Raw genomic sequence first — 116,843 nt, 5'->3', positions numbered from 1 at the left:
CACAGAGTTCAAGGAGCTGGTCACTGGAATCACCTCCAATATTCAGTAAAACTACAAAATAAAAAATTACATAATAAAAAAGGCCATGAATGCATTTTATTGTTTCTCTGGTGTTTGGCTCTGTGTGGAACTTATAGAGGTTCTCACAGGCGCTGGATTCAACAGGTCGGCTTCGCTCCCTCGGATCACGTAGGCCACGTTTATCTGCTTCAGCCGACAAATCTGAGACATGTCCGGAAATACTGTCGGTCAGGTCAAAGGTCAGTCATCGCTCTTCATTTGCTGCAGCCTAACTATGACCCCTGGCGTCAGTTCCTCTGATGACCATGACGTCAGCATCACAAGCAGCCGGCTGCGTTCAAGCGTGTCCGTCCAGCTGCTGTACGCACCGTCACTGTGATGGCGACCGTCACCTGATCTGTACAGTTGCATGGGAAGGTCACCCGGTTCACATCCAAATGTTTTGGTAATTTTGTTCCAAACTGTACTCCAGAGAAATGCCCACCGTTCCCATCAGGGTCCGAGAATAAAGACGCGCAGCTGGAAGCAAACAGGTCCACGTTACTGCTCCTCTAACTGCACGATGCCCCGCAGCACACCAGCGTTTATCCACAGCTCCGTTTGTAACTCCCACACCTCAGCCACGGTGCACTTAAAACATTTTGGATTATTAGGTGAACCTTTTCATACCTGTAGTTATTTTTAAGCCCAATAATTAAAATATAACAGTTCATTATTGAAGATGCTTCTTCTTGAGTCCATCTTTATCTTCAGATGTTTAAAATTCAAGTACTTCCTTCTTTGACTGGATATTAAATCATATCCAAATGTGCTGCTGCCCCATAGACAGCCACAGAGTGAAAACAAGCTCAAAGACACAAAGTTCAAAACAGTAATTCACTTTAATTTAGTTCTCTCGTTGGCCGGCGAGCTCAGTTTAAACATGACAAATGAAGTGCATTGGTAGAAGCCTAACAACGGGTTTGGAAACATGCTCCACTCAGACACGTCTGTCAATCCACATATTACAAGCCAACATTATTATTACTCAAATAAAACCACTATAGTTCAGCTCTTGACCTGATAGAAAAAAAAATAAGACAGATCCATCGCTAGATACAACGGTGGCAGCAATACACAGGACTGCCCAAGCAGTAAAGTACACGTTCCTTTAAGAAACAGGGAGAGAACGCGAAAAACAACAATATAATCCCCCATTCAAGTACTATTTACCCTTTTTTTTTAAATGTGTTTGCATGTTCTGATTTGTTTAATTCAAGTTCAGCATGAAAAACAACAAAAAACTGACAAGAGTCCAAATAATACACGTGTTGGTGGAGGTCAAAGAAGAGGACGTGAGGGGGAGAAATGAGAGCGACATCCTGGATCCTCAAATCAGCAGGTGAGAGAGGAGGAAGAGGAGGCTGGAGTGGAGGGTGTCCGAGAAGGAAGGGGAGGCAGCCATCTTCAGGAGAGACACATGCGCCTTCCTGCTGAATTCAGCAGGAAGGCGCGGCGATGGCGAAGCTCTCGACCAAACCTGCGTTAATTACTGAAATGCTGTTTGAACACTTTCACACCCGGGAGAAAAACACAGAGGAAGGTCAGCGTCCGAGCGACGAGCCACAATCTGACTCAATTCCTCTGGTTTTTCTCACGGGTGCAGAATAGAAAATTTGTCTCTGTCCAATCATTTCCTCTGCAGCAGGTCAGTACCTGCTCAGGTAAATCGACAGTAATAAACTCAGGTTCGGAGCCCAGGAGCCTCACTGGCGGGGGGCGGCGTAGCGCCCCTCGCTGGGTCCGGCGCCCCGTCCAGAGCCGAAGCTGGGTTTCTGTGCCATGCCTCCACGGGTGGGCGGGCCCCGAGGTCCACCGCTGCCTCCTACTCGCTCTCTGGGACCGCCGGGACCCCCGGGACCCCGAGGCCTCGCGTCCCGCCTGTCGCCCTCTCTGGCTGACCGGGTCTTCTTCTCCTCCACATTCAGGCGCACGTCACCTCTGAACTTGATGGGCTGACGGGAACAAAAGAGAGAAATTAGACTGGTTTTTCAAAGTCCTGAGGGTCAAGTCAGCGACTTCCTGTTTAGTTTCCCAAATATTCTTCTGACTGTGTGGAGGCCTTCAGTGTTGAGCTGAAACCGCTACATAAACACAAGTGTGCAGTCAGCCTGCAGAGCGCCTCACCCTGTTGCTGAGGATCTTCTGCACGGGTTCAGAGTCGTCGAAAACCACAAAGCCGAAGTTCGGAAGCTTCCCTCCACTGTTGATCCGGAGCTCCAGGACCGTACCGTACTCTGGAAGAGAGGATGCAAAAATATTAGTCAGATTTCTCACTGGCACAAAATGTTTTTACCTAAAAACAAAAAGGCCACAAAATAAACTCAGTGATGTGGGCTTTCACATCAGCTCTCAGGAGTGAACCGTCATAATCGAGCAGCCTTCAATTACAGTAAAATGAGCCAATCTGCACATCTCACACTGGCCCTCACCCATCACCGCACGGTTCATCAAAACCAACTCACGTTCAAAGAACTCCTTGAGTTCGGTCTTGTCCACGTCATGAGGGACGTTCCCCACGAAGAGCTGGTGGGCATCGGGATACCGGACCGCCCTGCGACCCTCCGACTCGCCCTGCTCTCCTTCTCGAGCTGAAACACAGAGACAAGCAAACATTGAGACATTTTCACACACTTGGATCAATCATTAACAGCAGGTGGTCGGTCAGCTTCAGCTGCCTCTCAGTGTCTCTCAGCAGAGCAAATCATAAATCACCTGGGGTCACATTTGTGTTTGCTTTCAGTTTTATACTTTCTGATGTTTGCAGGTGAGTACAGGTGTGTTCAGACATATCTGAGAGGTTCCTCCATCAGATCTTGTTCTGTCTGGTTTGCACTGAAGGCTGGAGGCCGGGCTCCCTGTCAGAGTGTTCGGAGGACTGTGCGTACCTGGTCTGGGGCCTCTGTGAGCGGGTGGAGGACCTCCGGGCCTCTGCTCCCTCGGTCTCTGGTCTCTCTGTGGTCTCTGTGCTGCTGTCTGGGACTCTGACTTCACCTCCGCTCTGGGCTGTAAGAGTCAAAACATATTTAAGAAACGAGGAGAGCAGGTTTCTGGACTAGAAAGAGAACAGCTCTGAGCTCTGGCTCTCTTCCACAGCATGTCTTTTCTCTCCCCTCACCCCACCCTCATCATAAAGGTGCTGCCGGCAGGAGACGCGCGTGTCCTGTGCACAGGCTCGTCACCTGCCTTCATCTTTTCACAATATTACCCCAGAGAAGCAATGACATCATAAAGTGAGCTTAAATCTGCTTTAAAATGCTGACACCTGCTGCCAAAATGTAAGAGGACAACCAATCACAATCTCTTCAAGAAAAAGAACAAACTGTCACCTTTCTGTGTGACACTATGACATCTTAAGTGTTGCAAATATTTGACATGAATGTTGAATTCATGACATGAGCTGCTAAAAGAGTCCCGAGCAGTACGTGACCTCTGACCCCAGCAGTATGCGGAGCATCAAACACCTGTGAGATGAAGCCTCAACAGGTTTCTGAGGAAGGAACTCAAACCCACCGGTGCTGTGGGGGTGACTTTGACAACGTGGGGGGAGATTCCTGAGACTGGGACAGCCCCGCTGGGAGGGAGGTTCTTACTGGTGACTGACGCCCAGGAGAACAGCTGGAAGACATGAAGGGAGAAAAAACATATTCAGATGTTCATGTTCCACATTTAAATTGACCAATAAAAACCTTCCACATGCACCTACCCTGTTTTCCTCTGGGGCAGCGGGGGCGGGCTCAGCAGGTGCAGGGGTAGCTTCTGTAGTCGGCGGTGCGGTGGGGGCGGGGCTTTTTTCTGTCTGGTCGTCGGCTGTGTGCGCGTCTGTCTGTGCGTCCAGCAGCGTCTCTGGCTTCACCTCGACCACGGCCGCCTCGGCCTCCTTCTCCACTTCCTGCTGTGGCTCTGGACTCGCTGCTGCTGCTTCCTCCTCATCACCAGGTACTGCTGGCTCTGAACTACAAAAAAAAAAATTTCACTCGATGAAAACGCTGCTCGTGTATTTATTGCTCCGGACCTTCAAGAAGCAGCTCAGTGGACAACCTGCATCAGATCTTCCCCAACGGCAATAAGGAAAATCGTGACATCTTTTTTCAAGAAAACAATGAAACTAATCCAGGCGCAGAATTCCTTGCTGGTCACAGGGAATTCTCAGCCTCGGTGGAGGGATACGTGAAAGCCTGTCTGCTAAAGAGCGCGCTCGGAGCATTCAGCACCTACCAGGCTGCTGGGTCGTAGAAAGGAGCAGACTCCTCGGGAGCCACGTCAGGGGAGGGAACCCTCTCCTCCAGCTCCTCCACCTCATCCTCAGATTCTGAAAACCAAACCACATTCATACCACTAAATATTCACAGCCGACTGCTGCGGCACGTACAGGAAGAAATATTTAAGAACTAAACTCACATTAAGCATTAACACTTAACTTTCCTTTGTTCAAAATCCATCACCTCACTAAGCATTCAGATTTTCATCCCATTTAAGTGAAGAAGGAAAAGCTCTGAGGGTCTGTGCCTCTCTTTGAAATAAAGCTGAATCCCAACATGATACAAGCTTTACAAACACTGACGAATCATCGAGAAACTCGTCTCTAAGTTAATTATGGATCATCTCACAGGGACACCTGCAGAGAAGGTGAAGCACATTAACAAATGAAAAACTGGGCATCATCTCACCCTCAGGTGGCTCAGAGTCGGAGTCACCAAAAACTTCGTCCTGGTAGCGAAACACGTCGTTGTGGACGTAGAATTTGTTTGCAACGGTCCCCTGAAGGAAAGAAAAAACTCAATCAACCAACACTTTACACCGTGTCACAGTCGGAGAGCACCAGCACAACCACAGGCTGGAGGCCACATGGAAGTCCTCACCTCGGGCGCCAGCACAAAGGTCTGCATGAACTTCCTCATGGGCTGCATGTTGTTGGACAGCTCGCCCATCACCTGCACCACCACGCCCTCGTTCAGGGTGGCGTGAGCGTCCACGTGCCTGATCTTGGTGTGACAATCTCGGAAGCTCAGTGCCATGACCCTCTTATGGATCTCCTGAAAAAGAGGGCGGAGAGGTGGAGTCAGGGTTCCTGTGATGAACTCGAGACGCCCGATTTTAAATGAGAGTGGATCTCTTCAGATTTCAGGCCGATGGTCAGACATGACCAGGAACATGAAAACGGCGTCTTTCACAGGTAGGCTCTCACTCAGGGCTGAAACAACCCCGAGTTTTAGGCAATTTCATGTTTTTACGGTTTGTTTTTAATAGAAGCTGCAGCTTCAACAGTATCGTTCGTCACTCATTTAGAAGTCAAATATTTTTTGTTGCTGCCATTCAGTCACACTTTGGTCAGCTCTAATGTGAATTATCACGATTCATTTTATCTGTGGAACATGCAGAGTTACATATACTGCAGAAAAATCAGGAGGCTTAATGAGAACTTGATGGCAGCAGTGCAGGAAACCAGGTTACTGAATGTCCCCATCGTGGGACTAATAAAGCGATTTCTTATCTTAAATATTATGACTTAATTTTGATTTTCCTTTAGAAGGAAAAAGAAAACAGCCTTCAGAATCATTTTTAGGACATTGTTTTAGGAGCATAAACATCACTCCTTCCAGCTCTGTAGTTTCTCCTCACGCTGTGCTGCTACGTGGGAGCTGAGAGCCTCTCTGTGGAGATGACCTTAAAGCTGCAGTCTGCTGGCAGATCTTTACTTACAGATTGTCCATAAACGGCTTCCACTGGTTTGCCGTTGCTGTCCAGGCCGCCGTGCACGTAAGAGGAGTTCTTTCCATAAAACCTGAGCATGAACACAACCAAACTGGGTTTAATCTATGCAGGAAGACATAGATAAAGAGAGCAGGCAGACACGTAAAACACTAGTCACCCCTAAATACGTCAGACAGACAGCTGCTGGCCATACCTGTGCAGGTAGTCGGGGGCCTGGTTCAGGAGTGTGTAATACTGTCGGACAAACTCTCGCCCGACCAGCTGGGCACTTGGCTTCTCCATCACCATTTCTTTGGTCAACTTGAAATCTCTGCAGGAAGGAAGAGGAGGCTGAGATCTGATTTTTATCACTGCCAATAAATAAAGAAAGCTCCGCCCATCGTAACGGCCGTGAACAAACTCATTGTGGCATCACGGCCGGAGCTCAACGTAACCGAAGTGTCACAACAGGCCTCAACATATTTAACATTCACAGGATGTTACTGCGTCAAGCAGAACAGTCCATCGACCGATTCTGTCCCATCTGGGCGCACCGACACGAAAACAGCCCCGGAGACGCGTTTTCGCACGGCGAGAACAAAAAACCTGAAACGTTCCCCCAGCAGCACCGACTGCTGTTGTTCCCCGTCCTGTGGGAACGACCTGGCTCTAAAAACATGACTTTAATGCTTTTTACTCATCAGCTCATCACATTCTGGCTGTGGGCCACACCTGGCTTATTCAGCTGGAAACTGCGGCCCTTTGGTTGGATTTTCACCTGAGGTTAGCACTGATGATGAAGCTGACGCTAAAGTGTCTTAAAGGGAGGCCAAATGCTGAGAAGTGTAGCCTGAATTTATACTACAGGGCTGTGAAAACCGTCAGTGTCTTAATGTTTCTTCTATCGTATCATCCGCAGTAATCTGAATAAACTGACATTTATCACGTGCTAAGGCAGAATTTTTATTTTTAAATAGTTGCAGGCAGTGACTAAGTTTTCCACCTTACCTGTAAGCCAGCCGCTGAGTAGCAAATATGATGCAAACAGAGACGTCAGAAGAAGAAACTTTCCTGCACTCGACGCATATATTTAGAAACCTTTGCTCCAACAGACAGGTTTGACATGCTCTAACAGATCTGCATACTTCCCTGTTTCCTGAACAGTTTAAACGGGATCGCTCAGGATTTTTCCACACAAAGCTGCGGGGCTCGTCAGACTCGACGGATTGCCAGTTTCATGTCTCTACTGGCTGATTTTCTTTCTGTAGTGACATGTATGGACACCGGAGTCTGCGCGGAAGCCTGGAAAACCCAATTCCTGCTGTGAATTCCTCAGCAATCGACCCCAGCCTCTGGCATCCCGCTGAATGGAAATGAACCCAGTGAAATGGTTTGCTGCATTAGTTCACACAGAAAATGACCACCTGGGTCAATCTGCTGCGGCTGATTCAGGCGGCAGAAAGGGCCGCTGGCTTTTATTTGATGGTAAAAACAGATCGAGGGTTTCCTCCTGTGAAGCCTGCAGGGCCTCTGCAGTATGTAAAGCCTACTGTCACAAACTTGGGCTTTATGATTGATGAGAGTTTTAAGTAGGAGGGTCAGATCAGTGAAATCCAGCTTCTCTCACCTGAGACAGCGAGCAAAGATAAGAAACATGCTGTTGAAAGATCCCTTTAACGCAGTGATCCATGCCTTTATTACGACCAGGCTGGGTGTAGCTCAGTAGGTAGAGCTGGTCACCTACTGATCGGAAGGTCACCGGTTCGAATCCTGGCTACTCCAGGCTACATGCCAATGTATCCTTGGGCAAGATACTTAACCCCAAGTTGCTCTCCGACCGTTCTGTCGGAGTATGAATGTGTGTGAATGCTAGTTAATTAAAAAAGCACTTAGCTTAATTAATGATGGAAGTGCTTGTATGAATGGGAGTGCATGGGTGAATGCAAACAGGTTGTATAAGCGCTTTGAGTGCTCTGATTGAGTAGAAAAGCGCTATATAAGAACTAGTCCATTTACCATTACTGTAAGTCTTGGTGTGTTGGTGTTAGCCGGTCCTCCCTGTCTCGTCTTCAGCTGCTCCAAAATGCTGCCGCACGGCTTTTAGCTGGTAGATTACTCCTGTTTTATCCTCGCTGCACTGGCTACTGTCCATATTAAATGTCTTATTTGTTTTTAAGTCAATAAATGGCCTTTGCTCCACCCGACCTCTCTGAGCTGCTGCACTTACACTCCCCTTCCCATGGGGGTGGGGGTGATTTTTACTTATCTAATTTTATTTTTATTGTTTTACTGATTTTAATTGTGTATTTTATAGGTGCTTTTATTTTGTGTTTTAATTTTCTTTTTACCTATTGTATTTTCTCTTGTGCTGGTGTTTTGTTCCCATGTTCAGCACCTTGGTCCGTGGTTGCTATTTTTAAAGTGCTTTATAAATAAAGTTGGCTTAAATTGGCTCTTCAGCTGGATATTCCTGGACAAAAACTACCAGTACTCACTGACTCTGCTGATTAGTTTCTCTCAACACTACAAACAGCTGAACAATTTCTCCCTTCATAACAGCTGTATTGGGGGGGGGGTTACATTGGATTAGTGTTAAATCTCACCACTAGATGTCTAGTTCTCTTTTCTTACCCCTCCCAATCCAAGTGCATAACCCTAGCTACGGTGGCCTCTGTAGGACAAACAGCATGTGTAGCTGTCAGTCTGCTGTTACCTCAGCTGGTGTCCATGTCTGTTCGCTCTCGAGGTTGTAAAACTTTGTGAAAGGAGATCAGACTCCTTTCACAAAGAGCCGATGTGTCCGATTAAAATTTGATTTGTAAATCGCTGCCTGCGGTTAGAAATCCGCTTTTGGAATTAGCAGTTACTGACTGCAGAAGCCCAAAGCTAACTTCACCGGTCACACATGTGGCTCAACTCGCTGTTGTTCATCCTGGCATGATTTAGAAGTCTTGCTCTTTACTGCATCCTCGCAATCAGGAGAGCTGAGGCGGTGAAACATCATCTCAGTTCATCCAGCATCTACCTGACACACCTGCGCAGAGATGAGCTGCACAAATACACCTTAGATCAGGGTGTATGTTGCCAGGTTGCACTAATAAAAAGGTTTAAATTGTAGACTGTTTCCATTCTGATCTGGGTATTGTCAGACAAACACATAAAAATCAAAGTGGTACAAATATTCGTATTAAAGTTTGAAGGCTGTGCAAATTATGGGATGGTCACTTCTGACTCAAAAAACAAAACCAAACCCATTTCCAGCTCAAACGCTAAAGCTGACCTTCAAAATATCAAGAAGCCAGTGATGTCATCATGGTGGTGACATCCATCTTTTTTATTGTGCATGAACGCAGCTCTACCACAACCCCGGAGAGCAGCTCCAGCTCTGACAGGTACACCTTTTCAACTACAATCCCCTTCTTTCAGCTGCTCCCTTTAGGGGCACCACAGCAGATCCCAGCATCCTCCTCTGTTACTCCAACCTCTGCATGTCCTCCTTCACTACATCCAGGAACCTCCCCTGAGATCTTCCTCTTCTCCTCATGCCTGCAGCTCCATCTTCAGTATCTCCACCCTCCCTCCTCTGCACATGTCCAAACCATCTCAGCCTCTCTGACTCTGAGCTGATGATCTTGCCCATCCTGAAGCTTAAAATTAAACCTAGCTCAGGTGAACCTATCCCCACCTTAGTTATGATGCTGGAAAACACCTTTCTGGATCTGGATGCTTTATATCTGGTGTTGCTGGACATGTGAATCCTGAGGTGTTGCCCGTCAGGGTTTTCCTGGCGCAAATGGCAGCTGAAACCCATGGAAGAACTGACCTGCTTACCACCCTTTTCTTTGTCCCGTTTTTGACCATTTGATAACCGAAAGTTATGTTTAAGTAAATTAATCCCTGCATTATTATTATAATACAGTTTGTCTTCTTCGTCCTCACCCCCTCCAGCTACTCACGGAAGATGGCCGCCCTCCCTCAGCCTGCCCCTGCCCCGAGGTTTCTTCCTGCCGAGGGTAATTTAACCCAGAGTACATGTCCCAAAGTACAGACAGCGCTGGCTTTCACTCCCCCTTCCGCCCCACAGTGGCCTGAGATGAATCTAACCTGTCCGCTACACCTGTGTGAGCCATCTGTTGCTGTGACACCTCTCTGACCCATCAGACTGAGGTGAAGCAACCCAGTTAGCCCAAAGCGTGCCCTCATGCTCCCAACTGGCTTTAACTCGCTCCGATCCGAGCTCCCAGAAAGCCCCCACTCCCCCGCTGCCTGCGCGGAAGCACTCAGACAAAGGCCGCGGCGTGCCCGCTGCGACGGAGCCATTCTCCGGCCTACACGCGGCCCGCGGTGGGTCTGAAAGCGTGTCCGCATACATAATCCGGGTTCACAGGGCCCGCTAGCCGGGCCGCCTCAGACCCGAGCGAGCACACGGCTCCCACAGCGCGGGGCGAGCGGCGGCCGCAGCACGTGTACCAGCCGGTCACCCCTCCGATGACTCCTCGACTCCTACCACCGACACCCCGCCAGCATCGCTACACCGGGATGCACACGTGACCCGGACACGAAATATGCACTTTAGGAGTTTAATTGCCGCAAATGTAACGCTGAAACCGGCCGAGATGAGCGGGAACGGAACCACCAGAGGACTCCGTGTGGGGGCTGGCTATATCCTGGAAACCAAGCTGAAACTAATGAGCCGAGACGACAGCTATAACCCTGCTCTTCGGATCAGTGCGAACTCTCACACCGTCGGGCGGCACCTGGAAAACCCGAGACGCGATCATTTCTGAGTAATACCCGCGGTTACGTTTAATTATGCTCGAATTACAATCAATAGATTACTAACGGCAACCCCCTCCGCACCAGGATGTAGACGGAGCCCGGAGTGGCGACCCAGTTACTGACAAGAAGCTGGTGGAATAAACCAACTAAGGCCACACACAGTGGGTCCGTCTGCAGGGAAGAAGCACTTACCGCCGGGTGAATTAGTGGGGAGACGGCGCTTTATAACAGGAAGTATGAGAGTCCCAGCAGCAGCGGCCTCAGCTAACGGCTTCACAACGTGGGGAGTGCTCGCTACCGGCCTCGGATCCACAACCAAGTGTCACAGCCCGCCCCGCACCAAACTGATAGCCAATAATATTCAGGCTCCGTGACTCATTCACCAATAGTTCGACGTGACCGCAATGGCTCTTTACGTACAGCCAATCCCGAAGCGTCTTGCAGCTGCCTGGGTTCATCGAGCTGGCCAATCACGTCACAATATCTTTTGATGGTACGATGGTTTCATGAACAGGCGTCTGCCGGTTCAGCTCGCAGTGCACCGGAGCTTATTCCCCGCCTGGGGGCGATAGAGGGTTTTGGTGTCCGACCTGGTTTCATAGGAGCGAATGACTCATCAAATTATTCGGATTTTAAGCGGCTTATTGTGATGAAAGGAGACTGTGAGACTGAGATGTGTTTAAGAAAGAACCAGACTCGCAGTTATTAGATTAGAGGACGCTGGGTGCAATTAGACTTCTTCGGACTAACTAACCCGGAGTCAACACCCCTGTATCACCGCTTCCTGCAGCCTTCACCCAGCTCACTGACAGAAGTGACGTTTCCTTATTTATCACCTTGTGATGTGGTTAAAGCCACGTGCTTCAAGGCCTCATTAGACAGAAAATATAGAGAGTGAGAGGTGCATGAGGGAGAAGTTTAGAGAAGGTCAGAAGGAGCTTCACTGTGTCTTAGTGGATCCAGAGAAAGCAGATGATGGGGTGCTGAGAGAGGAACTGGGACTGCATGAGGAAGTCAGGAGTGGCAGAGAAGGATGTGAGGGTGGTGCAGGACATGTATGAGGACAGAGACAGTGGTGAGGTGTGCAGTAGGACCGACAGGTGGGTTGAAGGTGGGGATGGGATTACATCAGGGATCAGCTCTGAGCTCCTTTGTTTTTGCAGTGGTGATGGACAGGCTGACAGATGAGGTCAGGAGCAGTCTCTGTGGACTATGAAGTTTGCAGATGACACTGTGATCTGTAGTGAGAGCAGGTGGGGGAGAGCCTGGAGAGGTGGAGGTATGCCCTGGAGAGAAGAGGGATGAAAGTTGGAAGAAGCGAGACAGAATCCATGTGTGTGCGTGAGAGGGAGACGGGTGGAAAGGTGAAGCTGCAAGGAGCAGAGGGAGTGAAGGTGGATGAGTTTAAATACCTGGGGTCAGCCATCCAAAGAGAGGTGAAGAAGAGAGTGCAGCAGGGTGGAGACGAGTGTCAGGGGTGATCTGTGACAGAAGGAGAGCAGCCAGAGTGAAAGGGAAGGTTTAAAGATGGTAGTGAGACCTGCTGTGATGGTTTGGAGACGGTGGCTCTGACACAAAGACAGGAGGCTGAGCTGAAGATGCTCAGATCTTCACTGGGAGTGAGCAGGATGGACGGGATTAGAAATGAGTCCATCAGAGGGACAGCTCAGAGTCAGAGAGGCTGAGATGGTTTGGACATGTGCAGAGGAGGGAGGGTGGAGATACAGAAGATGGAGCTGCAGGCAGGAGGAGAAGAGGAAGACCTCAGAGGAGGTTCATGGATGTATTGAAGGAGGACATGCAGAGGGTTGGAGTAACAGAGGAGGATGCTGGGAAAGAGTGAGATGGAGGCACATGATCTACTGTGGCGCCCCCTACAGGGAGCAGCTGAAAGAAGAAGCTGAAAGGTTGCTGATTTTTCTGAGAGGGAATCAAACTCCTGCGCCTCCTCTGGGCTCTGTTCATGATGAGAGGATTTGGCTAATCACAGGTCTTTAGAGACCAGGCCACAGGAAGTACACCTGTGTTAAAGATTCTGTATCTACGAGGGCCGAGTGCCAGGGTCTTTCAGACTCACACACCGATGGCAGCATACACCAGCAGGATGTAGTACAGTGAGTACTACACTCAAGTCCACTTGCACTAGTTTAACAGTCTGCACACTGGTCAGTATCCTCCTTCATGTGAGCCCTCAGCCTGATTACTGATGTTAGCAGAAGTGAAGAACCTGCTTCAGAGTACAGGCCTCTGGCCTTAGATCAGCAGAAACACAAAACACCACTAGATGGCAACCACAGCTGCAGGAACAGAAAGGGCCTCCCTAAAACACCATCTCAGTCTTTGGATCTAACGGGTCCTCCGCAGGTCATTTGTCAGAGATCAAACTCAGCTTTAAAATTTCTTATAAATGTTTTAAGAATTAAATGGAGCCAAATACTGTGCAGATGGATCCTCTTTTTTGGTGTCTGGCACCTGGAAACGTTTGACTTCATGCTTGGGCTCCTCTCCTGCTCAGAGCAGTGCCCCAGCACACTGTGAGGCTCTGCTGGTTGTTCACGTACCCGCCAAACACGGTCTGATGAGGACCCTCCACTCAGACCCACACCGACAGGTGCAGAAAAGTCAAAAAAACTGCTGGTGACTTCAGTTGAGCAAAGCACATTTATATTACAAGTATAGCCAGGTCAGGGAGTTTATTTTTCTGGTCCTGGGAGGCTGCAACCTTCATAATAAAAATAATTTTTCTGAGTTATTAATATTTGAATGATTTTAAACCACAAACAGGAACAAATTTTTTGAATCCTGTGTGTCAGGTAAAAAGAGAAAATATGTGCACAGAGAATAAATAAAGATGATCTGCACTGTGCCCTCTGCAGCACAGACACACCTGAAACAGGTTTATGTTCGATTTGAAGCCGTTAAATGTAGAACTGTGTTGTGAAATTTGCCACTTCATGTCCTCTACTTCTTTAAAGAGGGACAAACAACCCCCCCACTCTGAGGCTGAGATTAACTGCAGTGACGTCTGAGCGTTCAGCACTGAAACTTCCAGTAAACCTCCTCCTATCACCAGACGCTGCTCTCTCCCTTCACCCAGCATCTGTGCAGTTTTCCTTCTGCGGCTCAGAGGAGGGGCTCCAGGCTTTGTGGACGGGGCTGTTGTTTCACATTCTTGACGCTGGAGTCTGGATGAGCGGGTGGGGATGGTAACAGGGTGCTCCGTCTCTCCGGTCTCCCAGGGGACCGCGAGCAGCTCTGCACACAGTCAGCCGCAGCCTGCAGCTCAGCCCTTCAGACACTTTCAGCTTGTTTGTGAGCGCTGCTGCAGGAAGAAACGCATTTATACGCCAAGCTGAATTTTATGTATTTTAAGCACTTTTAATTATGCATTATAATGTATGCATGAAAAGCCAATACAAATATATATTTTCACAGTGATTTTTCTGTTTTAGCCTCATTTTCTAGCATTGACGTCAAAGCAATTGCTTAAAATAAAGTTCTGGTCCACAGAAAAACCCCACTGTGCTCAGATATGAAAGTGGATGAACACAAGTAGGAAAAACCCTCCAAATGTTAATATGTATATGTTTCTGGAAAGCCTGGGGAAAATAGTAGGAATGGAGATTTAATACCATTTGATTGTTTCTGGCTTTTGTCTTCTCTAATAGTAAGAGAGAACTGATGCTGTAACAGGTTATGTCCCCAGTTTGGTGCATTTTTGAGAAAATATTAAACCACCTTTTGCTTGAAATTGGACTAAATATTGCAGGTTTTGTCAGAGGCTTTTGGTGCACATGTAGCTCACGCCTGGTTGGAAGAAATTAAGAGTTTCATGAGGAGTTACTCTGTATTTGGATTTTGAAGGCAGTTGTGGGAAGATTGGAATAAATATGGTAAAATAAGCTGTTTCTGTGCTCTTGGTTCTGATACCCACACATCAAACTCTGGGCCCAAAAACAATCAACATGGAAGCACCCAAAAAATCTGCATTCTACCTGAAGGCCATCAGGTGGCGATAGCTGTGGCTGCTTTTGGTTCTGTAGAAGTCTGGAAAAATGTCTCTCTGACCTCTGACCTCTGTAAGCCTATGGGCTCAGTCATCCTGAGCATACTATATTTCAAAAATATCTGTGATATGAAACCACACACTCACTGACTGATGACAATCACGTGTGAGTATCCAATGAGCATGCGGTTTCTCAGTCTGCCCCGCCCCTCCTCCTCATATCCGGATTTTTGCAGCCAGGATGTCGACAGTGGAGACGGTCATTTCTGGTTTTGACCCCTGGAGACGACCGCGGTGCCGTCCAGCTGATGATGCTGAGCTCAAAACCAGCAGGTTCGCTTAGGGTTGCTCTGTCCATCTTTTATATACAGACTGTTCCTGCACCTGCTCTTACTGATACTCCCAGAAATCTTCAGCTTTCCATGTCTGTTCTTCTTCCACCTCAGCAGCTGTTCGGTGGATCTGCTTTGGACTTTCTCACGGCCTGAATTAACAAAGTGGCGAGTCTGAGGTCATTTGGATGTCCAGCTGTCAGATTTTGGCTGAAAGTTGTGACTGCTGCGTGCTCCACTCTGTGCGCAGGGGAACGACCCTGAATCTAACTTTAACCCTCAAACAGACCTTTGCATTTTTTTGTCTTTGCTTTTCTGTGACTTTGACTCGTTCATGTTGGATGAGTCACACTTCAGTGAATGTGTCCTCACATCTCTTCAGCCAATAAATGACATAAAATCAACATTACACAAAATCTAAATCCTTTCTTGCTCACTGCACCAAACTCATTAATGTCGAGAGAAAGAAAAAAACATTTAGTGCATGGGGAGAAGATAATCTCAGAAAAGGGGTTAAAGGTCTAAATGCTGCTGAAGGAGGAGTTCAAAGACACATTCAGCTAGAAAGTGACCCAGAGGACACCCTCCTCCCAAAAACCTGCTTGTAAACAAGCCGATCTCCTCGTGACTCATGATGATTTATCAGATCATTTCAGTAAAAGTTCCAGAGAAGAGGAGGAAGAAATGCAGATATGAATGCATGCAGAGATTTGCAGATCGTTTCATAGTCTTTTATTCATGGATAGAGACGGCTCCGGCTCTCAGTGAAACACTGTGAGAAAAGCTCTCAGCCTGCGAGATTTTCTCCTCATCACAACAATATATCCTCTTTATTGGTTTCAAATATCAGTACACGCGCGTCCTCGTCGAGGACACGGACTCTGCATGGAAAATAAAAATGAACAACTGTAGGAGCAGTAGTCAGCCAAAAACCAAAAATACATCCAACCACAAAAAAATGAGTCCACCACCAAAAGAGTGCAAAAACTAAACAGCTGGTTTAGCAGGAAGCAAGCAGAGGGAGCATTTATTTCCAAACTTTATTTTTCACTTTACAACGTTGTCTGTTTAAAATGTTTAAACCGATCTCCAATTAAAGCCTTGAACACATGGCAGCATATTTATAATACTGTCAACAACATTTACATCAGAGGTCTTTAGTTTTCTTTACAGGGAGCTTTTTGTTCAACAATTCAGAGATTCATGAACATGTGGTGTTAGTACAGGCTGTGCACATTTCTCTTTTGTTATCATTTTTAGTGGTATAGGTAGGAAAGGTCATTATTAGAAAAATCAAAAATAGAAATGCAGTTAGCACCATTACTGTGAACTGTTTTTAACTTAGGGATCAGCACCTTCTCCCGTTAGTAGCCACTAGGAGCTGTCATACTGCTGCTGCTGGTCCGAGCGACTCAGATGATGAGGTCTTTGTCCACATCCTCTGCAAACACAAAGACGCACAGAGAGGAAATGATCAAAACACACATTTGTGAGGTGAAGAAATATCGTTAAAATGCGGTCTGATATGTTCAGGCCCGGTGACGGGAGCGGCTTCAGGTGTGTGAGGCTGTCGATGTACTGGAGGATCTACGTTCCTGCCCTCACCTGTGACCACGAGCTGTGGGTAGCAACTGAATGAATGAATGAGATCATGGATACGAGCAGTGGAAATTAGTCTCCGCCGCAGGGTGGCTGGGCTCTCCCTTAGAGGCAGGGTGAGGAGCTCGGTCATTTGAGAGGGGCTCAGAGCAGAGCCAAAAGGAGCCAGCTCAGGTGTCCTGTGCATGTCCTACCAGGCGGACAACCCGGGAGATTATGTCTCTCGGCTGGCTCGGGAACGCCTCATGTCCCCCTGGATGAGCTGCAGGAGGTGACTCGGGTGAGGGGAACTAGACCCAGACCCAGATAAACGGAATAAAACTGATGGATGGATTTATTAACTACAGCTTGAAAAACCTTTATTTTAAGCTTGAGCAAAAGAGCCATATATATTTATCAAATACACAAACGTCTTTAACTGCGGTAACAGAGATTCTGACTTCACACACACAGTGTGTGTATGTGACACTGTGTGTCCTCTTCTGGGAGTTCCTTTACGAATGCTTTGAAATACTGTTTCATGGGTGCTGCGAGTACTCACGGTCCTTGATGCCGAAGCAGGTGGCCCACTCCTCCAGAGCGATGTATTTGTCGCCATCGGCATCACACTGCTCAAAGAAGCGGGTGGTGCAATGCTCCATGGGAATCAGAGGAGCGCGCAGAGGGGCGAGCTCTGTGTGCGTCAGATATCTGCAGGTACACAAACAGGACGGCAAAGATGAATTTGGGTTTTAGTGGGTGGAAAAGGAGCAGTATCATCAGTTGGTTCTCCCTGCACTGTTGGATCCATCATGTTCTGTAGCGGCATCATCGTTCCCTTTTCCTGTCCCTTACGTACCCATCGACGGGGTGCTGGTCGAGCTGGCCGAACTGCCAGTGGACGGGGAAGATGTACATGTTGTAGTTCTTCTCGAAGTCGTGGGCGAGCAGATCGAGGGAGTGATCGCCGGCCTGAAGCCTCTTCTCATTCTCGTAGATCTTCTTCACCTGAAAGGTTGGACGGACACGTTCACATTGGTGTCGTGTTGGAAGCAGCAGATATGTCAAAATAAAGAGCATCAAAGTTTTTTTCTTATTTATGATCTCTGTGTTAAATCGAGGAGATGAGTTCAGAGTCATATGAAAGCAGGTTTAATGGATCTAAACTTCTCCGCTGCGTTCCAGACACATAAATATTTCCTCAAGTTGAAGTTATAGCTTCACATAGTTTGGATTAGACTTCATTCCAAACCACTTCAAGCAGAAATATGTTGAAAGAAGTTCCCAGCTGCATACTTTACTTGTTTCATTATGAACTGGAAATAAAGAATAAATATTTCTGTGTGCTTTATCTGCTGTATTAAGGCTTCTAGTGCTTCAGCCTTTATGCAAAAAGCTAAAATTAGAATATTTTGGAGGGAATTAAGTGATGCAAAAATGAATATTGGTAAATGAATATTGCCCCCCGGTGTGGACCCAGTTGGACTGCTCTATCAGACTGTAGATAAAGTAAAAACCGGCTCCACTTCAAGAATCTGCAGCAGTAAAATAATGTGCATCTTATTTCTGCAGGATGAGTTCCTGAACCGACAGAGAATCAAGGAGAAACGAGCCTTTTCTCACCCTGAGCTTCTGCTTCTCGGTCAGCAGGTTGTTGTCCTCGTCGCGCTCGTACAGAGTCACCAGAACGTTCTTCAGCCAGTCCCTCATGCGCAGGGGGAACTCCTTCAGCTCGCTGTCCACACAAGGCTCGATGACTGGGAGAGAAACCCACCGTCAGCACCGACACAAACACTCCACATTTACACCTGCTGCTGTGTTTTTCACTTTTAGACTGAATGCACTTTGACACTGTAGTCTGGGCCCGGTGGGCTGATACCTTCTTAAACCTGCTCAGCTCAGTGTGAAACAAAAGCCTTTACCTGGATGTTCAGGTGCACTCATGCACAGGTAAACTGCTGGTTTATTGTATCGAGAACTGTCATGATCTCCATTTAAACCCTTGAGCCCTGACTCCTCACGCTCGGTCTGAAGCTCTGCGTGTCCGGACACATCTGAACACGGCTGAGCTGCAGCCACAGTCCGACCCACCCATCAATCACAGAAAGCTGGCTCACAGCTCAGCTTATCAGCCCGCAGAGGAGCAGGAACAAAACTTAAGATATTCCTGATCCGTCCGTGAACAAACAAACAGAAACAGGAAGAAACCGCAACTCAAGAGGAGATAAAATTTCAGTCGAGTGGTCAGATACGTTTGGGAGAGGGTCTCCTCCTCCTGCTTTTGGTTTTCCATCGTATTTCTGTTGAAATCTGTACTTTTCCAGCTGTAATCTAAGATGCAAGTTCACAGATAAAGAACCACACTCCCTTCGCTAAAGCAGAGTAACAACTGGGTTTAGTTTAATTAAAGGAGTCTGCAGTGCTATTTTACTCTGAGGGAGGGGGCGTCTCTCCATTAAAAGCACCTTCAAGCTCTTCTTTGTCCTTATGATGCGATGCTTTTCCCTGAGATTCACTTATTCCGGAAATATATTTCATATCTGAGGTCTGATCTTTGTTTCTTCTTTGATTTATAGCTCGCTTGCATTCCCGTAACTGTCTTCACAAACGATCATTTGGATCTCTCCAAAATTCGTTTAAATGCTGCAAACAGGTTCAAATGATTGCATGCATGCTTACATCTAATTAAAGTTTTTCCCCTGCAGCTAACATTAACGTTTGAATGAGACGGGTGTGACCAGGGTGGAGGCAGCATGCATTTACTCAGTGCCTCCATCCAGAGACGAAGAGCCAGCTTAATATGAGGCACAGCACAGGGTACAGGCACCTCTTTCAGTGAGAGCAGCTTTCACTCATCAGTTTGTACTCCAGTCTGGAAATGATGCTCTGAGGTTATTTCAGCAGGTCCCAAACTCTGGAAGGGTCAGAGGTTTAAATTCAGCTGTACTTGCTCGGATTAAAGGAGAAAGGCACTCGCCACCAAATCGCCTACACTGACCTCACCCACTCAAGGTTTATGACATCTTTCATGAGACTCTCAGCCAGGCTACAAGCCTGCTTAACACGTACTGATACCATCTAAAGTATTTAAGTGCTGATTCAGGACCACTGGAATCAGAAAGGGAGCACAAACAGATTGAGGACTGCTTTGTTTGACTGGATGAATACCTGAGACATAATAAACACTTTGCTAATCCGCTGAATTTCCTTTCACTGCTCACACCTGTGCGCTATTTTACAGATGACTAACATGAAAAAACTCAAATGTTAAAGATCTGAATCCAGAGAATATGATGCGTTATGTTTCTGCAGTATGTGTGACTGTATGTTGAATATTGTCCTGAAATGCTTGATGCAGAGTGTGAGAGCTCACATTTGCAGGATCCGATGTAATCGAGGTGCAGCTTGTGGCCCTTCTTGGTTCCCTCCAGGGTGCACTTGGTGGCAAAGAAGTGGCAGGAGGACTCGTAGGTCTTGTTGTCAGTGCCGCAAATCTGGAGAAGAGAAAACGGAGCTCGGTCTGCAACACGGTGATATTCCAGGAACGGGCGAATCCTTATATGTTCATCGGAACTTTGACTTGAAAATAAAGGGTATCTTTCTATGATTTTCCTTGTTTCTTGTCATATATCTCCTTTCCCGAGTGTGCACGTTTTAATCAAACTGTGAACAGTTTTTAGCTAAAATGGCTTGTTTCTGAATAAAGCAGGTCCACTTTAAAATGATGGAGTATCTCACTGCAGTCAGGGGATCAAACATGAAGACCTTTATAAACAGCAGCACTGACACTTTGTTTGTTCACTTCTTTGTACACGGCTTCATTGACATCTGTCTGTTTTTTTTTTTTTAGAAATAATTAGAAAAACTAGAGATACGCTCACATAATAAGAAAACAATCTACATTTCCAGCTCAGGCACACGTCGGGCTGATTGTCAACTCACATGCTCAAAGTCTCCCTCGACCTCAGGGCAGGTGGAGGGGTCCTGGCACACACACATGGGGGTGTTGCTCTCATCCACCTCACACACTTTGCCCTTCTTGCAGTGGTAGTTCAGGCAGGGATCTGTGGAGAGAAACACACCAGCACATAAGTCAGTGACGCTGTGGCCCACAGCAGACACCAATCAGTCCTCTAGCACCAAAATAAAACTCAAATGAAAGCAAAACGACTCAATAAAGAGCTGTGAACGTCTGCCTTCAGATCCTGTTTGCTTCATGGACATGTTAAAGCTTTTTCTGTGCTTGAAAGGTGTGCTCATAATAAACAGGGCATATAATAAAGGGACCGACTGCTCCTATAAATTTACAGAAACACCAAGTCAAACACCAGAGGCAGTGTTCTGCTTCAGGATGCTACTTCCATATTATTGTGGCATTTCCACCGTTATTTCTTGTCTTTCTTGCCATCTCCTCTCTTTTATTCATGTTTGGTTATTCCATTTTTGAGTTCTTATTTTTTGTTGGTTGTTCCTTTGGACCCTTGCAGTGAGTGCTTTTTTACTGCCAATGCCGCCTGTCTGTACCAGAGTAGGCTTCTCTTGCACTATTAATCCTCCTGATCAGAGTGCCTCGTCCTGCAGTGCTTGGGCAGAGCAGGCTTTAAAGTCTGCACGGTTGGACTGTTTTCGTGCCGTCGGTGCCGCCTGTGGCTGAGCTGCCTCTTAAAGCGGGGTGGAACGTGTAATTACTGCCCTCTCCTCGCAGAACGATGGAGTCTGTCATTACGACCGTTTGAGCTGCCAGTTTGAGGCTTCGCTAAACTCAGACACTCCTGTAGCCACAGGACAGAAGCAGTGAAATGCAGCGAAACAAATCCTGCACGAGGCAATGAGCGTGACACGGTTTATGTTCATACCTCTGCAGTCACTGAAATACTGGCAGAGAAAGGAGTCTTCATCTGGACGGTGATCTCATGTAATGGACAGTTTTCTAGCAACAGGCCGGACTTAGAGAATTAAGCAGCTTTCTGAGTGGTTTTCCTCCAGTACACATTCCATCATGTGTTCTGCCCACACCTGTCTGATCATGTCTAAAAAGCTGTTTTACATTGATTTTCATTTATGTATCCATTTGAAAACTTTCCACACCCGATGGTTCGTCTATGTGATCATTTCTTTTTTTCATTGTGGTAACATCATTTTATTCGATCTTTTTTTGGGGCTTCAGAATGAATTTGAGGTGTTTATGGATTGGGAAGCTATTCCTCAATCATGAGTAGAAGCAAATGTCCCGACTCTGTCCTTTAAAAATACCCATCCCATCAGGGGAGCGATTGTGGTCCCTACACAGAAAGCCATTAAATGCTCATTTGATCAGGAACATCTTAAAAAGGAGACACGTGTTTGTGAACTTACTCTCAGCGACAACGTCCTCCACAACGTCCTCGACAACCTCGATGGCCTCGTCAAACTCTCCGATCTCAACCTGCACTGGGTTGGCCCCCACATCAGTTTCCTGGGGGGACACGAGAGGTCAGAGGTCAGATCCTGAGCAGTCTAAGCTGTTTGAGACACACTGCAAAGCGATCAGAATGAGGCCTGTGGTCTTCAGGTCTATTTCTGCCTGACGTCCTCTTAAACCAAAGCGCCTGGTCTTCCTGAAGGAGAAGAAACCCAACCTGAAACGTCACCACTAAAGACGGTTCCTCCCTGAAGGCCAAACAGCGTCTGGGAGCAGCCAGACCATAATATTCAACAATAACAACCAGCTGGGTCCACATGTGGTGGAGCTATGAAAAAAGTGATGGCTAAAATTAACAGCTGTGGGATCTTTGGTCCCACTGGACCTCTGAAGCAGGAAACCATAAAACGTTCACATGAAGACTCCACGTTCTGGTGCAGGAATATTTCTGTGATCTAATCCCATCTTATCTTGGAATATCACAGAGGGAAGCTTACAACAGTTATTTATAAGAAGGATTTATTTTAAAGGCAGGAGCCACAGAAAGGACCTGAACCACTGTCCTAACTCCGGCTGGCTCTGGAGCCTGTCCTCTGGGAACGTTCGCTTTCTAGAGTCCTTTATTGCAGAATGTAAAATGTTCACAACTTTAAGTTTTTGTAGTTGTTGATGATTTTATTTATTTTCACAGGAACCGTCTCTGCCACACAATCACGTCAGAAAATCCCCTGAACTTCTGCAGCTGCAGTGCCAAAGAGCTCCGACCGGATCATCGTCGAGCAGCTGCGCAGCTCAGAAAACACATCGCGGCTGCCAAATCAAACTCACAGGACGGCAAACGCTTCCTAAAGACTGCAGAGGGTTGTTGTGCGTCTGCAGCTGCTGCAGCCTGTTTCACACTTTCTGTGTCTGCAGAGGCATGTTTCCTGTTTCAGCTCAGGTATTCACCCCTCTGATGATCACGTGGACCAGCAGAAATCATGAGAACAGCGACGTTAGAAACGACGTTTCTGTAATATCAGGATTTATGGAAAAAAACAACCGCTGGAGAGCACTCCATGAACATCTGGACTGACCTCAACCACTGGCTCCTCGGTCACTGGCTCTTCCACGATGGGCTCCTCTTCAGCCTGGCACACACACACACACACACACAGATTAAACATTATTACACACTTGTGGCTGCTCATGTGAATGCTCCCACACAAATACACAACTTCAGAAAAAACAAGGATCTCATCACATGCGAACACACACCCACAAAAAAATACACAGCAAGTCCATGTGGAAGGAAACACACACACACACACACAATGACTCACAGCAGATCACACAGGAAAGAAGAAAGCAGCTCACACAAAGAAAGGGACATAATATCAAACAGAAAACACACACACACACACACTCAGTGTAACTTACAGGAGCAGCCATGGCGTGGCCAGCCAGGCAAAGGAGGAAGACGATCCACACCCTCATCTTCAAAGTCTGTGGAGGCGAACAGCGATGATCACACATCATTTCTTAAAGTAAAATCATTAATCAGCCGAAACACTGAACATTTGTTGTCTCCATGGTGACAAAAACATGTATGTAAATATTTCATTGTATTAAAGTGTAGCTTTGTGAGTGAAGCAGATTTTTGTTGGTTTCTTTCCGTTTTCATTGACCTCAGAGTCTAAATCATGACCGTCTCTATCATCTCAAAGAGGCCCGCAGTGGACGCCACATGCAGGACGACGCTGATGGAAGAGCTCCAGATTCCCAGACTGAGCCTGAGTGTTTCAGACTGTCTGTGACTGTGAGAATGATTTCACCCTCTGAAGGGATTTTCTCTGCCTGCAGCACAGACCTGAGCGGGTGAGCTGGCTCAGCCTGCCATTGGCTGGAAACAGCTCCTGTCTTTAAACGCGCTCACAGCAACGTTTTTCCACAACGTATTCCCACTCCTCACATTTCCACCAGCCTATGTTTGGACAGACTAGCTTCCTAAACACATATTTACATTAGTAACACTGTGACAGATAATGTAATAATATGACCCTGATGTGTGATTTGGGGTGTTTTAAAAGGTGGAGCAGGACTCTGTCAAAGACTGAGAGTGATATGAGGTGATGAGGACGTGGGATTGAGCTGAGCTACAGGGACAAATTATGGGCACACTCATAGTTTTCATGTTAGCACAGCATTTCCAGTAAAGAAGAGGATAACAACACTGTGAATGCTTGTAATAACTCAGCTTTGCAAACTTTCTGGCATCACGTTAGAAAAGGTGACGACATTCCTGCTGGAGCTTTGATGAAGAGGGCTCGATGGGACGTTCAGACAAACATTTGCTGAAAAAAGCTTTTTTAAAGGACCCCCCCACACACACACACACACATCTGAGCGACAGAAAAGCTCCATTATGACGCATGCGTGCTTGGTTAATGGCGGTCACGCCTGCGATGAAGCAGCACGAGGACAAAGTCTGCATTTAGCGGTGGAAGCTGCGGTGGGGTCGTGACTCAAACACAAGACCTTTAACGGGGAACGTTTTTAGATGGTGGCGGTGACGACACCACCTTTCTGCCGCCTACATGAAGAGAAGTCATTTCAACCACAGGAGGCGCTGTTAGCTGCACTCCCTCTAATGTCCACTTGAGGCTGGCTCCAAAAGTGAGTCAATCCCCTCTGACTTTGCAGCTTAATCTTAATCACTAAATGATTGAGTTATTACCAAACTGCCCTTGATAAGCTCCTCTGTGAGCTTGCTGACACGCTGCAGTGAGCTGTCACAGAGAGGTGAGATGCGGCTGCCGTGAGAGCATCTCTGTTTCTCTTCCTCTCCTCTCCGGCCGACTGTCTGAGGATCCATTGTTGGAAACCCAGCTTCTGTTTCCTCTTTGTGTTGTGTCTCAGGGACCAAAGAAAGCCTCCTTTGTTTGCAGTGGAGTGCAGCATTGCTTGGTCTTCAGTTCTTTTGCTCTATTAGTTATCTCCTCCTTCACCCCCACAAAGGTTCACTCAGACATCAGGGGGAAAATCTCCCTGGGACCAAACACATAATGAGGTGCTGATACGCGTAGATGCAGATCGTACAGATCAAAGCGCTTCTTTCTGTTATTGTGTCTGGATTTTGAAAAGAACTGGAATTTGTCCCCAAACATGCGTCAGTATCTGCAGTTTTTTTGCCTGCAGGCCGATCGCAGTGAGGAGCGTTGACACAGTTTGGTCGCTGTGAGAGATCAGCAGGGGGATAATCAGATTTACTAAACAGAGCTGCGCATAGTTTGAATTCCTGCGCCTCGCAAAACAGGGCAGCAGCTTCAAACCAGCAGCAGATGAATAAAAATTAACGGTTCCTTCTTTCTCTGGAACGTTAAACCTTCCGAATTTCTTCCAGCGTTTCAAAGCTGGTCGGAGAGGAAAACACTGAACTTCGTCCTGCTCAGCTGGTGAAAAGCGTGAGGCCTCTTGACATGAAAAGGCTGAATAGGGCAACATGTTGCTACACATGCAGTGAAGAGTAAATGATGAGCTGTCTGAGGAGCCCTGGAGCTGTGTGATCACCTCAAAGACTGAAAGCACTGAGTTGTGCTAAATGTGCATGAAATGCCGTTCTGTCCTGGGAGGCTGAGGAACCCTAGGCCTACAGTTTGCTATCCAGAGGTGTGTGATGGCAGATATCACACGCTGAAAGTGCAGTCTTTGTTTGTACTCTCAAAGTGCACACATTCCTGACTTTCATATATATCATGTTCAAAAGATTCATATTTGCATTAAACGTCCAAATATTTAAGCAACAAAAAAATGCTGCCGCGCCCTTTAAATGCTATCTGGATTTAACTGGCTTTTATTTTGAAAGGTAAAGGTGTTGCTTTCCATACTTTTTATACTTTTCCTTAAATATATTTTTGCATTCCAGCATTTTAACAGGAATTGTAACAGCTCCATGAAGGCTTAGGGTCTGACTTCTATTTAAACTCTGAAAATAATGAAGAACTTGATGAATTTAAGGAAGTATGAGATGAGCGCAGAGGCATTTTTATGTGTCGGGCCGATGTTTGTTGAGCTCTGTGGGTTCAGATCTTGTGCACTGCTGAATGTCACTGTGTGTTTTTCCCACAGATGTCCACACCCCCACACTGAGAGTACATGTCTGAGTTGCTGATGAGTTGCTAATTTAGCTGAAGCTGTTATTCTTTTGTATTGTTGAAGTTTTTTAAGCTCCTTATTTTCATAAATGAACTGACTTTCTTACTCTCAGTGTGACTTTAGCATCGGTGCTGATAACAAAGACCGGAAGAACTGTTACTGTGCTGAAGGCCAAGGATTCATGAGCAGGCTCAGGTGTGGAAAGTTACAGAAAGGCTGGCAGCACTGATGTCTCCATGACCTGTGCACGAGGAAGATCATCTGCACCTTCTGAAAAAAGCTGAGCTAAAAACAAAAAAGATGCTGAGGGGAAATTTAGTAAAAAGAACCTCTGACCCATCACAAGCAGCGTGTCGGGGCTAAATGTGATCGCACAGACAGGAAAAATAACTGGTCTCATCTCCAAAGAGCGCAGGGTCAGTATTTGGTTTGGAGGGACACGGTGTTCCCGCCGTAGGTCCGCTTTTGCATATTCCTGTTTGGTCAGAGAGTCACCGGGAAGGAGGAGGATGGACAAACTGACGTAACAGCAAAACAAATTATTTTAATTGGAAAGCTGCTCCCATAATCAAACACGGCCGAGGCTAAAAGGGAAACTTCAGGCTCATAAAGGGGCTCTTTCTCCCGCCCGCAAATGTGTTTAATTTGAGAGGTTGGTTCGGTAAGCGAGTGTACACTCAGTGTGAAGGAAAACAGTCTGAGCTGGAGCTGCCACTGGTCCAGATATCCGCCTCACTGTAGCGTCTCACTCCTGTCCCACTCTTCTCCCTCCAGGCCTTCAAAGGGAGCAGATTTACTGAAATTCCTTCTTCTCCTCCTCGGTGACATAACGAGTTCTGGATAAACAACCTGTCGCATCTGCCAGCAAACAGCACAGACAAACACAGGCACGCAGAGAGCTGCGCACAGGCAAATATTGAGGAAAACTCTGAGAATGAACAGTGATTTCCTCTGTTTGTGCTCTGCAGACACGCAAACTATTCGGAAGGATCAGAGTGAAAGAAACACTGCTGGAATTTTATGAAGTGCACAAAGCACAAATGCACGGGACGAGGTTTATCAGGTTGCTTTTAAAGACGATGATTTAGCAGCTCTAAAGTGTTGACTAAAACCCCGCTCAGCAGATCCAAGGACGTCCCACAAAGTGTGAGACTGGCCTCTCAAATCATTCCTCTCTGCTGTCGGCTCCAGTGGTTTACTGTTAGTGAAGTCTTAGTAACGTGTTTAACTCCCACGAGAAGATCCTCTGTGATGGCTTCCACTGTTTGCTCTTTGACCTTTTGCACTGCTGTTTGCCCCCCCCCTCCCCCTCCAAAAGATCCATCCATCAAACAGGTGATAAAACCGTCCCACAGATCGGAGCGAGGCGGTAAAGCCTCTCTAAGCTCTCTGTGATTAGTGGACAGGAGAGACTGACAGAATGATTCAGCCTGTTAGGAGAAAACGGGAACTTCATGTTGTTCATGTCGGATGGGATGGAGAGGAGGGACTGGAAGGATTTCCATGATTATGAGAGTCATTCATCATATGGAAACTGCCATGAACACAACGGTACGCCCCTCAGACCACTGGCAGATGTTATTAAGGACTGAGGAGCCAAAACATGCTGTGACCGTCTCAGACCTGGACCGTAGGGCACACAGCCACTGATGGCAGTGATTTCACGTTTGGAGGCAGGATTGTTTCAGTGTGCAGAATCTGTCCTGATGAGGCTCCTGGGCTGTGTTGGTGGAAAATGGGCGTACAAGACTTGAGAAGGTGGCTGAGGTCTCAGGCACCTTCAGCTGCTAAACCAATTCTGCAACGTCCATTTTTCCATCCTTTTAACTGAGTCTGAGGCTGCGGTAAGGGCTGGGTTCTGTTTTTAGCCACATGCTATTAGGCAGAAAGTAGAAGATGTTACCTTTCCAATGAAGCCTCATACTCTGTTTCTGCTTTTCTATTCAAAATTCAAAAAATGTGGTAGATGTTAACTTAATGCAAACCGTACACCTAACTCCAGGTGGGTCGCAGGATGGTGGGAGGATATGTTTTCTCATATTTCTTTATTCTTTGACTTTATATCTTCATGTCTCATTCTCTGCCTCCTTCTTTGTGCCTCCCGTCCTTCTTCCTGACACTAAACTCCAGATTCTTCTTCTCCATGTCAGGCACAGACAGCAACACAATCCCTCCTTCCTGTCGGGGGATTAGTGTTTTTCTAGAGATTGCCAAGCTGGCCTCGGCATTTCACAGCATCCTCAGCTCCACCCCCTCCCCTCGCTGCCCTCTTCCTCCTCCTCCACCTTCCACTCCGGTCCAGACCTGCCACCTCAACAATTAAGCAGCCAGAGACGCTCTGTCTGCACTTCGCTCATACTAATGCCGGCACATTGTGCTTCAGTCTTTCCACTGAAAGCTCGGAGAAATCCTCGACAGGTGTGACGAACACGGAAAACAAGACCGTTTGTCTTTTGGAAACATTTTTCCGGGACACGTGTAACTGAGTGTGACAGAAGAGGAAAGGACGGGAGTACTGAGCGGGTTTAATTAGAGAGCAAGAAAATAATCTGAGAAAAATACTTTGAAATGCATGAGCTGAATTCATAAAGACAGAAAACTCTAGTTTGACTCCAGCTGATGCAAAGCTTCAGGTTATTGATGCATCTTTGAAAAGAAACTAAAGCTCAAAAATTTCAAAGCTCTGCTGAATAAATGATGACATAAAACACGCAAAGATGTTCAGTTCATATAGATATACACACACACACACACACACACACACACACACACACACACACACACACACACACACACACACACACAGAATAATCACAGCCCTTGTCACCAACTTTAAAGTACTCGTGCTGATTTTTCCTTTTATGTAATAATGTCAATGTTGCAGTTTATCGTGACGCTGCTGGATGGAGGTGTGTGTGTGTGTGTGCGTGTGTGTGTGTGTGTGTGTGTGTGTGTGTGTGTGTGTGTGGGGGGGGGGGGGGGGGGGGGGGGTCTTGGCTCTGTGCAGGCCAGTCAAGCTGTTCTACACCAAACTGTGAAAAACTCTATGGAGCTTCATGTGCGGGAAGATGGAGCTGGAAGCGAGCAGACGCTGCTCAGGTTTCTGCACGCTGGACTCAAAAACCAATCATAAGCTCCAGCGCGGATCTGCACTAACTCAAAGGAACAGCTGGTAACTGATCACCACGGCAACCTGCATTCCTTTACAGGAGTGTAATCGGGGTGGGGGGGTCACAGAGGGGATAAAGGAGGACACGGGGAGGAAAAACTGTTGCTCCATCAGGCTTTTTCAAAATTTCATCTCAGACTCCTCCCTCCTTTCTTTCTTTCTTTCTTTCTTTCTTTCTGTCTTTAAGTCATTTTATTTTCACTAATTCTTTCCACATAATTTTTTATAAAACCAGTAAATAAAGAGATGGAAGCGCTTTCAGCAGTTTCACAAAACAAAGCAGAAAACCACGGAAAGAAATGTCCACTTAAAGGGTCTCTAAGCCTGTGTCTGATTCCCTCCTCCTCTAAGCATTCAGCCCCCAGTCCTCCTCCTCTTCCTCCTCTTGTTGCCGATGTGGCACACAGCACCTCCACCGAGTCTGAACCCCCAGAATCACAGCCTGCAGCTGTTCCAGCAGTAATGACAGAGGAGGCTGAGGTCTGAAGCCCGTGGCTGCTTTCAGAGCAGAGGTCTTCCATTAAAGTGAGATTTAAGACAGAAAAATCACAGTATGGAAAAACGTAGAAAAGCACAGCTGGTGGCTCTGCTGCAGGAAAGAAATGGACTGGTATTTGGAGCTGGTGTGTGAGGAAAACCGACCAAGGCCAGTTCTTCTTTGCAAATGAGTCAGAAAGAGTTTACCTTATTTCATTGCAGCAAAGTACGTTTAAAGTGTAAATCTGTGGTATGACTGAAATCAAACTGTCAGTAATAACTCCATCACTCTCTCTACATGTCCTCAGAAAGCTGGGTCTCCTCACAGGACGCACGTCAGGCACAAACGTCTTACCTCCAGCTTTGCAGAGCAGAACACCAGAAGAGAAGTCAGCTGCGTGCGGGGCCCCGACGATCTAACAGCAGCGCCGCTTCACGCACAAGACATTTCCAATGGGGCGTCCCAGTTAGGACGCAGACCCCCCCTCCCGTCAGTCCATCACGGCCTCCCCCTGTGGGCGGGGCTTCATGTTAACCCTTTGCTCAAAGGCTGAAGGGCAGGCGCACTCCGCACTCTGGTGCTTTCTTTGGATCCGCTGGTTCCGCGCAGGACTGGACTCTAAACTCTTTTTGTTTTGAAGTAACTCAATTTTTTAATGTCAAACACAAGAACAGTGATGAAATGAGCTTAAAAACATGAACATGTGACCCGTCATTACTAATTACTTTGGTGTCTGCAAGACTCAAAACATTAAAAACATAAATTCAGTCTCAGCTGAGAGATTTTATTGAATTTATAGAATAAATCAGTGTAAAAATTCATTAAATACAAAACCCGATTTTTAAAAACTACACAGGCAGCAGAATTTTAACGTGGATTAATGCAGGATCAGTGGGAACAGCTCCGTGTCAGCACAAGGATGTGGTGTCCTCACACAGACTGTAAACAGAAGATGGACATAACCACCATGACGCCACACAGTGGTTGGCTGAGTTTTTCGCCATCGCCGTCTTAGCGTTTTGCAGTCAGACAGGATGAAGCACCGTGTGACCCTGCTGCTTGGAATCTGGGAGATGATTGAGATAACATCACCAGCTGATTACCTGCTGGCTTGTTCAGCTCGGTGTTTATCAATTAGCAAGAAAACAGCCAGAGCCTCTTTATATTACTGTTTTTTATTATTATTATTATTATTATTATAAGTAAGATAAGTTATTGGTTAACACTAGGTTGCTGGGGTAAAATATGGATTTGGTTTGTGAGTGGTTGCTGGGAGTCGCTGGTGAAACTGGTGCTGCACCAGAAACATCCCTGAGATTGCTTTGGTTGCCAGCAGGTTGCCATAGTTTGAATAGAAGACACAGACTTGTTTGCACACATGCAGCAACTGCTGTGAAAAGTGTGACAGGATCAGGAAACAGAGACTGTTCGTTTTCAAAGTAAAAGTTGCTGCAGCAATCTGCTGCTGACCAAAACAATCACACAGAGGCTGGTGATGCTCTTTATGACTGGTTTCACTCAGCAACAGCCAGCAATCTCTAGTCAACTCACCAAGCAGCTGGGAAATAGACATTTTTCCCCAGCTACTGGGAGGTCCAGTTCAGGGACTCCAGTTAGCTGAGGTGAAGCCTAGCAGATAGCTAGCAGCTACAACTGCCTGTCAGTCCGTAGCCACGCCCCTTATAACACCTGTTTAAACTTTATTTAAACAGGTGAGTTATAGAAACATCCTCCCCCGTACAGGTTTTATGAAGTATGAAATTATCCACAGAAACCAAAGCAGTTTCTGTGTCAGGCTGTAGACATGTTTGTTTCTGCTGGAAAGCTTTAACATGGGAGTCTATGGGGACTGACTCACTGTGGCGCCTCTGCTGGACTGCAGAGGAACTGCAGCTGTAGTTGATGATATATTTGAGTTATTCTCCACTGAGTCTTATGTGAACACCAACAAACTTGGGTCCCAGTGATAACTAAATAAAATGAAAATGATAAAATAAATACTGTACTTATCTCCACATCTAACCTCCTCATGGTTTCACATTCATCACTGATGTTACTGCTGTAAAGCTGCAGTCCTTGTTCTCGTAAAGCTGTGACTCAGTGAAAACATTCAGTCCTTTGGGGAGTTTGCTGCAAACTTCCAGTTTGTAGAACATCTATGTCACCGGTGCTCAGACTCGTGAATCACTTTTCCTACACCTGCTGTCCTCTGACAGACAGAAGCAATCAGGAACCACATGCGTTCCTCCTGCTCCTCCAGCTTGGCTTTCTTGTTGTGAGTCTCATTTCTCGGTGGACTGCTTCTGTCTGTTCCCACCGTGCAGACCAGAGCTGATGTGGGGAACAGCTGGATCAGAGGGGGGGGTCACCCTGCGATGCAACGTGGCATTTTCCATTCTGCGAGGAAGCCGCAGTCCAGCTGGGGATGGAGAGAAAAGAAGGAGGAGAAGAGGGAGAAAAAAGGGGAGGAGGTGTTCTTGTAGTGTTGGTCTCTCTCTTTCTTCCTTATGTTTGCCCACCTTTTCTTCTTTTATGTCCCCTCCTCTCTCGCTCTGTGTGTACGTGGCAGCTGTCTCTCTCTGTTTGATGAAACTTGCAATTATATTCGTTCCTCGGCTGCTAAATTATCCATCAGCAGCTCTGCAGGTTTGAAGATGTTGGGATTTAAAAGACTATAATAACGGCGTAATGTGGGTGCAGCTTACAGATGTTCAGGCAGCATTATTAAACAGGATTATGGAAAGAGCAGCCACACACACCCAGCGCTGTGCCACGTAGTGAAGAAGAGACTGAAGCAGTCACAGTGCATATCTGAGCTTCTTCCACTGAAAGTGTTTACAGGAACAGATTCAGATTGGCTGATGGCCTTTAACCTTCCATTAACTGCTCGTTTATGTTTGGTCATGTTTTGGGGATTGCATAATGATCGCTGGTCTTCTGTTTGCTATGAAAATCATGTGAAGTGTGTTTCAGTACACTGTACGCTGGTTTTTGCATGTGATTTATAATACAAGTTTCCATTTGAGATTAACCCTGTAAAACCAGCTTTTCAGGAAAGGTCCTATGAGAGCATGCCTTTCCTGCCACACCCAGAATAAATTATGGGTCATTTTAGAGTTTTGTTTTTGTTTGTTTTTACTCATATGAGCAAATTCTAAGGTGTAAATGACACACTTGCCGCCCGCTGCCTCACACTGGCTGAGCTAAAAAACTGAAATTCAGCTTGAAATAGAAAACTTCAGAGCGCCCTCAAGAATGGCTGAAATAAGGAGAAACACCATAAGAGCCAAAATACGTTTTTACAGGCTGCATGATTCCCTGACATGCTGTTTGCTTTGCATTTTTAGAAGTATGGACCTGTGGCCTCTTAAGAAAACTAGAGTGAGTCCAAACTGCTGGTTGCATGTTTGCTGCTGGAAACCACTGACAATAAATCTTATTAACCGTTTGCTGCTTTATCACGATAGAATCATTAAAATGAAATTATTTATGATGTATACCGTGGAAGGGGCACCTCGTGTCTTCTTATAGCGTTCCATGGATACACGGTCTCATCAGATGTAGGCTCATCAGGGGGTGGCTGTAGCTCAGTAGGTAGAGCAGGTCACCTAATCATCGGAAGGTCAGCGGTTCAGTTCCTGGCTACTCCAGGCTGCATGCCAATGTATCCTTGGGCAAGATACTTAACCCCAAGTTGCTCTCCGACGGAACCCGTTGGACTGTGAATGTTAGATAATTAAAGCACTTAGCTTAATTAATCATGGAAATGCTTGTATGAATGGGTGTGTATGGGTGAAACATGTTGTATAAGCGCTTTGAGTGCTCAGACTGAGCAGAAAACTGCTATATAAGAACTAGTCCATTTACCATCAGATCATCCTGTTCTACTCTGCATGCCATCCTCTTTTTCTCCATGCTTCGGTTCTTGGTCCCTCCCTTCTGCACTTTACTGCCCGTGCACCTGAGTTAAATCTCTGCAGGTACAAACCTACCTGCAATTGGGAATGGACGGGGCTGTCATTAACCATAGTGTTGGTTAATGTGGCTCCAGAGTGTAGTGGTTAACACATTTGCCTAACGAGTGAAAGTTCTCTGGTTTGATCCCGGGAAGAGACACGAATCCTTTGGGGGCTGCAACATTCCCCCCCCTGCTGTGGGGAATCGGGGGGGCTGAAAGCAGCAGGGTTGGTTGGTTCAGATGCTCATGCTGAACAGCTTTCACCTCCAACTTTTACAAATGTGTAATAACCAGATGTGATGTCATCATGTGTAGACTAAGCATGCTTTGTCACCACCTGTACCTGGACGAGTGTTCACCCCTTCAGATCATTCAGCTTCCGCCCACTGAGGATAGTTGTGGACACCTTCAGTGGGCGACAGCGTGTCCTTTACAAATCCTTACAAACCTGCACTGTAATCCCAGCGCTGAGGCACGAGCTCATCTGCTGTCCTGTGTGGCTGTAATCACAGCCTGTAACCCTCCATCAGGGTTTTGTTTTGGCGCGCTGATGCAGTCGGGCTGTTTTTGAGGAAACTGTGATGCACTAAATGCTCTGTCGCATTTCCAGCATTCATCCAGAGCATCAACTACAGTACTGTACATTTAAAATAAACTCACTGCTGTAGAGTTTGTATAATTTAAAGCAAGTACAGTCAGCTCATCAAATCTTACAGGGTAGTTTAAGCTCAGGTTTAGGAAAAGGAGGTAAAATGAAGCAGCTGCTGGTACACCAGCCATTATAATCTCTATTTAAACTTATTTTAAATTCTTGTGAAGATCCTTAAAGATGAAGTGTTGGGTTTGAATCTTTCACAGGAAGAAAATGATGCTATCAGGGAGGAATGAGGCCATTTCTCTGGGTGAAAACATGACAGCCCGAGCAGAGGCGGCAGCAGCAGACTGTTTGGTGACGTGTAAACCTCAGACACACACACACACACACACACACACTCACACACACACACACACACACACACACACACACACACACACACACACACACACACACACACACACACAGTGCAGTAAAATGTGCTTCCAAGCACATAAAACACACTTAATTTCTACTTCAGCTCATCACACCAAGAACGTCCTTTCAGCAGAGTCCTTAAATCCACTGAACATCTCATATATATATTCAGGCACTGAGAAAAGTTCTGGGATAAAACAGCTTAAAACTCTTCATGGTGTCTGGTTTAATTCATGGTTCAGATAAGGGAAATGGATTTATTATCTTAATAGACTCATATACTTTAGTTTGAAGCTTCAGGTCCAGTTTTATGCTGTTAGGACTTTATTAAAACTTCAAGTGGAACGTCAGAGGGACAGAACGTACAGGTGAGTGCGGCAAAACCCTCACCTGACTTCAGTTCAGCATCTATTATCTTAATGGTTGTTCACTTGTGAACCTCAGGACAGTCCAGTATGAGGATTAAAGCACAGCTAACACTCAGAGACAGACGATCTTCATCCAAGACAGTACCAAAGGGAACGAATGGGCTCAGAGATCACCTGAAACCCATTTGGTTTCATCTCCACCTTTTCTCACAAACCTATGCTACAAACATAGGTTCATGTCATTTTTACATTTGGTTCTGTTTCCATTAAACAGTGGCATCCAGTCACTGTTTTTGCTGACTGAATTGTTTTTGCACATTAACTACAGATTACAGGAGGATTTCAATTCACTGCTTTAATGACTGCAGACGTGGTTTTGTTCCATTTTAAGCCTTTATGAAACCTTTTGAGCTGTTTTACACACATTAATAGTGTAACTGTGGCAGTACAACCCAGTACCACAGTATAATAAAGCCTCCTATCCACTCCAGGAAATTGTGTCACGCTTTGCCTGTCGTGAAATGGACACACAGCTTAAGTTGCAGTAACTTGCACTACCACCAGGGTGTGACATTTTATCTAAAGCAGGCAAGCTACATGGCTGATATGTAAGTAAAAATGGCCTCCGTACACCTGTGATGTTGCCTTTTGTTGTTCCTAAATGATATTCGTAAAGTAGCATCATTGAACTGGCAGGAAGGTGGTGGAAAGTTCTTTGCTGGAAATTAAATAGTGCGCCCTGCTGGTAGTGGAAGTCACTGCAACTGCATTAGCATGCATACGCCTACACAAAGCATGAAGTGGACACGTGGGCTGACGGCTCAATTACACGCTTTGCTGTGATCAGTGTTGCTTATTATAAGCGACTTTGGGCTTGTTTTTTCTAAAGTCGCTTGCAAATCTCGTGAGTCGTGGGTTGCGTTTTTTTGGGCTTGTTTTTGAACGTGGAGTTGCTTATTTGGGCTAAACTTTCTTTCCGAGTGAAACTCCTTGAATATCTCTCAGCGCCCTATAATAAAGCAAAAGACGAGTGGCAGGTAGTTTGTCCCTTCCAAGCCCCCGTTTCCTGTTTATCGCCCAGAGTGAGGAGGCAGCGCAAGAATGAACTCCAGTAAGCGGGGAAAATATAGAAAAAATATAATAAAGAGTGTGAGAAAGAGCGCACTTACAGAATGGATCCGAGCTCAGATGGGAGACAGTGGCGCTAAAAGTGGGTCTGCACTATAAGCAATGCGCCGCACAAGAGGGCTGCGCCAAAACGATGCGACGAAATTATTTCTCTAGTCGCATTTTCTGTATTTAACAGCTGTGCATATGAAATGATCAATAACAGAGGAACGGCGCTGATTAGACACCAGTGTGCTCCTTCACCCCCCCCCCAAAAAATGTGTCTGCATACACCTCTGAAAGTAGCTGCGGTCCTAATGGGAGACGTACCAAAGGCATTCTCAGATTTCGCAAGTGTGAAATATGTGCTCACCATGCTGATTTAGTTCAACATGCTAATACAGAGAACACACACACACACACAAAAAACTGTGCACCCTTCTCTTCTATGAGGCCAAGAACCATGGGTTTGACTGCTCCACAACACAATGAGACAAAACAAAGAAGTCTATACTACTACAGAGCTATACTGTTTAAAAGCGGCCTCAGGTTTACACAATGTTGTGGGTTGCCAGTTGGGCTTATTTTGGGCTTGTTTTCATAGAGCTGGTTGCTTGTTTCTGTCGCGAAATCTGGCAACACAGGCTGTGATACCGGGTTGGGCAGTAAGTTGATATGACACTGAATGCACGCTGGTCCTTATTTCCATATTTCCATCCTGCAGACAGGCCTTCAGACCCCGTTCAGACACCATTAAGAGTTTACAACATGTGATGGCTAAAATTGTGCAGCCTCAGATCAGCTCTGCCTCCATAGAATTATATGAAACTAAACTCATCCAGGAGAGTATGGTTCAGCTCCTGCAGGGTGTGTTTGGTAGGGCTGAAAAAGCGAAAATACCTGGATCAGTTGTTCATATGAAAGCAGAGAGCTTTTTTTCCAGTCTGGTCCTTGTGCCTGCATATCAGTCCTCTCTTTCAAAGTAAAACACCTGAAGTTGTGCAGCTTCAAGCTGATGCTTTAGCTTTTATCCACAGAGAGCAGACAGGATGGACGTATCTGTGGGGAAGTCCTGTTATGAAGCCTTGAATCTGAACATTTTCACCATCTATGTGCCCCATGTTGGTGTTTTGTAACCGGAGTGGTGGTGAAACCAAGAACACTGTAACATTACTGAGCAGAAGCCTGGATCATCCTCCTTTCAGACTCTAATATCCCCCATAATTTACAAAATGAGTGTCATATTTTATTCAGTCAGACCTGAAACTAGTGAGAACAGAGTTTACTGAGCTTCCACAGTGACTTCAGCAAACTGAAAGTGATGCTCAGGTGTGTGTCCGTGTCGTTTCTGAGTGAGGAACCCTGAGGTGAACCCTGCAGGTGTATTCATGCGTTTCAGCAAAAAGCAGCAATCTGAGTTTGAAATCTATTTCAGCAGAAGCACGCAGGCATGACGAGTTCTGCTGAAGGCCGGTCCGAGCGAACATGGGACACAAATGAACCTTAACTTCCAACAAAAATGAATCACATTTGTACCACTGAGCTCACTCGTGGCTGAATTCATCAGCGGTGACTGTGATCGTCAGCCAAGGGTGAAACCTGACATTAGCGGCTCCTCTGAAGACCTTTGAATGGATATTAATCTTCCCCTCTGGGAGCCTTTGGCTGTCACAGGCTGGCTGTAACGTTGTCTGTGGTGCCTGCTCGCTGCTGTCAGATGAAACCTTGTACAGTTCATGCAGATGTGTATTTGTGTGATTCTGCAGGTCTGTTTTCCTGCTTTTATCTGTTTTCCAGCTTTAATGTGATGCTCCTCATTTCCTTGTTTGAGTGTGTTCGTGTTTGCGTGTGTTCATCAGGATGATGGCAGGAATTCTAGATAATTCACATTCTGATTGATGTCCTTGATCCAGATACCGGGATTCTCCCAACTTTGGAATACAGATAAAAAACTGGGATGCTCACCTTTGCCTTATCTCTGTCTTTGTGTTCCAAAACAGGGCAGATGCAGCCGCAGATACAGCACCAAGCACCACGTGGCTTTGTGTTGTTGTTTTCTGGAACATGTCTGAGCCACGTGTTGCTGCGGAGGTGGCAGCACGTACTCTATGTGCTGATTTCCCTAATCGGGCCAGTGTGAGCCTGCTGTCTGAGCAGCATCTCCCACACTCACTTGTTAGTTTTGTTGCACCTGTTGTGATGAGACGGCTTACACTTCAGACTCATTTCAGTGTGTTAAGCTTGAGGACCGCAGTTCCTGAAGACTGTTTAAAGAAATGACAGGAAGCTGCCTCAGAGAGTTCAGGCTGTGCTGGAGAATAAAGGAGGTCATGAATCTGGACGGATATTTGACTGCTCTTCTTCGCAAAACAGAGTTCATTTAATTTGGTTGGCTTACTGCCCAGACCCGACTTTTAAACATATTCCACAAATTTTCAACAGGGTTGAGGTCGGGGCTTTGGGAAGGCCATTGCAGAAGGTTAATCTTAGCCTGTTTTATCCATTCCTAAACCAGTTCTGATGTGTTTGGGATCATTGTCCTGCCGAAATACCCGACCAAGCTGCCGGTCTGAGATGAAGTTAGAGAATTTGAAGGTACTCCTCCTTCTTCATTATTCCATCCACTTTCTGCAGTGTACCAGTGCCACTGGCAGCAAAACAGCCCCAAAGCATGATGCTATCACCACCATGCTTGACAGCTGGTACAGTGTTCTGAAAGCCTCACCTTTACTCCTCCAAACATTTCTCTGTCATTGAGGCCAAATGTGGGTATACTTTTGACCATGTGTGGATTACAGAAAATAAAGTCAGACTTGTGCAGCCAATCCTTTTTTTTTTTTTTCATTCCACCCTGGAAAAAGAAGAGTTCAAAGAAATCATTAAAAGTCCAAAATTACCCTGACATTCATGTCCATGATGACAGGATGGAAACTTCTGACCACAGCTGTATGTTTGCACACGATTTAATAAATCACTCCACCCATTTCCCATTTTCCTAGCAAACTATAAAGAAATAACAGGTGGTTTAAGACTTATGCACAGTGCTGTACATAACATCAAAAGGTCAGTGTGCTCTCAGACAGAGTAATCTGCAGTAACATTCACTAAGGGCCAGATTTACAAAATGGGCAAATTATCATGAAGCCAAATGTGCAAAAATGCTCCCACAGTCATGGAAAATTCTCCTATTTTTGAGCACAGCCAGTTCATTTCAACAGTGAACTCAGAGCAGGTCAAAAAAAGCAGAGCTGCTGTTTCCAGGTGGTGGCGATTCTGATCAGCTGAAAGAGAAGCAGTGTTTCTGAGCGCGCTCTCCATTTAGTAATTACTGTGTGCACACGATTAAATGCTTTCCTCACAAACCTTTGCCCTATCAGAGAGAAAACTCCTCCAAAAATTAATGCAGTAAATCCAGCTTCAAAAATAAGCAGGTCCAAGCCTCTCAGCTGCAAAACTGACACTGCACAGGTTTAGTTAATCCAAAAGATGGTGTTAATAAATAATCTGGCCCTACGTGCTCCATGTTACTGTAAATTACTGTCATTAGCATTCAGCTTCACACACAGCACGAGACTGGTAGTGATGGTAGCATCATTTAAATCCAGTGAGCTGTAGCAGTGAAAGGTGAATTAACTGCTGGTTGAATGCTCGGGTACCGACTGATCCCAGCTGTAAGATAAAGAGACAACGAGAGAGGGCCTGACTGATGACAGGACGGGTGTACGTGTGGATCACTTTGACTTCAATAAAAGTTTCAGTCTTTCTCTCTTTATTATACACAAACTTTTGCAAATAATTTGCTGTCACTGCACCTTCACCTGTTTCTGTTTCTCCATGCTGTGGCAGGACCGCTCACATCCACTGACTTTACATTTCCCAGCGTATGAATTCTGGGCAGAATTCCACATGAATTTCCACCAAACATGGAGGAAATATACGGCAGGGACTCCCAGAGAGACGCGAAGCCGCAGGCCAGACTGACTGTTTGCTCTTGTCTGTCAAACTGCACATTTCCCCGACTGCCTGTAACCTCCTGCTGATGCTTCTGTTTGTTTTGGCCCCCTGGACAGGATGTGACAGCAATAACTGCACCCCATCCCACCTCAGCCCAAACCATGGGACACACACACACACACACAAAAATGACCTGTTACTGGTTACCTGAGGACAGTGTGTGTGTGTGTGTGTGTGTGTGTGTGTGTGTGTGTGTGTGTGTGTGTGTGTGTGTGTGTGTGTGTGTGTGTGTGAGGTTTTAGTTGTGTGCTGAGCTGAAGCTGACAACATTCTGAGGCTCCGGCCAACCATTTTCTACACTAGATTGCCAAAAGTATGTGGACAGTTTATTCAGTTGTATCTCTTCATAGGGGATCGAGCTGATCCCTATGAGCTGGTTCAGAATTGTTTTTATCATTTGAGATGATTATTCATGCCTGTTTCTCTTCTCGTTTGGATCATTGTCATGGTCTTTTTACTTGTTTCATCAAATCAGCTTTGGATCGCCTTCAAACTGTGCAGGATGCTGCAGCAAGACTTTTAACTGGCACCAACAGAAGATCTCATGTGAAGAGTCGTCTTCACATGAGATCTTCCATGTCGTCTTCACATGGTTGAAGAGACGTCAAAACTCTTCAACCAATGAAGAGTTTTGACGTCTCTTCATTGGTTTTCAGTAAATTTTAGATTTAAAATTTTAACTTTTAGGGCCTTACATAAGCAAGCTCCCCAGTATCTCTCTGACCTGCTGAAACTATTCTTTGTCCCGAGCATTAAGCTCATCAGGTCAAAGGATACTTTGGTCCCACGCACTCATTTCAAAACTTGTGTGGATCGGGGCTTTTCAGGCAGTGGCACCAAGTCTGTGGTATTTTCTTCCACTGTCTTTATGCTGCACAGACTCCACTGACTCTTTTAAAAAGCAGCTGAAGGCATTTTTATATAGACAAGCTTTTAATGAACTTGTTCTTTATGCTTATATTGTTATAGATTGTCTTTTTTTGTCTTTTATTGTGAAACACTTTGTGAGTTTTATCTGAGAAAAGTGCTATATAAATACATTTTACTTAGTATGAGCAGCACTCGGTGATGGTGGGAAGGAAAGACTCCCCTTGAACTGGCAGACCTCCAACAGAAGCAGGATCAGGGAGGAGCAGCCATCTCCCTCGAAGCAGGACAGAGAAGGGAGGTTTTTAAATTTAGGTGGAAAGCATCCAAGAGGCCTGTAACCATGGAGTCAGCAGAGGAGGGTCAAAGTAATAATATAATCAAAAAGGATCCATGTTTAATACCCCCAAAAAACAAAACAAACAAGCAAACAAACTTTTACAGTAATAAAAAAGATCAAAAGTTCAAATTGAATAAATGGTCCCAATCTGTTTCAAAGGAAATGTAAAAATCTGTGAATGTCTTTCACTGATTCATTCCACCCCAAACCCCCAACGTCTAAATATGGACTGTGGGGGGGTGGGGGGGGACTCCGGGGGCCTGGGTAGCTGGTAGCCTCCTGGGGCTGGGGTCCTGGGGCGACCTTCTGGTGATGTCTGTGTGCCTGTCCTGGTTGATGGTGGTGGGGGCTTGGATGGTGCTGCCTTCGGTCCTGGGGTGTGGGCGGGGTGCTTGGGGGGGTGGTGCCGGCCCTCGGTCGGTTGGCTGGTCTTCCCTGTATGGCTTGGGGGCTGGGGTCTGGGGCCCCGGCACTGGGGCCGCGCCGGCTCCCGGTGGGCCCCCCCTGGCGCGGGGGGGGCCTCTGCTGTCCCGGCCGCGCCGCCGGGTGGGGTGGGTTGGCCTGACGTCGGGATGTCCGGTCTACGCTTTTGGGGCCCTGGGGTGCCTGCATTGCAGGGGGGTGGGGTGGGGGATGGGGCCGCGGTGGGGTGGTTGGGGGGGACTGGGCACTGCATTTCCATGCCCAGGCCAGTATGTCCTGTCGCCTGTTTGTGTCTATTGTTGAGTGAATGGGCATCTAGGAGGAGCGGGCCGCCCTCTGCGGTGGGGGCGAGGGCGCCAACCTCGGGTGCTGCAGTGCTCCGGGATGCTGTCACCGCGGCCCCGGGCTCACCTCCCCCTGCCCTGTGCTGGGGTGTGGGAGGTCGGGGTGCCTATTGAGCCAGCGGCCAGCTGGCTCTCTTCTTCCAGGATTTTTCCTGGTCATATGCCCCCCCCCCCTCCCCCTCCCCATACACAAACACACACACACACACACACAGAATACACATCACTCACAGATGTAGGATGGAGAGGCCACGTGGAGAGCTGCACCACCACTTGCCTCTCCGTTTTAATTGCACTTTAGTCATTATAACTCACAACACATACACACTTACACCCTGATACACATAGGACCTTTGGGGCAGGCATGTTACTCAGAGGTTGATGAGATGGGCCGCTGAGGTGGCCCCACTCGGATCCTCGTCACTGTCTGTCTCCAAATTTTATTTGCACTTTAGACATGGAGGGTTTTGGGGGGGCAGTGTGGGCAAGCGCTGACGACCAACAGTTGGCGCTTGTGGCATAACTGTCCCCTCAATTTTAACTGCACCCTATACACCTCATTCACTCACAAACATTAACACATAGACCTACAAGTTGGGGAGGAGGAGGGGTGGATGGGTCATCTTACACCCCGATTTCTTGCGTCTCGCCCGGGGTCGGGGTCGGGTGGTTCCTTGGGGACCGGGCTGGTGGCGTCCTGGGGTCGCTGTTGGCCCTGGGGTGGTTTCCACTTGCCCCGCCTTCAGAGGGTGGGTAGCTATGGATGAATGTGTGTCTTTGTGTATTTGTCACCGTCTCCGTGAGTATGGGTGGGTGAGTGAATGTGTATGTATGGCATATCTGTGTGTGGGTAAGTATGTATGGGCATGTATGAGTATCTGTGTATAAATGTGTACACGGGTGTCTGGGTGTGTTTGTATGTATGGCTGGACCTGGGTCTGGGCCTTGTGCCTTGCCTCCTGGCCGCTCCTTGCTGGTTGCCTCCTCCCCCCTACCCCCCTGGGAGGGGGGTGCCTCGGGGTTCCTGGGTGGGGCTGGGTGTTCTGGCGTGGGTACTGGCCTGCCCCCCTTGGGGGTGCGGTGCGGGGCTGCGTTGGCTTCTTCGGCGTGGGGGGGGGCTCTGTGGAGGGTCGGGCGGTCCTTGGGTGCCGTGGGCCCGGGAGCCCTGCCGCCGGCCAGTGCAGGGGGCTGGCCGCTGGGGGGGGGCTGGCTTCTCATCGCCTTGGGTTCCCTGGAGCCCTCGCTCCTCGACTGGGGGGGCTCCGTCTGAGACCACCCTCTCCCGTCTGCTGGGGTAGGTGTGCGGTTGTCTTTGGACTGAGTGGCCGGGGGTCTTCCTGGCCCTGGGTGGGCTGCTGGTGGCCTGGGGTTCTGGGGGCTTTCCGTACCTGCCTCTGGCTTCTGATGGGTGGAGCTGCAGCGTTTTGCCCTCATTGGTAAGTACGTTCCATGACACAGACACAAACATGACACAGACACAAACGCCCACTCAATCACAACTCAACAAAATTGTTGGTGTGCGTAACATGCTTTGTTAGTTTTGTTTTTCACACACAAATTTATTTTTGCAAGTATTGATAGTATTTTTTTTTATATGTTAAAGTGATGAAGTATCTGATTAATAGACTTGTGCTCTTTCCCCTTTTTTTTTTTGCTCCCTTTCTCTCTCCCTTTTTCTTCTCTTTATTTTCCTCTTCTTCAGCCTGTCAGCTCTGGCTGTTACATAGTATGTGGAAAAATAACTCAGATAAATAAAATAAAGGGTTAAAACAACAACAAGAAGAGCCTATTGAGAACCTATAGAGCTCATCTTGAAATAGCAAATATGTTTGGCACAACAACGCATTCAGATCACAGTTCTGCTTGCAAGATCTACCAGACATGACAGGCTAAAAAAAAAAAAAAAAAAAAAAAAAAAAAAAAAAAAATAAATATGGACTGTTTTGCTCTTAAAAGTGAGAATATGAACTTGGACTTAAATCAGTATGATGTCACACAGGTGAAAAACTGTGTCCAGGGACACCAAATTAAAGGTGAGAAATTCATGAATGAACAGATCAGGTGGTGTTTTCTTCTTGAATAGCCCACTTTGGAAAACACCCTCTCAGCCTGCTGTCGCCGGGCAGTAGTAGAAGAGGAAGGTTTCTCTCTTCCTGCAGCCTCAACCAGAAATAAGGAAAGGAGCTTTGCTGCTTCCTTTATTACCTCCTTTAGCAGAGGAGACACCGGAGCATCCTTTATGAAAGGAGATAATGGTTCTGTGTTGTTGTGAAGCTGCTGCTGTGAATCTGATGTGCAGCTAAACCCTGTTTGCTATTTAGCAGCTTTCTGTGGACTGTGTGCTTCCCCGTGGATGCAGAGGATGCATCATCTTCATCAGTTTTTCCCCAAATTTATACAAACTGCAAATCACACCGACTCCAAATGGCTGCAACATCCTCAGAAAAGTCCGACTAACACACAAAATCAGCAGAGACACTCTGTGTGTGTGTGTGTGTGTGGGGGGGGGGGGGGGGGGGTAGTATGAGTAATCCATTGACTGTGCTGGCAGCTCTGTTATCTGTGGAGTTTGTGCTGCACACAATGAGCCTCTGTTGGCCTCAGAGGGAGGTTCACAGTGGGGGGGGGGGGGGGGGGGGGGGGGGGGGGGGGGCTCCTCTGCAGAGCTTAATGATGTCATCATTTCTTTGTGAACATCATGATTCACAGAATTTATGTCTCACTAAAAGGAGAGCAGCAAAGAATAAATTTAAATAATCTGCTTGGTTTTTATGACAAACACTCTCAACTAACATCAAAATATCAGAGAGGTAAACAGCTGATCACTTCAAATATTACATTCAGACTGCACCTCATAAAGGCCAGTGTTTGGATCTGGATCCAACCCAGAGTTTTTCCCTATGTGAGGAAGGCTGTCAGTCCACCTTTTACCTCAGCTGAATCCACCTTGGCTTACTCTGGAGGGGGCTGTAAACCTTTGCGAATGGAGTCTGATACGAGTGGGCGAGTCAGAGAAGCTCACTTCCTGACAGGCTTACTGAGCTGAGCGGCCGAGGATGTCGGGATCTTTTCAGTCGGTAAGCTCTGCTGCTGTTAGTGGAACTGTCTTTATAGAGGATCTAACACTGTTGGACTCCGATGGAGCAAAGAAACTCTCATACGATGTGAGAATGTAATCAAACTGTGTATCAGAGGGAAAGTCTGATTTTAAGGACGCTTGAGCCAAACTTTAGCTGATATAATATTAGTTTACTGCCGTTTAGCCGACTCTTGTCAGCTGCGTGGAGACGGAGGGCCGCAGAGCTGATCTGCTGTGTTGGGGCGCTGACCTCAGCTCAGGAGATGAGGCTGGTGTCTCCTTCCTTCTTGTTTTAGGTGAAGGGTATGCCTTCTCCAACTACAAAACAGGTATGAGCCTTCATATGCTGAGTCTGGAGGTGCAGACATGAATTTAAATGATCCTCCACCCCACACGAAGACCAACTTCTCCTCCACCTTTGTTTATGAGAATGTATCAGTTTGTTAGAAGGTGTTATTACACACTATCAATGTATTTATGAGTACAATTTCTTTTTTTCTCTATTAAATAACCTAAAAAATGACTGTCTGTAGGGCTGATTTGTGAAAGCTTTTCATGGTTGGTACAGTGATACCAACCAGCAGGTTCAGCTACATCTCCATACCTGCCTCCATCCCTGTTTACAGGGTGTTCCTGTTTAATGTTTTCTGACCTGAGGAGCTTTTTGAACCTCTTCAGTCTCAGCGGTGACGTCCTGCTGGGCATCACTGACCCGAGGATGAGTGCATGTATCTGACTGATGAAGATGATGTTCATGCAGCTCTCTTTCAGGAACTGTGCTTCCTCCTCTTTGGTGTATATTTGTGCTGCTGTGAGAAATCTGTGACTCCATGACTTAGACTACATATAAAAACATTGATTTCAGGACGAACTGAGGCCACAGAATCCAAAGCTCTCAGCATGGGCGCAGGGCGCCTCCTGGTGGTTGAAGAACCGAGTCGCAATGATGACTGCACGCCTTCGGCTCACAGCGAGCACATTACCTTTTATAACCATGAACTATATGGTGACAGGAAACTCAAACAGGTTACAGTGCTTTGATTGGACGGCTTACACGCACTTTAAACTGCTGAGGAAATATTTTCATGAGTTATGAGTCAGTTGATTTAAGGTGTGATGCTTTAAGGCAGTGGTTCTCTTTCTGACCCCCCAGTCATGAATGGCATCAGAAACGGTGTCTGAGCACACAGACATGCCGACCAGCTTTACAAAGAAGATGTTTCTGTGGCAGAGCACAGGACATGAAAGCAGCTGTTTTTATTTTGTAATGAAGGATAAGATTGTGCAGGGTACTGAGGGTGGGCAGAGAGAATTACTCACCACAGAAATGACAGGATTATTATTTCTGCCGCCTTTCTAATAACACCTTAGAATATAATAATTTTACCCAGTTAAGCAAGACATTAAATAGCCTGATGTTTAATAGTCAGATGGACTCACATGTGGTGCACCAGTCCTGAAGGGTCATCAGGAGTAGAAGAATGTTTCTGCTTCATGCTGACTTCCCAGGATCTGTGGAAGATCCGTTCTTTGGTGCCTGAGCTAAATGAGCAAACGTTGCATGCAGACCAGGCCACCCACATGTCACCCCCACAGGAGGTTTTAGGACATCCCACTCTGAACAGCTCCCACTCTTCTGGGAAGTCTTTATTTGTGGTTCGTGGAGATTTTTGCCCCTTCATCCAGAAGATGTTGGATGAGCATGGACCACAATCTCTGTTCTAGTTCATCCTTAAGGTGTCTGGTGGGGTTTTGTCAGGGTTCTGTGTGGGCCTGTAAGGTTCTTCCACACAAACTCATCCATCCTGCCTTTATGGTCCTCACTTTGTACACCAGGCACGGTGATGCTGGAGCCGAAAACAGCCTCCTCCAAGGACTGGAAGCTCAAAACTGTCCAAAATGTCTCAGTGAAACATTAAGATTTCCTTTCACTGGGACTAAAAGGCCCAGAAAAACAGCATGACCGAGTCCAAAGGTTAACACATCGCTGCACACAGACTGTTTCACAATCTACAGTTTATTTCTGTTGTATATCACAGGTGCTGGTCATAAAATTAGAATATCATGAAAAAGTTGATTTATTTCAATAATTCCATTCAAAAAGTGAAACTTGTATATTATATTCATTCATTACACACAGACTGATATATTTCAAATGTATAATTTTGATGATTATAACTGACAACTAATGAAAACCCCAAATTCAGTCTCTCAGAAAATTAGAATATTACTTAAGACCAATAAAAAAAAAGGATTTTTAGAAATGTTGGCCAACTGAAAAGTATGAACATGAAAAGTATGAGCATGTACAGCAGTCAGTACTTAGTTGGGGCTCCTTTTGCCTGGATTACTGCAGTAATGCAGCGTGGCATGGAGTCCATCAGTCTGTGGCACTGCTCAGGTGTTATGAGAGCCCAGGTTGCTCTGATAGTGGCCTTCAGCTCTTCTGAATTGTTGGGTCTGGCGTATCACATCTTCCTCTTCACAATTAGATAGATTTTCTATGGGGTTAAAGGTCAGGCCAGTTTGCTGGCCAATTAAGAACAGGGATACCATGGTCCTTAAAGCAGGTACTGGTAGCTTTGGCACTGTGTGCAGGTGCCAAGTCCTGTTGGAAAATGAAATCTGCATCTCCATAAAGTTGGTCAGCAGCAGGAAGCATGAAGTGCTCTAAAACTTCCTGGTAGACGGCCGCGTTGACCTTGGACCTCAGAAAACACAGTGGACCAACAGCAGCAGATGACATGGCACCCCAAACCATCACTGACTGTGGAAACTTTACAAAAACTCAAATGGAAACTGTGCTGTACTGAAGGCAGAACTGATTTTATTTTCCCCTGCATCATTATCCAGACCAACAAGTGATGAACGCTCCGGAGAATTCCTAAATCCCAAAACCACCACAGAACAGGCAATAAATCTGACTAAACATGAAGTGTGTGAGCTGCAGTGTTTGGCTGAGTGACTGTGGGGTAGACTGAGGTGAAGCAAAGAGAGGGTGGTGCAGCAGATGACCCCCCCCACCCCCCCACAGGGTGCAGAACTACAAATATCTTCATACAGGGAGCTTCAAAGGTTGTTTCGTGTATTAAATCCAACTTTAATAATAATACAGGCTACAGGTTCAGGCAAACATCCAGTAGGTTTCATGTTTTACCCTAAGGAATGGAGGCCACATCATCATCATCATCATCATCATCATCATCATCATGTACCTGTAACTAAATCTCAGGGGCACCTCCTTTTTAATTCATAGCTGGAAGGTTTGGAAAGGATTACATTCAGCAGGTGTGTTGGAGGAGGATGTTCCAACTTGAAGGATGTCAGGAGAGACGTTTCCTGTCTGCATCCACAGAGGGGGGGTCGTTTGTGCGTAACAGCTGGACGGGGGGGGGTTGGCATCTGTGGAGACTCACTGAGGGTCCATCAGACTCCTAACTTTAACTTGAATTTCAGCTTAAATCTTCACTTTGCAGCGGCAGCAATGATTTCTTAAAGGAAAACAAAAATACACATAAAAATTGAAAATTTGTATTTAAAAAATATGAAAAAGGTCAAGTGGATAATAACTCTGATCTGAATTTGAAGGAAATGTTGGGGATCTAAAAGCAGCACATGGAGGAAAAGAACTGCACAAATGTGCACAAAGGCTGAAAATAACTCCAGTGGAGTTATGCCTCCTGGCTGCAGGTTCACTTCTCGGTGTTCCCTTTTGTTACCGTCTCTGCTGTAAACTCAGTGAAAGCACGAAGCTGCAGACTTACAGGACGTTTATGGCGATCATAAACATCAATCTATGGAAAAACACGTAGACTTTAACACCGTGTCACCTGCTCTGGTGAAGCAGGTCCTTCATTTAGTGCCGTTGTATTTGACCTCCTTTCCGGATTTCTGCAGCGCCGTCATGAGAACGTCCACATCTTTGTCAGACTCGATCCAAACCAGCTTCTTCGGCAGGTCAATTTCAAACTTCACATCTGTTAACAAACAAATGAGTTTAAATGTGTACAGAGCACACACAGCCCTACACCACACTCCGTCAGTATTTTCAGCAGGAGCTGATGAGCTGGCTTATCAGCAGTTTAATGACTAATCCAATTAAACTGAAAGGAAAACGGCAGCATCAGGGGAACCGCTGGCTGAACTGGAAAGACAGGCCGAGCAGGAAGTCTACGATAACACACTCGGCTGACATATTAGGCAGATACCAGGACCCTGCTGAGCCCTTTCTGGGAAGGAGAGGTCAGGTGATCTGCGGCTCACCTCCCAGCTTGTTCAGGATCCTGGTCACGGCTCCCGAGCATCCCTCACACGTCATGGCCACCTCAAACTCGTGCTTCTGTCAGACACACGACACAGTCACGTTAGTGTGAACCCACCAGCTCATGTTCTCAGGCATTTATCACATTTACAGCTGCCTGAAGCAGCAGAAGCCGCAGCCTCAGAGCCTGTGATTAAAGCCTCAGCGGAAACGGCATAAACGGCGTTAAAAGCCAAACTTCACACCGAACAACCGCAAACACCCAGAAACTCACAGTCATGTCCGCAGTGACGTGTCTCAGCCCGATGATCCGACCAGCTGTGGACTTTAGCCCGACGAAATAAAACTGCTGCAAACAACCAACCAACCTGGTGCTTAGCTGCAAGCTAACTTAGGTTAGCACGACAACCGGATATTCGGGTTGGAAAAGGCCAACTTTTCAAAATAAACCTTTTAACGTCACCGGGACGTAGAAAAAACAAGAACATGTGAGGTATTTTATTTTATTTTAACATGAAGCGTAATGTTGCTTAAACTAAGGACATTTCATACATTTTATTTATTCATTTTTATTTAGTCGAGTCGGTGGAGTATGTTGAACAAGTTTTACTGGAGAGATGGAGGAGGTGATAAAAACAAACTGCTTTAATGTAACCGCAGCGAGGTCCCGGCTACCCCGGTGCACACAGCTAGCGCTCCCGGTTTTCCAAATAAAAGCCAGAATAAGAGTATTTTAAGCTTTGACATTTAATGTGAGAAAAAAGTTACTGTGTTATCATCGTAAGAGCAAGAAGCACATGTGAAATCTTATATGATTTATTTTTAGATCACATTTATTGGATAAAAGTAAACCTACAGAAATCAGAGTGCAATGGAATAAAGCTATAGCCAGCTGAACAGTTTATGGGAAACAGAGTCAAACTAATAAGTAAATAAAATTAAAACAGTGTGACTGTTATCAGGTTACTGACAGACGCGGCGTTGTAATCCGTTTCTATGGTAACGAGATCACGTCGCTCAGTGCGGCTGTGCCCGTCCTCCCGGTCATGTGACCGCTCCGCTGGCTGCCAGAGAGACGAGCCGTGCAGAGCCGAGTCCTGCTTTGCCTTCAATCTGTGCAGCTTCGCCGCCATGAGCGCGATAGGAAAATAAAGAGGCCTGCGGCGGACTGAGAGCTGATACCGAGGCCGGGAGGAGAGAGTCTGCGCGGTATTTGCGAGGTAGGCTGTCCGCACCCTCCGCTCTGCTCCGCGATGTTTACACCGAAAATGGCACCGGAGCCTTCAGCTAACTGCGGCTAACAGCTAACCCGTCCCTTTGCGGGTGGTTTGAATGAACCGTGAGCTCGTTTTAATACCGTTTTCATGGCGAAAAAGCACCGTTCAGACGCTGGGACGTCTCCTGGCCAGAGATGAGTTAAAAACGATGCGATTATCGCGCTGATCCGGTGTTGTCGTTCAAGGACAGAAACGGCTGCGGCTGTGCCGGTTTACCAGCCGATAACTGCGGGAGGGTCAACACTAAAACATCATTTTAATTCGACACTCAGGAGACGAGAAGGCTCCAGAAAATACACCAAAACACAAGAAACAGAAAATATTAAAATAAGGTAATCGTGGTAAATGATGTGTTCAGTGCACATGTGGCAGCTGTGTGACGGTTTCTGGAGAACAGCTGGGCCGGGCTGCCCGTGTGACGTGGACGGGGGCACTGGGCTGACGTCAACTTGCTGTTTCAAAACAAAAACGTCGCCGTCAAACACGCAGAGCGCAGATGTGGCCGCAGCTGTAAAGGTGCGCCGATACCTGCAGGAGCCAAACCGGAGCGACAGCTTCTCGGGGTGCAGAGCTGGATCAGTGGACTGACCACACGCTGGGACAGCTGCCTGTGAGCGCGCAGCTGCCTCAGCCTTAGTTTTCGAGGAGGGTCCGTCCATAACCCCGACGCTGAACACGTGCACAGGTACAGGGGCCGACTCTCAGAATCGAACCTGTCCAGCTTCAGCTGCTGCTGCTGCGATCAGTGACGCCTGTTTCTGCCTCCTGTTCGCATGTAAATATAATGTCTTCTTCTCTTCAGAAAATACAAATGTTGTTAGATAAGGAACTTATTTTCATGCTGCTTAGTCACAGGCGCTCATCCATTTATGTACATAAGAATATTTGAGCTCCATCTGAGGGGACGCACAGCAGCGGGATCTCTGTCCGGGTCCTGCAGGCAGCTGGGAAAGATGCAGCTCTACCTGCCAAACCACAGCAATGATCTGCCCTTAGATTAAACCTGAGTGTAACAGAGACAGGGCAGCATGACACACCTGACCTGCGGGGCACTGATCAAAGATCGTCGGGATAAGTAAGATCTAATCAGTCTGAGAAGGGCTGAGTGAACCATTTTAACTGGTTCCTGCCCAGGGAAATCAGCTGCTGCCTTTTTATGTTTATTCTTTCCAAGGATGTTATAGGTGTGAACACTTTAGTGAAGTGAAATAAAAGTTTGGTCACATTTGTCAGCTCAGCCAGCCTCAAACAGATGCGGCTCTGTTTTCTCGGGTTTTGCTGTTCTGATCTTTTCAAAGCTCACAGCCACTCAGCTGATCCTCACACTGACACTAATAAAACTAAAACAGAGCGTTTTGACTGGAAACTAAGCCACAGCATTACAAACCTGCAATAACACTGATTCTTTCTTTTCTTTTGACACAAACTACACCATGCTCTTGCTCTTATTTTGAAAGTTCAGGCGTGACCGTGCAGCATCTCTCCTTCCTGTTTCTCTACCTGCTCTGTTTGGATGGGCATGTAGAAATAACTGGTGATGGGAGAAAAACCTGACATCTAAACAGCTGGAAACATCAAAATATAATTTTTCTTCTCTTCAGTGTACGTTAGATAAGGAGCCTGTTTCCACATGCAGGTAACAAAGTAAAGGCCGCGTGCCCAGAATGCACTAAAAACAGGAAAAAATGTTCAAGAATTTGACCTCTGAAAAGGATTTTCCAGCAGACGTTTAGGGGCCGGTCCCCCCCGGATGTAAAATAGGGTGAGGCTTTACTCCTCATTACCTGGACTGTAGCTGAGCAGACCCAGGACTACCAGCACGGAGGAGACCGAGCATGAAGAAACAGCTGATTGCGTTCATCACCAAGCTCTCAGTTATTAACTCATTTAAAGATGAGAACCTAAAAATTGTGTTATTTTATAACTGATTGTTTCTTTTTGCACATTAAGCCACAAACATAAACTGAATCTGTGGAAACACCGCACGGTTTTTGACTTCAGTCCTCTCTCATAAACATGGAGATCTCTGTTTTTCTGTTATTTACAGAAATAAAAGCCACTGGTGAACATGCTGATGCAGCTTGAAGTGCTGCTGGTAGAAACTGCACTCTGTGCTCTTGAGTCCTCTCGTGTCCTGATTCGCTGTAAAAACTGCTGAGTGGCTCCTGACGGAGACACTTCGGCCACGCTGCGGAAGTTTGTTTCTGCACGCTCGCTGAACTGTTGCTGAGAAACGCATCACTCAGAGCTTTCCTCTAAAAACACTTTTAGTTTTACCTGCTGACAGCAGTCAGAGAAACTGAGTGCAGTCAGTCAACAGGAGGGCAACCTGTGTTTAAAACCTGGTGAGCACAAAGAAGGTCATAAAGTCTGTTTGCCTTCAAGCTGCTCTTATGTAACATCTGAGCAGAAACAGCAGACGGTGATTTGAAGGATATTTAATGGTCTTTGAGTTCAGTGAACCACGCAGCAGCCATATTATTGGTCAGATAATTGCATTAAAAAAGCTCCAGAAGGCTCCAACAGCACAAACATGGTCCAGAGGTCCAGTTCAGGTGAAGCCTAGCAGACAGCTAGCACCTCCAGCCGCCTGTGAACTTCCTGTCTTTTTGTGGTCTTGTTGCTCTGCTGCCAGATCTCATTCTCTGCTCATCTCTTTGCAGTGGAAAGCTGTCCATGTTGGACTCCCTGATCCCGTCGCATTAGGAGCCGTGAGGCTGGGAGAGACGACACCCGGCCGCCCGCAAAACCACCGCACCCAGCATGATGGCGTCCAGCGACGTAGACAGCCGAGGTGAAGGTAAAGTTGGGGTAATGGTTCAGAGTGGTACAGCCCATGGGTCCACAGTCACAGAGGGATTATGTGTAATCCCACCTAGCAGATAGGCAGTGAATCATCAAAGCTGCTTTCGCTTCATCTGCAAAATCCTGGCTGGTGTCTTCTTTGGCGGGAGGTCACAGCAAGAAATGAAACACTCAATATGAGTGGTCACGATATGGATCCGTAAATGATATGATATGAAATTTGTAGATGAGATTAACAGTGAATCACTTTATAAAGTTTCACATCTTTGATGCTCGATGCTGTTGTGCTTTTATTATTTTGCACATTAATGTAACATGTAATGCTTATTGAGAGGCAGCGTCCCTGTGAAGACATGCATGTAACTCTACCTTTATTACACATCAAAGAGATTAAAGCGATACAGCAGCAACATGGATTAGAAATGAGGACATCAGAGGGGCAGCTCAGGCTGGAGGCAAAGTTAGAGTCGAGGCTGAGATGTTTGCACGTGTGCAGAAGAGGGAGAGTGGATATGCTGGACAAAACATGATGAAGATGGAGCCGGTGTGCAGGAGGAGAAAATTCATGGGTGCAGTGAAGGAGGACATGCAGAGGAGGATGTTGGGACAGAGTGAGATGGAGGCAGATGATGTGCTGCGGAGACCCGTAAAGGGAGCAGCTGAAAGGAGAAGATGAAACGAGTGACAATAAACAGTGTTCACCTCCAGAAGTCAAACTGGGCTCCTTTAATAAGCTGAAGGGTCAGCTGAGGCCCAGCAGCTGCCAGGGTCACTTTACTGCCACATGTGGCAAAGAAAAGCATCAGATTCTGTGTGTCGAAGGGATTTTTGCATAGTTGTTGGTCTTAAAAGGCCTAATGTAGTGCATCGCGTTGACATTGTTTGGTCTTAATTTTTATTTCCTGACTTCTTGATTTTGATTGGTTACCAGTTATGGGTGTGAGCTCACCTGTGAAGCAAGCTTTTTTCTTTCATCAGTATTTTCAAATTAAAGGTCATGTATGAGGCTGCTAAAAGGAAGCAGGTGGTTCTTGGTGTCACGCAAAGCTCATCAGGAGTTTAACGTGACAGCTGCAGGTTCCTTTTTTTTCATTTTCATTGTTGCAAAATGGTCCTCTAAACCTTCAAAAACCTGATCATTATCGGTATTTGCTGCGTAGCCGTCATGTCACGGTCAGGGGTCAGGGGTCAGGGCTCGGTTTCACTTCAGTATTACTCTGAGAGCGGCCTCCTGCCAGCGCAGCAGTGTGCTCCCCGCGCCTCATCTTAAATACGGCAGTAACACTTCCTCTCCTGAAATTGAAGTAAGAGTCATAAAAGACAAATGAAACCTCTTTTCACCATGTTATTAGTTTCTGTTTGTGGCCCCAAAGCAATCAAACCTCTGCTGCTTTAAATAAACTCCTGAATAAAACCACGTGAACAGAGCAGGACTCAGCTTCCTCTGCACTGCGAAGGTCTGAGTCTGCTCTGTCCTGGACGGCAGCTGACAGCCTGAACCAGTTCTCCACCTGCTGCCGCCGAGCAGAACGAGCACTACATCACCATCTGCAGTCCGACAGCTCAGGCACCGCAGCAGCGACATGAGCCGTCTGCCTGCGGAGAAATACGAGGCAGGAAGAACCAGAGCCAGCTGTTCAGCTAGAGAGAACTTTCAAAATAATAGTTATTGGATTACACATCCATCCTTCCATCCATTGTCTTCCATTTGTCTGAAATCAGGTCACAGAGGCAGCAGGCCAACAGGGGTAATCTCTCCACTGAGTAACGGGGCTCCACCGACGCCCTGATTAAATACTGAGCTGGCTCTACTCTGAGCTCCTCACCCCATCTCTAAGGCTGATCCCAGATACCCTATGAAAGAAACCCAAAACAGCCGCCCGTGTCCACGATGACCTCGTTGCTCTGTGGATGAGGGGACTGTTCAGCAGTGATCTGTAAATAAGAATGAGCTGCACCCTCCTGCCCGAGTCAACTCTGTAAGGGAGGAAACACGATATTTTCTCTAACCAGCTTCACTTATCAACCAGCTTAAGAGATCACATGACCGCACTTACTACCTGGATAAGTCAAACCAGGGTTTATCAGTCTAATAGGAGCACAGAGTGAGCAGGCTTTCCTGTGGTGTGACTGTTTTTACCCGTCAGTCTGAGAGCAAACAAAGACCAAACTGCTGAGTACGCTGAAGGGTACAAGTCTAATGTTCCCCGTTTGACAAGATTCTCTCTATTTTAACATCCTCGCAGCAATCAGTGTTTTAAAGTTGCTTGCAGCCAGCAGTTCATGCTTATATAACTTGATCACTATTTGTTTTGCAGCCGCCATCTCTCATCACAGTTCAGGGCTGTGAGCACCGAGCACTGCTGCTCTTCTCTCACAAGCTAAAATATTTCCAATGACAGTCGTTAAAAAGTGCTGCAGCACCATCTCACATTACTAAACACGTACTCCACCGAGCACGTAGCTTAATGTGTGCCTTCAGGACTTCCTGCCTTCTGTTTATTACAGTCAGCTGATCTCGGTGGCTGTGTTTGTACAGTCATGTGCAGCCTGCAGAGAACAGAGAGCTCAAGGGTTTCTGCTGTCAATGCCTTTAAAGTCTGTCTGTACTTTGTAACTTCAAGTTTGGATATCGTCCTTCATCGGGCGGATGAAAGCAGATTTTAAGCGTGTAACCAACCAGCTGTTTGCCTGAAGCTTCGTCGCGTCGCTGTGACAGTTCATTAACGCTCGCTCCACCACAAACACAAAAGTTATTTGCAGGTTTAGACGTGGATCGCAGAATTCAGATGCAGAAGGGTTTTGACAGATGTTTTTGGCCTTTTTCCTCAAACAGCTGTGTTGGACACGAACAGACAGATGCTGAACGTAAGAAGAACGTGTGTTTTATTAAGTTAGCAGATGTGTTTGTTTCTGATGAGAGAAAATTAAAGTAAAATATCCTCCTCACTCAGTAACAGGACAAAAATGTTCAATCATGAAGGTGTTGGTTCATTCATAAATGTAGGAAAAGGGCTTAGAGTTGATATTTTATGAGTGTCGGTTCATATTTTGTGATTGGTGTTTAATACCTCCATAATGACTGAGACGTTTAATCAGCCCGCACATTTTCATTGGTCAGGTCCAGGTTAAACTTTTCTTAACTTTGGTGCAAGTGACTGCAAATCAGAGCGAAGGATACTGCTGATTGTGGTAGATACGTTAGAGGGTCACCGAGGCACCTGGGTGCTGCTAGCAACAACTCGTTTTCTGTGTGGATGCAGTTTATGGTGAGAAACGGAGAAACATCTGTATGCAGCTGTGTGCGGCGCCCTCTGCATCATGTGATGTAAAACATATTAAAGGTTTTCATCTTTATCTCGTTGCTTCTCATCTCAGCTTTGTTATCTGACCAAAATCCGTCCGAGCTGGATGCTCTGTGTCCGTCTCCCCCAGGACCATCCAGACCCCAACGCCACTACGAGAGGATCGGAGGACAGGCGGGAACCTCGTGAGTGAAACAGCCTCAGACTGTTCAGACAGGAAGTACAGATTTCACTGGCCTGGTTCTGACTGTATTATTTTTATTCTGCAGTTTTTTTCAGACTCTGATCCATCTGCTGAAAGGGAACATTGGTACGGGGCTCCTGGGTCTGCCTCTGGCTGTGAAGAATGCAGGACTGGTGGTAAGCAAACCCACAGAGGTCACATGACACAACATTAGATTGGGCCTCAATTCCAGTCAGATAATCACTACAAAATAGAGACGAGGTGAAGACGGTGCAGCAGCGAGTTTGTCCGCTGTGGCTGCGTGAGGCTCTCGGCCTCTGCAGCTTTTTATCAGCACAGCTGATGTTTATATAAAGTGAGCTTAAAGGCAGCGGCCCTCTGCACCCTGTGAGGACCTTCTGCACACCCTCAGTGTGCGGAGGGCTGCCACCGCCGCCGTGTGAAACCCTTTACACGCCCCATAAACTCTGTCTGTCTGTCTGTTCCCGTCCAGGTCGGCCCCATCAGCCTTCTGTTCATGGGCATCATCGCGGTCCACTGCATGAAGCTGCTGGTGAAATGTTCCCACCACCTCAGTGCAAAGTGAGTAGCTCGATTCTCGCTCTTCATCCCTCTGAAACGTCTGTCGCTAACATCAGGGTTCGATGTCCTCACAAATCAAACCGCAGCGACTTCCTGCTCCGCGGTGCACCCAGAGCTGCACGTCAGGCGGGTTGGACAAACAGCTGAAACGAAGTCTCGATAAGGAGGTTTTATTCATTCTTTTTCAGTACTTTCACGTTAAAACTCCAGTTAAATTACTTCAATAATCATGCTTAGTTAAAATGTGAAGGAAAGCGATGTGTTCACCATCCATTTGTTTTGTGCAGCGAGGTCATTAAACAGCTCCAACCAAAGCTGACTGTATGCAGACACACTGCTGGGTCAGCATCTTTAAACCTTCCTGCTGTCCTCTGCAGAGATGCCTGCAGCACGCAGGGCTGAGTCTAAAAGGGGAGGGGGGGGGGGGGTGTCCTCCAATATGTCTGTTTTAAAGCTTCGGTTTGCAGATTTACAATATTAATACTACTGTTAAATTTTTATAGATGAATGTAGCAGTACATAAGAAAATCGTGTCACTAAACTTTCAGTGGTCTTTTCTGTGGGATCCTGAATGCAGCCCGAAGCTCATTTTGTTTAGTTAGCTCTTCCTTTCGTGCCTTCGTAGCAGGTCGACCGCAGCCTCAGTCTGTCTGCTGTTCGTGGCCGACACATTACACTCTTGTTTGGCCTGATCTTGGTGGTTTAGACGGCACCCACAGGGGCTTATCAGCTCTTACAGACATGACCAAACATAATGTAACCTATGGTCAGCTCCGCCTCTCCAGAGTGCTGTACTGCACAGCAGTCCAGTTTCAGTTAGATTATGTAAGTGGCAAAAAACCCCAAGTACCGTGGCTTATCAGTTTACAGCTCTTAGCCTGTGACGGCTCAGCAGATTAACGTGGTCATTATTAGATTTTAATTAGTGTGCTACCTCTGACTCTGAACCCACCCGCCCTCTGTGTCGCCCACACTCTGCCCGGTTCACACGGGGATCCACAGCCGGGGATTAAGAGGATTGAGCAGATCAGGAGCATGAATGGAGAGCGTCAGAAATAACCGCTGCACTGTCACGTATCAGCTGAAGAAACACAGAAGTGGTTGTGGGGAAAAACGTAGCCCTTCCTGTTTTTAGAGGTTTCATTATTGCAGAGTCAGAGTCGTGACTTCTCTGATTCCCTCGTAGACGTGCACACATGTGAAGAAAGACTGGAGCTACTTTCGATTCTCTTATTTCTTTACCAACTCACTGTATGTGTGCACGTCTTAGCGAGGATTTTATTGTTTTTAACTTCATTGTCACTTTATGATTTATCAGATTTATCTGTTTTATTTTAGGCCTTTATTAGTACTTCATATCCACTGAAATGTCAGAGTATCTGGACCTCTGTGACTGCAGTATATGGTGCAGGTCAGACTGTATATGGCCACAGTGGTCTTGGTTTTGGACTGTTCTGAAGCACCATCAGCTGTGACTGTACTGGAGCATCCCACAGTCACAGATAGCTGCTAATGATAAATGAACCAGTCTTATACAGTTCTTTGTGCTCTAGCTGAGCACTCAGAGCGCTTATACAACACGTTTGCATTCACACCCATTCACACAAGCACGTCTTTCTACAAGTACTTACTACCAAACATTCACACACATTCATACTCTGACGGTTGCATCACAGAGCAACTTGGGGTTCAGTATCTTGCCCAAGGATACTTTGGCATGCAGACTGGAGCAGCCAGGAATCGAACCACCAATCTTGCGATTAGTAGATGACCTGCTCTACCTCCTGAGCCAGTGCTCAGTAACATCCAAATAAAATCCCAGAATTTCACTCAGCAGAACTGGAGCCCAGACTTCTGGGACGGTCTGTTAGTACAATTAACTGCACTGAAGTTTTTCAGATTTGAACGGGCCGCAGAAGTCTTTAAGCTGGGCACAGCTACCATCCTGCATGTCTCCACAAAGAGAATATTTGTCTGTACAGATTAAATCTCCAACATTTGAATGTTTCCCCTCCAGGATGAACCGGCCGTCTCTGACCTACGGCGAGGCGATGCAGTACGGGATGGAGAACGTTCCGTGGCTGAGGAGACATTCACAGTGGGGAAAGTAAGAAAAACGCTGACTCGCTCTGCACATGTAGTCATTTCTCCTCCACGTCATTCATTCACATATCATTTACACACTGTCAGGAAAAAAGGATCTGCAGAGTTTGATTTTAATTTTTGCCTAATAATATGAGGTAGAACTTGCAGTAGAGCCTTATAGATCCTACAGTTGAATCCTCTTCTGTCAGGAAAAGCCCAGAGGAACATATCAGCTGTGACAGTCGAGCCAGATGTCATGCATGTCATTTCTGATGTCAGTTTGTAAATCTGCTCAAAATGTCGTCTCCTGCTAAAGCACACAGATATTTTCTCTGTTTTAAAAATCCTCAATGTGTCATATTTATTTTAACCTACCAAGGCCACCGTTACTTTGAGTGTGCAGGACATTCTGGGTGGTAGCACTTTAGACCGGCCGTTTTGACTTCTACCGGACTGGAGTTTAAAAAGAATGAAAAACGACCCGTATGGAAGATTCACCGAGAGAACTGTTTACCCTGGCTGGGATAGGGTTTCTGGAGCCCCACCCTGGAGCCGGGCCTGGGGAGGAAGCTTGAGGGAGAGCGTCTGGTGGCTGGGCATTAGCCCGTGGTGCCCAGCTGGACGCAGCCTGAGGAGGACACGTGGGTCCACTCTTCTGTAGGCCCATCACCTGCAGGAGGCGTGGTAGGGGTCGGGAGCGATGTGTGTCGGGTGGAGGCCCTGGCAGAACAATCCCTGGTTATCAAGACTGGCTACTGGGACACTGAATGTCTGTTCTCTGGTGGGGAAGGAGCCTGAGCTGGTGTGTGAGGTTGAGAGATACTAGCTAGCTAGGGTGGGTATTCTTGTATCCCCCTGCTCGCTGCCTGTATGTTGGAGGTTTCACCGGTAGACAAGAGGGTTGCTTCCCTGCAACTTTGAGCTGGGGAACGGGTTCTGGCTTATTTGCACTTATGTGCCAAATGACAGTGTGGGGGTGGTGGTGTGTGTGTGTGTGTGTGTGTGTGTGTGTGGGGGGGGGGTCGGTCAAAGGTGCTCCATCCAGGAACTCCATCATCCTCCTGGGAGGCTACAACGCTCACGTGGAGCTCTGTAGAACAAAGGCTCTCCCTGTGGTTCCGTGTTTCCTCGCCTCTGTGATCGTCTTCATGTAGATGTCCAGTTAGAGTCGTGTCTGCCATGTTTTCCTCCGCACTAACGTTAGGCTCGTCTTAAGAATGAAACAGCTGAAGACCACCCAGATTGTGCTGTAAACAAAGATGGCAGTCACATAAACACGTCTTCATGTTTAGTCGCGGCGTCGGCTGTTTTAACCCCTCCCTCTCTCGTTCATCTTCATCTTCATCTCAGGCGGACGGTGAACTTGTTCCTCATCATCACCCAGCTGGGCTTCTGCTGCGTCTACTTTGTCTTCCTCAGTGACAACGTCAAGCAGGTCTCACACACACACACACACACACACACACACACACACACACACACACACACACACACACACACACACACACACACACACACACAGTGTTTTCGCCTTTGTCAGTGTTACAGAAAGTTTGTGTACCGTGTGACTTTCCACCTGCACAGCTCTGGAAAGAAAACCATTCTGTCTTAATGGGCCAATAAACAGAGCGCTGCTGCACAGGTATCACTTTATTATCAGAGCACGTTTGCTCGGGTCAGGGTCCGACCTCAGTGACAGCGATCAGTTAGGGTGTGACCCGTGTTTGAGACCTCGGTTATTTCAGCTAACTCAAACGAACATTAAAATGTGGATGGATGTTAATTAAGACTGGGATGTCTAAACGACTGAGTCGACAGTTTGTTTTTTATTATTTTCCTGATCTGAACTTCAATACAACTCAAATCTTAATAAAGAAAAACCAAAAGTAAGCCTGAAAGTTATAAAAGCTCAGGTGAAACGAGCAAAAACGTCCCAGAAACGAAACTGAAAATAAAACATTTCAAACTAAATACAAATAAAAACTAATTAAAAATACAAAACTATAATAGCCAGACACCTGCGTGCAGGCTCACCAGAAGGACATCTCATCTTACGACACTGTATAGAAAAATGATAAATATATGTTTAAAAACATGTCCGTATGAAGCCACAGCACAGTTTTATATGAGCAAATATTTCTACAAAGCATTTTAATGCAAAGGTTTCTTAGACGTTAACCCCGTGAAGCCCAGCTCCCTCTGATGGGAGTGAAGGGTGTTTTCTCAAACCAGAACGACTCCAGCAGCTCCAGCTGTCTGACGGTGCTTCACATTAACTACACGTGATGGATGATGGATGTGCAATAACACGATCCTATTAAAAAAAACAGCAAAGATGAAGCCAGGGCCAGCTCGGCTGTGACGTGACTGCAGTGCAGTGAGTTTGCTCTTCCTCGGAGCGCTGCGGGTCCAGTCACAGCTTTCCTGAACCATTCTGATCCGTTAAAGGATTCTTTGTTCAACCGTTAACTGATTTTATCTTCTTTTAATTTCAGTTATTCGTATTTTTAATGTGCATTTCTTCTATATTCTGATTCCAAGCAGCACATTTCCCCAACAAATGACACTCAAATCTGTGCGCTTGTCTCTGTGAGCACATCCACCCAGTGAGAAGAAAGCACAGGACAGGAGCCAGAGATATGAAAATGATCAGCAGGCATGCTGGTGTGTTTCTCTGTGACAGTTTTATTTTGGACTTATGAAAACCTGAATTAATCTCTCCGTCGACCCGAGTGTGAGGTGGTGTGCTGCGCTACTCTTGGTCGCCTCAATTTAACAAACATTGCAGACAGAAATCTGTCGGACTGCAGAGTAACTCCTAGATATCATAATTTTATTGATTTTGCATCAATAAATCCTTTAATTCTGTTCAGTTCATTGTCCTGTGGTTTAGTCTGTAGTGAGTCTGTTCTTTCTACATGTTTTTTTTTAACATTCCTTGAAAACAAAATACTCTTAACAACAAAATGTCATAAACATGAAGAAAATCCAATTATAATTATTCCTGTTTTTATTTATTTCTGCTCCATCCCAGCAGGAGTTTTATCCGGTGATGGAAACAATGAGGTGGACAGGCACTGTTTGTACCACTGGGTGGTGCTGTCTGTCTGCATTATTGCTTCCTCTCATATCGGGCTCAATGACACTTTTACTGAACCGGGAGTTAAACCTTTGAGAGGGGGTGGGCAGTATTTTTGGAAACAGGGTGGAGATTTCACACAGCTTCACCTGCTGCACGGAGAAGAACAAAACTCCAGCAACACTTTGGTGTGACTCGACCAGCACATTTTGGACTGTTTGATGGCCTTCATCAGGGTCATGACCCTGATGAAGGCCACAGGCTGACAGTGAGTAATAAAGCTGCTGGAGCTTCGACCTCAGTATTTCTCCTCGGAGGCTCAGACGGTCTCAGGTTCAGTGAGTGAAAAGCCGTCTGTTGAACAGCTGCGCAGAAACATGATGCACAGAGAGCTGAAATATATCAAAATGCATGGATTTCATCCCTCTGAGACAAAAACACATTCAGTTTCTGTTCAGTCTGGACAAGCCCCGCACTCTTATTTTGAAAGTCTCCAGGTTGCTATTGTAGCGCTGCAAGACTTTCCTCCCGTGGTCAGAGAGTCTCCTCCTCTTCCTGCTGGTTGGACTGCAGCTGGCAGTGGTCATCCTGGTTCTGCTCTGGGGGTGCTCTGTGAGGCCGGAGGGTCACTCAGACCAGAACCTGGAGAACCGGTTTGTGAGCTGCGCAGAACCAGGACAGCCAACTGCAGAACAATGTGGAGGGGATGGAAGAGACTCTCAGAGGAAAGACGGCAGATATTATTTATTTTTATGATATTTGGTAAGAATGATATAGGATTTCAGAAAGTGTGCACGCGCTGCCTGAGCTCCAGCTTTGATTGGTTTTTCGGGGTTATTTAGTTTTGCGTTTCAGACGTCCAGAACCGGCCTGCAGACCATCCTGATCCTGGGTCAGAGTCACTCCCTTAGTGTTAGTGATTAGCTGAGTGCTTGATAAGGAGAAACTTTACTGATGCCTGTATGATTATTAAAATATTGTCCAAATGATTTCTTCACAGCACGGTGGCATGGTGGTTAGCACTGCTGCCTCACAGCAAGAAGGTCCTGGGTTCAAATCCCCCTCAGCCGGGCCTTTGTGTGTGGAGTTTGCACGTTCTCCCCGTGTCTGCGTGGTTTTTCCCCAGGTTTCCTCCCACAGTCCCAAGTCAGTTAGTGGGGTTTGGTTAACTGCAGATTCTAAACTGAGAGGCAGGGCACACCCTATGACCCCCCCCGTGACCCTGAAAAGGATGCATGGATTTCTTTCTACAGCAGAATCAGTATCATCCCTCTCTCTGTCTCACCTGCCTTCACTAGGTGGTAGAAGCAGCCAACGCCACCACCGTCAGCTGCCAGATGAACTACACCAACCAGACCCAGGTCCTGGTCCCGAGCTTTGACTCCCGCCTCTACATGCTCTGCTTCCTGCCTGCCATGATCCTGCTGGTCTTCATCCGCAACCTCAAGTGCCTGGCTCCTTTCTCTCTGGGGGCCAACTTGGCCATGACAGCCAGTTTGATCCTCATCTACTTCTACTCGCTCACGGTAGGCAGCAGACTTATCTTTAGTCTCTGAGTCGTTTTACCTTCAGTGAGTCAGAGCAGGTGAAGGCAGAGCCTCACTTTGTCTCTCTGTGATGTCGTTTGAGTTCTGAAGCTGTGCAGAAGTTCGTTTTTACCTTGAACAGTGAGCGTTTCTTGCATCAAGATTTAGGAGAAAAGGTTATGTTTGGAGCCCGTGAGGTGTTTCTGTGGCTGATGGATGATCCGAGAAGCACATTTTGCATAGAGTGACTTTGAAAGCAGTCTGGATTCACTTTCCTCTGCTGCTCGGTTTGATTTGGTTCCTTGCCTCTGTGTGAGCTCTGCCTTGAACACCAGAATGCAGAATGATAATATATACTTCAGATGATGATTTTAATGTTCATGCTCTTCCCACTTTGACCTTTTTTTCATGAAATGCCTCATCCAGTCAACTTGTTTGCTGAAATAAAATCATCACAGAGTCATTCAGTGTTTCCCACAGCACAGTGCTGCTCTGCAGATGCCTTCAAAACTACGTGCTTTGTTATTAATAAAAACTACAGAGTTAATGCAGTCAGCCACCTCTCGATGAGCTTCTCGCGCCGTGGTCGGACAGCCTCACGTGCTCAGGTCACAGTAGGAAAAACTGTTGTCCACAGCAGGTGGAGAGCATGTCCTCCAGATGATGTTTAACGCCTCGCTTTAAGTTTCCCAGCTGGGTTTAATCTGCTGCGGCAGTAGTTCATTTACATTATCCCTCTTTTTCACTTCATAAGAGACCCGGCTAATCATGTTAAATAAATCCACTACAGCTGAAGTAATCTGCAAGCTTTGGCCTGTAAATGAGCAGAGAGGGTCCTGCCAGTTGTCTGTAGAGAGGACCTCTTCACTGTGGATGGAGTGTAACCAGCCATGGATCTTTCTCCCCCCTACAGAACATCAAATACCCCATCGACCTCCCAAAAGTCGGCAGAGCTAAAGACTACCCTCTCTTCTTCGGGACGGCCATCTTTGCTTTCGAAGGCATCGGAGTGGTGAGTGAGCGACTGATGATAACACATTGATACACATGCTGCTGACAGCGCCTTTCATGCCTGGCATGAACGTGAAATCCGTGTCTCCATCGATTACGTGGATTAGAAACGGTCCCGTTATCTCTGTCTGCATTATGATTGGATTTCAGTGTGCAAATAATGCAGGCAGTTAATGCTCCTTTGCTGAGGAGGGGCTGAAGATAGCAGAGCAGCAGGAGTCCAGACGAACCATGGAGAGGTGTAGTTCACCAGAGTGAGCCTGACTGAGAAGCATGTGTTTGTATCAGGGTGTTATATATTAAAGAGGATTTCTGGGGTGTTTTGTGGGGCTCTTAGAAGTGCAAAGTCATCCTTATTAAACAAAATGTGGAATCTAAATTGGCTCAATTATGTTATGCAATATTGACTTAAAGGTCATTCCAGGAAGTCTCAGTCAGCACCTCCAATCAGACGTCCTCAGAATGAGTTTGTAGAATTTCTGAAGGCATGCAGAATTTTTGCTTTCATACTATGAATAGTGTCAGAGTTACAGGTCCTCAGTGTAAGTAGGAGGGGGATGACATTTGGCTTTCTAATGATTCTTCTCTCATACCTTCAGAAGTGCAGCCGATATTCACATGAAATCTTCTAGGCTGAAAAACACATTTAAATCAACCCAATCAAGTTTGCACCCGCTCCCTCATCACAATCTGAAGACTAAATCTGTCTCTGTTCAGCAAGATTTGTGTTCTGTGAGCATCAGCGTGATGATCCAGCACAGTCTGAATGAGTGTCTGTGACGGAGAGCAGCAGAAACAGCCTCAGTACTTTCTGATCGATCACTGGAGGAAACGTCACAAAGTGCATTCTGGGTAAACTTTCAGGCTGTGTTGATGACCAAAACCAGACGGTTGCACACTTTTACCGTGAGGCCGGGCTGGTACACTTTCAAAAAGGTCCATTTAATTGTATTAAATTTGGTAAAAGTTTCTAAAAGTCTCAAAACGCACCAAAGACGGAGCTGCTTCCTGTAAACACGCTGAGCTCTGAGCTGTAGACTGAAGCAAAGCCTTCATTGGTATTCAGCTAATATGGCCTGCTGTGCCGGAGAGCATGAAGCACTGTTCAGTATGTGGAGTGTCACAGCAGCACAGATTTCATCTTCATTATAATGTCCATCAGACAGAATCAAGACGTCACAGTCTGAGCAGCTGCTGCTGAGTGTAGCCTCCTTCAGATGTCACTGAAATCTTTCAGCCTGTGTCCTGTTAACAGTGCCTCTCTCTGCCGGGCTGCAGGTTCTTCCCCTGGAGAATAAGATGCAGAGGCCTCAGAGGTTCACCCTGGTTCTCTATTTGGGGATGGGCATCGTCACCTTCCTCTACATCAGCCTGGGGACCATCGGATACATGTGCTTTGGAGAGCACATAGGCGGCAGCATCACCCTGAACCTGCCCAACTGCTGGTGAGACACCATCACGAGTCTGGACTGCAAATCCAGTCGAGTCAGCATATTTAGATAGATTTTAAAAAGAGCTGAACAGCATCCTGCACAGTCAGAACAGGTGAAGTCAGGAGTTTAATGTTAGCAGCAGACTGATGACCTCCAGGCTCGATTCAGGTCTGAGGGCGTGTGAACCGAGCGTTTTATTGAAAGCTCTGCTTTGAGGCCGCAGCCAAAGCGATGCATTTATCTGACTCCACCTGAGTGCTGCCGTCCGGGTCCAACTGCAGCTCGTTCCTCCAAACGTGGTGGTTTAGGGCTCACACCTGCTCGTGGGCAGGGGCGTTGTCAGGATGACACACAGCTTTGGAGATGGATCTGGTTACGCAAGGCAAAAACTTTGTAGATCGTTCACTGAAAGAATGGAGCAGGTCCGCCTCAAAGCACGATCTAAACCTCTCTAAACTAAACTAAACCTGGAGGGTCCAAGCTGAGAAGATGCCAGGAGAGCAAAGAGACAGAGACGTGGTACTTAATGTTCGTTCACTAACAGCAAACATGGCAGCAAAAGTGTAACTTGAGGCTGAATATTTAGTTTAAAAAAGGTACAGATGTAGTGCAGCTGAGTACAACTCACACAGAAACTATAGATGAAGTTTCCCCTCACCGTGCCGCCCTGCTCCTCACAATGTTTAGTGGAAGAAAATCCTCTAAGTGAGATTATTTGAGTTTTTGCAGCTTCAGAAGATTTGGAAACTTGCTTGACCTCGTTATACAACAGTGAGACCATAAAATCCCCAACGATTCGAATCCAGTGGCTCATTAAAAGCTCTCGATGTATTTTAGAGCCGTGGTATTCAGAGCAGATGCTACAGCGAAGCCTCAGCCAAGGTTCTGCCAAATTCACAGCTCATTATCTTTGCATCAGGAAGCAACCGGACAGCGGATGTTGAATTAATCAGTCGGTCATTGATCTGAAACTTTAACAGATTATTTCAGCTCTGCAAAAGTTAATTTCCAACTTGAAGCTGTTGTTATTGGGTTTCTCCTTCAGTCCTCCCCCAAATGTAACAGAATCTTTATTCCAAAAAGAGAAGTTTGCTCAACAACTGATTCTAAAGACTCAGAAATGAACCCCAAACATCAACTTACAGTAGTTTTTGTTTAACCTGACTGCACTCAGCAAACTGTGGAGCAGGTTGTATCTGAGGGGAGAGCTGCAGGAGCTAATGGCTGATTTCTTCAGCAGGTTCATCAGCTGTGGATGAAGTTATGACTTTATTGTAGGTGATGAAACAGTTTCTGTGCTTTCCTCCATTGTTCTGTTGTACAAACAAAATGTCTGAATGCATAAAAGCAAATGAAACACATTTCATGAACAGAGCCGAGGTTTAATAAACACTCACGCAGACTTTCGTTCAAGGGGCTCACAGTTGTTTCTCCTCTTCAGAGCTCAGCACGCAGCGACAGGAAGCTGCAGTAAATCTGCTGTAAGGATGTTTGTTAGCGAGCGCTCCCTGTAGACAGACGTGACTGTAGAGCTCTTCCATACATCCATGGATGGAAGGGGGCTGTACAGGCCGCCAGCCTAACACAGAGAGACCGACATTCACACTCACATTCACACCTATGAGTGATTTAGAATCAGCAGGTAACCTAACCCCACTGACTGCACGTCTTTGGACTGTGGGAGGAAACCGGAGAACCCGGAGAAAACCCACGCAGACACGGGGAGAACACGCAAACTCCTCACAGAGAGAACCCGGCCAGATGGTGTGGAGGTCTTATTCTCTCTAATTAAAAAAATAAAGTTAGTAAAACCAAATCCTCAGTTTGAATTAGTTTGTTCATTACTCGTAGTTTTCATCCCAGCTGCAGGAGAGAGGCGTCTATTGAAATACCTCCAGCCTCTGGACTAATGGCGCTAATTAGTGCAGTAGATTGGCTTCTCAATGAGGTTGGAGACTCAAAGACTGTAATTAGGAGCGGCGAGCAGAGGAAAGTCGATGTTTGCTGTTTGTTTGCTGGCGCGTTCCTCCTCAGCTTGTTACGCATTTGATGAATGTTGAACATGAACACCGAGTCCTCCTCCTCCTCCTCCTCCTCCTGCTGCTGCTGCTGCTGCTGCTTGTTTTGTGGTTTGTGAGAAGTTTCTGTTTGTCTGCACTTAACTGTGTTTGTTCCCACACTTCTCCTCAGTTCCTGTCATATCTCTCCTGCTCTGTATAAAAGAGAAGTCAGATTTTACAGAAACATCCAGTTGTGATTGGTGGCATCAGGAGACTCCACAGTCTCCGCAGCTCCTCCCACCTGTTGCTTAAACCTTCTGTTTGTGAGTAGCAGCCAATCAGAAGGAAGTTGGCTTACGAGCTAAAACAGCTTGTTTCAGACAGAGGGGCTGCACCAAGGCCCAGTATAAGATAAAGAAGGCTTATTTGGAACTGTGAGTCATGCAAAGCTACTCTAGGAGCATCCAAGAATAAAAATCTGGAGATGAGCAGAATGGGTCACATGTAACAGGAGTTTTCCTTTATGTCCCTTCCTCACGTTCCCATGACTCGTTCTTCCTCTGTCAATCTGTTCTCCAGGATGTACCAGGTAGTGAAGCTGCTGTACTGTTTCGGCATATTCATCACCTTTGCCCTGCAGTTCTACGTTCCAGCTGAGATCCTCATCCCGTCCATGGTGGCTCGCGTGTCACCGCAGTGGGAGACCACCGTCGACCTGCTGCTCCGTGCCGTCATGGTCATCTTCACGTGTAAGTACAGATCGGTCTGCAAAGACTGGTGCAGAGCGCCAGGCCTGTTCATCCCAGTGGAGTCCCGTTACTCCCCATCAGTCTGAGAGCTGTAACCTAACCATGAAAACCCTGTGAGCAGCCAGAGAGGATGAAAACAGGGATATCTGTTACTTTAAACTTTACTACTAAAAGTAGTAAACCCCTGTGACCGATGAGTGTGTTTTCACACTGCTAGTGAACAGCCTTGAACCCTTGATTAGAGGGAGCTAACGAGCTTTCTTGTACATGAATTTTAATCACGTGTCAAAGCGTCGCCATGTGCGATCACTGATTCTGCAAGATTCAGGGAGAATATTTGCTACAAAGTCAGGATTCATTTAATAAAACAAAAATGGTGTCAACAATAAAGCAGAGAGGAAACTCTCCTCTTAGTGTTCATGCTGTCATTTCCCAAAGAAGTCTAGAAATCTGTCTGCAGTATTTTTACTCTGACCTTTGAACTTGGCAGGAGTTCCAGTTATAGTGTGTTAGTCAAAGCCCTTTTTTAAACACTCCTCTGTTCTGATTTAGAGCACATCAGAGTTTGGATCCTACAGATCCTAAATCTGCATATTGTCACAAGCAGTTTGCTTCTTTCCGCCGTTTTCTCACACCAGACAGATACCTCGCCTGTGCTCTGGGGGGTAAAGGAGATCCTTGGTACAAGTGGTGGAAATAAGTTTTCTCTGAAGGGTGCCTGGGCTCAACCTTAGAGGGAGGGCGAGGAGCTCGGAGTAGAGCCGCCGCTCCCACCCACTGAAGGTGTTCCAGGCCTGGCGTGTTTCCGGCTTCGACTTTGTCCATTTTCAACAGTGAAGTCGTGTTTTTTTCCACACCTTTTATTTAGACTGCAGACGCACACAAGCACCAACCAGCATGTCGTAGGTTGAGAAGTCTGTTAATGAGGATTTTCACCCCTTCTTGAAAGAGAAAACTGTGCTGCAGATTGTGGTGTATTTTAAAATCACAGCAGACAAACTGCCTGTTGTTCATGTTGCCATCGGTTTAGTGAGTGGTCAGCAGTGCAGGCCGGACTGTGATTAGCTGATGCTGTCCCGTGCGGGGAAGTGGAGCGCCTGTACTTCAGTCCTGAGAAGAACAGAGGGAAGAGTGTGGCTGCTTTTTCTGTGCTGCGCCTCTTTTACTGTATTTTTTATCAGCTGCCACAGCAGCCGAGTCCCTCCCGACAAATAAGGCTCTTTAATGAGCCGCGATGAGGCGAACAGCACACGGTGTACGAGCGGCCCACGTGTTAGATCTGCCTTCCTCCCCTGTATTTGTACCTTTTATCTAGAATGTTTTCTGGGCGGGCACAGCCATTTCCTCATAAAAATAGTACAGAAAAGTACAATTAGAAGGTCACTGCTGCTGAATTTGACTGTTGAAAGTCTGGTGAGAGCTGCCTTTAATGCCCTCAGTAACAGTAATTTCTGCTGATTACCTGGACTTGCTAAACTGAGGGAGGTGGAAGCCAGTTCCCGTAGAGCTATTGACTTCAGCCAGCCCTTTGTGCTAATTAGTTCCAGGTACACCCGCAGATACTGAGAGTCCACAGTACCTGGAACATCCCTGTTTGTGTTTCTGCCTGAACTCAGGCTAATTAATGAGAAAGTGGATTAAAAACAGCAGTCGTGTGTGAAGCGCCGATGATGAAAAGGACTTCAGGTGTTTTGTGCTCTTTTGTATTTGTGGTGTTTTCAGACACTTGTTCCTCTGTCTGTGGATGAACCTTTGCTATCAGTCTCAGCCCTGCAGTCCACCTCGTTCCTGACCCCAAACCTTAACGCAGGAACCTTTTTAAGCTCCTGGATGAAATAAAAACAGTCACCTTCTCCTCCAGATGAAGTTCCTTAAAATGTTCCTGAGGAAAAGTAAGGAGAGTAAAAAAAACCAAACAGAAAACAAGAAGACTTCCAGTTTAGCTTCTTAGAGTCAAGCAGAGAATTTATTCAGACTAAACAGTGTGCAGTTCCTCTGCAGTCCAGCAGAGGCGCCACAGTGAGTCAGTCCCCATAGACTCCCATGTTAAAGCTTTACAGCTGATACAGAAACTGCTTTGGTCTCTGTGGAGAATTTCCCCCTTCATAACAGCTGTTTATAAGTCGCCTCTTTAAATCTCATTAAGGCTTAAAGTTTGCATTATTAGGGGCGTGGCCTCTCTGACTGACAGGTGGATGGTGACACAGGCGGCTGTTAGCTGTCTGCTAGGCTTCACCCTGAACTGGACCTCTGGCCCATGTTTGTGCTGTTGGAGCTTTTTGGAGCATTTTTATGCAATTATCTGACCAATAATTTGGCTGCTGTGCACTTCATTGGACTAACAGACTGTCCAAGGAGGCGGAGCTCCTGTTTGATTAGCAGGTGTCTGTAGGTGCAGCTTCAGCTGATAAACACTTCCTTTCTGGCCTTCCTCTGAGGTGGTGAGCGAAAGGAAAACAAAGGTTCTCGGCCACGTGTCCTTGTCTCACACTCACACGCCTCCCCTCGCCTGCTCTCCTCCCTCCTCCAGGTTTCCAGCAGCAGCCAACAGTTCCCCATAATAGCCCCACGAGGCTATTTATAGCTGCAGTCGTCCTCCAATTGCGATCGATTCCCATCTGGCCACGACTGCTGATGCTCTAACCCTGTTGCAGTCTCGTGCCTGATTCTGTGCAGAGGTGCTGAGTCACACTGAAGTCAGCAGGGGGCACACTTCTACCTATTTAACCATCCTTACGTTTACATTAAAGCCGAAGCGGTTCTTGAAAGTAGGCCTGCAGTGAGATGAACATGGCTCTTATTCCTTCACAGACCTTACAGACTAGCTCAGACAACAGCTTGCTCTTTTTTACTGCATGTTAGCCTTTAATTAGCAGCAGCCACGTGCTTGTTGTTGCCTCCTTTAAACTCCACCAGTAGCTTAGGCGTTCATCACTGCTGAACTGTTACCCTGGAGGAATCAGGGAGATGATCCTGGTGTCACATGTAAAAATGAGATTCTTTTCAGCTCTGCAAATTTCATGTGGATAATTGCTGTACTTATGCAGTTCTGAGGGCTCGAGAATGATGGGAGAGGATCATTAAAAAAGCCACAAATGTTTGTCTTCGTTAAATAAAAAAAATAAAAGCAGATTCTGAGGGGGTGAGGTGGGGGCGTATTTCAGACGTTGACCCGGCTTCAACCATAACTGATAGAAGCAGCTGAGACCAGCTTCCTGCTCACTGTCACTGAGAAGCTTAAACATCTGGAAAAGCTCCCATTGGTGGTATTTGATCATTGGTGGGACGACCCAAAGCACAGAGGTGGGTGTTTGCAGCCCAGCTCGCCTCCAAACATGGATTCATAGAAAGGGCTCAGGGCTCCCTCCTCCAGCAAAAACCAAATCCCAGATGGGAAAAAGAAGCAGAAATGAACATTTTGGACTGAAAAATGCTTCTGATAAGCTGTCAAAAAGCCATCCAGGAAGAGCTCCACTGATCCATCCAGTGAGCCTCACATCTGTTTAGATCCAAAGTGGGATCGATGGTGTTAATTAAATCCTAAAGAATGGATTATGAACATGACATGTTGTTATTGAAGAAGCCTTTAAACACAGACACTAAAGAAGTTTCCTGTTTGCTAACAGAATCATCATGACTATGATGCAGTTATAACCCATATAGGGAACAGGTTTCAGTGTCTGTGTAGGTGTTGTGTGCCCTCCAAACATGTTAATTGGTTTCCATAAAAGCCTCCATCAAATAATGGATGTTAAGAGCTCAGTTTAATTCCTGCCAGCCTGCAGGGAGGTGCAGAGGGTTCGTAATTTAAAAGATAAACCGAGGGATTGATTTATTTATTTATATTATTATTATTATTATTATAGAGACAGTGGTTTCTCAGGTCCTCGGAGATGCTTCAGGTCTTTGTGCATGCTTTATTGGACAGGACCATTGAAGATGAATACTGTTTCCCACTCTCAGGTCATCCTCACTGCACTTCACATGAATGAAACCTCACCATTGATCTTCATTTACTTTATTAGCTTTCACTGAATTATGCAGGTGGAATTTGCCTCGCTCTATAGGTTTCTGCACATGCATCCCGATAAGCTAATCAAGGGGAACGAATGCACGTGTGCGCTTGTCTGCAGGTCGTTTGTGGAGTTTTTGCTGTGAATGTAGCCACGATGGGGGGGGGGGGGGGGGGGGGGGGGGGGGGGGTGTCCAGTGGGATTCCTCTGTTGGATGCTGGAATAAAGGAGGCGAGGGGCTGCGGGAGAAATAGCGTTGCTCCTGTGTGCACATGTGCGAGGAGGAGATTACTTTTGCTTTTGAATCTGAATACAAGATGAGATGGAAGCAGCGCTGTTGTCTGCATGTGTGTGGAGTAAAGCTTGAAGAGGATGCCTCTGAGAGGCTCAGTCTTTGAATGAAGGACAGATTTTAGCTCTTGGTGCCGGAGAGAGGGAGGGAGGGAGGCTCTTGTCTTTCTGCTGCTCTGGCTGTAGTTTCTGTATTTTAGCAACAGACAAAAAAAAAAGCCTCAAACAGAGAGCGTGCATCGCTCTTCAAAAGTAGTTTGTCTGTTTCTTATAAATGCTAGAAAAAGATGAAACGCATGTGTTAAGTTTTGGAGTAGGAATAATTCCCAGGGAGAGGAAGAATGATTCATCTCCAGACTTCTCCTCCCTTGAACACGTGTCGGCGTAAACGAGCGTCTGAGGCTCGGCCGCTCAGTCTCCAGTGTTTCGTTGGTAACTCTGATTGTAAATCTCTTAATGTGAGACCAGCCGCTCTGCAGATGATCTCTCAGAGATGGAAAATGTCACAGGAAGTGCAGTGTTGACTGATGTCCCAAATTTATTTTCTCCGCTACTGTCATTTCACTAAAGATGACTTTTAAGTGGCAGAACTTGAAGAAGAGAAGCAGCCGAGCGGCGTTTGTTTCCGTGTGAGCTCTCAGTCAGATAAGAGTTAAAAGAGGACGGCCTTGAGCAAACTCTCCCTCGCTCTCCACTCTGCGTCGCTTTGACTTGCACTCCCGCTTGAAAGGTCAGTTCATTTCTGTGCAGGCAGATTTCTTTTGAAGTGAGCACTCTATTCTAATTTAGTGGAGATATGCCGGGCGAGTGGAGGAGCTCGGTGCTGCTGGGGATCAGAGAGCCTCTGAGTGGCAGCAGTATGAATGCTACATGACTTTGCCTTGTTTCTCACCGTTGATGCTGTTATGTTGCCGTGTCTGACATCGATTACCTGAAGGCCAAGTCTTTTTGGTGCCATTTGATCACTTCAGAAATGCCAAAAAGGCACAAACATAAAAACGAGCCTCTGCTTCCGGGCTGGGATGCAGCACTGCGGCCGTGTTCCCGTTTCTCTGCCGGCTCTCGTCAATTTTATCCCGACTGAATGTTTAACGACAGCTGATGAAGAGCAGACGGGGCTGAAACAAACATGTAGTAATCATTTAATGGGAGTATGACAATGTGTGAATAACCGAGCAATTTTAAAAATGAAGGGGATAAAGGTGGCAGAGCAGCGAGTGTGGTCTGCAAGCAGCAAATCATTTTCTTTAATAATAGAGTGGTTATAAAACGTAAGAATTTCAGAGCTTTTATTACAGCACCAACACTTCAGGGGTCACCGTCTCACAGCAAAGCTTTTTACAAAATGAAAACAGGAAAAGATTCAAACTGAAGTTTCTGTATATTTTGTTTTATGAGTGTTTTTGATTCCAGTAAAACGTGTTTTCACCCTCAGTTCTAAACTCTGTATATGTACTGTTGTTTATTCGTTGATTGAACTAAGCCCGGCTGCTCTGCCGGCCTCTCGCTCTTTGTGGGAAATGATCATTTTTATTTCTGTGACCTAAAATGAATATTTTGTTTGCTTCACTCTCTTTACAGCCTGAACCTCATCACACAGGTTCAGCTGAGGAAAACCAGCTAAAAATGACTTTTAATGAGAAAAATGACTTTTAACTTAAGTTAGAGGAACTGATCCAGATGAAACATTGAAAAAAAAAACAGGCCCAGAGTTCAGTCTGTCAGAGGGCTGTCATTTGAATCAGTGTTATGAGCGTGTGGGGCTCAGGGGCACTATGGTAGAATCTACTGCAGAAAGCAGCACATGGACATCTGCAGTTCTCGTTAAGATGATTTAATATTCCTGAAAACATACGCAGCTGTTATCAGAGTCGTTCAGAGTGCAGGAAGCTGGGAAATTCGCTCTTGATTAACATCTGCAGCTTAAGCTGCGACGGTCTGTGGCCTCCTCATTAACCGTCACCCGTGCAGCCGTCTGTGCTGAGAAGGAGCCACGAGACTCGGTGTTTTGTTCCTGTCGTTACTGTCGGCACTGGTCATTTCATTTTCGCTCCGAACGTGCTTCTTTTGTCTGAGTCACTTTGCCACAGGCTGCAGCTGAGCAGCTAGCATGTGCTGTTGAGCTGTTGATGGGAATCGGAGAGGACGTGTGGATGTCGCGTGAGCCTCCTCTTCTTCATCTTGTTTTTCTTTTGTACATCATCCTGCAGCGCTGTGACACAGAGGTGGCGTGCCGCCGGGAGTTCATGCTGCATGTTGCTGGCTGTCATATTTTTACCCTTTCAGAAACATGATGTGTGCACACATTCACCTTTACAATTTACTCTGGCCTTTGCTTCCTGCGCCTGTTTCAGCTCACCTGCGTTACCTTGTGACTCTGAGAAACTGAATCAAGGATCTGATGTGGGGTGACGCGATGAACTGATGCCTATTTTTAGAAAAGGCTTTCAAAAAGCCAAAATACAGAAGCTTCAGTAATGCAGTCACGTGGAGAGAGAGCAGACTGCTGTCTTTAAATGTTAATTAAATTCATTTCAAATGAAATGGAAATGTTGTATTTTATTATTTTTCAAGGAAAAGGAGAGTCAAGTTTTTTCTGCTAACTCGGTTAAATTCAGAAAATTGTAAATGAGATGCGGACCTGAATGCCACATTGGCATTAAACTCCTTCAGCCTCCACTTGTGTGGTTTCAGGCTGTGCAGCAGATTTGCAGACCTGGCTGCAGGGACGTGTTCCCATACGCCCTCAAGAGCATTACTGAGGTCCTGACGTGGGCCGATAAGGCCTGGTGAGTTCCAGCTTATCCCAAATGTGCTGGAAGGGGTTCAGGTCAGAGCTTTGTGCAGTTGAGTCGGCTTCTTCCAAATCAAACTGTGAAAACTCTTTGTAGAGAGTCGGGGTCACTGTCATATCAAAAAGTGATGCTGCAAAGCAGGACGTTCACTGATACCTGTAACAGGAGGCCTAATCGGCGCTGTGGGATTGATGTGGGTAGGGCAGCATGTTTTTAGTGTCAGACAGTCTGGCCCTAAATGGGAGTGTTTGACAATCATTGGTCCATTTCAGAGCACCACAGGTGAGCTGAAAAAAGGTGAGGTGCGGTGGGTGAAGTGAGAGACCTCAGAATAGTTTGTTCATTCCAAGTAGGAAGTGAGGTTTTCTTGTGGTGTGACTGCACATACAGTTTATGCCAACATGAGAATGAACAATTAAAAATATTCCAACATAAAAATTTGCTTCACACTGTATCTCAGTATCATCCTGATACAAACAGTCCGAAACAGAGACGAGCAGCCTGAGATCTGACTCCTGATCCACAGTCGAGTGTCCGTGGCAGCAGTTCCAGACGTCCTTCTTCCCAATAGCTTCTCCCCGGGGGAGGGGGGTCAAAGGCAGTCTACATAGAGAGGGGGGAAAGAGAAGAGAGCTTGGAGTTTATATGATAGTTTCTGAAAGTATGTTACTATAAGTTGACTCCACCTCAGTCTTCATGCTCCTCGTCCTCCTCCTGTTTTCTGATATGAGCAAATATTTGTTGATTTTTAAAAACATTCCAGTAGCTGTTTTTCCAGGACTAACACAAAGTGAAACTTTGAGGCGCGAGTAGTTATGGAAAAGAGACCAAAATGACTTTCATGCTCATGAGTGGATGGAAGCTTCTGTCCACAGCAGTACCTCAGTTCAGTTCAGTTCAGTTCTATTCTCTTCTATTGTATTTTATTTATATAGCGCCAAATCACAACAGTCGCCTCAAGGCGCTTTATATTGTGGGTAAAGACCCTACAATCATACAGAGAAAACCCAACAGTCTAAACGACCCCCTATGAGCAGAACTTGGTGACAGTGGGAAGGAAAAACTCCCTTTAAACAGGAAGAAACCTCCAGCAGAACCAGGCTCAGGGAGGGGGGGTCCTCTGCTGAGAGGGGGGGAGACAGATTAATAATAACTAATGATTAAATGCAGAGTGGGGTATAAAGTAAGTAATGGAATGAAAAGAAACACTCAGTGCATCATAGGAACCCCCCCAGCAGCCTAGGCCTATAGCAGCATAACTAAGGGATGGTTCAGGGTCACCTGATCCAGCCTAACTATAAGCTTTATCATAAAGGAAAGTTTTAAGCCTAATCTTAAAAATAGAGAGGGTGTCTGTCTCCTGAATCCAAGCTGGGAGCTGGTTCCACAGAAGAGGGGCCTGAAAGCTGAAGGCTCTGCCTCCCATTCTACTCTTAAGTATCCTAGGAACCACAAGTAAGCCAGCAGTCTGAGAGAGAAGTGCTCTGTTGGGGTGATACGGGACTATGAGGTCTTTGAGATAAGATGGGGCCTGATTATTTGTTTTGGTGATTGAAACAAGACAAAACACACGATTACATCTTTTTTATACTTTTCTCTAATTTAAACTTGTTCCTTGAAGCAGAGATTAATGCTGAATAAAAAAAATTGAATTTAAGTTTAACAAAGTAAATATTAGAGCCACTAATCCAAAATATGCCCTTCATCTGATTTACAGTTCCCAAATCGGGAAAAATGGCATGTGGTCAGGTGTGTCTGCATACTTTTGGTCACATAGTGAATTCAAACCCACTTTTAATGGAAACTGTCATCATCACAGCATCCATTGTGAGGGAAGGGAATGCAAGTTTCACCTGATAATCAGCCCTAAAGGTCACACGTGAGAAACGAATCAGGCCGTCGTCGTGTCTGAATGTGCACGTCGCGGGTCTAAACCGGCCTTATCTTCGGATGACAGCCTCAGTTCCCGAGCAGCCAAACCAGCGGCTGTCCGAGTGTCTCAGGCAAGCTAAAAGGGGCGCATCAAGAGTAGCTGGGCTGCAAGCAGAGAGGTCAGCCTGAGGATTTCTGTCTTTAGCGCGGACCTCCTGTTGGGTGGGGAAGGTCACACTTGCCCTGCAACTCCATCCTCCTTCACTTCCTTTCCTCCTCTCCCTCCTCTTCCTCCTCTCTTGTGTTCTGTTTCTGTCCATAGAAGGAACTGAAAATGCCTCTACTTTTTCTCTTCTTCTCTATATCAGGGGTGTCAAACATGTGGCCCAGGGGCCTGCCAAAGGGTCCATTTGGATGGCTATGCAAAGTGTAAAAGTTGCAGTGAAGTCATTAATCACTCCGGTTATTCAGCAAAATGTTTTCTATTCCTGGAGTGTGAAAAAAGTGGAGTGCTCCCTCTGGGTTGGAGGGAGTTGTTCACTAAAGTGATGGATTTCAGGTGTCTCGGGATTTTATCCACGAGTGATGGGAAGGTTTGGTGCAGTGCCTGCAGTGACGTGGACATCTTACCAGACTGTTGGGGTGAAGAGAGAGCTCAGCCAAGTTACTAGTCGATCTGCGTTCCAGCCGTCACGTATAAGTGGCTGTAATGAGTTTCCTCTTACGGGTGGCTGGGACAGAACTCAGACATCCAGGTGGTTTGCAGCCATTTTAGGTGTTTCATTTTAGGCATCTGATCAGGATGCTTCCTGGAAGCCTCTCCGGAGGTTTTCCAGGCACACCCAACTGGGAGTAGACCCTGAACTCACTGGAGAGATCGTATCTATATGGTCTGGGAACATCTTGGGATCTCCCAGGAGGACCTGGAAAGAACGTCTGGAAAACCTGCTCAGCCTGCTGCCACCTCGGCTGCCTTTGGATAAGCAGACGATAATGAAAGCAACAATTACTACACAGAAAATTAAAAATATTTCTAGATCTCACCGAGTGTTTGAATCATCCATCCATCCATCCATTCTCTTCCGCTTATCCGGGGCCGGGTCGCGGGGGCAGGAGCCTAAGCAGAGAAGCCCAGGCTTCCCTCTCCCCAGCCACCTCCTCCAGCTCATCCGGAGGGACCCCAAGGTGTTCCCAGGCCACCCGAGAGATATAATCTCCCCAGCATGTCCTGGGTCTACCACGGGGCCTCCTCCCGGTGGGGCATGCCCGGAACACCTCACCCAAGAGGCGCCCAGGAGGCATCCTAATCAGATGCCCGAGCCACCTCAACTGGCTCCTTTCGATGTGGAGGAGCAGCGGCTCTACTCTGAGCCCCTCCCGGATGGCCGCACTCCTCACCTTATCTCTAAGGGAGAGGCCAGCCACCCTTCGAAGGAAACTCATTTCTGCCGCTTGTATTCGCGATCTTATTCTTTCGGTCACTACCCAAAGCTCGTGGCCATAGGTGAGGGTAGGAACGTAGATCGACCGGTAAATCGAGAGCTTCGCTTTTACACTCAGCTCCCTCTTCACCACGACAGACCGGTGCAGCGTCCGCATCACTGCAGAAGCAGCCCCGACCCGTCTGTCGATCTCCCGTTCCCTTCGCCCATCACTCGTGAACAAGACCCCGAGATACTTGAACTCCTCCACTTGAGGCAAGAACTCGTTCCTGAGCCGGAGATGGCACTCCACCTTTTTCCGGCTGAGGACCATGGCCTCAGACTTAGAGGTGCTGATTCTCATGCCGGCCGCTTCACACTCGGATGCGAACTGTCCCACTGCGAGCTGGAGGCCCTCCCCTGATGAAGCCAACAGGTTGTTTGAATCATAAAGATGTAAATACTGAGGGAGAGGTTTGATACCTTTCCACTGTGACCTGTTAATCACAGTGTACACGTGATGACAGCGGACTCACTAAATTGTTGAAATTCCCCTTAAATGTCGGGCTGTTCCTCATTTTTTAAAATCTTTTCTCCGCAGTCTTTGAAGGGAGTGAGGCGTTGGATCGGATTCTCTCGGTTTTATGGTTTCAGCTTTTTAAAAACTCTTTGCTTTGGGGCGCCGGGTGGCTCAGTGGGTGAGCGGGCGACCATATGTGCCACATGGCTGTGGTGCAGCCGGCCGACCCGCGGCCCTTTGCTGCATGTCTTCTCTCCCTCTCCACTTTCCTGTCGATCATCACCTTTCACTATCCAGTAAAGGCGAAAAGGCCAAAAAAAAGTCAGGTGATGTTTTCAGTGCATGCTTCTTCACACAGGAAACAGGGAAATTATTATTCAGGGGCTTTGTTGGGGATGCCAGCATGAGCTCAGCCTGGGCTGTTTGAGGCAGATGGACTAAAACGAGTTTGATACCTCTGCACCATAATTTTGTGTCTCCTCTGTCATTAAGCCACTCAAGATGGGCCAATGTGGACACCCAGCCAGGCCTTTGAATAAAAGCTGGCACTGCATAAAAAAGAGGCTGCTTTGGTTGGCGGGGCGAGCAGTAAGTCCCCTTCAGTGTGATTACAGGTAATGTGAGCGGTTCGTATCGCTGGCTGCTGTTTCCACCTGACGCTGACGCTCTGGGTGAAAAGCTGCTCGGCCGGCACTTGTTTCAAACTCCAGCTCCTTCTGCAGTCTGTCTGAGGTGCCTCTTTCACACACAACAGTTATCGGAGGTTGTGTTCACCGGGCAGGACGTTCAGGTCGGCACTCCGGGAAAGTGTTGTGCTTATTAAAGCCTTTTCTGCACTTTCAGAGCCGGGCGGCCTCCTTCTCTGTGCATCCAGAAAAGGACGGCAGCGCCTCTGATCCTGCAGCTTGTCTGTCCTCTGCTGTGTTTGCTGAGGAGATAAAGTGCGTGTCCCTTCAGAGCCTCTTTTCCTGCAGTGCTGACCTCTTTTTGTCATTATTTTTATTGGACTGTTCTCAGGGGTGCTTGCAGCTTCTTATGTTTGTTGTTCGGAGAAGACTCTCTGGTCTTTTATCAGCTTCATAAAAAGCACCAAAGGCCTTCTTACAGTGTCCGCAGCCTTCATTCACTGATGCTGACGAGTGTATCTAAACACACAGAGGGCCAATTCATGTGAGAAGAAACAATCCAAAGGAGCAGAATAGTTCTGTGAGGGGACTATGAAGACATGCACAGCTTATTAACATCAGCAGCTTTAACCTGAAGTGAAAAATGCTTCCCTCAGAGGCCGCGTGGCTGTTTACATCACGGTGCAGTCTGGGTAATGACACCCAATGTTTTCAGCCCTTTCAGTTTTAACCCGAGCGTAAAGTAATGAGGAGGGAAACATGGAGAGAGGGGCGCAGGAGGAGGAGCAGCTCCAAGCCGGAGAGCATTTGTTGTAAAGAGCTCCACCTCCTGTTGGAGGTTTTATGACTAAATGTCTTCTAACAGGACGTTAATCCAGCGCCACTGTCCAGTCCTCCTCTGATGCCGGTCAGTTTGTCTTCTCTTCTGTGAACGTGGTTTGTAACAAGGTTATTATCGTTAATGAAAACGAACAAAATAATGAAAACTGAAACTGAAAACATTTTCATTAAAATAAATAAAAACAGTAATTAAAAGGATAAAGCAATAACTGCCGAGTCCTCTCATGCATTTCCAGCTACTTTTCACTGCAGTTCTTGAATCTATCAGTGAGATAATAACAATCAGGAATAATATTCAAAGCATCAACAGAAGGACTCATAAAGTCCTGGAGGGAGACCCAGAATTAAAGTGAAGGAATGAACAAAGTAAAAAAACAACGCTGAGCACACAGAGGGAGGAGCCAGGAGGGGAAAGGTCCCAGCAGTTTTTGTTTTTGTCGGCACTGCAGGTAAAACACTGGGACACGACCCCAAGGTAATTAACGCACACATCGTCCATGTGTGTACGTAGGCCCACAAAGGCCCAGCACAGAAGACTAATTCAGGCCTAATAATGAGTATTTAACCAAGCTAGCTCTCTGAGCGGCTCCAGCAGAGAACCAGCATCACAGCAAGGTGACAACCATGATGGACCGTTTTCATTTTAATAACTGCTGGCTAGTTAATGCACAGGAACACTGTGAGCGGGAGGATGCGCTGATAACTGTGTTACTGAGACTGGGATGTCCACACCACTGTGTGACACACACAGATACAAACACACAGTATTGCTTTGATTCCTTCAAACGCTCAGAGTTCAGTTTATTTCTAATGTTTCACTCCAATTTATTCCTCATTTATTCTTGAGATAAATATTTTTAACATTTTTCAACTTTTGAGATAAGGGTTTATTGGATTTTTCTTTATGTTAGAACATTTGGTTGTTCAGTTTCTTTTTAATGGTATATTTGTTGAGGTTTTATTACACAATAGTTACTCTGGCACCTGACAAAGTATGAAAACTAAACTAAAACTGAACACTAACGAGTAAAATTACTCTAAAAACGAATTCAAACTAACTGAATTAAAGAAAAAAGTTAGGATGAAATAAAACTAAAGTATTATAACCCTGCTGGGACCAGCTGCTTTGGTCTGAGGTCGAAAACTGAACTGTTGCAGACTCCTAAACTCACTGAATGGACTGATTGTCACTTCCTGCTATTCAAGGGCATCTGGACTCCTGGGAGGAAGTTGTCTGTGCTGCCTTTGGTTTATAACCAGCAGCATCTCTGATTCTTTACGTGAATATGTGCATCAGATTTATTGGAGCTGAGAACGCAGCCACGGCTCTTCGGACGTCTGTTCAGACGTCTCTTCCTTTGCTTCCCTTTCCCTTTTTCTGGAAGTTGGAACTAAAAACAGCTCAGTGGGGCTATTTTTTCATATATTTTTCTTTAACTCCAGCTTGTTATAATTAATAATAACAGCTCTGGAGTGCAGGGAGGGAACATTTAACAGGCTGAGCTAGTCAGTGATTTTTACCCCTCAGCCTTAAAGGGTGATGGGGTATTGTTGTCACCCCGCGGGGCGGGTGGCATGGACACCCAACTGTGTGAACACGAGACCGAGGCAATGTCGGATTTTCAAATTGATACCATCGGTGTATTCACTCAGAATCTCAGTTTGAATTTTTGTGACCTTAACCTCAAGGTCAGAGGTCAAGTTTCCTGAGACTGTTGTAAAGGCAATAGCTCGAGAAGGAGGTCACGTAAGACGTTTTCCAGCCGTGCGACAGGTGTACCTGCTCAGGAGTGATGTCATACAGGCGTCTGCTGAGCTGCGTCTGCTGACGGGCTGATGCTCTGGCGGCGTCGGTACAGTTGATGCATTTTTTATTTTGCAGGTTTGTGAGTGGCGCAGTAATATGCAGCTATACCAGCACCACTGTTTGAGTCTTTGGACAAAATGACATTCAAAGCTTTTTCCCAGCCTGCATTCAGTGAACTTTCATTGTGACCCTTCGCTGTCAGATTGCTGTAACTGGGGATGTTCAGGCCAGGGCAGAAGTAATAAAAGATGTTCCAGCTGTTTGTTTCATTTGTGATGTTTTATTTTTTTGTGAGCATGGCCTGGAACTTCCTGTCAGTACTGCTGCAGATTATAGTCAGGTTCAAAGGACTGACTCAGGAACACTGTGACTAAGAGAGCGTTCGTACATTAAGGCTTACTCAGTGATGTTCTCTCACAGGTGTTTTGGGGTGACCCGGCAGGCAGGTATGATGAGCATTTGTGGCTGCTGTGACACTGAAGTCACTGCTTGGTCCACAAAGCACTGTGGTGTCAGTTGCTGCATCGCTTCCCGAACGTCATCGTTTTTCAGCCTGAGAGCGTTTCTTCAGTATTGGTGTTCAATGAAGACGACCGAGTTAAACTTCACTCAGTACTTCGTCTTTGCATTGGTGACCGCTCGGCAGAACTAGCATCAGAAAGGTGTTTCACTGACAGCTTTTGGAACGGATAAAATGGCTTCATTACACCGTTAACACAAACTTAAAACTTCCTGTTTCACTTTCAGCTTAAAAGCCTGCCAGTGTGTTTCAGTACAGAGAAACCTTTCATTTCTCTACGAGGCTTTTATTGTGAAACATGTTCACAAATAGGCGACAGAGACGATGTTCGTTCTTCTCACCTACTTTAGGGTCATTAATGAAATTTCAGATTGGCTCTTCAGGTGAGATGTTTAAGGCAGACACACACAGATGGTGGACCTGCTGCCTCCAGGTGCCGCTCTCAGTTTTGTTGACTCCAGCATCTCTTTCTGTGTCAGTTTCATTTTTTGGCTTCATGCCGGTTCCACACAATGAGACGCTCCTGTTCCAGCATCTGACATGGCAAGCTAGAAAGGTCTCATGATGACATTTTCTTGTCATTCAGAGCACTACAATAAGGAATGGCAGCTCATCATGCTGTGGCACCACAAGCTGTGGGTTTGTGTGCCACTGTGTGTGATTGTGCCTCTAATGATGCCCTCTGTGCCTTCACTTCCATTCATGGTGTATGTCAGACAAGCCAGGAGAAGTACACTTTTGTGTAACGTGTGTGATTTTTCTTTTTTTCTCTTGTTTTGTTGTGGTGAGTGCCATGTATGTTTTTCAGCTGCACGCTACAGGATGAGACATGGGAAAAAAAAAAATTCACACCTTTTCCTTTCTGAAATGTTATCTTTCCACACCTGAGGCTGAAATTTCAGCTCTGCCCTTAGGCTACCACCTCAAGAATGTGACGAATTTACAGGGGAAAAAGGAACAAACTGAAGATTTTAGGTGTCCTAACCCCACTATTAAAAGATGCCCAGGTGTGAGGAGGGTGGATATACAGGATCAGGTTATCAGGTCCACAGCCGTCAGTAATCAGTCAAACGAAAGCTGCTGAGGGCTCCTGAGCCCTGAAAATGGGGCAGTTCTTGCAGTACTTTAGTTAAACCCCTTGAATTACAGCTGAAGGTCTGCACTTCAGTCACATCTTCAGCTTTGATCTAAAGTCTGCTGTGGTGGTGTACAGATGCAGAATTACGAAACTTCTGGACCTGACTGTAAACATGCTGCTGAAAAAAACTGATGACCATTTCCATCTTCTCTCGCTGTTCACGATTTCCATGTTCTTCTGTATCCGCTGCACCGCTCCGATTGCTTCAAAATCATTTCTTCTCAGAGCTGCTAATGTATGCAGATAAAAAGCTGCATTAAACATCATTTTATCCATCATCCTTTCCCTCACTCTGAAGAAGATCAAAGATCCAGTGATTGCTCTGCATGCTGCAGGCTGTCGTCTTTGCAGTGGAGGGTAAACCGTCGCCGTGCGCTCGCTGCTTCCCTCGCAGCACGCTCTGGATTGATGCTTAATAAACTGCTCCTGCAGAAAATCCAGCCGGCTGCTCGACGCCGAGCAGCTCTTTACTCAGACGTGTGATAACAAGAAAAGAACTTTTTCAGAAGTTAATGACCCCTTCATTCCATATTTGGCGGTTTTACTGTTATTTAGAGCGTGACAGCAGAAAATCTGCACGGTTGGTCGTGTTTCTTTAATCGAAGGTAAAATCACCGCAGCAGATCAGAAAAGCGATGCACATGAGTCAAAACTCACATGTTCAGTTAGGAGGACACGACAACCTCCGACCCCGCGGTTTGTTCAGCCCACCTTTCCGTGATGTTCTCGTCACTTTGAGCCCTTTATCTGACAGAGACGCCATAATGTAGGCCGTCAGCAGCTGTTAGAGAGAAGAATGAGAAATGAATTTGACCTCAAAAACACAAAGAAGAAGTTTCAGTGACTGATCATGAGCCCATTAACAATAACACAACATACAGGAACAAAACGTGTGTGTGTGTGTGTGTGTGTGTGTGTGTGTGTGTGTGTGTGTGAGTGTGAGAGGATGCAGTTGTCAGCCTTATATCTGTAGAAAAAGGAGAAGAATGAAAATAATTCAGGGCATCATCACAGCTTGAATGTAGTAATGGCCGTCATAAGTGAGATAATGAAGTAAAATAAAGTTTAAATAGTTTGTTTTGTAATCTGAGGGAATCACAGATTATGTGTGAAGTGTAGTAAAGAGGCAGGAAAAGAATGGAAACCAGAATAATGGAGTAGAGACAGTAGAGACGGTGTTTACTGCAGAGGTGCAGGCGTGTGCATTTAAGGACATCAAAAGGATTTTTAATGATTTCAAAGAGTGAGAAATATGAGTGTCAGTAATAACTGCCTTTAACGTAGAGTTTGAGCTTCCAGGAAGAAAATGTGCTCCTAAAGCTCTCACAGGGTCACGGATGCTCACATGACGATGGCTCACCTGAGGATGGGAGAGCAGGGGAAGGTGTTGTTTACCTTGAGAGCGCGTTGTCTCGCTGCTCGTCTTAATCTCAGTGTTTTCTTGCTTTTCCAGTTCAGTGTTAAAAATGGATGTGCACATGACTTCTGGTGTGGAGACAGACCGAAGGATAACAGCACACCTAAGTACCGCTCACATCGTGTTTCCTGTAGCTGTTTCACGTTAGCACCAGTTTCTCATTAGCAGGAATGATTGTTTTCCTAGCAGTGAAACAGAGCTCAGCGGTACCCCAGACAAGGTTTGAAAACGGTTATTTATCATCGCTGCTGCTGCTGAAAGACTTATGAACATAATTCAGCCACTTCATTTATCATTTCTTGTTTGGTCTGTAACTTGGTCATGTTGCTGCCTTAGAAACTTTCCTGGTTGGTTGAATAAAATGAAATAAATAATCATCTCGCGGCCCCTCCAGCTTGGCGGTCTCCTCCTTGATTAAATGAATCCCTGCTCGCTCACAGGGACGAGGACCCGCAGTGACAGCTTCTGTTACCTTTTATCTTAGTAATTTCAAACGACCATGAGCCACGGTAAATTGAACCGGTAACTGTAGGGTTGTGCGTCTTTTTTCCACTTGGCTGACGATTTTGATTGCTCTCACAATGCCTCCCAAGGGCTCAAATAATCAATTTAATTTCCCAAGAAATTCTAACCATTTCCTGCACAATCGGAAAGAGCAGTTTGCTGAGGACATCCAGCCCCTCCAACAAAAGTTTGTAATTGAATTGCAAGGAGATGTTTAGACTTTTCCACAGCTCCGAGCTGGATGGACTCTCCTCACAGTGACTTATGTTTCTTAGCCAAGTGAAAACTCTTTATTTCATGCTGGAGCTTCAGGTGTGTCCTAAAAATTAAGGTACACTGCACAACACATTGCTCTGGAAAAGAAAAGTATCAAAGAGAGTTTGGCAGATGTGAATATTAATACATTTTAATATCAGTTCATCTATCATCTGTTCTTACAATAAATTATTTGCTGGAACAGTTACAGATAAAAGCTGCTGAGATGAACTTCCTCTGAATGGTGTCTGGACTCGGCCGCACAGATTTTGACATATTAACACGATAGCATCACACAGTCGGCTGCACATACATGATGTGAATCTCCCGTTCCACCACATCCAGACTGAGAGCTTTGTGACGTGGTGTGTTATCCTGCTGGAAGCAGGTAGTAAGGGGCCCAAAGTGTGCCATCATACACCATCACACCACCAGCACCAGCAGCGGCCTAAACCACTGATCCAGGGCTGGATGGATCCATGCTTTCATGCTGACCTCTGAATGTAGCAGCAGAAACTGAGACTCATCAGACCAGCTAACCTTTCTCCAGTCTTCTGTCGTCCAGTCTTGGTGAGTCTGTGTGAACTGTAGCCTCATTTTCCTGTTGTTAGCTGACAGATGTGGCACAGATGTGGTCTTCTGCTGCTGCGGCCCGTCTGCTTCAGGGTTCAGTGTGCTGTGCATTCAGAGATGCTCTGCTGCATACTTTGGTTGTAGTGGGTGTTTATTTGAGTTTCTGTTGCCTTCCTGTCAGCTCACAGCAGTCTGCCCGTTCTCCTCTGACCTCTGTGACATCAACAAGGCCTTTCCTCCCAGAGAGCTGCTGCTCACTGGATATTTCCTCTCGTCAGAGCTTCTCTGTGAACCCCACAGATGGATGTAAGGAAAATCCCAGCAGATCAGCAGTTTGTGAAACACTCAGACACGTTCAGAGTCACTTACATCACCTTCCTTCATCATTCTGATGCTCACTTTGAACTTCAGCAGGTTGTCTTCACCATGTGCCATGTGATTGGCTGATTAGACATTTGTGTTAATGAGTAGTTGAACAGGTGTGCCTAACAAAGTGGCTAGTGAGTGTATGTTGTCCAGCCTGGAAGCAACTCAGAAATCCACCCTGAGGATTGGGGAAGCAATGCTAGGGAAAAAAACTGTCTGGAAGACCCTGTTAGCGTGTTGCGACCCCAACCCAACGACTGATGGATGGATGGATGGATGGATGGATGGATGTTCACTGAAACTCACACAAATGCCTCTCTGATGTCATTTTTAGGGCGGTTCTTTGAGCCACATGCTAATCTTAAATGTGCCAAAGAGTGAAGGTGACATCACTCATTAGTTTGTGAATGTTTTGAAGCCTCAGTTACAATATCACATCTACAGTACTATATCATATCATCGCTGTCATCGTGTTAGTTTTTTGTTTCCATTAGAGACCATATTTTGTCAGCACGGCGTGCCAAGTTTTCAGCTATTGCTAGCTAGCTCGGTTATTAAGTTGCCTCACACAGACACAGGTAGCTGCTCAGTAACATGCAAATAAAATAATAGATTTCACAGATATGGTGAAGCCTAGCAGACAGCTAGCAGGTACACCCACCTGTGGAGCTGGTCGTGGCTCTGAATCAGTGGTCCTACGTCTTACAGTGAGTGAGATCTCCTCCAGCAAAGCAGTGAAAGAAATAGCAGCATATTGATCAGGTAATATTGGCCAGGCCATCAAACTTGATGTACTGCCCAAGTTTATAAACCCACGCAGCACAGATTTGATCTTTTCCAGACCCTGTCTTTCATGTCTTTGTCCTTCCTGTCATTTTTTATAGCAGACTGACTGAAGCAGCACATTCATTGGGTCACTAGGAAAAGCTGACTCAACACATCAGTGAAGGGGTGGGAAAGAGTGATCTGAGCCAGTATGTAGGAGGAGAGGTTCCTCAGATGAGGTGGCAGAGGAGAATTGTTTGCTGCCACGTTAATGATCATTGGAGATCACGGCTGTTTAATTAAATGATGCGCTCAGCTGGCACTGATGTGAGAGAAGCTGCATCTCAGCATCTTTAAGAGTTTTATTACTCTGACTTCCTCTTGGAGCCGTCTGGCTTCATCGATTTGTCATTGACAGCAGGTACAGAAGCTGCTCTGCTCATCAGGAGGGACGGTGTCCATGTGCAGAACCGAACCGATTCATTTCATATTCAAGGCGTGCAGCTTACCCTTACATTAGTGTCAGAAAACAAGCCGCCTGTAGAGCATCCTTTAGAGCGTGATAATAAAGCGCCTTTTAGAGAGACATGCAGGCACAGGTGATGTAGAGACCAGCTGGAGGAACTTCAGTCTGACTTTACAGGATTTACACTGTAGAAGAGGGAATGTGGATGAACAGGGCAGAGTTATCCTCTGCACCACAGAGGAAGCCTGAGGCTCAGAGTCGCAGGAGGCTGTTTTACACACAAGCCAGGCAGTTTTTAACTCCAGTGGATGCCACATTAATACCAGTCTGAGCTATGAAAAGTTCTAATGCAAGGTTTGATTCAGCTTTTAAATCAAACCCAGCTTTACTGCTGCAGCTTGCTGCTCCAAAAAGTTTACATGCTGCATATTTGGAGAATTGCTGTTAATTATTTTCCTTAACGTGTTAAATTTTCTTTAAAAAAAAATCCAGTGAAAGTGCTGCTAACGTAGCTGCCTGAACTGCATCATATCAACAGTATGTTTTCCCAGCAAAGAAATCCAGAGCATTCCACAACGCTGGTCCTGCAGTCCTGCTCTTGGCTGGAGAGGTTCGTGAAGCCTTCTTTAAGCTAATGGCCTCTGCAGGGCCTGTGGAGTTTAATCATCTGCCACTGCAGCCGCACTGAACAAAACCACTCCCAGCTAGATAACACGGGCCTCGGCTGCTCGCCTGCTGTTATTCCCAGTGAAAACGTCCCGGGAGTTACGGAGCTGGCCGAGCCCCCCCCTCTGTCTTTAATGAGCTGCGGTCCACTGAGTGGCAGGAGATCAGCTCTCGGTGTGCCAGATAAAAGACGCTGCCGTGGGCTGCTTTCCTCTCTGGCTGGTGTTTGCTGGCGGCGAGGTGAAGAAGTGAGACGGCGTCAGTACACTCTGGCTCACTGTGGAGAAAACTAGACTAAAGCCCTGCCAAAAAATCTGTGGTCCCACCTCGGAGCATCCCAACTCCGGCTCTGTCTCTCAGTGGATTTAAACGCTGTCGGCTTGGTTTCTTCCTCCCTCTGAGTCTCTTCTTTATTTTCCTCCTGCTGTTACACCAGCCTGGCCTCCTCAGGATCTCTGTTCATGCGGATGGCTTTCAATATAAAACTCCAGAGTTTCTGAATGTGGGAGCTGTGCAGAAGCTACACATTTTCCACACTGACTGACTTTCATATATTGAATGCGTCAAAACAAATGAAACTTGTCTGTGTAGATACTGTTATGCCCCTCTGCAGCAGTTTGAGTCTTCTTCTGGGTGTTGCCTGGTTATAACTGCTGATGAGCTACACTGTATGAGGTGTGTTTGAGGGCATGCCTGAGGTCAGCTTTGAGGGGACACACATTTCTTGCCAGATCTTGTCACACAGTACTGTGCAAAAGTCCTGAGCCACCCCTCATTTCTTTATATTTTGCAAGAAAATGGGAAATATGTGCAGAGATTTACTGAAACGTGCAAACCTTCATGGAAATGCAGTATATGAGGCAAAAACAGAGTTTGTACAATTCTGACTTGCTTGTAAGTCGGGATTTGGTGTGACCTTCATTCTTCAGTGCAGTCTGAACTCTCTGAGGCAGCTTCCTCCAGCGTGGGTCACAGGTGGCCGTAGACACTCACTGTTCTCCTGACCTCCTCCGTACATGATGATGATTTCTTGATGTCTTCCTTAAGAACGGCTTCCTGACAGCCGCCCTTCCACTCAGACCATCTCTGATGAGGCTTCAGTGAAGAGCAGATGGATCAGCTGAAGGTCCAGATGCAGCTTTCAGGTCCTGTCAGGTTTTTACTGGATTTGTTCCTGTTTCTTAAGGATGTGACTTTCAGAATCTGATCATCTGCTGTAGAGAGTTTTTAGGCCTCACGCTTCTTCTTTTGTCCTCCACGTGTCCAGGTTCAGTTTTAAGGATACACTGCACACCGTGCTGAGATGTGCCAAGTTTGCAGCTAACAGCTCTTTGAGGAGCAGCTTGTTGGTGCACAAATGGTAAATGGTAAATGGACTAGTTCTTATATAGCGCTTTTCTACTCAGTATGAGCACTCAAAGCGCTTATACAACCTGTTTTGCATTCACCCATGCACTCCCATTCATACAAGCACTTCCATTTTTACGAAGCTAAGTGCTTTTAATTACCTAACATTCACACGCATTCATACTCCGACAGAACGGTCGGAGAGCAACTTGGGGTTAAGTATCTTGCCCAAGGATACATTGGCATGTAGCCCGGAGTAGCCAGGATTCGAACCGCTGACCTTCCGATCAGTAGGTGACCTGCTCTACCTACTGAGCTACAGCCACCCCAATGGGCAGTACATCAATGCTTTTTTACTCTGTCAAACTGAGTTATTGCCCATGATGTGCCGTGAAGGACTGGACTGAAAATGAGAGAAAAAGCAGCCAATGTCCAAAGAAGAACTTTGAAAGAGCTTCAGAAAGTTGGAGAACTGTTGCTCAAGAGCACTTACAGAATGACAGGAAGGTCTGGCTGCTTGGAAGCAAAATATACAGAAATGAATGGTGTGTTAGTATGCATGTCGTATGCAGACACACACACACACACACACACACACACACACACACACACACACACACACACACACACAGTGGGATGGACATTTAAAGCAAAATACACAGGCGGCGCTTTTGTTGAGGCTCCCAGTGTTGTTAGTTTTATGTCTGGGTGAAGCTGTGTGCTTATTAAAAACCCTGCAGCAGTGATGCCCCGCCCTCCTCCTCCTCTCCATCTCTTTGTCTTTCACACTCTGTGCTCTCTCTCTCATATAATCCCCCAGCAGGCAGAAATTTTGTTTCTGAAGCCTCAACAGTCATACAGCCAAATTAGCGTTCTCAGAGCGTTCTCTCTTCAGCGCTTTAAAGCCGTCTGATGGTCCACGTTCTGCCTGCCTCTCCAGGGACCGCAGCCGGCCTTTTAGCTTCAAGCCTCGTAGTTTATTTGCTGTGAAGGCTCAGCATGTTCTTTAAGTAAGCCCCGCTCCCCTCGCAGCTTCTGCCTCGTTTGATGACTCGGAGAACTCGAAGACTTCAGATGGAGTTTGAAGAGCACCCTGAAGCGCCGATCCCCAGAGGTGACAGGTTTACTCCCTGCGAGGTGCTTTCGCCGCTCTTGTTGTGTGAAAGCTCGACTTCGCTATCGTCCCGAAGGCTAATTTGACAGATCTGAACACGATTGATTATGGTTGAGAGAATCTTTTATCAGCCAGTAGTAATGGGAGAAGAACAACACCTGATTCGTCCTGTGTGCTCGCCACAGAGATGCGTGTGACATGAATCTGCTCATGTGCAAACATTTTCGGGCCAAAGCTTTGACGTCCTATCAGCAGGAGCGGCGTTGGAGAGGCCGCTCGTTTTGTCCGAGCGCCGGCCGCTCTCACCCTTTATGCCCATCTCCACGGCAACAGGTGAAGGAGCTTCAGGTCCCCGGTGACTTCATCATCACGGCCGACACGTGAAGAGCAAACCCCGCAGCAGGAGGCTCCCCTTTCCCTCCTCTCTCCTCCTCAGTCTGTCAGTTTCTCCTCTGGCTAACGCTGCTTTCTGACCCTGCAGATCTCACCTCATTTCTCAGCCATCACTTCTCCTTTTTCGGGACCAGAGCTCTGACTTGAACGGCACTCATGAGTAAAAACAAAGAAACCATCTTCTCTGTCCCTACTACATGTCAGTGAGCTCATCCATGTGAAGCAGACAAAAACAGAAAAGTTCTGTGTCCCAGAGGTGATGACATTCTCCTCTGTGATCACCAAAACCAAAAGGTCACAGGGTCAAGTTTTTCCCTTAGAGAGCCGACGCTCACCGGGTCCCTTTAATTGGACGTCAGGTGGTCACGACTTGTAAAACAGGTGCTGCAGAATAAGCTGGAGTCCATATTCAAATCTATTTTTAAAGCATCCAAAATGACCCAGCCGGTATTATGTCGAGATGCAGCTATGAAGCTGTTCTTAAAGTAGGCCTATCCTTCTCATTTATTAAAGCAGCTTTGCATGATTCACAGTTCAAAATAATCCTTTTTTATCTTCCACTGTGTGCTGGTGAAAATGTTTAGCCCCCTCAACATCTCCACGTATATGTGTGATAGTGGAGAGTGTGGAGAACCTTCTGTGTGTGTCAGGTGGACATGTTAGGGACATCTCCCCTCTGTGACATCACTTTGTTGTTCACTTTGTCTTTCTTTCCTCCTCTCACATCCCAGGTGCCCTCGCCATCCTGATCCCGGAGCTGGACCTCGTCATCTCGTTGGTCGGCTCGGTCAGCAGCAGCTTCCTGGCACTCATCTTCCCGCCCCTGCTGCAGCTCATCGTTTTCTACGGGGAGGGCCTGTCGCCGCTCGTAAAACTCAAAAACCTCGTCATCAGCCTGGTGGGGCTGATTGGCTTCATCGCGGGGACTTACATCGCCATCGTGGAAATCGTTGCCCGCAACGGACACAAACACGAGACCTTGTCCACCTACCTGGTTCAGTGATGAAGTCAAGGGACTCCTGGCAGGTGGATGCAAACCCATTGAGGCCATTTTTAAACCATTTTAGGGCATATTTTCATCTGTTTTTCTTCTTCTGTTGGACATGGCGGCCGTTTCAGGCTAAATCTGGGATGTCTGACAGGATGAGGCTGGAAGAGTTTGTGATGTTTGTTTCATTTTGTCACCACTGTATTGTTTTCCTGTTTGTCCAGCCTTTTAGTGCAATCTAACAGATTAATAATAATGATGATGATGATGGACGTACCTGATCAGGAGTATAGTGAGGTTTAGAGGTAATTTATCATTTTGACTGGCTGAATCACGTGTTTGATGTTTTAGTCAGAAAATCAAACTACCTCAGTAACCGCCCTCGGCTTTAACATCCAGATTAGGGACATTTGACCCGTCGTATAAACAGCTTCTCTCTCGGTTTAGTTTTGCCAGCCAGCCCCTCGTTTAGAAACAGAAGGAAACGTTTGTCTTGCTTTCTGCCTTATTCAGTTAAACGTCACACAAACTTTAACGTTAAAAAAAAAAAAAAAAACGCCGTTCAAAATAACTGTATATATAATCTTATTTCTAAGAGCAGAACTGAGAGCGCTCGGGTGAGGCGTCGGAGCGGTTCTGATTGGAACCGTTCACAGTGATCAGGAACGTGGGGACACTGAGTCACAGGTTTCTTTAACCAAAGAAAAACAGGACACATTCTTCACGAGCTCGTATCTTAAGGGATAAAATAGCACTTTTTAGACGGTACAGATACATTCCTGCCCTCAGCTTTGGGTCAAACTCTGGGCAGCGACCTAAAGAGCGAGGTCACAGGTACAAGAGCCCGAGCGTTTCCTCCTCTGACCTGTGAGGATCTCAGGATCCTCCGGGAGGAGCAGGAACTCAATACCGGACTAGAAGTCATCTGAAACACACTCGTTACCCAGCTGCCATCACGACCCGACGTCTGATAGCAGAAGGAAGAGGACTCGATGGATTTGATGTTTAAAACGTGTCAGATGTGCTTCTAAATTTCAGCGGCGGTTTAGGATGCGCTGGTCCCTGATGATCAGGCATCCACGTCTGCGGTACCACCGAAAAACAAATCAGGTTTCCAGAATTTAGGCATCAGCTCGTTCTGAGGTGGTCCTCGCTCTGAAGCACGAGCTGGTGAAAGTGTCATGATGCTACAAACAGAGGATCGATGAGTGGGAGAAACATTCAGAGCAAACCTGAATCTCCTGAATCAGAGTCTTAAATTTATGAGGGAAAATTTGCCTGAAAAAGCTGACAAAAAGCTTTTTCCATGTAAACTTACGATATTACAATATTAATCTAGAAAATTCAGTTTTTCCTCTTTGAACCCGACACCTGAACAGCTCATGATGCCAGAGTCAAATGATGAGATGAAGAATCAGGCCTCTGATCTGAGTTCATTCAGAAGATGAGCTTAAATTAAGTCACATGAAGAACAAACGCTCAACAATAAACTGTATTCACACCCTCATTTCATTTTTTGATCTTATAACACATGAAGTGAACTTGAACATGAACCTTTATTTTTTGATTTCTTTTTTTAAGGTGTTTTTATGCTCTAACGTATTTGCCATAAGTTAATGATGGGATATTTTTTGTTGCATTTTGCATTGTTATGATTTGTGACTCACCACGAATGTTGGTTTACTTGCAGAGGATTTGCATGTATGTAATATAGCAAGTTTTAACTGCAAGCTTTGTGGGTGATCTGCGTCACCTTTCAGAGGCCGACACGTCACAGTGCAGCTTCTTTGCTGTTGGGTGTCTTCAGTGTTACCGTGGCAGTAGATAACGGCCACATGTAGGACTGTAAGTCGTTCTTTGTGTGTGTATATATCCATCTGTCACACATGTAAATGTTTGCACATGTAAATCATTTTCACTGGAAATACTCAGAATTCATATGTTGAAGATGCAGCCCTGAGAACACTTGGACTGTTTATTTCAGCATAAAACAGCAAGAAATGTAAAATATTCCAAACACCATCCGACCGGACAGGCCGGATCCTTCAGACGTGCAAGACCTTCATTTGCTACTGCACCTTTTCATTTCTATACGTCTTTCTGAGAATAACTAACGTTGAAAGTACCACTTTATGGACCGCTGCACTCTCTCTGTTTGTTAGCTGGATTGCTCATAAAGTTATAGAGGTTTTCTTAAACGTGTTCCCACAGGTCAGAAATTTCTGGAGTTGGGTCTGGAAATTTTTGGACATTACACATCATATCTTCACAAAAAATAAAACCTGGCATTTCAGAAACATTTATGATGGCTATGTTATTTTATGGACAGTTTATTAGTTATTTTATTTCTTGAAGGTCAAAGCTGGTGTGACAGCTTCATGGTGCACCCTGGTTTACCACTGAGCATATCCCTGAAAAGTGTTTCTGACACCCAGAATGACCAAAATTTACAAAATGATTTCATGGTTTATTAAACACGACCTGCAAGTAGAGAAATGATCGCACAAACTGATCATTAAAGTGTTTGGGCACTCGTGCGCTGGATGCAGACCTGGAAGCTTCGTTCTTCTATGCCGTCTGTGCTTCAATAAAACTGGAAAAATACATTTTAAAGTGGATGATGTGACTGTAAAACCTTTATCAACAGATCAGTGAGGCCATATTTCAGAGGAGCTGACGGTTACAATCAAACTAACTTTATAATGTAAGAAAAACCCTTTTTCAGTTTTTCATTCTCCTGCTTCACCAGATGAGATTTCTGTGAGAAAAATAAAGTTGTTGAAGTAGACTCAAATTCATCTGAGAAATATCTGAATGGCACACAGAGCTTGGAGTCATAAGTGTTCTTCTTTAGGATTATAAACTCCAACCTTCAGACCCGCCAGTCTGACAGTTTGATGGTACCGGGATCATCCCTGCATGTAAATATTAGAAATGCATATGTATGTTTAGCTGTTAGCGCTAATAGTAGTTATCCACAGAGGACAAACTATAACCAGCCTCTGCTGTGTTTCAGCTCTGCAGAGTTAAAATTCAAACCAGATGAAGACCTTGGAGCTGCCTTTGTGAGCTCTGGTTCATGTGCTCTTCTCCCTGAGGTGCAAACGCTCTTCAACACGCGCCGCAGAAGCAGTCCATCCTTCCACCACCTAATTGATACAAATGAGAGGGAGGCCGAATGGAGAGGAGAGGGGAGGATCCATCGGGGTTCATTTTCCTCTAAAGCTCTGCATTGCACTTACAATCCGCCAGAGATGGAATTTCATTAACTCGGCTGGGAGCCGGGCAGGCTCTAATGTGGAACAATGTATTCAGATAAGAGCAGCACACATGAGCTGCTTCATATACTGTGTGCATCCTTGCATTCAGCCTCACTGTGGTGAAAATGGCCTGCAGATTGTTAGTCGTGAACATGGAGCTGTTTCCTGAGTTGCTGCTGCTGCAGTTTATTCCACTCCAGCAGGCACGATGTTGGTTTGTGTTGGACACATTTTCCTGCTGAAACGACTCCTTTCTGTTTACCGTATTCACAAGCAGGCAAAGCACACACTTTGATGACGCCAGTTCAGTGCTTCCTAATTTGTTGTACACTGTTCACTGTCACAATGCAAACACAGCCGGGCCGTCAGACTCGCTTTGTGTCTTTGTGTGCGCTCATTATGTTCCTGCATTGAACCAAAACGATGTTCACAAATAACACACGGGGGACACATCCATACACGAGGCCAGGGGCGCAGCTACACATTTTATCGATTATTTCATCAATGAATCGGATAATAAATAATTTTTCGTACTAACAATTCATCTGCACATTTTAACTTCCGTACTGCAGTTTTTCTCTATGTCACATGTGTCAGACTCAAGGCCTGCGGGCCACTTCCGGCCCACGATCTAATTTTATACGGCCAGCAAGATGATTTCATATAAATGTGCTCCCACCACTTATATTACAAATCCCACGCACAGCTGCAGGCAGGCCAAGAACTGAGCGCTAACCCGTTTTCCGTACTGCCGACTGATCAGTGATCAGCGGATAAAACATCGGTCAGCAGTTTTTACAGTGACATTTAAGCTGCCTGACTCTCCAGAAATGACCAAACGAAAAGTGGAAAGCAGGGATTTTCCAAACCGGTGAGAAAACACCTGAACACTGACATCGGAGGTAAACCATCTGTCGCTTTTCCTCACTCGCGATGCGGGGAAAAGAGCGGATTGGTGGGACAGAAGATGAAGAGGAGACCTGCACAGGTGAGCTGACAGTGCATCACTGCGTCACACAGCAGGAAACGGTGTGCAGCAAAGTCCTGAAGACAGAACGCGTCATAAACACCGAGACAGGGAACTTTATAAGAGGCAAAGGTGCCTTATTACACAGGTGCGATGAGCTGCCTGAGGAAATCTGTCAGTTCATAGAAAGTGAAGGAAACGGCACCAAACAATCGCACAAACCAAACCACAATAGTGTGATTACCCCCAGATTGTGGTTAGAGTGATCATTCTGGTGGCTACAGCTGATGTAAGGAAAAAATAACAGCTGACATTCTCTGCACAGCCAGTAAAACCACACAGACAATGGAGGCGTGGAAAAAACTTGTCAGCAATGATCCACTCGTGTTAAATCATGCCTGAAATTTTCATTTGCTCCAGTCTGAGCTCTTGAACCACTCGATGGTATTCACCTTGCTGATAGCAAACTGGAAGCGTGGGATGAACCGTGGTGGCATGGATAGTATTTCCTCCTTAATACAAAGCTGTGACAGGAAGGAGTGAGGTCTCAGTTTAAACCTGCCGTTTGAACCTGGATTCTTTCTGATGGTCACCAATGAGAAAATGAGCTCACCTGATCTCTGAGCTCAGTAAGCACTGCACAGATCAGTTCATGCTCTCAGTTTTATTGAATAAAACTAATGTTTATCTTGGGAATTATTGAAGTTTTGGCTCATATTAGATTCAGAAAAAATAAGAATAACTTTATTAATACCACAGGGAAATTCACGTCTGACAGCTCATCTGCTATTTGTATGGGAATTAAAAAGCCTGATGGCTGTGGGTACGAAGGACTTCCTGTCTCTCCATTTTACAGCAGAGAGAAGAGTCTTCCAGTACATCGTTCCATAAAGATGTTATAAAGTGGGTGATCAGGATGGCAAAACAGGAGCTCTCTAAGCTTCTCTGACATTGGTGTGCAGCAGGTGAAGGCTTTCATTTTCTCTGGTAGGACAGTCAACAAACTGTATGAATCCAGTCAGGTGGGAGGAGAGAGAAACATGATTGAAGTCTCCTGAAACGATGAAGAGTGCCTCTGGATGTTTACTCTGTATCCTAGCAACAGTTTCATGGAGGACTCCACATTTGCACCTCACTGCTGCCTGGGGGGGAAATTTACACAACAAGTATTGTTATGATAGGACTGAATTCTCTCAGTACATAATATGGTCGCATACCAACCGCCAATAATTCAGTATGAGGACGACACATCCCCTCCCTGACAGTGATAAGTGCAGGATTACACCATCTGTGGTTCACAAATAAAGTCAGACCCCCACCTTTTTCTTGGCTCTAGCTTTAGCATCTCTGCCTGAACATATGAGGGTGAAACCAGGTAGATCCACAGCAGAGTCTGAGACGTTTGGGTTCAACCATGTTTCAGTAAAACACATGAGCCTGCACCTTGAGGTGACAGCTGTGAATTGGTGCTATATAAATAAAATTGAATTGAATTTAATTGAACTGAATTAAATTGAATTGACTGCACTCACGGTATACTTTCTGAATCTTCACCGATATCTCCAGCTCATCATTTTTGTTAGGCAGAGAGTTGACATTTCCCATGATGCCTGCTGGCAGAAAGAGCTCCTCTTCCACTTCCTTCACCTTTGCATCAGCACGGTAACCACGAGAACACCTCTTTATCTCAGCTGGAATAGGGTGGGATTGTCCAGATTCGCTCCATTTCAATGACAAAGTGCTTTTCATGAGTAACCTCTTCTCCCCACAGAAGGATCCATCAGTTCGTGACAAAAACAAACAAAAACAACAAAAATAAAGTTGAGTAAAGATCAGAACCGCCAGACTCCACTTTTTTTCTCCCATATTGGCTTCTCTTCATTGGCTCCCTAGAATTTAAAATTCTTCTCCTCACCTACAAGGTCTTGAATAATCAGGCCCCATCTTATCTCAAAGACCTCATAGTACCATATCACCCCAACAAAGCACTTCTCTCTCAGACTGCTGGCTTCCTTGTGGTTCCTCGGATACTTAAGAGTAGAATGGGAGGCAGAGCCTTCAGCTTTCAGGCGCCTCTTCTGTGGAACCAGCTTCCAGCTTGGATTCGGGAGACAGACACCCTCTCTATTTTTAAGATTAGGCTTAAAACTTTCCTTTTTGATAAAGCTTATAGTTAGGGCTGGATCAGGTGACCCTGAACCCTCCCTTAGTTATGCTGCTATAGGCCTAGTCTGCTGGGGGGTTCCTATGATGCACTGAGTGTTTCTTTGCAATAAACTTTTGTATATATGCATTAAGACATTTGTCAGCGAGGATTTTTTCCCAAGAACACATCACTGAATACACCTTAACTTCAAACCAAAACCACAGTAACTATAGTTACCAAGTTACCTGTGCAGGTGGCCTGTGGCTCGTCCTGCCGGCGCTGTCAGGAGTTTCACTGAGAACGAGGAGATAAGGAGAGCTTCCCCGTGGACACTCAGCTGAAAGGACTCTCATTTCTCATTGTTAGAAAGATGTTTTCTGTACGAGGGCCAAGCTGCAGCTTCTGATTAATGAATGACCTTTTATTTCACCATCAGCATCATGTTTCCTGCTAAATGAAACCATAAACCCCACACAACAACAAACAGTGTTAGGGTGTTTGTGATTCTGTTGACTCTACAGAGGTTTCAGGACTTTCTCCAGTAATTAGTCAGTGCCTGAATGACTGCAGCCTTATATAAAAATACTATAATATAGAAATATTTGATTGAAAGTCCACACATTCACTGAAACCAGACTTCTCTCCATTGAGCAGTAACTAACTGGACATGTGCGGCTCTGAGGTTCTTATGGGTCAGCAAATTTGTATCCCTGAAAAGGACCCACAGTGGAGCCAATTAGCAGCCAGACTGAATGGAAAAAATACAATTAGGTGACTTGCTGCCACCAGTTCAGCCCAAAGGGACCACCTTCTTCATTTCCTTTTCTAAACAGGCAGTAATTAAAAAGCACATTTGCTGACACAGCACCTTTTACGTCCCATTTCCTGCTTCACTTCGATATCCAGAATTTGTCTTGTTTGTGTTGAGTAGAAATTCTCTTAAAGCTGAGAAGCACACAAACACTGAAAACGCAGCATCAGTAAAGACTTACAGGCTTAAACTCCAGCATGATTAAGACAATAGCAGCTTTTGACATTTTTCAGCTACAGATGTGGGAACAAGTTGTGCTTTTGTGACAGACTGCTTATAACAAAGCGCCTAAAGATACCGTCTAATACAGGTTCTTTGCTGAGTTGTGTGTTAGAGGAAGCGTTCTGAGGGATCCGAGTCTGATCCACTGTTATAGCAGCAGAATCAGAAGCACCTGTACAAATTACAATTTCAGTTTCTGCACCCCTGCTTCTTCACTCTTCTGTGAAAGTGTTTTCTGTCACAGCTGTGTGCGGGCAAGGCAGGGAGGACCCCAGTGCAGGACACGGCGAGAGTAGGTTCGGAGGGAAGTTTATTTGAAAACTCAAATAATTACCAAACAGTACACTTGAAACTTGAAACTCGAAAGCAGGAAAAACTCGAAGGACAAAACACACAGGCAAAACTGACGAGGACCTGAACACTGAACTAAACAACACTGAGACTTCAATACACAAAGGAAACGAGGGGTGAGGGGAAACAACTGGGAACAACAGGTGAAATGAATGAGACTAATGACAAAGGGGAAGCAAAACTAAACACAAAGCACAAGGAACACGAGACTGTCAAAATAAAACAGGAACTGACTAAACATAACAGATACTAACCTAAACACAGAAAACTTAAGGCAACATTACAAAACAAAACAACAAAGGAAACCAAACCGCACACTCAAATAACAAACAGAGAAACTAAAAGCAACACTAAGAAAACAACCTGAAAAGTACTACAAAAGAAAGCTACACAAAATAACTCAAAACGCTGGGCCACCGGCCCAGGATCATGACATTTTCTACGTTTTTTTATTCGTGAATAAAAATCAAGCACCTTCACCTCCAGCCAAGCACTTTCTTTAACTGTTTATCCACAAACACACCACATACTGTCTCTATACTATACTGTATACAGTGTTTTGATGTATGTGTATATGTGTATTGACATACAAATATATATATATATATATATATATATATATATATATATATATATATATATATATATATATATATAGTGTTTGCTATTTTATTTATTTCATCCTTCTCTGTACTTTAGCCATACCTGTCAAGTCTCCCGTTTTGGCCGGGAAATTCCCGTATTTTCAGTTTTCAGTTTTTTAAAGCATTCCTGTGCCGCTCCAAACTGAATTGTCACTATCACTAGGTTAGTGCTGACAGCCTGAAACAAGCCCGTAAAAACAAATGGACCTCAGTTGGGCTCAGTGTTTTGTTTCTTGTTTTTTTTTGCCCCATAAAGCGATATAGCGACAGTGAAATCCTCCACTGTCACCGTGTTCTGTGCACATCAAGCCTTCTTACTGCGTCCCTTCGTACGCTTTGCCATCGCCCAGACCTCACTTCTCCACACTCCAACCCCCGAACCTCACTTAAACACCGAGTCTGCCCACCCGCTCCCTCCGCTCCCATCCCCGGACCTTTATCAACCTTTGAGAGCCGACAGCGAGTTTTCTTACACAAGTCGGCAACAGTGGCCCAGATAAAGGAGGAGGGTTGAATATAGCTAACAGTCTCACCCCACAGTGTTTTCATTAAATTTGATATTCTAACATTAAACAATACGGGACAAAACTGATCTAGTAATGTGGGTCTAGGCAAAGCATTAAAGTCATTATTTCATAAAGTTTATTTGTAGTTCTAAACATATTTATGGTGTTTTTTTCTTCACTTTTTGTCTCTCCAAAGAGGTTTTTCCTCTCCTGCAGCCTCGATTGCAACTACAGTACATCCAAATGAACAATTATGCAAATTAGGTGATGACGTCAAATAGTGACCTCTAATTTCAGCAGCGGAAAATTTCCCGTATTTTTAAATACATAAATTGACAGGTATGACTTTAGCTGCTGTAATATGCAAATGTCCCCATTGTGGGATCATTAAAGTTTATCTTATCTTATATTTTTTTAATACACCACAATCAGCATAGATTTATTTAATCTGGCTTTACAATAGCTCAAATGGAGACTTTGACAGTATTGCATGATTATGCTGAAAGATCCACCAACCAACAGAGCAGCAGGAATGCTGTACATCAAATGTCCAGCAGGTGTCAGCACTCCGAAATGAGCTGTTAAACGGGGCTTCCTGTGATCAGGCTTTTGGCGAATCCGTTGGCTGGAAAGACAGAGCAGAAAAGTGCTTTACAAGAACCATTTACATCTGTGGGGTCAGACACTGATGTTGGAGAGAAGGCCTGGCTCACAGTCTCCGCTCTAATCCATCCCAAAGGTGTTCTGTCAGGCTGCAGGCCAGGACTCTGTGCAGGCCAGTCAAGTTCTTCCACACCAAACCCAGACTCCTCCATCAGATTGGCAGATGGAGAAGTGTGATTCATCCCTTCACGTCCTCACTGCTCTAGAGTCCAGTGGCGGCGTGCTTTACACCACTGCATCCGACACTCTGCATTGAGCTTGGTGATGTAAGGTTTGGATGCAGCTGCCATAGAAACCCATCCATGAAGCTCTCACTGTTCTTGAGCTGATCTGAAGGTCACATGAAGGTTGGAGGTCTGTAGTGATTGACTCTGCAGAAAGTTGGTGACCTCTGTGCACTATGACCCTCAGCATCCACTGACCCCACTCTGTGATTTTACGTGGCCTACCACTTCATGGCTGAGTTGCTGTTGTTCCCAATCGCTTCCACTGTTAATCCCACTGACAGCTGACTGTGGAATATTCAGTAGTGAGGAAATTTCAGGACTGGACTTGTTGCACAGAAATCATCCTATCACGGTACCACGCTGGAATTCACTGAGCTCCTGAGAGCGACTCATTCTTTCACTGATGTTTGTAGAAGCAGTCTGCATGCTGAGGTGCTGGTTTATACAAGGGATGCGCTGATCTGATATTCAGTATCAGTATTGGTCTGATCCTGACTTAAATTACTGGATCGGATTTCGGAAAGAAATAAAAAATGCAAAATGCAGCTAATGTGAGCATTTCGCTCACATTAGCTGCATTCCAGTTCTCCATCGTCTTCTTCCTCTTGTGGGTTTGCGGTAGACCAAACTAGTAGTGATGGGACGGTTGCGAACGATCGGCTCTTTGAAGTGAATGACGGGAGCCGGCTCCTGGGAGTGAGCCGTTTCTTTTTTCGTTTCGTTCATTTCATTTTTTTTTCTTTTTTTCTTTTGTGGAAGCCGCACGTGATTGGTTAAGATGAATGGTAGCATATGATCGTCTAGCGAGAGGAGGGTCCATGGACACACTGCGCAGTGAGTAAACAAACACCAGCGAGGGAGGGGCTCCTGCAAAATTCGCTCGGGGACAGGAACGAGCTAAAGGAAATCATGCGTTACATAAGGCTACGCGCTGGAATGGTGAGGAAAATGAGTGACGGAAAATGTAGTAAAGACACATTTGTGAGTAAGGACACATTTTAGCCTCCAAACATGTCGAAGGAGACACAGCTTACTTCAAAAGTGCCGGCGTTTGTGGACTTCGGTTGTTAAGTGATGACGTAGAATTCCATTTCCGGGTCCACACTGTCATGTGACCAATATGCTGCAATGCTGTGTCCCTGGTTGTTTTAACCGATCTGACTAAAAAAAAACACACTCAGCTGTGATTTTACCGATGAGAAAGAGAAGCGGAAATAGCTGCAGTTGATAAGGTATGTTACAATCATCTTTAGTAGTGAACAGTCATTGGTTGTGACATTGCTGTTAATTTAGGAGCATTTGGAAGCAGAAATGACGTCAGACTTAAGGACCAGATACCACTACATGACTGTGAAGTGCAATTTCTGAGCTTTCAGGAACCGTTTGAAATTTTTCGATAGCACGAATGGTCGCGGAGTTACAGTAAAAGCCAGGTGATCAAGTTCCTTTGGCCAGCTGACTCTGGTGGGATGCTATGTCTTAATCAGCTGTTCGCGGCTAGTAAGGTCAGGAAACCACACATCAATTAGTTAAACTGCAGGAATGTCTTAAAGATATTAAGGCCTGGATGACCTCTAATTTCCTGCTTCTAAATTCAGATCAAACTGAAGTTCTTGTACTCGGCCCCACAAATCTTAGAAACATGGTGTCTAACCAGATACTTACTCTGGATGGCATTACTTTGGCCTCCAGTAACACTGTGAGAAATCTTGGAGTCATTTTTGACCAGGATATGTCCTTCAATGCACATATTAAACAAATATGTAGGACCACTTTTTTGCATTTGCGCAATATTTCTAAAATTAGAAACATCCTTTCTCAGAGTGATGCTGAAAAGCTCATTCATGCATTTATTACTTCTAGGCTGGATTATTGTAATTCATTATTATCAGGCTGTCCTAAAAGCTCCCTGAAAAGCCTTCAGCTGATCCAAAATGCTGCAGCTAGAGTACTGACAGGGACTAGAAAGAGAGAGCAGATTTCTCCCATATTGGCTTCTCTTCATTGGCTCCCTGTTAAATCTAGAATAGAATTTAAAATCCTTCTCCTCACCTACAAGGTCTTGAATAATCAGGCCCCATCTTATCTCAAAGACCTCATAGTACCATATCACCCCAACAGAGCACTTCTCTCTCAGACTGCTGGCTTACTTGTGGTTCCTAGGATACTTAAGAGTAGAATGGGAGGCAGAGCCTTCAGCTTTCAGGCCCCTCTTCTGTGGATTCAGAAGACAGACACCCTCTCTATTTTTAAGATTAGGCTTAAAACTTTCCTTTATGATAAAGCTTATAGTTAGGGCTGGATCAGGTGACCCTGAACCATCCCTTAGTTATGCTGCTATAGGCCTAGTCTGCTGGGGGGTTCACATAATGCACTGTTTCTCATTCACCTTATTTACTTTGTTTATACTCCACTCTGCATTTAATCATTAATTGATATTAATCTCTGGCTCTCTTCCACAGCATGTCTTTCTCTCCCCTCAGCCCAACCGGTCGTGGCAGATGACCCCCCCTCCCTGAGCCTGGTTCTGCTGGAGGTTTCTTCCTGTTAAAAGGGAGTTTTTCCTTTCCACTGTCGCCAAGTGCTGCTCATAGGGGGTCGTTTTGACTGTTGGGTTTTCTCTGTATTATTGTAGGGTCTTTACCCACAATACAAAGCGCCTTGAGGCGACAGTTTGTTGTGATTTGGCGCTATATAAATAAAATTGAATTGAATTGAATTGAATTAAACTCATTCCTACGCCCCTGCCTTTGACAGTAAGTGGATCATCGCTGACATGTTTTTCCACCTCCATCGCTCTCTGTCGTGTTTGTGTGTTGTGATCACTGTGCTGAGAATTTCAGCTGTTATTTTTTTTCTACTCCAGCTTCCAGTTTGACCACAGTTTACTAGCGAGTGCCACCATTAGCACTAACCATTGTTCGGTACTGGAAGGAGCCCTTCCCTGTCAAATTATTTTTGATACTTTAATCCCTGATTAGTGACTAAATATAGACCTGCAGTAGAAACGTATTTAGGAGAATGCTTGTGAATATAAAGCATTACAAGATTACGCTCACGCAGCCCCCAGATTTTTAACATAAACACACTGTTGATAACACAATAGCAGCAGTCAGCTGTTCTACCTGCAGTCTGTCTGCACAAGCGCAAAGAGGTGGAGCCGGTGAGCTCAGATGGAGGAAGGAAATATTTTTCTAAATGAAGCTTTTCCCTCTGTAACCTCCATTAAACCTTTACTGGGAAACAGCTGGAGGTCCTTCATCAACCACCTGATCAGGAAGTGAAGAACAGAGAACTTTGTAGCTGCTCCATCCACCCTGTTTGTTTCACACAGGGAAAAACTGCAGTACAGAAGTTAAAATATGCAGATGAAGTGTTAATGTGAAAAAAGTATTTCTTATCCAGTTACTCAGGTAATCGATGGAAAAATCAGTAGAATACTTGATTACTAAAATAATCGATAGTTGCAGCCCTAATTAAATTTGCAACATGCCATAAGCCACTGCATCACCTTCTCACACAGAAGCAACAGGATTCAGGTGATAGAGCGATTGTTGTAAGTAAGTAAAGTTTATTTATTTAGTGCTTTACACAGACAAAAAGTCACAAAGCACTCTACAATAATTAAAACACAATATAAAAAAAACAGATAAAACGCCATGTTAACAGTATAACATTAACATATTAAAAGAAAAAGAATAAAAATAAAGCCAACAGTAAGTCTGGTTAAACAGAAAAGTTTTGCCACAGAGTCAGCTGAACAGAGCTGGTAAACAGTTCCAGAGCTTTGGCGCCAATGTCTGAAAATCTCTGTCCCCCTGGTCCTTAGTCTGTACGTGGGACAATTAAAAGATTTTGATTTTGTTGTGTGAGACTGTTGACTTATGCTAAATATATCCAGGCATTTAAAAACAATTGTTTTTTTGTTGTTGTTTTTTTTTAAAAGATCAAATTTGTATCGGTATCAGCAGATATCCAAATGTAAAATATCGGTATCGGACATAAAAAAGTGGTATCGTGCCATCCCTACTTTATACACCTGTGGCCATGGAAGCGACTGGAACACCTGAACTCAGTGATTTGGATGGGTGAGTGGATACTTTTGGCAGTATAGTGTACGCGAAACCTTGATGAGGATCAGACACTCATTACCAGCAGTCATACTGGTATTTCTGATGAACTCAAGTCCAGTTAAACTGAACACAGTGGCTGGCGGCGAGGTCTCTTGCAATTCAGGATGTGCACTGACGTGAGGGTCCTTCAGCTGCTCACTGTTCATCAATGGGGGGGGCTCGCCTGAGCCCATTAATGATCTAACCTTGTGAAGCTGAGGAGCACTTTCTGCATCAAGCGGTCCACACACTGAAATTTAAGCTGAGTCGACATCATCAGAATCTGAGCACAGTTTGATCTGAAATATGGAAGAGCATGAAAACTGCTTTGTGTATACATAGAGGCAGGAAAAAGATGAAGGCTGGAGCAAAGCCGAGGAGATTAATAAGAGAGTGAAGATGAGATGTAATCGTTTTGTTTTCCTCCCGTTTTCAATTTTCCTTTGAAGCTGCCTCAATAAATGAATTTCTTCTTCAATTAGCCTTTCCTTCCTGTGATTCAAACTCACTTCACCTCCTCTCACTTATCCCCCAAACCTCCTGTCACTTGCGTCGCCTCTCTCTTCTCCCGTTTTTCCCTCTCTATTTGAATCACCTCCTTTTCCTCCCTGTTCCTCTTATTGCCTGCTTTCTCACCTCTTACACCTCCTCTCCTCTTTTTGCTGCTTCCACATTCACGATAGCAAAAAAGCAAAATTTATGCTGCTTCCAAAAAATACCAACAGTCCCTTCTAATTCAACAGGACTGTTGAATAAGCTGTCAAACCTTCAGCTCTTAGATTTTTACTTAACTGAATGCCATCAATTAAAATGCATTGCAACTTTAAATGCCTGTCACCAAGTGCTGCTCATAGGGGATTGTTGTGACTGCTGGGTTTTCTCTGTATTATTATATATTATCTCTATATCATAGTGCAATATAGATAAATTTGAGTTGAATTGAAGATATGGAGACAGGAAGTTGGTACAAATATGGTCTGAATTTTCAAGCTTGCCCGCAGACCCTTCTGTCATGTAACGGCTGTGGAAGGCAGGAAGAGGACCCCAATGCAGGATACGCCAGGCAGAGGTAAAATTTAAACTCAACTTTATTGGTTGGAGTGCAAAAAACAGCAGAACAGAAAAAACTTGACTTGATTTCCAGATACCAGAACAAACAAACAGGAAGCACACAGCAGGAGACCAGCAGGGTTATAATAGTTTTGGATTTTACATTATAGTTTAGTTTTAGTTAGTTTTTACTTTTTTTTCTCTAATTCAGTTAGTTTTAATTAGTTTTCAGAGTGGTTTTGCTCGTTTTTATTAGTTTTTATTTTTGGTTTCATGCTTAGTTTTAGTTAGTTTCAGTTAGTTTCAGTATTAGTTTTAGTATTTTCATACCTAATCAGGTGCAAGATTCAAGGCGCAAAAGTGACTATTGTGTAATGAAAACTTGACAAAAGATACAGTTTAAAGAAATATAGTCAACAACCAACTGTTCACAAGACATGCTAAATGTGTGTAATATTAAGGACACACATGAGCATAATCAGGGAGAAACAAAGAAAAACATGAACTCCCAAACTCAATAAATTCTACAATAAACTCCACAATAAACTTCAGCATCAGTGCAGCAGATTAATAACAGCTACATGTGGTGTTAAACAAAAACAAACTCTTTGAAGGAGTCAAAGCTCAAATCCAGCTGCATCCTGATGTTCTCACCACCTGAAGCTGCTTCTGTTTTGGAGCTAGCTTGGTTAGATGCTCGCTAATTAAACCTGCAGGGTCTTTGCGGCCTCTGTACACAACCTACGGAAGTTGCCGACCTCATGTCCGCATTTATGCTTGTGTAGCTGGATTGTGTGTGTTAATTACCTTGTGGTCGTGTGCAGGTGTTTGTACTCAAAGAACCTCCATACGGGACTCGGCAGACCGCAGCCATTACTTTGCGGACCAGCGCGGTGAGCGCACGCACATGCGCACTCACACAGTTGTCCTGTGGCGCTCCCAGCTTAAACTCGGAGAGCGGAAACAATGATTTCATATCAATCCACAAGGCTTAAAACCCCCCCCAAAAAAACAAGTAAATGAAAGTAAGTTTATCGATTATTTCAGTTAGTTTTAGTTAGTTTTGTAAACTCACAATTCAGTTTTAATTAGTTATCGTTTTTTCCTTTTAATTATAGTTTTTATTTATTTCAGTTAACGACAATGTTTTTTCAATTTCAGTTTTCGTTATTTCGTTCGTTTTCGTTAACTATAATAACCCTGGAGACCAGACAATGAAGACCAACAACAGGCAGAGAAAACATAGGATTTAAATATACACAACAGGGCTGATGAGGGGAGTGGAAACAAGTGAGGAGCACAGCTGAACATAATTACACTGAGGAGCCCAGACGCAAAACTGAACACAACACACAGGGACCAGACACCTATCAAAATAAAACAGGAAGTGAGACGAGGGAACAAAGACACAGACCCGACACAGAACACTGTTGGGTTTCCTCTGTATTATTCTAGGGCAGGGTTGTCAAACTCAATAACAGGAATAACAAAATTGAAGACACAGTAAGTTGCGGCCGAAGAGGATTAAAATTTATTGAACATCTAAAACTGAAAATATTTTAATCAGCAAAATAAATTTGAATGGCATTAAATAAAATATAAAAATTAGATTTTTCTTCAAAAATAAAATATAAAATGGGAGTATTTCAAGCTGATGAATATTTGCAGTAAAAACTGATGTGGTGAAAAAACTGCATAAACTGCGCAATGTGTCCAGTTTCTCAGCACAAAGCGCAGCTGCAAACACAGCGGTGGAGACCTGGTGTGATTTTTGGCAACACTGAAAGTGGCATAAATTCCCTTTTTGAATGAAAACATTCAAAACTTTGCTCGAAAAGGTTTCACTGCATCATCGCACCTGTGTGATAAGGCACGTCACCAAATTCAGAAGCTATTTCCTCCAGAAAAGACTGAAACTGCAGTGATTTAAACCTTTGCCTCTGTGTTAGGGTGCGTTCGGTCTTCAGGACTTTGCTGGTGTGTGACGAGGTGATGCACTGTCAGAGGAAAAGGCGAGGAAAACAGACATGGTTTACCTCCAATGTCAGCGATCAGGTCCTCGGCCTCCCACCTGTTTGGAAGATCCCTGTTTTCATTTGGTCATTTTGGGGGGGGGTCAGGCTAGCTTAAATGTTTTTATCCACTGATCACAGATCAATGTGTCATTCACAACGTGACAAAATGGATTAGTGCACAGGTGGCACAGGTGCCTGCGTGGCATCTGATGCAGTGCATTGTGGGATTTGTAGTACAAGGGGTGGAAGCGCTATTTACCGGCAGGCCATTAATCATAGGCATATGAAATGTGGCCCGCGGGCCTTGAGTTTGACACGTGTTGTAGGGTCTTCATAATATAAAGCACCTTGAGGCAACTGTTGTGATTTGACGCTATATAAATAAAATGAGAAGCAGTCTGAACATCAGCAGTTATTATACTTAATGATACACTATATTTCCAAACTCACCTGCTTTTCACACAGGTGTTATAATGTTGGGACACCCTTTGCAGCTATAACAAACTGACAAAGTCCATATTTGTAAAGAAGTTCATGAAGCAATGTCTACCCTAGAACTAAAGGAGTATAAGGCTCAACAGAGCTGTGAACTCTTCATCAGCCTTCTGTGCATAGGACACATAAAACTGGGCCACCAGTCAAATCTGATGAAAAATACTTTGAAAGTTTCCTCACGTTGCCCAGCCTTCAAGCACAGAATTTTGGTAGGATGTTGCATCAGCTGCCACCTCTGCCAGTGTTTTCAGGCTCCCGTGTGCTGTGCTTTAAATTGATTGGAGACTTGAATCTTACAGCTGAGGCTATTGTTTCTGACTCACCTGTGCGGCTGTGTTGACTGCAGATTAGTGCACTTCTCTCTTCAGCTCTACGTGGTGTTTATTTCCAGACACCTAACCCTGTCACTTCCTCTTTCTTATCTAACTCCCATCACTTCTTTTCTCCCTGACTTCCTTTTATCTCTACATCTTCTCTTTGATTCGTTTCCAGCACCTCTCCTCCTGCTGGGGAGGTGATGGTTGACCGCCGGCGTTGCTCACGGCGACAGCTCCTCCAAACTGACAGGACTCCCTTCTGATCTTCCTGTTACCACAGCAACAGACTTGAGATTACAGAGGGTGATGTAGTGATGGATTGTGTGCATGTGTGTTGAACTGAAGAGAGAGCGATAGCTGTCAGTGTGTTTCGACTAAAATCACAGAACACTAAGAGTGTGGAGACGTGTTTCCTCTCACTAACAGCAGCGTCTCGGTCTCCTCTGGTCAGTCCTCGTCTGTCACGATGATCTCAGCTTTGTGGCAGTTGCTATTTTAGTTTTTTTGTTTCCAGACGTGACCAAGCTTGCATGCACAGACTGTATGAGAGCATCACACAGACACAGATACCTGCTAATGAGTGCTCAGTAACATCCATCCTCTGACCTGTAAGATGGACCTCCAAATTTTGAAACTACATTTTAAAACTCAAGCAGTTCACTGATGAGTTTTGTAACCAGCAGATGAACCAAAGTCTCTTCAGTGAACCGGTATGAAGTAAAGCGAGGAGGCAGGCAGCTCACAGTGAAAGTTCTTTTATTAAGACATGTATTTCAGGTCTCGCTTGGTTTCTTTTGTTTCATCGACATTACAAACATTCAGAGGAAACATTCTCCACGGCGATGTGCAAAACGGCGTATGAAAGGAAAACGAGTACATTCTCATTCACTGTTGGCTCTACTGCCGCTCACACGTCATGTTCGTTCGGCTGTTCTTTTTTTTTTTTTCAAACTGATCCGAGTACACAAACAACAGCAAGCCGAGATCATTGATTTTTAGCACAAACATGAGAAAAAATGTACATAGCTGCAGGTAACTCAGGTAAAGAAAGAACAACAATCCTCAGTAGGTCAATTAAGCTTGCTGCTGTCCTCATCAGGCTGCTCTAACCGACTTCCAAAGCCATACCGATGCAAGTTCAGATGTAAATTCCAGCCTTTTCCCAGTTTATTCATTTATTTGATCTTTGCTGCTTTGTTTTTATCAGTTTTATTATTTCACTGTAACCTGATACACATCCCAGTGCTGCTGAAACAAAACTCTACAGCAGTCAGCCACAGCATTAAAACCGCATGAAAGTCTTCTGTTGGGAAACCTTGGATGTTGGCACTCTGGTGGATGAACCCCACAGTGCTCCAAGCACATCCCAAAAACAGCTCACGGAACCTGACAGAGAGCCCGAGGTGCTGATCTGGCCTCCAGATTCCTCAGATCATAATTTGATTGTTGATCCATGGATGGCCAACCTCACATCTGATAACGTCCTGCTGCCCACAGAGGTCCATGTCCCGACAGATCAGTGTTTTGATGGCCTTGTCCAGTATAGGTTAGGTGGTTCTAATGCTATGGCTGAGTGTTGCATATGTGAAAGCTTGATGAAAAGCTAGCACAGACATTAAAAAAGATGGACATCACTCACTGGTTTCATGAAGCCTCAGGCTGAGGGATGGAGAAACCAGGAATAACACATGTTCTCATTGGATAACTATTTGTGATTGACATGTTGTTAGCCAACAAGCACATGCTGGATAGACCTCCTTTCTGACTCTTAGAATGACCTTAATTTACAAAATCAACCTGAAACTAACGTCTGCGACCTTAAACTCATCAGGGACATGTTTCCTTGGGTCACAGATCACAGTCGCCACCTGCTGGCCATTAGAAAGAAATTAAGTTTCCACACTGGCTTTCAGACTCGGTGTACGTGCATCTTTTATACTGTCTGTGGAAGCTGGTTAGTTGAATGTAGCTTAGCACAAAGACTGGAGCCAGCTTTGCCTGAAGGTTACAGATTCCCTCTGTATTACTATTTATCATTTTAGTTTAATCTTTAGAAGTCAGTGATCCCAATCAACAAATGGTCCCCGATGAAATAAAACAATTTCTCCACTTTTTTTTGTCTGTTTCTACCTCTTATTCTGATCTCAGGGGTCTAAGCAGATACTGCAGATCTCCAGATCTGTCTCCTCCAACCCTTCTAGGTGGACACAGAGGAGCTCCCAAGCCAGTCAGGAGACATAGTCTCTCCTCGTGTCCTGGGGTCTTCTCTCTGCAGGACATGCTCAAAACTCCTCACCAGGAGATATCCTGGTCAGATGCTGGACCACCTCAACTGGATTTTTATTCATATCAGTGGGAGAAGAAGCTGAACTAAGAGATCATGTAATGACAGGCCAGTTAATGAGCTCTAAAGTTGCTGGCAGATCTTTTCTTGTGGATGGTACGAGGCTCCAGTCTTTGTGCTAAACAGAGACTCAAGTCTAATCTCCTGCTGGCCTTTGGCTTCATATTAATGTTATTTCATCAAAGAGCAAATAAAAACTTTCCAAAACAAAAACAAAAAACAAAACTGTTTGAATTTCAATACTGATCAATAATCTGGTCCATCAGTCAGAGGAACAACATGAAGGTTTGCTAAATCTCCTCATTCGCTTTCATTCTTGGACAGATGTGAGGACTCTGAAGATTTGCTGTAAATTCAGATTATGTGCAGCTGTCGTTTTACCTGTAAACTGCCAGTCTGTGCTTACAATATATATGAAGAAAGAAGCTTTTGGCTTTAAGTTTCAGACTTTGTCTGGGTTTGAAATCAGCAACACTTTGGCACAAAAACTGAACACAAAAACACATAAAGACACTCTGCCTCCAACAGCTGGCCCCGGTGCCACCGAAAGGTCCTGAACGGACCTTTAAACTGGTCCCAGAACAGCCAGACACACACACACACACACACACACACACACACACACACACACACACTGAGCTGAATAAAATAAGAGTGAAGCACAGGCAGATTATCACAGCTTATTCATACATATGCAACATTCATCTTCAACTTTCCAGGAGTGTGAAACACAGTGACGTGGTCAGAATACTGTTACCATGATTTAACCACTCATGCCTCAGTTTGTCTTTTCTTGTTTAATCCTTGTGTTATATTCAGATTTGGCGTGTAAAGTAGATGCACTCACTGTTGGGAGGGTGCGATGTGGGCGCTGAGCACAGCGAGGGAACACTAACGGCTTCGGTCTGCTTTGTTTTTTTGGGAAGCCAAACTAACTGTTTTAATGTGGGAGGACATGTCGGCACAGACACTGTGTTTTTATCCTTTTGTTTCCTTCTGTTTTTGGAGTGTCACACACAGAGTGTTGGCTTGTGTAGTCAGAACGGAGAGGATGTGGCACACCTGTGCTGCTTCTTTCTCAGGAAGAGGAAGTCCATGATGCGACAAAGTGAGAATCAGTCTGTCTGGAGCACCCCCCCCCCCCCCCCTCCCCCCCACAGTTTTCACCAGAGACGAACGACTCCAGAGGTGGAACACAGCTGTCATTTCTCACACTGGCACTGACGGTCAGGTGCAACTACATTTTTGAGTCTTGAAAAGGTCGTTACGACTCATCAGGTCAAACTTAACAGCAGGGTTAGAAAGTTTGAAGTAAAAATTATTTTTGTGTTATAACATTTATCTTACTTTGAGACCTCAAATGCTGAAAAAAGGCACGGGGCCTCCTCAGTGCCACAGCAGCAGGTTTGGTGGGGAGGGTTTACACTCTTGCACATATTTGGTTACACCACTGAAGAATGGGATTACATTAAGCCCGTTTTCTCTCACTGTCCCCCTTTTTTTTGCAAGAACCTGGGCACTGCCTGTAGATGTTGTGTACACACAGTTAACCAGCCATAGCCGAGAAAAGCGAGTGGATGTAGTGAAGTGTGACCCCGACCTCTAAGCATGTGTGACGCGTTTCTTCTGAACATTTCTGACTTCAGACAAAAGACGATGCCTTTTGGGTGGAGGTCAACAGGAGCAGTAATCTATCATCCACCCGTCGCACTTTAAAGTGTTATCTTGTGGCCAGACAACTAAAACTGCAAATAAGAGGAATTATTCCCGCTTGAATCGGTTCTTCATTTTCATAGAGCCTACAAAAGCACAGCATGTTTCCCACACATAGACTTTACTGCGGTGGGCAAACCAGATACATTAACAACCCAGCGAGTACACGGCGCTCTCCACGTTAGTATTATTTACTCGTATTATTAATCTATCGAGTGGCTCACCAGTCAGGTCAGTGCAGTGGCAGATTCAGCTGTTTCATCACCATCGTGTCGTGTGGTCACCCAGACTCCAAGTTCACTGTCTTGGACTGCAGCTGTTGACGGTAGTCCTTCTTCTCTATAGATCCTCTGACGAGAAGCCACAGCAGGTGGAGCGCTGGTTCATGAGCAGACCCAGGACCACAGGCTGCAGTCGATGGCAGTGGAGTGGAGATGTGAGACTAACCACACAGGTAATGCTCCTTTATTTGACACAATGTATTTGGCAACTAAAACATTTGCTGAGGATTTGAGCACCTTCTAAGTGGTAATAATTTGCATATGTGTGGCTCCATTCATGCAGCTACAGCCACCCACTGAATCCAGTCTGCAGGATTCAGTGGGTGGCTGCAAGCTAAGCTGGTCCTAACTCGATGTTTGTATTAACAGTGATGGCATTTGCACCATTTAGCATGAAGTCTTCTTGCTGTGACTCAATGTGAATTTCAGACCTCGTTAGGAGCAGATGTAAAGTCAAAATCTAGGTCAGAAGTGTCAGGAGCAATCCACTGGACGCATACAGCGATGAGGAGCTGACTGAGATGGTTTAATGAAGTCACTGAGCAGCTGTTAGTAGATACACAGTCTGTGTGGGACCTTTGC

General features: G+C 45.7%; 4 protein-coding genes across 6 annotated transcripts; 1 reads left to right on the top strand and 3 right to left on the bottom strand.

Moving 5' to 3' along the window:
• Positions 1-883: 883 nt before the first annotated feature.
• Positions 884-10,881, bottom strand: g3bp1 (GTPase activating protein (SH3 domain) binding protein 1). Of its 3 annotated transcripts, none has more exons than XM_030739100.1 (12): positions 10,726-10,881; positions 5,969-6,085; positions 5,764-5,845; positions 4,923-5,096; positions 4,731-4,821; positions 4,279-4,372; positions 3,767-4,016; positions 3,574-3,678; positions 2,949-3,066; positions 2,526-2,651; positions 2,188-2,297; positions 884-2,015 (listed from the first exon to the last, which is right to left on the bottom strand). In XM_030739100.1, the coding sequence occupies exons 2-12, from the start codon at positions 6,061-6,063 to the stop codon at positions 1,767-1,769; spliced, it is 1,494 nt and encodes a 497-aa protein (XP_030594960.1). In that variant the 5' UTR covers positions 6,064-6,085; positions 10,726-10,881; the 3' UTR covers positions 884-1,766. The 3 variants fall into 3 exon arrangements, with proteins under 3 accessions (XP_030594960.1, XP_030594961.1, XP_030594962.1); XM_030739101.1 differs by lacking the exon at positions 10,726-10,881 and adding an exon at positions 6,763-6,891; XM_030739102.1 differs by lacking the exon at positions 3,574-3,678 and having other exon boundaries at positions 3,917-4,016.
• A 4,790-nt stretch (positions 10,882-15,671) lies between these two features.
• sparc (secreted protein, acidic, cysteine-rich (osteonectin)) lies at positions 15,672-30,080 on the bottom strand. The gene is made up of 10 exons (XM_030739318.1): positions 29,986-30,080; positions 23,270-23,335; positions 22,927-22,980; positions 21,805-21,904; positions 20,392-20,513; positions 19,823-19,943; positions 18,073-18,206; positions 17,309-17,457; positions 17,012-17,160; positions 15,672-16,312 (listed from the first exon to the last, which is right to left on the bottom strand). The coding sequence occupies exons 2-10, from the start codon at positions 23,324-23,326 to the stop codon at positions 16,284-16,286; spliced, it is 915 nt and encodes a 304-aa protein (XP_030595178.1). The 5' UTR covers positions 23,327-23,335; positions 29,986-30,080; the 3' UTR covers positions 15,672-16,283.
• Positions 30,081-47,948: 17,868 nt separating this feature from the next.
• Positions 47,949-49,822, bottom strand: atox1 (antioxidant 1 copper chaperone). The gene is made up of 4 exons (XM_030739524.1): positions 49,679-49,822; positions 49,407-49,482; positions 48,974-49,120; positions 47,949-48,634 (listed from the first exon to the last, which is right to left on the bottom strand). Exons 1-3 carry the CDS (start codon positions 49,682-49,684, stop codon positions 48,996-48,998), a joined length of 207 nt encoding a protein of 68 aa, XP_030595384.1. The 5' UTR covers positions 49,685-49,822; the 3' UTR covers positions 47,949-48,634; positions 48,974-48,995.
• A 615-nt stretch (positions 49,823-50,437) lies between these two features.
• Positions 50,438-96,436, top strand: slc36a1 (solute carrier family 36 member 1). The gene is made up of 12 exons (XM_030739112.1): positions 50,438-50,624; positions 53,345-53,481; positions 56,865-56,976; positions 57,061-57,151; positions 57,469-57,557; positions 59,575-59,664; positions 60,993-61,077; positions 64,020-64,247; positions 65,161-65,259; positions 66,537-66,703; positions 69,271-69,440; positions 93,881-96,436. Exons 2-12 carry the CDS (start codon positions 53,445-53,447, stop codon positions 94,150-94,152), a joined length of 1,440 nt encoding a protein of 479 aa, XP_030594972.1. The 5' UTR covers positions 50,438-50,624; positions 53,345-53,444; the 3' UTR covers positions 94,153-96,436.
• The last annotated feature ends 20,407 nt before the right edge of the window (positions 96,437-116,843 follow it).

The sequence above is a fragment of the Archocentrus centrarchus genome, chromosome 10 (assembly GCF_007364275.1).
Source record: "Archocentrus centrarchus isolate MPI-CPG fArcCen1 chromosome 10, fArcCen1, whole genome shotgun sequence".
Taxonomy (NCBI): Eukaryota; Metazoa; Chordata; class Actinopteri; order Cichliformes; family Cichlidae; genus Archocentrus; species Archocentrus centrarchus.
Note: the sequence above shows the minus strand (reverse complement) of the source record. Positions and strands in the feature narration are given on the sequence as shown.

What these genes read in the sequence shown, in the direction of transcription:
- g3bp1 (XM_030739100.1), bottom strand. Translation starts at nt 6,063, where the DNA reads ATGGTGATGGAGAAGCCAAGTGCCCAGCTGGTCGGGCGAGAGTTTGTC. An exon ending in AAGCCGTTTATGGACAATCT is followed by an intron (nt 5,097 to 5,763) that starts GTAAGTAAAGAT and finishes CCTCTTTTTCAG; the next exon opens with GAGATCCATAAGAGGGTCAT. An exon ending in AGAAGATCCTCAGCAACAGG is followed by an intron (nt 2,016 to 2,187) that starts GTGAGGCGCTCT and finishes TGTTCCCGTCAG; the next exon opens with CCCATCAAGTTCAGAGGTGA.
- sparc (XM_030739318.1), bottom strand. Translation starts at nt 23,326, where the DNA reads ATGAGGGTGTGGATCGTCTTCCTCCTTTGCCTGGCTGGCCACGCCATG. An exon ending in CCGAGGAGCCAGTGGTTGAG is followed by an intron (nt 21,905 to 22,926) that starts GTCAGTCCAGAT and finishes GTGTCCCCCCAG; the next exon opens with GAAACTGATGTGGGGGCCAA. An exon ending in TCGAGGGAGACTTTGAGCAT is followed by an intron (nt 19,944 to 20,391) that starts GTGAGTTGACAA and finishes TCTCTTCTCCAG; the next exon opens with ATTTGCGGCACTGACAACAA.
- atox1 (XM_030739524.1), bottom strand. An exon ending in GATCCTGAACAAGCTGGGAG is followed by an intron (nt 49,121 to 49,406) that starts GTGAGCCGCAGA and finishes GTTTGTTAACAG; the next exon opens with ATGTGAAGTTTGAAATTGAC.
- slc36a1 (XM_030739112.1), top strand. Translation starts at nt 53,445, where the DNA reads ATGATGGCGTCCAGCGACGTAGACAGCCGAGGTGAAG. An exon ending in TCCCACCACCTCAGTGCAAA is followed by an intron (nt 57,558 to 59,574) that starts GTGAGTAGCTCG and finishes TTTCCCCTCCAG; the next exon opens with GATGAACCGGCCGTCTCTGA. An exon ending in CTGAACCTGCCCAACTGCTG is followed by an intron (nt 66,704 to 69,270) that starts GTGAGACACCAT and finishes TCTGTTCTCCAG; the next exon opens with GATGTACCAGGTAGTGAAGC.